Source organism: Bos grunniens, chromosome 12 (genome assembly GCF_055505025.1).
Source record: "Bos grunniens cultivar Pamir isolate PY7600 chromosome 12, Bosgru_T2T1.0, whole genome shotgun sequence".
Classification (NCBI taxonomy): Eukaryota; Metazoa; Chordata; class Mammalia; order Artiodactyla; family Bovidae; genus Bos; species Bos grunniens.
The window spans coordinates 81315674-81459852 of record NC_141176.1 but is presented as its reverse complement, the minus strand read 5'-3'; the positions used below and the strand labels follow the sequence as shown (position 1 = coordinate 81459852).

Below are 144179 nucleotides of genomic sequence, written 5' to 3'. Positions count from 1 at the left end.
ACTTTATCATCACTAGATGCTGTCCCTTCTTAAGGGAGGGACCAGAGAGTATTTGTTGATTTGTTTGTTCATTTATTCATTCACTCATTTGTTTGATGGTTTGTTATGAAAACTTCAGGCACAAACAAAAGTAGAAAGGATAATATAATGAACTTGCAAAGACCGACTTCAACACTGACCAACTCTTGGCCAATCTTGTTTCATCTATAATCTTATACAGCCACCTCTCCAAATACACACAATCTGGTATTATTTTATACACACACACACACACACACACACACACACACACATATATATTTAATGTCTATTTATTTGGCTATCCCGGGTCTTGGTTGTGGCATGCAGGATCTGTGGGATCTAGCTCCCCGACCAGGGATCAAACCCGGGGCTCCCTGCATTGAAAGCTTGCAGTCTTAGCACCGGACCACCAAGGAAGTCCCCCAGGCACTTTTTTTTTTAACTTCTTTTCGGTCACATTTTTCTCACTAACATTTTATGATAGAGCTCTGTATTTTATTTATTTGCACATGCGTGCTCAGTCGCTGCAGTCCATGGGGTCGCTAGGAGTCAGACACGACTGAGCAACTTCACTTTTTTCACTTTTCACTTTCATGCATTGGAGAAGGAAATGGCAACCCACTCCAGTGTTCTTGCCTGGAGAATCCAGGGACAGGGGAGCCTGGTGGGCTGCCGTCTCTGGGGTCCCACAGAGTTAGACACGACTGAAGCAACTTAGCAGCAGCAGCAGCAGCAGCAGCAGCAGCAGCTCAGTCGTATCCGCCTCTTTGCAAATTTTCCAGGCAAGAATACTGGAGTGGATTAGCATTTCCTTCTCCAGGGTATCTTTCCGACTCAGGGATTGAACCCACGTCAATGGCATTTCCTGCCCTGGCAGGTGGATTCTTTACCACTGGTGCCACCATTTATTTTTATTAAATATTTATTTTCATTAATTTGGCTGCAACAGGTCTCAGGTGTGGCATGCAGGGTCTTCACTGCAGCCTGCGGGACCCTTAGTTGTGGCGAGCAAACTCTTAGAGCATGTTGGATCCATTTCCCTGACCAGGAGTTGAACCCAGGCCCCCTGCATTGGGATTGTAGAGTGCTAGCCCCTGGACTACCAAGGAAGTCCCAAGCTTTTTATTTTAAAGGAGTGGATACATTCAACAGCATTTTTATGGTTTATAAAAATTTTTATGGTTTAATTTTATAGCTAAAGAAATTAAAAGTTTAACTTCCATGTACCTTTAAAGTGCTATTCACCTACCAGTAAATTCTCTGCCTTTAAGTGAAACTAATGAGAAATGTATATAAAATTGGCATTATTTTGAAGTGACTTCTAGATATCATACAATTTCATCTGTAAATATTTTGGTGTAGGATGTATGAGGGTGTGTGGGTGTATGATTATTTTTACACATAGTCACAATATCATTATTTTCACTAAAACTATTCATACTCAGATTTCTTCAGTTGCCTCGTCAGTGTTTGTACACCTGACCTGTTGGAGGCAGGGCCCAAACAATCTGCCCAGTGCATTTCATCAATATGTCTCTTTTTGTAAAAAGTATTTTCTTGGCCACACCACACGGCCTGTGGGATCTTAGTTCCCCAAATTAGGATCAAACCGGCGCCTCTTGCCTTGGAAGTACCCCTTCTACTTGGCGACCAAGGAAGTCCCTTGTCAATATGTCAAGTATTTTAATGCACAGGTTCTTTTTCTTGTTTTCTTTTTTCTTGTAATTTTTTGCTGTTGGAAACAATCAGGTCATCTGCCTTGTGTACTGTAGTTTCCCACATTCTGGGTTTTGTGACGACATCCTCCTGGTATAATATTCACATGCTCCTCTGACCCCAGTACTTCCCGTGGTTTGTAGTCAGATTTAAAGACTTGATCCAGTTCAGTTCAGTGAGCGGGAGAGGGGCAGAATACTTTATAAGTGGAAATTGTAAGCTTCCAACAAGAGGCAGCTTACATCTGGTTGTCTCTTTTTATGCATTGTAACCATGGACGATCCTTGTCTAAACTCTATTTCATTCGCAAACACTTGGACACCAACTGGATATTTTTAGATGTGGTAGTGAAATCATGGCCATGTGTCGAAAAAAAAACAAACAAACAGTTTTATCTTTTAGAGATGTATACTGAAATATTTACAGATTTTTCTATCATGTAATCTTGTATCTTCATTTACAGAAGCTGAAAGGCTTCTGGAAAGAGAAATATCTAGCAGAAATAGTTCATATTGGAAGAGCAGATCAAAAGACTCATTCTTTCCCCCTTATTGATCAATTTTCAAAATAATACATTGATTCTATAGGACTCCTAGGATGGTGAGTTGGTTTTTCAAGCAATTGCAATGTGGACTCATGGATTTTAATATCATTAATATGTGACATGGTCTCTTTTATCCAAAAATGTTCGGGCACTGCACCTAGACCTACATAACTGTAAAAGCAACTTTCTTATGATAATTATTTTTCAAAAAAAACAACAGTAAAAAATAACGAGGTGACAGGAGAGGGAACAAGAAGCGTTTTAAAATGTGGCCTAAGGAACAAACGCATTAGGGACATTAAGCAAGGAAGTTCCACACAAGGAAACCTACTGCTCAATTCCCCAAGGATGCTGAATAGTGGGGCTGAAGTCTGACCAGAAGGAGAAAATGTGAACTTTGACCTTGGCTAATCCGAGCTCCCACTGTTTGGGGCCATAGTGAGTCTTCTGATATGAATAGCCATTCTTTTTTCCTCTTTATACAAGGGGTTATGTGGGATAAGAGAACTAATCCCGCAGCCCCTGCAGTTCTCTATGAAAGCCAGGTAGGAAATGAGCTGTGTCCTCAGCCTAACCCCACGTCTAATAACCAGGAATGATAAGACGACGGTCAGTGTTCTTTGTTAATTCTTCCATCACCTGGTGACTAGGCTGATAGAGCTCATCAGAAGGAATTCATTAGCATCCTCCAATTAGCTGGGTAGCAGACACGCTCAGCTCCGCCCACCCAGACAACAGTGGGAGGGGAGACTGACTCCAGGATGGAAATGACTGCTGATGCCACCATGCGGCAGCTCTCAAAACCCAGGGATTCTGAGACCTTAAGAAACCACCCGCAAGGGTGCTGCAGAAAGATGAGCAGACCCTTATTAAAGGGATAATTAGTTACCCTTGAAACTGCGGCAAATGGAATGCATTAATAATTCATAGGCAGCCATGCCTCCCCTCCCCTTCCTGGAAGACAGGCTTCCTGTGTCTTTAAGTTCTTAGGGGAGCCCAACCGAGCTGTTATTAGTTATTAGGGAGATGAGGGCAGCACCCTTAGCTGACGTGGGAAAGCTGCAGAAATCCTACGTGGCCCATTGGGACTGGCTGTTTGATCCCAAGAGGAATTGGTGGCAAAGAGAGAAGTATATGGAAATCAGGCAAGAAATTAAAGAGATACAAAATACCAAAGTGAATAAAATCTGAGAGATAAAGGAACTGTGGATGTTTCCGGGGTGTTAGTGCCTTCCCTAAAGTAGGTAGGGACAGTAGAAGCAGATGAACTGAAGGAAATAAGGGCCAGAAAAAGCCATACCATTAAATAATAGCAGTATCAATGTTTTTATATAGACCTTCATTGTTTTCAAAGGGCATTATCTCAATTGAGCCTAAAAGCATATTCTTAGGGTAGGTGTGATGTAGTCTTTTCTATAGCTATATTTGTTCACGAAAATATTTGTCATACAGAGGGGCCAGGTTTCAGATGACTCAGTTATCAGATGGCCATGCCCCAGGGTTTGTACACTCCCTTCTAGTTCCTGGTCATCCAGATCTGAGCTGGGCAAATAATTCAATAATGGTAGCTGAGGTTATTGCTAATTATGAAATAGATGGATTTAAAATAATGTGCACACACCCACGTTCATAATAGCATTATTCACAATAGCAAACAGTGGGAACAACCCAAGTGTCCATTGACAGAGGAATGGATGAACAAAACGAAGCATGTAGCCACAGTGGAGTATGACTCCACCTTGAAAAGGAAGCTCATTCTGACACAGGCTACAACATGGGTGAGCCAGAAGACAATATGCTCAGTGAAATAAGACAGCCACAAAAGGACAGACCCTGTATGATTCCACTTATGTGAGATATCCAAAGCACAGTCGATGGTCGAAAGGATGGCTGAGTCATTCAACACGCATTCACACTTGAAAAATTAGTTGGGTTGAATTCATGGGTGTCCCCATGAAAAGATGTGTTCAAGTACTAATTTCAGATATCTGTGAATGTGACCTCATTTGGAAATAGCATCTTACAGATATCATCAAGGTAAGATGAGGTGATGTTGGAATAGTCTGGGCCCTAATTCAACATGACTAGTGTTCTTATAAAAAGAGGCGAGCAGCATAAAATTGTTATGGCTGAACTGTGTCCCACCACGAATTCATATGTTGAAAGTCCTAACCACCAAAGTGATTGCTTATAGAGATAGGGTCCTATAGGAGGCAATACAGTTAAATGGGAGCTTACCAGGAGGCTGAGTGGTAAAGAAGCCACCTGCCAATGCAGGAGATGCCAGAGACATGGGTTTGATCCCTTGGATCAGGAAGATCCCCTGGAGGAGGAAATGGCAACCCTCTCCAGTATTCTTGCCAGGAAAATTCCATGGACAGAGGAGCCTTGTGGGCTATAGTCCATGGGGTTGCAAAGAGTCAGATATGACTAAGTGACTGAGCACAAGGTTAAATGAGGTCATAAGGGTGGGGCCCTCATCCAATAAGGCTGGTGTCCTTAGAAGAAAAGAGAGAAACACCAGAGAGTTCCCTTTCTCTCCAGATGCCTACAGAGAAAAGGCTAAGGGAGGACAGAGAAAGAGGCTGGCCACCTATCAGCCAGCAAGAGAGAACTCAGACGAAACCAACCTCGATGGCACCTAGATCTTGGACTTCCAGCTTCCAGGACTGTGAGAAAAAATTGCTAGGGACTTTCCTGGTGGTCAAGTGGTTAGGACTGTGAGCTTCTACTGCAGAGGGCACAGGTTCAATCCCTGGTCAGGGAACTAAGATCCCACATGCACATGGTACAGCAAAAAATAAATTTCTGTTGGGTAAGTCACCCAATTTGTGGTATTTTGTTATGCCATCCTAGCAGGCTAATAAACACAGACACACAGAGAAAGCCACCCAAAGATGAGAAGGGGATGGGGTGATGCATTTGCAGGTCAAGGGACACCAAAGATTGCCAGCTAAGCCGCAGAAGCCAGGGGAGGAGCCTGGGACAAAATCCCCTTAGACCTCCAGAGGGAGTTCACCCTGGCAACACCTAGATTTTGGACTTCTGGCCTCCAGAACGATGAGGAAAGCTTTCTATTGTTTTAAGCCATCCGATTTGTGGTACTTTGCTATGGCAGCGTCAGGAAACGAATACAGTCTAGACCTTGTTTCCGAAGAGAAACAGCTCAGAAAGAAGGCAGACTTATGAGCAAAAGAGACCTGGGGACAAATCTAGCTCTGGCACTCACCGAGGCTAGTGCCTGTGGCAAAGACTAGCCCTTCTCATTTGTGGGGGGCAGGGCCAGAGGGCAAAGGGAGGTCCACAGTCCATGGGAGTCACCATAGTCCACCAGAGTCACAGCCAAGCTAACAAAGTGCCAAAGTCAACATGTTCTACTGCTTACCTTGCAAACATTCCTTCGTAAACCTCTGAAGGCCAGATTCTAATCCAGAATCTTAGGCTTTCCAGAATATTCTGGCAGCTTGGAGAAATTACCCCTCTCACTGACAATATCTCAGCTTGTTAAGAGTTAATTACAGGACTTCCCTGGTGGACCAGTGGTAAAGAATCCACCCGCTAGTGCAGGGGACATGGGTTCAGTCCCTGATCCAGGAAAATCCCACTTGCCACGGAGCAGCTAAGCCCTTGAGCCACAACTGCCGAAGCCCGCACGCTGCATCAAGAGAAGCCATCACAATGAGAAGTCTGCACAGCGCAACTAGAGAGTAGCCCCTGCTGTCTGCAACTAGAGAAAGCCTGTAATGCAGCAATAAAGACCCAGCGTAGCCAAAATACCAATCAATTAAAAAAAAAAAAGACTCCACCCTTCCAGGGCATGGATTAGATCCCTGGTGGGGAAATTTCTGCATGCTGTGGGGTGTGGCCAAGAAGAAATTAATAAATTTTTTAAAAGATTAATGTTTTTTAAAAAAGAGTTAATTACAGCTGACTCCTGAACATCTGGGGGTTTAGGGAACTGATCTGTATGCAGTTGAAAATCTGCGGATCATTTAAAGTCAGTCCTCTGTATCCATGATTCTACATTTGTGCTTTCAACCTATTTCGGATCACATAGTAATATTTATTATTGGGGGAAAAAATCCATGTATAAGTGGATTTGTGCAGTTCAAACCTGTGTTGCTCAAGGGTCAAGAGTACTTCTCGCTGAAGAACCTGAACATGACCTTGGGTAACAGGCAGCAATATGACCCACGGAGTCCAGACGAGGTCTACTGTGCTCCTATCCCCTCCATACAAATAACCCTGCACAATTTTGCCTGAAGTGAGGCACAGAAAAAGAAAATCTCTTTCATTTTCAATTAACAAGGGATATGAAACCCTTTTTAATGGTTTAACTAGACCTCTGGGTCAGATTCTCTCTTTCAAAATAATTAGACTACGGTGATACACTGAAACTAGCTTTCTTCAATAACATTTTCGTTTTGTAACAGTTTTAACAGAATTCAAATATTCATTACCACCGATTTCTATAACCTGAGCTCATTTACCCAATTTAAATGGAAATCTAAGTAGGTTAGTCAGGAGTTAGGGGACCTTTTTGAGGCATCTGGTGTTTGGAGAAGAAGCTAGAAAATATTCATATTAGAATCATTTTTCTGTTCAGCCTGGTATATATAAGTAAGTAGAGGAGGGCAGGGAAGCCAGCCCGAATTTCCTTTACCTTGAATGAACACGAGGGCGTCCCCAACCTCTGGGCTGCAGACAGATACCTCCTGTCAGATCAGTGGTGGCATTAGATTAGAAATAAAGTGCATGGGGCAGAGGAGATGGGGCTTCCCTGGTGGTCCAGTGGTGATGAATCTACCTGCCAACGCAGGCGACACGGGTTCGACCCTGGTCTGGGAACTAAGATCCTACATGCTGCAGGGCAACGAAGCCCATGTGCCACACCTACTGAAGCCTGCACACCTGGAGTCCGTGCTCCACAAAAAGAGAAGGCACTGCAAGGGGAAGCCTGCACACCACAGCCAGAGAGGAGGCCCCACGCTATGCAACTAGAGAGAAAACCTGCGTGCAGCAACAAAGACCCAGCACAGCCAAAAATTATGTAATTAAAAAAAAGAAAGTGCACGATAAATGTAATATTCTTGAAACCATCCCCCACCCCAGTTGGTGAAAAAATTGTCTTCCACGAAATGGGTCCCTGGTGCCAAAAAGGCTGGAGACCCCTGCTCTAGAACAAGGATCTCCATGGACTGGTACCCATCTGGGGCCTGTTAGGAACCGGGCTTCACAGCAGGGGGTGAGAGGCAGGTGAGTGAGTGAAGCTTCATCTGTATTTACAGCTGCTCCCCATTGCTTGCATCTCTCTGGTCCATGGAAAAACCATCTTCCACAAAACCACTCCCTGGAGCCAGAAAGGTTGGGGACCACTACTGTAGATACTGCATAAAATCTGAGAGTGAAAGTGAAGTCGCTCAGTCAGGTCCAACTTTTTGCGACCCCATGGACTGTACCTGCCAGGCTCCTGCATCCATGGGATTTTCCAGGCAAGATTACTGGAGTGAGTTGCCATTTCCTTCTTCAGAGGATCTTCCCAACCCAGGGATCGAATCCTATATAAAATCTAATGATTTTGAAATACAAATAATGACAGAAAAAACTCCCCAAAGGAAAAATATTAGAAATGTGAAGATGTCACAGATGCTTAATATTACTTTTAGTATGATACGCTTGATAATTATTATGACCATTACCTAAATGAACTTAACATTTAGCTTGTAGGTTTGCATGAGTCATGTCCTAACCTGATGCTGCCATTGCTTCAGTTCTATCCATGAAACTTCATAGTAACTTCATGGTGCACAGCTGTCCTTTTCCAAAGAAAGTAACGTCATTCGGAGTGGATAACTTAGTTAGCACTGCACAACTTTTCCTTCTGTTTTGCCTTTCAGAATGTATCCTGGAAAGTGATAGCTTTATATACTAGAAAGAAGAAAGAGAAGTACAATCCAATGATTATCAACTACTCATATTTTTAGAAAAGACGTAACTTACAGGAACACTTATGATGTTACAATTCTGAAGGATGAAAGAGAATCTAAGTGACTGTTTTCCAATGCATTGTGGTGGTGTTGTTGTAATTTACAGAAACAGTCCTTTTGTGAGACAACATCAGAATGTTTCTAAAGGACAGACAAGGAGACATAATTGCTGTTTTGGAAAATAAGCTCAGTGAGAGACGGGGAGCCATCTGGGAGGAACCTGACGGTACATTGCACAGCATCTCAGTAATTTATCAGAATCCAGAATCTCAAACCTGATGCTCCATCTTATATATTTTAAAGCACAATGTCGTTGTGCGCTAACCAAATTCAGAAGAGACCAGAATGTCAATTCACTAATTTCTGATGATACACGGACTGGTTTATTTGCATTGTTTTGCTCATGCCTCTGGGAAGGCATAGTGGTCCAACCTGCATCCTTATTCTCAGGCTTCATGGATCTTGTGAAGCTACATGACTAACCAGGAGGTTGCTTGGGAAACACAGAGTCAGAGCAAAGAACAGCAGATATTTTTGAGGGCAACTCTATTTGGAGAAGGCAACGGCACCCCACTCCAGTACTCTTGCCTGGAAAATCCCATGGGCGGAGAAGCCTGGTAGGTCCATGGGGTCTCGAAGAGTTGGATATGACTGAGCGACTTCACTTTCCCTTTTCACTTTCCTACATTGGAGAAGGCAATGGCAACCCACTCCAGTGTTCTTGCCTGGAGAATCCCAGGGACAGGGGAGCCTGGTGGGCTGCCATCTACTGGGTTACACAAAGTTGGACACAACTGATGTGACTTAGCAGCAGCAGCAGCAGCAGCTATTTACATTATGGTGACTCAGAGCAGATGTCTCCTGACCGGATTGCCACTGTTCTCCAGAGTAAATATTTTATAGTTTGAAATTCCTTTTCATCTTGTATTATGTGTGTGCGTTAGTTGCTTAGTCATGTCCAACTCTTTGTGACCCCATGAACTGTAGCCCACCAGGCTCCTCTGTCTGTGGAATTCTCCAGACAAGAATATTGGAGTGGGTTGCCATTCCCTTCTCCAAAGGATCTTCCTGACCCAGGAATTGAACCTGGGTCTCCTGCATTGCAGGCTGATTCTTTACCATCTGAGCCACCAGGGAAGTCCTCTTGTATTATGACCCACCACCATGATCTGAATGGATTCATGTTTATTCAGGATCCCATGTACTTATGTGAAGTCAAGGCTTTAGAGCTGTATTACATCAAACAATACCATAGATATATATAAAGATACAGGTACATTGTTGGTTATATTTGACTCTTTTGAATTCATCCTGGGTGACTACAGACAGTAAACAAACACAGCCCTGAAATGCTGCAGACCCAGAACTTTTTACTGGCGGACAGTAATTGATCAGTTTATCCCAGAAGTGTAAAGATGTTTTCTGATTGACCAATTAAAAGTTTAAAGGCCAGCCCTTTTGCAAAAAGATGAAAATTGTTGGGGCAGAGGAAGGAATCAGAATTCTGAGACGATCAAAGAAAAGTTTAGAGAAGAGCAGAGCAGACACCCATACTGGAAGCTTCAGTGGTGGGCACAAAAGCAATGATAACTGGAATATGTCACAGATAGGAGAGAACTTCAACAGAGTGACTAAGAGAAGAGCCTTGATGTCTGGGGATGAGGGACTCACCATATACCTCTCAAACCTTAAATCACATGCACTTCTAGGACACATCACAGAAGGAAATGCATGTTGTTTTACTCTTCTTCCCTTTAGACGCTGTTTTTCTTTTTGTGTTTAAGTATACTTTGTTGTTGTTCAGTTACTCAGTTTCGTCTGACTCTTTGCGACCCCATGGACTGCAGCACGCCAGGCTTCTCTATCCTTCACCATCTCCCAGAGCTTGCTCAAACTCATGTCCATTGAGTTGGTGATGCCATCCAACCATCTCATCCTCTGTCGTCCCCTTCTCTTCCTGCCTTCAATCTTCCCCAGCATCAGGGTCTTTTCTAATGAGTCAACTCTTTGCATCAGATGGCCAAAGTATTGGAGCTTCAGCTTCAACATCAGTCCTTCCAATGAATATTCAGAACTGATTTCCTTTAGGATTGACTGGTTTGATTGCCCTGTAGTCCAAGGAACTCTCAAGAGTCTTCTCCAACACCACAGTTCAAAAGCATCAATTCTTTGGTGCTCAGCCTTCTTTGTGGTCCAACTTTGACATCCATGCATGACTACTTACTGGAGAAAACCATAGCTTTGACTAGATGGACCTTTGTTGGCAAAGTAATGTCTCTGCTTTTTAATATGCTGTCTAGGTTGGTCATAGCTTTTCTTCCAAGGAGCAAGCATCTTTTAATTTCATGGTTGCAGTCACCATCTGCAGTGATTTTGGAGGCCCCCAAAATAAAGTCTGTCACTGTTTCCATTGTTTCCCCATCTATTTGCCATGAGCTCATGGGACTGGATGCCATGATCTTAGTTTTCTTAATGTTGAGTTTTAAGCCAGATTTTCCACTCTCCTCTTTCACCTTAATCAAGAGGCTCTTTAGTTCTTCTTTGCTTTAGTAACTTTGAATAGTCTTTAAAAATGGGTTCCACATACAGTAACTTACATACTTCAAAAAGGTATTAGAATTTCGCTGGCAGTCCAGTGGTTAAGACTCTTAGTTACCAATGCAGGGGGTGTGGGTTCAATTCCTGGTTGGGGAACTGAGATCCCATATGCTATGGGGTATGGCAAAAAAAAGGCATGGAGTAATGAAAAATTGTGGCAGTTCCGGAAATGTTAAATGTAGATTTACCATATAATTAAATTACCATATAATCCATCCACTTCTGAGGATATACCCAAAGACCTGAAACCAGGGTCATGAACGGATATTCATACACCCATGTTCGCAGCCTGATTAATTATAATAGTCAAAATTGGGAAGCAACCCATGTTCACTGATGAGTAAATGGATAAACAAAAATTAATATATACATAATGATGGAATATTTTTAACCTTAAAAAGGAAAGAAATCTTGACACATGCTTCAACATGGATAAACCTTGTGGATATTATGCTCAGTGAAGTAAACCAGGCACAAAAAGACTATATGATTCTACCCATCTGAGGCACCTAGAGTAGTCCAATTCATAGACAGAAAGAATGGAGGCTGCCAGGAGCTGGGGGAGGAAGCACTGGGAGTGAGTGTTCAGTGTGCAGGAAGTTACAGTTTGGAAAGATGAACAAAGCTCTGGAGATAGGTACTGATGACATTTTCATGAAGATACGAATACACTTAATGCCACTGAACTGTGCACTGAAGATTAGTTAAAATGGTAAATTCTGTTATGTATATTTTACCACAATAAAAAAGGATGCTTATTGCTTTTGAACTGTGATGTTGGAGAAGACTCTTGAAAGTCCCTTGGACTGCAAGGAGATCGAACCAGTCCATCCTAAGGGAGATCAGTCCTGAATATTCATTGGAAGGACTGATGTTGAAGCTGAAACTCCAATACTTTGGCCACCTGATGCGAAGAGCTGACTCATTTGAAAAGACCCTGATGCTGGGAAAGATTGAAGGCGGGAGGAGAAGGGGATGACAGAGGATGAGATGGTTGGATGGCATCACTGACTCAATGGACCTAAGTTTGAGTAAACCCCAGGAGCTGGTGATGGACAGGGAGGTCTGGCGTGCTGCAGTCCATGGGGTTGCAAAGAGTTGGACACAACTGAGCAACTGAACTGAACTGAACTGATTGCTTATTTTTAAAAAAGCGATGGAGTGAAAAAAAATTTTCCTCCTATTTCATTTTCACCCAGTTCCAAAGTTGCAGTTGTTGGGTCAGCTAAAAAGTTAGTTTGGATTTTTCTGCAAGATGTTATGGGAAAACATTTACAATAGCCAAGACATGGAAGCAACTTAAATATCTACTGAAGATGCATGGATAAAGAAGATATGGTCCATATACGCAATGGAATATTATCTGGCCATAAAAAAGAATGAAATAATGCCATTTGCAGCAACATGGATGGAGCTGGAGACTATTATACTAAGTGAAGTAAGTCACAGAAAGACAAACATCATATGACACCACTTATATGCGGAATCCAAAAAGAAATAACACAAATGAACTTATTTACAAAACAGAAACAGACTCACAGACATAGAAAATAAATCCATGGTTAGCAAAGGAGAAAGGGCAGTGGAAGGGATACATGAGGAGCTTGGGGTTAACACAGACACACTGCAATGTAGAAAACAGATAACCAATAAGGACCTACTGTAAGTACAGGGAATGCTACTCAATGTTCTGTAATAATCTAAATGGGAAAAGAATTTGAAAAAGAATATACACACACAACACACACACACATATATATATAAATCAATCACTTTACTGTACACCAGAAATTACAACACTGTAAATCAACTATGTGCGTGCCAAGTCGCTTCAGTTGTATCCAACTCTTTGCAACCCCATGGACTGTAGCCCATCAGGCTCCTCTGTCCATGGGATTCTCCAGGCAAGAAAATTGGAGTGGGTTGCCATGCCCTCCTCCAGGGAAATCAACTATACTCCAATACAAAATAAAAATTTTTTTTAATTAAATACTTAAAAAAGAAAGAAAATAGAAAACAGAATTTCTATTTTTTGAGCCAAGCAAACTAATACAGGAGCCTACAACTTCTAGGGGCAATCCCTTCCATTCTGACTCCTCTGGTGGTGAAAAAGTTCTTTTCTATGTGGAGTGAAATTCTCTTCTCCATAACTACTTTTATTTCTGCTTTTTAGAACAGCCCAGAAGAAATCGGCTTTCACTTTTATGTGACAACACTCAATTATTCCCAGAACCAAAGAACTTTAAATCTACAAAGTATCTGAAGAGATCACATTGGGAGCCTCTCCAGAGACATACAGCCCATTGCTGGTACACAAAGGTGGTCGGGTGACACCCCAGGTTTTTATATCAACTGTCAAAGTGCAAAAAGGAGGCTGCCAACAGTGAAATGGCCTTCTTGGAAAAAGATAGAATTTTAGTTTCTGCCCTGCTGTAACCTGGTTCTTTTGATAGCATGATTAGAGAGATAGAGTATTAAGAACATAGTCCTTCGTTTTAGCTTTTTCAGGAAGCAGAAGCTGAGATGGAGTTAAGAGTGTCAGCAATTTCTTGGAGAAAGGGGTGGGAGGAAAGCCTGGAGGAGATAAAGAGGGGAAAATGAGAACTAGACAGGGAAAGCTTTCAGAGTAGGATGCTAGCCTGACCCTTGGGGAAGGAGAGGGGGAAGCAAGTGGGACTGAGTGGAGAGAGCCCGGACTGCGTGGTAGGCCTCAGAGTCTTTTTTCCTTTTTTTTTTTTAATATTGATTTTTAATAGACTGATGATTGTTTTACAATATTGGTTTGATTTCTGTCATACATCAAGGTGAATTAACCATAGGTGTACAGATGTCCCCCCTCTAGATTCTCCTTCCACCTCCTGTCCATTCTCACCCCTCTAGGTTATTACAGAGGGTTGTTAACTCAAACTCAGAGCCCCCGTTTGAGTTCCCTGAGTCATACAGCAAATTCCCAGTGGCTAACTATTTACATATGTTAGTGTATATGCATCCATGCTACTGTCAGAGTCTTGCTTGACCCAGCTAAGAGCTCCACGATTTCTCAGGAGAGGCATCCTGCAGTGGGCAGAAACGGCCAGGCCCTCATACTATCTGGGAGCCCAGGCATGGCAGAGGGCTGCCTGGACACAGTGTGTGTGTGTGTGTGTGTGTGTGAGTTGCTCAATCATGTCCGACTCTTTGCGACTCCATGGAACGTAGCCTGCCAGGCTCCTCTGTCCGTGGGATTCTCCAGGCAAGAATACTGGAGTGGGTTGCCATTCCCTTCTCCAGGGGATCTTCCTGACCCAGGGGTTGAACCTGGGTCTCTTGCATTGCAGGCAGATTCTTTACCATCTGAGCCACCAGGGAAGACCCAGGGCACAGTGTGGCTTCATCCAAAGGCTGAGTAGAGCCTAAAGGTGATGCGAAAGAAGGCTCCCAGTTACCTGCACTCCCTGAGGCTGAAGGGCAAGTTCTTCTTGCAGGGCAATCCCAACTCTAAAACCCCACACCTGCCACTTCCATCTACACACTCTGACTCTCCAGGCTCCTCTAAGACTATGGCTCTTGGGTCTTAACACAGGACTGGCTGTGATGAAAGGACAGCAAATCGTTATCTCCTTCATCTGTCTCCGCCCACTAGTGAGCTGGCTGGAGGCTGCACTGGGTTTTCCAGCAGCCTCATCAGCCTGTTGGTTTGTAATTAGCTCATAATCAGCCCTGTTCTACCGATCCAAGTTTCCCTCCTCCCTTTCCGGGTTGTTGATTTCAGTACCCAGACATAGGCATTTCATATTTTGACCAAGACCTCCAAGTTATCTATGAACAGCCACTGATGCACATGTCAAGATTTTTACTCTTTATATTTTATATTTATATATTATAGAGACCCTTTATATTTTATTTGTAAAGAAAAAAAAAAGAATTTTACAAGTACGGAGTAGATTCTTTAGCTTTGTTCGTAAACCTAGGAGAGTTTACACAAAAAAGTGAAAGAACGAGATTAGCCAGGACTTAGTAAATGACTGGGCTTCCCAGGTGGCGCTAGTGCTAAACAACCCACCTGCCAACATGGGTAGATACAAGATATGCAGGTTTGATCAAACCACAGTCTTGAGAATCAGAAGATTGGTTGGTCACATTCTGAGTTTTCTACCGGGTCAATCCTAAAGGAAATCAGTCCTGAATATTCATTGGAAGGACTGATACTGAAGCTGAAACTCCAATATATTGGCCACCTGATGCAAAGAACTGACTCCTTAGAAAAGACCCTGATGCTGGGAAAGATTGAAGGCAGGAGAAGGGGATGACAGAGGATGAGATGGTTGGATGGCATCACCGACTCGGTGCGCATGAGTTTGAGCAAGCTCTGGGAGATGGTGAAAGATAGAGAAGCCTGGCGCACTGCAGTCCATGGGGTTGCAAAGAGTCGGAATGACTGAGCGACTGAACTGAACTGAACCAGGTCCCACTGTAGACAGAAAAGCAACTTGCGCACTTACTATGTGTGATGCTTCTTGTGGTAAGCCACATACAAATAAATATTAAAAATCTTTCTTTCCAGTGATAAACTGGGTTTAATAACTGGTTTATAGAACCAAGTGCAATTTCTGGTAGAGGTGGATTATTTTATCTACTATCCAAATGTTAACAAAAGCTATTCCAATGCTACAGTTTCAAAAAGTTGCCATGAAATGCAGCTAATATGAAAAGGCTTTTCACAAGGATTTAAGGTCAATGGAAGGCTGACTAGGAAGTTGAGGTAAAGAGTGAGGACAAAAGAAATATTCCCCACAGTATAGTTATAGTTCCCCACAGATGTGATATCTTAATCATCCTGTTTTGTCATTCTTCAAACCCATATGACTTGTCAAAATGGACTAATATTTTGTCATTTGAAAAAAAGAATATATGCTAACACAAAAGGTGCTTTGTAATAAATATTTTGCTGTCACTAAGACACCTACCCCTTACAATCTTCCCTCCCCAGAGGCAGCTACTGATACTTCTCTCATTCCAGAAGTGTTCTCTGTGTGTGTGTGTGTGTGTGTGTGTGTACACACACCCCTCCACGGTAAAGTGCAGGACTCTGGCACCAGGCTGCCTGGGTTTGGACCTTGGCTCAACTAGGAACAGTGAACCACTGACCAAGTTAAGGTTTCTCACTTGTAAAAAGGGGATAATAACAGAATCTCCTTGTAAGGCTTTTGGCGGATTAAATGCATTAATGCATATAAGTGCTTGGAATTGAGCCTGAACTATTTCAAGATCTTGTAAATGCTAGATATTTTTACCATTATGTACGAGTCCCTGTGCCTACATAAATAGGAGTACACGTCAACTCACCTAATGTATCAGCGCTAAGGGAATCAGCCCCTCTTCACAGCAGCGATGGCCGCGGCATGGTGGGCCCCATGCTATTTACCATCCCCACCAGGACAGACATCTGTTCCATAACCAAGATTTTGCATTTATAGACAACCTTGCACCAAGAATTCCTGCATGTGGGTCCCTCGTGCCACGTGCCAGTGGATCTAGAGGGTAAGTTCTCCAAGAAGAATTACTAGTATGGCGTGGTGGTTATGGTTTAGTCACTAAGCTGTGTTTGACTCTTTGAACCCTGCCGGGAGCCGGCATATTGCATACTGAGTGCATGTTGCATATTGAGTGCAGCACTTTCCACAGCATCATCTTTCAGGATCTGGAATAGCTCAACTGGAATTCTGTCACTGCCGGGAGCCAGCGTGAGGAACTCCGCCCATGACAAAGGTCATGAGGAAGGAGGCTCGGCATACGCAAAGGCGGGATCGAGCCTCAGGAGTCCCCCTGGAAATTCTCGAGCATCTACCTCCAAAACCAGAGTCTGCCTACTTTCTGCTTTGTGCCTTCACCTACACCTCTGACTTTACGGGGGGCTGTCCCCCACTACCTCTCTCTGAAAAAAGAGTTAGCTTACAGCTCCAGTTAATAATTCCTGGGTGTGACAGTGTTTCAACCTACAAACTCCTTTGGAAATCCTCTAGCCTGCCTGAATAGGTTCTTTTCCGGCCACATGTGATTGTTCAGAGCCTCCCAACTGTGAGAGGCGGGAGATGTTCTAAACTGTCTAAACACAGATTCCTTTGAGTAGTTAAAAGATTGATTAGAAATTGTATTGATGAAGGGTTTTTCACTTATTGGGCCAATGTTTGCTGCTAAGTCTCCATACTCCTTACCTACAGTGTCCTTGGCAGTGTATTGATTGATATAATGGGTGTATAGAAATGTAAGGAGTAGCCTCAATGTTTGTAACCTTGGACCCTTGAGTTAATTCTTTTTTTGATTGAGCCCACCTCACCTTTGCCCTATAGGAATGCAGCTTTGTCCAATACTTTTTTGGAGGCTGGTGCCTGACTTTGGAATAATCACCTTTAGAGAAAGATAAGTTTCTTAAAATGTTAACAGGCCTCCTGGCCAGAAGATGATGTAATTCACCTGAACTTTTGCATATGATAAGTTTGAAAGCCTGGCTTCCATTAGGACCAGGAACTGCTGTCCTTGCATGACTCCACCCCTTCCCCCATTATCCTCTATGCACAATTTAAGGTATAAAAACTACTTTGGAAAATAAAGTGCGGGCCTTGTTCACCAAAACCTGGTCTCCCCATGTCGCTCTCTCTCCCAAATTCTGGCTGAGTCTCCATCTGGAGCGCAGAACCCGCCATGCTTGCTAATTATGCCTGGGCTTCTAAGATCCGACCAGGGAGGCCTCAGTGTCTCCTCTCCTTCGGGAGAACGGAAGGACGCCTGCAGCCTACATAAGTGGTGCAAACTTCTTGAAGTTTTATTGGTCTCCCGTGTAAACCAAGCTACTCAGCCTCTTTTCTCCACTCAATTTTCCTACTGAGCTATCCTCATCCTATTACTCTTTATATCTTTGATAAAATATTTAAGTAAATAGGTCGCCTATGCCGTCTCTCCTTCGAATACCCTGGATCAGCCGGGGCTGGACCCCAGCAAAACCCCGTGGACAGAGGAGCCTGGTGGGCTCCAGTTCCCAGGCAAGAATGCTGATGTGGGTTGTGATTTCCTCCTCTAGGGGACCTTCCCCACCCAGGGATCGAACCTGTAGCTCCTGAATTTCCTGCATTGCAGGTGGATTCTATACCGCCCAGCCACTGGAGAAGCCCCACTAGGTATGGCACGAGGCATTAGGCTTTAACACCCGTAGAAAAAACCCACAATGAATGATGTTTGTTTCTGCTTATACTGGACGTTTGTTGCTATGCTTAGGCACCCTCAATCCCAAAGAAAGGCAATGCCAAAGAATGCACAAACTACCGCACAATTGCACTCATCTCACATGCTAGTAAAGTAATGCTCAAAATTCTCCAAGCCAGGCTTCAGCAATATGTGAACCGTAAACTTCCTGATGTTCAAGCTGGTTTTAGAAAAGGCAGAGGAACCAGAGATCAAATTGCCAACATCCGCTGGATCATGGAAAAAGCAAGAGAGTTCCAGAAAAACATCTATTTCTGCTTTATTGACTATGCCAAAGCCTTTGACTGTGTGGATCACAATAAACTGGAAAATTCTGAAAGGGATGGGAATACCAGACCACCTGATCTGCCTCTTGAGAAATTTGTATGCAGGTCAGGAAGCAACAGTTAGAACTGGACATGGAACAACAGACTGGTTCCAAAGAGGAAAAGGAGTTCATCAAGGCTGTATATTGTCACCCTGCTTATTTAACTTATATGCAGAGTACATCATGAGAAATGCTGGACTGGAAGAAACACAAGCTGGAATCAAGATTGCCAGGAGAAATATCAATAACCTCAGCTATGCAGATGACACCACCCTTATGGCAGAAAGTGAAGAGGAACCCAAAAGCCTCTTGATGAAAGTGAAAGTGGAGAGTGACAAAGTTGGCTTAAAGCTCAACATTCAGAAAACGAAGATCATGGCATCTGGTCCTATCACTTCATGGGAAATAGATGGGGAAACAGTGGAAACAGTGTCAGACTTTATTTTTGGGGGCTCCAAAATCACTGCAGATGGTGATTGCAGCCATGAAATTAAAAGACGCTTACTCCTTGGAAGGAAAGTTATGACCAACGTAGATAGCATATTGAAAAGCAGAAACATTACTTTGCCAACAAAGGTCCGTCTAGTCAAGGCTATGGTTTTTCCTGTGGTCATGTATGGATGTGAGAGTTGGACTGTGAAGAAGGCTGAGCCCCAAAGAATTGATGCTTTTGAACTGTGGTGTTGAAGAAGACTCTTGAGAGTCCCTTGGACTGCAAGGAGATCCAACCAGTCCATTCTGAAGGAGATCAGCCCTGGGATTTCTTTGGAAGGAATGATGCTAAAGCTGAAACTCCAGTACTTTGGCCACCTGATGCAAAGAGTTGACTCATTGGAAAAGACTCTGATGCTGGGAGGGATTGGGGGCAGGAGGAGAAGGGGACGACAGAGGATGAGATGGCTGGATGGCATCACTGACTCGATGGCTGTGAGTCTGAGTGAACTCCGGGAGTTGGTGATGGACAGGGAGGCCTGGTGTGCTGCGATTCATGGGGTCACAAAGAGTCAGACACGACTGAGCGACTGATCTGATCTGATGAATGATACCATCCCTGACAGCTTGGCGTCCCCAAGCAGTGCATGGGTGCACACTGCTCTTGCCTGGGGACAGTGCAGTATTCCTAGATTATTTGTCTCCAGGGTGAAACATCTTTGCTCCCAACTTCAATACAACAAGAGCAAAATATGAGGTGAAGGAAGGATGGAAGAACGGGGAAGCCTTGTTAAACGGTTGTGTTTTTTTAATTGTTTTTATTTCACTGCTGCTGCTGCTGCTAAGTCGCTTCAGTCGTGTCCGACTCTGTGCGACCCCATAGACCGCAGCCCACCAGGCTTCCCGTCCCTGGGATTCTCCAGGCAAGAACACTGGAGTGGGGTGCCATTTCTTTCTCCAATGCATGAAAGTGAAAAGTGAAAGGGAAGTCGCTCAGTCGTGTCTGACTCTAGCCACCCCTGGACTGCAGCCCACCAGGCTCCTCCGTCCATGGGATATTCTAGGCAAAAGTACTGGAGTGGGGTGCCATTGCCTTCTCCTTTTATTTCACAGTTCTGGGCAAAGAATGGAATGATTTCCAACTTCCAAACAAGATGGCAGGTTGAATGTGCTCATTAATCTCCCCAACTTCCTAAATCCTCAGTAAAGGAATCTGTTTTTTAACCAAGGAGTAAAACGATCAGGACAAAGAGAATGAAAAAGGAAACACCAAGGCACACAATTTTGGAGGCTGGGAAGGACACATAAAACAAACGGATTTGCTGGAACCAAGAATTCTGTCTCGTGAGCCAGCAGTGGAGAAAGCTGCGAAACAATCCAAAACCTCCAGAAGTTCCTCTACCAAGCTGTCATTTTCATCTCTAGGAGGTAAATGAGGGGCTAAATGAAGGATGACTGGAGATTGCTCAAGAATCAGTAAAGTCCCCAGTTCCATTCCCCTTTGCCTCTGGGTTGTGAATTACCAGGCAGAGGTGAGGGCAGGGTTACCAGATAACCAACGGAGGGATGAAGCGGAAGGTCACACGCAGAATACTGTCACTTAGCCACTTTCTCAGAGCCCTGAATCTGGCTCCCCAACCCTGGCAGGAATCATTCTATCCTCCAATCTCGAGATTATAAAGTCCTCAGAGGAATCTGATTTGATGAAAAGAGAAGCTCACATACAGACCTGATGCGAACCAAGCCCCACTCCCTACCTACCCTGATGCCAACTGTAGACAAGCCTAGCCATGTACACAGAGCATTCAGTGAGTCCTATGGGGCCCCTGCAACCAGAGAGCCAACTCCCCAGCTATTGGAGGAACGCCCCCATCACCGAAGAGAGTGGCCAGGAAATAAACAAACAGACAGCAAAGCATCCTGGGGAAAACAGACACTGTGGAGAGATTGAGAGAAAGACATTTTAATTATAATACCTAGAAATTTATAAGAAGATACTGAATCATCAGTCGACAAAGATAGGATGCTATTCTGTAAATTACAGAACACAAAAGAGGTCTTGAAAATTAAAAGTGGAAAACCACAAACAAAAGACCTAAAAGAAAATTTGAGAGATAATTTTGAAGGAATTTTGATAGATAAATTTCTGGGAGCAGAAAGCAAAGAAAAAAGAAAAATTTAGAAAGTAAAGATAAGAAAATAAAGGCCCAGTTCAAGATTCTCAGCAGCCAGGTTATGGAAATTCTAGAAAGAGAAAACGGGGGGGAAAAAAAATAGAGATGAGAAAAGTCACTGGAAAAATAAAACAAGAAAATTTCCCAGAACTGAAGAATCTAAGTCTTCAGATTGACATTTAAGGGTTATCAGTCCTTTATGCAAAGTCCCATTTAATCATACTGCCTTTCTAATCCCTAAACATGAGCAACTGAACAGAGGAACAGAAGCTTTGAATTGTAGGGGGAGAATGTAGCTTTAGAAAATAGAACACTTCGGAAGTTCTGTAGCTTCATCAGGGGTTTAATTCTTTTAAAATTTTATTCATTTATTTTGGCCACACTATCCAGCACGTGGGATCTTAGTTTCCCCAACCAGGAATTGAACCTGTGTCCCCTGCATTGTAAGCAGGGAGTCTTAGCCACTGGACCTCCAGAAAGTCCCCGTCAGGGTTTCAAGTAAGGTTAGTATGAAGGCTGTCAGCACATGGGCATCTATGGAGATGGGGGAGTAAGGAGAGGTACATTAAGGGGGCTTTGTCAAAAACTGTTGAACTGGGCAAAGTGTTTCTAGTTTTGCCAACAGAAAAACGGGGAGGAAATTCTTCTCAACAGCTCTGTTTATACCACAGGCCTTTTATTTATTTTTTTAACCAGCCCAATGGTGATAGTATTGGGCACAGAGGACATCGAAAAGATACTTGTGGGTCAGCTCTTAAACTTTACCATTAATCACAGCAAAAAAAAATGGTACTGTCATGTTGGAAAACCAGTTAGAGTTTCTCAAGATAATTAAAACATGTCCACAGAAAGACTTGTGGGTCAGTGTTCATAGCAGCATCATTCATAATAGCCCCAAACTGGAGATAACCCAGTATCATCCCCCAGTGAAACAAACTGTGATATATCCATACAACAGAATCCTGCTTAGCAGAAAAAAGGCCTGAATTACAGGTACCCATTCACAACATGTCTGAGTCTCAGAAACGGCGTGCTCAGTCAAAGCGGTGGGACACAGAGGAATACATACTACGTGAATCCCTTAGTACAAAGTTATGGAACGGGCAAAACCAGTCTGTATTTATAGAAAGCAGACCAGTGGTTGTCTGGCGCTTAACATGGAGGGATTAACAAAGGAATTTTTTTTCAGTGGGGGGAATGTGTAATGCATCTTGATGCAAAATGATTACATGGTGTGTGTAATTGTCAAAACACATGTACGCATGCATTCTAAATGAGTGTATTTTGAGTAAAGTATACCTCAGGATAAAAAAAAAGTCTTCAAATTGAAAAGTAGCCCCCCCGCCCCCTCCGCCGCCAGTACCCAGGACCTGCACCAAAACACATTATTCTGAAATTTCAGAATGCTGGGGACAAGGAGAAGATCCTAAGAGCTTCCTGGAGGGAGAGTAAGTTTACATACAAAGGACCAAGGATCACAAAAGCAGACATTTCAGTAGTAGCCACATTGGAAGTTTGAGATCATGAAGACATGCCATCAAAATTCTAGGAAAAGAAGATATCTAACTTTGAACCTGGTACCAGTGCAACTACCCATCAAGAAGGAGAACAGAATCAAGACATTTTTAGGTCTCAAAAGAATTTACCTTCCAGGGAGCTAATGGATGATGCATTCTATAAAAACAATAGTTAACCAAAATGTAGTAAAACATGGGATTCCAACAAGAGAGAAAGATGAGGGCATTCTCAGCATGATGATCAAAAGAAATCTCAAGATGGCAACTTGCACAACTAGTTCAGAGATCAACCGGTCTCTTTGGGGGTATGTTAGATACTCTAGGTGAGATTTCTTTCAATAGGGAGGGAGGGAAGGAAGAAAGGGAGGCGGGAAAGAAAGAAGAAGGGAGAGAGGGAAAGCGAAAGAAAGAAACCTAACGCATATAAAAACAGTAAGAGGAGATTTATTACATAAATGGGAGAAAGTTTGGGGATAAGAATATAGAAAACTTGGATCATATGAAGTGTCTTTTCCAACCACAATGGTTAATTATGTGGAAATTAAACACCTCGTTCCTGGAAACCAGTGGGTCAAAGATGAAATCAAGGGAAAATTCAAAATTATCTTGAAACAAGTGATACATGAAAACATAACATATAAAAACTTATGAGGTGGGCTTCCCTGGGGCCTCAGTAGTAAAGAATAGATGTGCCAATACAGGAGATGCGGGTTCAATCCTCGATCTGGGAAGATCCCACTTCCCAGATTTAGCTGCAGAGCAACTAAAGCCCCTGCAGCACAACTACTGAGGCCACCGAAGCCCCCGGCCCAGACCCCGCGCTCCTGACAGGAGAAGCCGGCGCAGTCAGAGCCAGCGCTGTGACAAGACAGTGCCCCTACTCGCTCGCGCAGCAACAAAGACCCCAACACAGCCAAAAGTAATAAATAAACGAATAAAATTATGTATTAAAAAACTTACGAAATACAGCAAAAGCAATGGTAAGAGGGAGGTTTATAGTGATAAATGCCTATATTAAGAAAAAATGATCTCACTTATGTGGACTCTAACAAACTCATAGATACAGAGAACAAACTGGTGGTTGCCAGATGCAAGGGATGGATGCAATGGGTGACGGTGGTCAAAAAGGACAAGCTGACAGTTATAACGTAAGTCCTAGTGGCACCCCACTCCAGTGCTCTTGCCTGGAGAATCCCATGGACGGAGGAGCCTGGTGGACTGCAGTCCATGGGGTCTCGAAGAGTCGGACACGACTGAGCGACTTCACTTTCACTCTTCACTTTCATGCATTGGAGAAGGAAATGGCAACCCACTCCAGTGTTCTTGCCTGGAGAATCCCAGGGACGGGGGAGCCTGGTGGGCTGCCGTCTATGGGGTCGCGCAGAGTCGGGCATGACTGAAGCAACTTAGGAGCAGCAGCAGTGATATAATGCAGAGAAGGCAATGGCAACCCACTCCATTCTTGCCTGGAAAATCCCATGGACGGAGGAGCTTGGAAGGCTGCAGTCCATGGGGTCCCTAGAAGTCAGACACGACTGAGCGACTTCCCTTTCACTTTTCACTTTCATGCATTGGAGAAGGGAATAGCAACCTACTCCAGTGTTCGTGCCTGGAGAATCCCAGGGACGGGGAAGCCTGGTGGGCTGCCGTCTATGGAGTCAAACAGAGTTGGACATGACTGAAGCGACTTAGCAGCAGCAGCAGCAGCAGTGATATGATGCATAGTATGCTGATTATAGTTAATAACACTATATTATATACTTGAAAGATGCTAAAGAAAAGATCTTAAAAGTTCTCATTGAAGTAAAAAATTTTGTAACTATGCATAGCGATGAATGTTAACTAGATTTATGGTGGTGATCATTTCACAATATATACAAATATTGGATCATTACATTGTACACCTGAAATTAATACAGTATTATATATCAATTATACTTCAATTTTTAAATTAAATTAAATTGAAATGTTTTTAAATGAAAAAAAAGAATATAGAAAACTTGGGATATTAAAAAACTATCATTATTTCCTCCAGTTAGAAAAAATTGCATAGAAAAGGAAAATAACCAGAATTTATTGCATAACAGTTGTATCAATTGCATTTATATGGTCCTAAGAATGTGACACTGAAAATTATTCTAAGCAAAATTATACTCTTGTTCTATTAGGAGGATAAGAAGGTAAAAGAGGTGTAAGAAAGAGGTAAATCCTTATATTCCATCGCAGGAAGTCAAATCGTTAGTCGCTCAGTTGTGTCCAACTCTTTGTCACCCCATGGACTGTAGCCCGCCAGGCTCCTCTGTGCATGGAATTTTCCAGGCAAGAATACTGGAGTGGGTTGCCATTTCCTCTTCCAGGGGATCTTCCCAACTCAAGGATCAAACCTGGGTTTTCTGCATTGCAGGCAGATTCTTTACCAGAGAGAAGTAAGTCAACAGGTACTGCTTAAGGTTGAAGAAGAAATATAAAAATAAGCGTATTGTGTAAAGAGATGAAGAAAAATAAAAGAATCAGTTAAAGAACTAAAACAGTGACCCCTGGAGAGTGAGAAGTTGAGATGATGAGGTAGTGGGGAGACTAATGTCAACAGTTTTACCCATCAGCACTAAATAAAAATAAAACTGGAAAAAAAAACCAAAACAGAAAACTTTAGAGAGTTCATGAATAGACCAGCAGAATGCACATATCACTTTCACATTTCAGGTTTTCTTTCCCACAGGTTACTTGGACTTCAGTTTGGAAACACTTTTCTTAGTGGTATTTACACACCTGTCGGTCAACAAAGTGCAGTGGGCTCTTGCTGTGAGTCACACGTTGTGAGTTACAACATGCCAATAACATCGGGAAGGGTTTCAGAGGGTACTGTACCCGAGATCCTCAAGCAGGGTGATAAGCAGGCGGGAGGTGACGTTTCTATAACATTACTAAATGGCAGTAGTCAGAAAATATCTAAGATGGAGAAACACTGATCAAGTTTTTCAAAAGCATTAACGTTAGCCTAGGTGAAAGAAGGCAGTCTCAAAAACTTATATACTGTATAAGTTCATTTATGTGACATTCTGGAAAAAGCAAACTCCAGGAAGAGAGAACAGATCTGTGGTTGCTAGGAACCGGGGATGGAGGAGGTGTTGAAAATGAAGCACTGGGGGATTTGGGGGATGGTGGTAGTTCCAGAACCACATATACTGAGTTCACCAAAAAGTTCGCTCTTTCTCTTGAACTTATTTACAGAACAGAAATAGAGTCACAGACAGAAAACAAACTTATGATTACCGAAGGGAAGGGATAAATTGGGAGGCTGGGACTGACATAAAACAGATAACTAACAAGGACACACTGTGCAGCACAGGGAACCATACTCAGTACTTTGTAACCGCCGATAAGGGAAAAGAATCCGAAAAAGAACAGATGTGCGCATATAAATCAGTCACTGTGCTGTCCACCTGGAACTGACACAATGTTGTAAACCAACTATGCTTCAGTAAAATTTAATAATTTAAAAAGAGAATAAAAAACTAAAAGAAAAAGCTCTAAGACCGATGCATGGTAAAAAAAAAAAAAATGTATCTAGGAGAAATATGGTACCTGAAATTGTACACACAGTGCAAATGGAAAACCACAATTTGTATAATTTGCAGCATTATGTGAAATTTGAGTCTGGCACCTTAGACAACCTGGCCATCCTGACAGCCTGTGTGAAATTTGTAAGAATAAATTACAGTTGATCCTTGAATACGAGGGCTTTGAACTGCCTAGGTCCATTTATACACGACATTTTTTAGTGGTAAATATTATATACTACACTATCCATGGAGGTTTGGATCTGCACATGCAGAACCTGGAATGCAGAAGACTGTCTATAATTCATCCACAGAGTTTGAATGTGCAGAGGGTCAGAGGGTGGACACGTCTAACCCCTGTTCAAGGGTCAGCTGTATTTTGGAAGACATCAATTATGATAATTAATCATTTATAATATTAAACATTTAGTGAAAATATTATTTGATTATGAAAAACAGAATAGGAAATTTAAGGACATATTAAGTTTTCTGTGTGAGAATAAACTCAGGCCTTACATCAGCTAGAATATTATGCTTTTTTTTTATACTGCTAAAAAATCACGGAGAAACATAATTCTTTTTAAACCAAAAATATCAAAGCAGTATAAGTTGTTTGAAGATGAATCATACTTATTAACATTACCTGCACTTGCCCTTATACAATTTTTCTGTATTTATATACCAAGATCTTCCAAATCTTTGCATTTTCTTGCAAAGTTGTGGGGTTTTTTAGTATATTATTTTTTAGCTTGAAAACAACTTGTATTTTTCTTGCTTTTTAACCTTATAATTTAACATGTAAAGGCAATACTTTAGTTTATGGAGATTAACATATGCTTGTATAAATCAACACAACATAACCCAAGAATACTTAGAGAAAAAATAAATTTTAACTCCACATGCTTACAAAGGCTAGTCCTTTGAAAAAGCTCAAATACTTGATATACTGCAACCCAGAGAATTTTTTAAATTGAGTTTATCCATCTCCACAAATCAATCGGAATGGGAGCCCTTTTAATTTAAGAGACTTTAAAGTCTAATTTATTAACCTCCTCCAGAGCTAGCCAAAGATAACAAAAATCGATTTGTTCAGAAATCTCCCCAAAACCCTGCAATGGAAAAATCGCCTTAGGCAAGATAAGGTAACTCTAGACTTGTGCAGCTGATTCCTGTTGTACTTGTATGGAAATAATGTTAGTCAAATCAAGGCCTCAAATTTATTATTTATTTCAACGCTGCTATTAAAACACTTTAGAACAAGGGAGTAAAGACTTCTGAATACCCAAACTTCCGAAAAAGCAATGAGAACACCAGCAAAAAGGGTCAAAACAAAATTTTTCAGAACTCCGAAAATTAACCAAAGGCTTGCAACAATCCAAAAAGTGCTTCTTCAAGAAAACAGGCTGAATCTTGGTAAGAACCATGATCTTGGTACCATTTTAATTTGCCTTACTCTGCACCCTCTCTCAAGCTCTGCAGTAGTCTTGGAACCCAACAGTCTTAGAACCACAGTTGGAAAAGCAGTCCATCAGTCCGTGGAGGAAGAAGAACTGCTCTGGAGCTCCCCCAAAGCCACATTCCCAGAGAACCCTCACTGTGTGACCTGTCGCCCCGCTCAATGGCCACGGACATAGTAGAACCAGACTAGGCCAGAAAGTAGAAGCAGTGGGCAAGATGTAGAGCTTAGGACTTCCCCTGGTGGCACAGTAGATAAGAATCCACCTCTCATTGCAGGGGACACAGGTTCAATCCCTAGTCTGGGAAGATCCCACATGCCTTAGAGCAACAAGCCCACACGCCACAGCTACTATGCCCATGCTCTAGAGCCCACATGCTGCAACTATGGAGGCCTGTGCGCCCTAGAGTCAATGCTCTGCAACAAGAGAAGCCACTGCAATGAGAAGCCCAAACATTGCAACAAAGAGTGGTCCTCCTGCAACTAGAGAAAGCTGGCGCAAAGCAACGAAGACCCAGCACAGCCAAAAATGAATAAATCACATTAACAACAACAACAACAAATACAGAACTTAACTGGCTCAGAATGACATGTACCAGAAGGACCGAAAGAAAGCAAGCCAGCACTCCAGGGTTCCCGCTGAGGTGTACATGCAAAGTGCATGCTTCTCCAGGCTCCCATGAACACACAAACAGAAAGATCTCAGCGGACCCTCCAGGAAGAATTGTCAAAGGGCAATTCAGAGAAATGAGTTTAGTTAAAAGGCCAGCTGAAACTGAATTTATACACAAGGAAGATTAATTGTCTATAAATCAAATGTCACTGAGCAAAGTCAGGGCAAGGTTTATAAAGTAAAAATCACAGACCATCTGTGGATCAGAGATTGCCCTTAATTTTTTGGTCTTTGTGGAAGCTGATGAGCTAAAAACTGCCAAGGAAGACAGTCTGCCCTGGGGCAGAGGGACATACTTAAAGGGAAGGCGATTTTAGTAATTTATGGGCTTACCAAGACAGCTTGTGATTTCCGCTGTGGAATGAATGTATGATGGAGACTAGTTACCGGTACACTGGCACCTACACCTTAGTTGGGTCAGATGGCATTGTTTCCTTAATGGTCCTTGATCGTGGCATGACGTTAAGAGCAGACACTTGGAGTCCGTTCCATCAGGCCTGTCGTTCTTACCCATGCAGTACTGACATGAACTTCCTCATCTGAAAATGCAGATAATGTCATTTACATTGCAGCACTGTTTGTATGATTAAGGCAAATAATGTTGGTTTGTTTTTTTTATATGCTTAACAGTATCTCCTGTGTAAGAAACACTCAACAAATGGTAGCCTTTATTATAAATTATGGGAATAACTCACTGTGTCAGTCAGGGTCCAATTGGGAGAAACCACACAGTAATCCAAACAGGGAGAGTTTAATATAAAGAACTGTTAACTAATTACCTGAAAAGAAGGCGTAGGGAGCAGCCACTACCTCCAGGCCGAGGCAGAGCATCTAAAAAAGGAAGAAACCTGAAAGAAGGACTCGTCCCCAGCCCAGGCGGGGATACAGACCTTGTTGAAGGGGGTATGGCCGCGCCTATTGGGTGATGGGGAGGTTTGCTAAGGTTCCACACTGGTAGAACTCAGTGAGTATCAGCCAACTGGGATGCAGGGCGAAAAAGCTCTCAGACAGATGCTACATTGTGGAAATCACTGGGAATCCGCCCTTGAGGTGGTGATGCTGGCTTGTTATGCTGGTCTACAACCATGAGGACAAGTGAAAAAGAAGCTTTTCCTATGGGGCCATCTTGGTATTTCCTTTAACCACTAAGCTTGTACTGTGCTGTGCCAAGTCGCTTCAGTTGTGTCCGACTCTGTGCGACCCTGTGGACCGTAGCCCACCAGGCTCCTCTGTCCACGGGATTCTCCAGGGAAGAATACTGGAGTGGGTTGCCATGCCTCCTCCAGGGGATCTTCCTGATCCAAGGATCGAACCCACTTCTCTTAAGTCTCCTGCATTGGCAGGAAGCTTGGACTACTTTAATAAAGATAGAAAGGGAACATAACAAGAGCTGTAATTCTCACGTTCCCATCCCAGCTTCCCCATGCAGTAGCTGTGTGACTTTGGGCAACTGTTTTAACTTCCTGGGGTTTCAAATTTCACCTTAAAAAAAGGGGTAGTAATAATAACTGCCTTTTAATCTAAAAAAAAATACAACAAACGAGTGAATATAACAAAAAAAGAAGCAGACTCACAGATAGAACAAATTAGTAATTACCAGTGGGACGGGTGAGGGGGTAATGTAGGGGCGAGGAGCTGGGAGGCACAAACTATTAGACAGGCTACAGGGATGTGTTGTACAGGGAAGAGAGCCGATATTTTGTGATAACTATAAATGGTTGCTGCTGCTGCTGCTAAGTCACTTCAGTCGTGTCCGACTCTGTGCTCCCCCATCCCTGGGATTCTCCAGGCAAGAACACTGGAGTGGGTTGCCATTTCCTTCTCCAATAACTATAAATGGTAAGTAACCTTTAAAAATCTAATTTTACTTTAAAAATCACCATTACATATACTTTAAATACCTTATAACTTTGTTTGTCAATTAAACCTCAATGAAGCTGAAAAAAAATTTTTTTAATTAGCTAGAAACAAAATGACCTCCCTTTTTGTGAGGATTTAATATGTTAATACTTATACAGTGCTCAGAAAAGTATAGGCAATGAGTTAGCACTTAGTCTACTGGCCATTATAAAGTAGGTTCTGTTATTATCATAATCCTATTGCTAGAGTAAATATAAATTATTAAATAAATGTATTAGCAAGTTAGTGTGTTTTTCCTTCCAAATAATTTCTTAATCTAACTAAAATAGCACAGTGCTCATGGTGCTTTGCGGAAGGCAATGGCACCCCACTCCAGTACTCTTGCCTGGAAAATCCCATGGACGGAGGAGCCTGGTAGGCTGCAGTCCATGGGGTCGCTAAGAGTCGAACACAACTGAGCGACTTCACTTTCACTTTTCACTTTCATGCATCGGAGAAGGAAATGGCAACCCACTCCAGTGTTCTTGCCTGGAGAATCCTAGGGACGGGAGAGCCTGGTGGGCTGTTACCTCTGGGGTCGCACAGAGTCAGACACGACTGAAGCGACTTAGCAGCATGGTGCTTTGTAACAGTGCATCTTGAGATATATTTTTAGATCCTAAAATGTTCCTATATTTTACAACTCCAAATGCCAAGAAATAGATCTCAGAGTATTAATCTGATGACCACAGAAATGGGTGTTCCATAACAAATACCTAAAACACTGGCCAGATCTTCAGTAATAAAACTTATGAGTAAGTGTATTTTAGCAACTGTATTTTTTGCAATAATTTATTGCTAATAAAAACCAAAACCAAAATCACTGCAGATTGTGACTGCAGCCATGAAATTAAAAGATGCTTGCTCCTTGGAAGGAAAGTTATGACCAACCTAAGCAGCATATTAAAAAGCAGAGACATTACTTTACCAACAAACATCCATCTAGTCAAAGCTATAGTTTTTCCAGTAGTCGTGTATGGATGTGAGAGTTGGACTATAAAGAAAGCTGAGCACTGAAGAATTGATGCTTTTGAACTGTGGTGTTGGAGAAGACTCTTGAGAGTCCCTTGGACTGCAAAGAGATCCAACCAGTCCACCCTAAAGGAGATCAGTCCTGGGTGTTCATTGGAAGGACTGATGTTGAAGCTGAAACTCCAATATTTTGGCCACCTGATGTGAAGAGCTGACTTATTTGAAAAGACGCTGATGCTGGGAAAGATTGAGGGCAGGAGAAGGGGACGACAGAGGATGAGGTGGTTGGATGGCATCACCAACTCTATGGACATGAGTATGAGCAAGCTCCAGGAGTTGGTGATGGACAGGGAGGCCTGGCATGCTGCAGTCCACAGGGTCGCAAAGAGTCAGACATGACTGAGCGACTGAACTGAACTGAACAAAAACCAATGTTCGCAAAGAAAATCCATAAACCTCCAGACTTTAGCTATTGTTAAAGGTTCCTTTGGCTTTCTTTGGAATATACTCGCTTCCTTCAGAAAATAAAAAAAATAGGTTTCTTTTTTTACAGGCACAATATCTCCTAGCCTCTTAAAAACTGTTTTCTGTCTTACAGAGAACATGCCAGAACAGTAGCCATCTGCTGTCAAGGCTTCAGTACCTCTCTCTGTGGCCCATCCTCTCCTTTCCACACTCTTTGGTGGATGTCCATAGGAGCCCGACTCTGGGGCTCAAAACATAGCCAGTTCTCACTCAAGGAGCTGAGGACCCCTCCCTGGAAGCCACAGGGAACTAGGGACCACGTCAGGGGAGATTTTAATTTGTGTCTGTCTCTTGCTGCTGTCTTTTCTCTCTTCTCTTTTCTCAGGAAGCAAGAACCTGCCTTTCAGGGCTTTGGGGGTTCATTAGTGGTTTAGGGGATGCTGAGCCAAAAGCAGAAATACCAGGCACCCAGTGGACAATCCCCACTGCTGTGTTTGGCTGTGAAAGCCCTAGGCTTTGAGAAGCTGGAATGAGAGGTTTAGGGAGAGGAAGAAGGGAGGGAGAGGTACTCTGAGGCTCCCCTGAACTGGCCAGGGTGGCGGTCTGGGGATTTCTGCATTTAGCAGACATGGCAGCTCCCAGGGGGTGGGAGTGGAATTCGAATACGGAGAACGGGGTTCAGGCTGCACCCCACATGGGAGCAGCAGCAAGGATCTGTGTGGGTGGCACTGGTGGCAGGGGCATGGGCTGTGGAAGGGCTACCAGCCTGAGTGCCCACTCACCTCAGAGGACCCGAGTGCAGCTCCCTCGTCCTGTAGGTCCTCCAGGCACTCGGGTCTGACCCCTGGCCGAGCTGTTTCCATCCTCCGAGGCAGGACTGCTGTGATTTGTTAACTCCTGGCAGCTGTACTTAACATGGCACTTTAAAAAAATGCCAGAAAACCAAAGAGATTAGCTGGTAAGAGACAAAGATAGAGTGGCTGAGCCACACACAGATTTAATAAATGGGTAATTTAAGCCTATAAACACAGCTAATCCCATGCATTTATATTACAACAAGGGTTGTCTAATTTGACTGCCAATTCCCTCCTCCTGTGGAATTAATAGCTTTCTAAAACTTTAATTTTTTTTTTTTTTTTGGTTTTTTAACTTTTAAAGTTGATCCAATCGTTTGTTACTTTGGTTAACCTTTTGAGGAAATGATCATTGGTTTAAGTTCTCTTCTTTTTTCTTTTTTAAAGTTTCTAGTTTTTTCAGTTCCATTGAGCAATGGTTAATTACCTTCTTTTCTAAATCCCTTATGAGATCTATTTTCTATCTTTTTGCCTTCTTATTGATGTATTTAGAGAAATGTACTTTCTTCTAAATAACATTTTGCACTCATGGGTTTTGGTGGACGGACTCCAGTGCTCTCCTGGGGAGTTTTTAAATGCTGCAGGGTATTCGTGAAGGCTGTTCTGGTTACTGGGTAACTTAGGCAAAGGGAGAAAGTACTAGAAGGATCCTGGGACCGCCCTGAATAGTAAAGAGCTCAACAGCCAGCTCTCAAATGCAAGTGCCTGGGAGCCCTGGCTGGGGCTGCCTCTAGGGCACCCCCTTGTGGGCTTAGCTGGGAAATAAAGTCAAGACTCCAGAGAGCTCAGGGTCAGTTTTAAACAGCTGGAAGAGCAAGTCTGATGGGCTCAGCTTGGGTCAGGTGTCTGCTTCTGGGTCCAGTGGGAGGAACATCACAGACAGGTCCCCTGACATGTGCGGTCACAGAATAAAGAACTGTTGTGAACTGAGTGGCTACCTCTGTGTATACAGTGGAGTCACTGTCATGTCCTAGTAAGGCCTTTGGCCAGTTCTCTGCTTCAGTTGCTCCACTTGTAAAATGAGGATAATAATGAAATCCACTTCGTAAGATTTCATTTAATGAAAATTAAATCAGTTAATATTTGTAAACATGCACAGAGAGAACAATGCCTGTCACATAACAGACACCATGCAAGTGTTTGCTATTATATTTCTAATTTAATCAATATCTGTGCTGTCTGCACATTCTTTATTTACTTGAAACTTCACCATCTATGATTATCTGGAGTGTGAGAGAAACTCATACACATTTTGAAAAGGTCGATTCTCCAATTCATCTAATTGTCTAAAACTCTGTTAACTCTACCTTATTAGTGATGCTGTTGTGCTCTGAATCTTTAGAACCATTCTTTCCTGTATGTGATCTGCCATATTCTGAAGCGAAGTTCTAAGGAATCCTAATAGATTTTCACTGACTGCTTCTTGGATCACTGTCACCTTTTCATTCGTACATTCTTCAGTCAGGAAGTCCATGGTACTTAACGAATCTGCTGTGTTTTCATTACTGTGCCTTTCATCATTCTGACATGCCAACGTGGCTACTGCCTCTCGCTTTTGCTTAAGTCTGTGTTGTCAGAGCTCATTTTTTAAACTCCTGCCTTTCTTACATTGGCACAGGCATTTCTTTTAGTTGGCTTTTTTTTTTTTTTTAATGGGTCTTTGGACATAATCCCAAATCCATCAAATCCTTGGTGTTTAAATTCACTCGGTGACTCTTTCTTTTTAGAGGAATTGGTCCCTATTATAACTGTCACGTGTGTGTTTATCTTCGTTGCTGCTGCTGCTGCTAAGTCGCTTCAGTCGTGTCCGACTCTGTGCGACCCCATAGACGGCAGCCCACCAGGCTTCCCAGTCCCTGGGATTCTCCAGGCAAGAAGATGGTCTTTTCCACAACCGGATGTCAGCTGACCCCTGGTCCACTTCACCCTTGTTGCTGGCTCTGCGTTTGGCCGTGCACTGCCTGCCTAGATGCAGAACCCAGGTATATCTTAGACACACGCCCTGCCCAACCCCACGCCCACCAACCCACGCACACTTAAGTGCGCACATGCGCACAGGCGCCACGCCCCCTCCCCCGCCGACCAAGACCATGAGCCTGCTGATTGGGGAGGACTCGGGGACGGACCACGTGACCTTCCCCCCAGCACGCTCTCCCACCGTCTTCGAAGCCTCTGTCCCGCTGTTTCTTCCTTGGTGCTTCTGGTCTCACGTCCTACCTAGAGCACTTAACAAAGCATTTCTCCCAAAGTCCTTCTTTGAGTCTGTTCTTCTTAGTCTCATCATATTTGTGTTATTAAGTGTCAGGTATCATAAAATAGGTATTTCCTCATTTCTTCCGTGTGAGATCAAGATGAAGTTATCTAATCGACCTCGCAGTGGAAATTCTTCCTCCTCGAAGTGTGGCCGGTGGTACAGGAACTTGCGCATCACCTAGGAACCTGTGGGAATCTCGGGGTCCCATCCCAGACTTAGAGAAGCAGACTCTGCATCCGAACAAGCTTCTCATACACATAAAAGGTCAAGAAATTCCGGTCTGATGAACTTTTCAATGCTTCCAATTTTAATACATTAATAATTTAATACATTTACATCATAAGTAAATAGAACTTACCACCTTCTTTACGCCCTAAAAGCCCAGCCATCCAAGTCAGAAGCCTTGGGGACAACCTACCTGCCCCCAACTTCAAGTCCAGTCGATGACCTGCTGATTCTCTTTCCTTAATGTAACTCATAGCCGTCTCATTTTCTCTCTTCTAGTCCCACTGCTTCCAGGTCCTCAGAGTTTTCTTTCTGGATTCTACCTCATCTTTCTACTTGCCCTCCTAGCCTATAGTTCTGTTCCTCTCAGTGAAGCCAGAGGCATTTTCCAAAACTGTGTATCTGATCCTATCACTCCTGGCCTTAAGATCCTCCAACATTCCCCACTGCCTTCAGAATTAGGTCCAAACTCTTCACGTGGAATACAAGAACCTTCTTATCCACACGTTGCCCACCTGTCCAGGTACATTCTTCTTTGCTCTAAGCTGCAGCCACAGCTGCTTCACGTTCTATGTCCCTGAATGGTTCTATGTCCCTGAATATGGCTTTTCTTCCCTCTGCCTGGAATTTCCCTCTTTACCTGAATAACTCCTCTCTACTTTAGAAATTTGGAAGTAGGCCTTCCCTCTGCTGAGGAGCGTTTTGTTTCTTAGTCTGGGGCAGGTGCCCGTTGCTTGTCTCCTTGTGTAGCTTGAAGAGCACCCCACGGCACATGGTACAACCTTGTTTGCTTGTCCATCTGCCTTTGTAAGCCCGTGGGCAATTTGAGGGCTGGGACCACGCTTCCCTCAAGGGAAGACCAGTCATTCTTTACAGAGTGGTCACACTGGCTGGCACCTTCCTGGGACGAAGAACGCTGTGTGCAACCTGCTCTGCTGGGTGTGCTCGGTAAACGTAAGGAGAGGGATCGAGCCTCTCCCTTGACTATAGATAACAAATGAAAAGAGCTTCAGCTGTTGGCAAGCTGAGTGAAGACAATCAGAGATTATTTCTTGATTCTTAACAGCTGTGTCAGAGAAGGACCTGGCAACCCACTCCAGTGCTCTTGTCTGGAGAATTCTGTGGACAGAGGAGTCTGGTGGGCTACCGTCCATGGGGTCGTACAGAGTCGGACACGACTGAAGCAGCTTAGCATGCATGCATGCATTGGAGAAGGAACTGGCAACCCACTCCAGTGTTCTTGCCTGGAGAATTCCGTGGACAGAGGAGCCTGGTGGGGCTGCCGTCTATGGGGTCACACAGAGTCGGACACAACTGAAGTGACTTAGCAGCAGCAGCAACAGCTGTGTGATGAACCTTTGAAACTAACAACTCATTATTAAACTGGAGGAAGCGGAGGAAGACGACTCCGTTTCAAGGCAGAAAATCAATATAAGCTTGTTTTCTTTGTTTCAAAAGCTTGTTTTGGTCAGTAAGGATCCCTGGAAAGAGAATCTTCCTCAAAAGCTGCTTGTCTGGACATCTGCTGTCTCCGTGGCTTGGGGACAGCCGGAAAGAGGCCTTGGTCATGGGTTCAGTCGCTATGTGGACCCTTAACATTGCTCCTGACACAGTTACTAATACAAACTGTACTTTGGTTTCAGCCCTCCTAAAAATGCATGTCACTGATTCTGAGTGGGTCTGAGTGAGATGGCGTGGGTACATCCATCAGCACGATTGGGAAACCAATTTAAAAGCGCATGGTTCAATAATCTTGGGTTTTCTATGCTTTCTTCGCAGATGGAGGAGAGAATTAGAGGACTTTTAAGGAACCAAGGTGGGAGAATTAAATAAGGACATGCAGTGCGTATTGAGCTTCCCTGGTGGCTCAGAGGGTAAATCATCTGTTTACAATTCGGGAGACCTGGGTTTGATCCCTGGGTCAGGAAGATCCCCTGGAGAAGGAAATGGCAACCCACCCAGTACTCTTGCCTGGAAAATCCCATGAACTGAGACGCCTGGTAGGCTACAATCCATGGGGTGGCAAAGAGTCGGACACGACTGAGCGACTTCACTTTACTGCATATTGTAGTTTAAACAGGAGTCTTTCAGTTTTTGTTTGTCCTTTCAGGAGGACAATAAGTAGCCATGTTAAAAAAAAAAAATGTTAGAGGTATACCTACCAGTAGCTGGGGCTTCCCTGGTGTCTCAGCTAGTAAAGAATCTGCCTGCAATGCGGGAGACCTGGGTTTGATCCCTGGATTGGGAAGTTGAGCATGGCAACCCACTCCAGTATATGCCTGGAGAATCTCCAAGAACATAGGAACCTGGTGAACTATAGTCCATGGGGTCAGAAAGAGTCAGACACAACTGAAGCAACTTAGGGGGACACATGCACGCACGTGTTGAAACTATTCATCAATTTGGGGAAAAATGGACATCTTTACAATATTGAGTCTTCCAACCAAGAGTACAATATATATCTACATTTATCCAGGTCTTCTTTGGATTATTTAATCAACATGTGATTTTGAGCATACAGATCCTGCCCTGTTTTGTGCTACAAAAGACCCTGAAAAGATAAGCTGCCAAATGGGAAAAAATATTAGCAAATTGCATATCTGACAAAGACCTTGTATCTGTAATGTACAATGAATTCTCAGAACTTGACAGTAAAAAACAAAACAAAAAAACACAGACTAGCAATCTAATTGTGAAATGGGCAAAAAATACGAATAAATATTTCATCAAACAGGAATTAGGGATGGCAACTGAGCCCATGGAAAGATGTTTATCATCATTAACCACATCATATTTTAATATTGACAAACTTTGATTATACACAAAAATTAATATACTGAGTGTTCGTGTTGCCTATTTAGTGTGAGAGATACACTAATGATAAAAGGAAAGTTATGACCAACCTAGAAAGCATATTCAAAAGCAGAGACATTACTTTGCCAACAAACGTCCGTCTGGTCAAGGCTATGGTTTTTCCAGTGGTCATGTATGGATGTGAGAGTTGGACTGTGAAGAAAGCTGAGCACCAAAGAATTGATGCTTTTGAACTGTGGTGTTGGAGAAGAAGAACTGTGGTGTTGAGAGTCCCTTGGACTGCAAGGAGATCCAACCAGTCCATCCTAAAGGAGATCAGTCCTGGGTGTTCTTTGGAAGGAATGATGCTAAAGCTGAAACTCCAGTACTTTGGCCACCTGATGTGAAGAGTTGACTCATTGGAAAAGACTCTGATGCTGGGAGGGATTGGGGGCAGGAGGAGAAGGGGACGACAGAGGATGAGATGGCTGGATGGCATCACTGACTCGATGGACGTGAGTCTGAGTGCACTCTGGGAGTTGGTGATGGACAGGGAAGCCTGGCGTGTACCATTCATGAGGTCGCAAAGAGTCGGACACGACTGAGCGACTGAACTGAACTGAACTGAACTGAATGATAAAAGAAATACTTAAGAAATTCAGTACTGTCAAAATTATGTGTTTTTATCATATACAAAGGCTACTGTTTTCTCCATAGGCATATGCCAAATGTATAACAATGTAAAAAGTATTCACCATATTGTATACATATTCCTTTTCAGAAATATGTTAAGAACACAGAGCTAGCTTCACCTGTATTTTAGGGTAATAGATGTTATTTTTCATATTTTAAAATATTTATCCTCAATGAGTCCCTTCTGTTGTGTTATTCATTTGATCATAAAATTCTTGTGGTTTCTTCAAATTCTTCTAGCTCGCTTGCTTCACCATATTGTATGAGGCTCTAATTCTGAAGGGAATGCCTAGAAGCTGGGTTCTAAATATTGTTGTAAAAAACAATCCTAGATATCAAATAGCAATGAATTCTCCACCATATATTTATTGAAGATCAAATAACTGGTTGGCATTTATCGGGCACTGAAAGTACAGAAAGTTTTAAGTCCTCCACCGTGGAAAATTTTCCAAATAACTCAAGACTTAAGCCTTACCAAGTTGTTAATTGAATTATTTGTCTCAACAACGAAGGAGGGTCAGAAACGATAATAGAAACACACTAGTAATTAAGCCAGGAGAGAATCTTTCCACTTGAGAATCATTTGCTATCTTTTCTGCCCCAAGGGCTCTAATTCACGATAATCTGCATTTCTTGCCCATTTATGCTTTGAAAACTGACCGCAGAAGGATAAAAATGTAACCCTGGCCTGTGACAGGAGATGGCAGCCACATTATCCACCTGACTGAAGAGAAGGCCTCAGTGTCTCTAATATAAGTGATATATTCTTCAGAATCAGCTTCCAGACAGGCCAGCATTTTTTTCCTCCAAAAGGATGAAACACAGAAAGTCATTGTTCGCTAACTCTTTAAAGCAGTGACGCTCCTCTGCTGCCCCCTCAAGGTTCTCACATTTTTTTCTCCAGGGAGACAAATCTTAAATAACCCCCAATCCTGTCCCAAATAGAATATAAAAACCATACATACGTTGCTCACCGTGCAAACTATTGACAGCATCAATTATTTAAAAACAGTCATCTTGGGGCTTCCCTCAAGGGTGAAGAGTCCGCCTGCCAGCGCAAGGGACGTGGGTTCGATCCCTGGTCCGGGAAAATCCCACACGCCTCGGAGCAGCTAAGCCCGTGCTCCACAACTACTGAACCTGAGCTCTAGAGCCCACGAGTCACAACTCCTGAAGCCCACACGCCTAGAGGACGTGCTCCATGCCGAGAGAAGCCCCTGCAATGAGAAGCCCCCACGCTGCAGCTACAGAAAAGCCCGCACCGCAACGAAGACCCAGCACAGCCAAAAACAAAGATGAACAGACAAACAAAAACCAGTAATCTTGTCTTCCAGACATTTATTTCACGGGCTGACTGTTTACTTTCCATTGAGTAAAATTCAAGGATGATGTGTCTTTCAAATGTATTTTGTGTGCATTTTAAGGTAAAAGAGAAAAGAAAAAAGAACCCAAAGAGTTTCTTTTTGGGGGTGTCAAACCGTGCAGTTTGCAACATCATAGTTCCCCAACCGGGGTCTGAATCTACACCCTCTGCAGTGAAAACACAGAGTCTTAACCACTGGACCACCAAGGAGTACCCAGCAAAACCTTTTTTTCAAATGTTTTTAGACTCTAAGATATCCACAGGGACGTCCCTGGAGGCTCAGTGGTAAAGAATCTGCCGGCCGGTGCAGTACACACGGGCTCGATCCTGGTCCTGGAGGATCCCCCACGGCTTTAAGCCCATGTGCCCTGCTCGCTGAAACTAGAGAAAAGCTTGCCCCAGCAGTGAAGATCCAGCACACCCAAAAGATAAATAAATAAACAAATACAATTTAAAAGATACCCACAGTATACATTTGTCAGAATAAATTCAATTTTGATTATTTTACTGTCCATCATCAACCTATCAACTCAATTTTTGCTCAGCCATAAAAGAATTTACTAGACATCGTGAAAGGTCAAATTTCGAAAAGGTGTTTTAAGTTATTTGTAAACTGCTGTGAACAGGTCCCCTTCAGGTTCCACAGGCATAATGTGTCTGTGGGAGGGATGGGGGCACCCAGCCTTCACCAGAACATCTGCACGCCTGACCTCACTGAGTTCTCAGAGATCCAGCAGAGCAGGTAGTTCCCTGTTTCACAATGAGCAAATTGAGGTAGAGAGGTTATGATGCCAAGTGCATTTTCCAAACCACACAACTAATAAAGAGGATACCTGAGATTCAAATGGGGCTTCCCTAATAGGTCAGTTGGTAAAGAATCGGCCTGCAAGGCAGGAGACCCTGGTTCGATTCCTGGGTCGGGAAAATCTACTGGAGAAGGGATAGGCTATCCACTCCAGTATTCTTGGGCTTCCCTTGTGGCTCAGCTGGTAAAGAATCCGCCTGCAACGAGGGAGACCTGTGTTTGATACCTGGGTTGGGAAGATCCCTTGGAGAAGGGAAAGGCTACCCACTCCAGCATTCTGGCCCGGAGAATTCCATGGACTGTATAGTCCATGGGGTTGCAAAGAGTGAGACATGACTGGACTTTCAAATCCAGCCTGGTCTGACTGTGAAGTCCATGCTTAAATGTTGGAGAAAAGGAAACCCTCGCACGGTGTTGGTGGGGATGTCAATCAGTGCAGCCACTGTGCAGAACAGTATGGAGGGTCTTCAGTACATTAAAAACAATTACCATATGATCCAGCAATCCCACTCCTGGATTTACATCCAACGAAAATGAAACCACTAATTTGAAAAGATAGGTGTACCCAGTGTTCACAGTAGCACTATTTACAATCGACAAGATATGGAAGCAACCCAAGTGTGCATCAACAGATGAATGAATAAAGATGTGGCACATATAGAAACTGAAATATTGCACAGCTGTAAGAAAAAGAGAATGAAATCCTGCCATGTGCAGCAATGTGGATGGAGCTAGAGAGTATTATGCTTAGTGAACTAAGTCAGACAGAGAAAGGCAAATACTGTATGTGGCTGTTTAGAGGGTGGCTGAGCAACTTCCCTTTCACTTTTCACTTCCATGCATTGGAGAAGGAAATGGCAAGCCACTCCAGTGTTCTTGCCTGGAGAATCCCAGGGATGGGGGAGCCTGGTGGGCTGCTGTCTGTGGTTAGCAGCTAGCAAACAGACTTGGGAGGATTCTTGCTAAGACTGGATGATGCAGAGACAAACATGGCAGTCTGAAAAGTCAAGCCCTAGGTGAAGGAACCACCTTACCTGCTTCCTGAGAAATCTGTATGCAGGTCAAGAAGCAACAGGTAGAACTGGACATCGAACAATAGACTGGTTCCAAATTGGGAAATGAGTACATCAAAGCTGTATATTGTCACCCTGCTTATTTAACTTCTATGCAGAGTACATCATGAGAAATGTGGCGCTGGATGAAGCACAAGCTGGAAATCAAGATTTTCGGGAGAAATTATCAATAACCTCAGATATGCATCCTTACGGCACAGACACCATCCTTACGGCAGAAAGTAAAGAGGAACTAAGCCTCTTAATGAAAGTGAAAGAGGAGAGTGAAAAAGTTAGCTTAAAACTCAACATTCAAAAAACTAAGATCATGGCATCTGGTCCCATCATTTCATGGCAAATACATGGGGAAACAATGGAAAAAGTGAGAGACTTTATTTTCTTGGGCTCCAAAATCACTGCAGATGGTGACTGCAGCCATGAAGTTAAAAGATGCTTGCTCCTTGGAAGAAAAGCTATAACCAACCTAGACAGCATATTAAAAAGCAGAGACATTACTTTGCCGACAAAGGTCTTTGTAGTCAAAACTATGGTTTTTCCAGTAGTCATGTATGGATGTGAGAGTTGGACCATAAAGAAAGCTGAGCATCAAAGAATTGATGCTTTTGAACTGTGGTGTTGGAAAAGACTCTTGAGAGTCCCTTGGACTGCAAGGACATCCAACCAGTCCATCCTAAAGGAAATCAGTCCTGAATATTCATTGGAAGGACTGATGCTGAAGCTGAAGCTGAAGCTCGAATACTTTGGCCACCTGATGTGAAGGACTGACTCATTAGAAAAGACCCTGATGCTGGGAAAGATTGAAGGCGGGAGGAGAAAGGGACAACAGAGGATGAGATGGTTGGATAGCATCACCGACTCAACGGACAAGAGTTTGAGCAAGCTCCAGGAGATGGTGAAGGATAGGGAAGCCTGGTGTGCTGAAGTCCATGGGGTCACCAAGAGGCAGACATGACTGAGCAACTGAACAACAGCAAGATGAGGGAAACAGCTGAGAGGAGTCTGATTAGAACTTGGGTCAAGGAGAGTCTGTCACTCTCAGGGGAGTCAGAGAGAAAATGTCACAGTATTTTAAAATATGGATAAAAGATACCTGGGAGTTTTTGTCTTTTTTTTGTTTTTTACACTTTCTCATAAACTGAAAATTATTTCAAAATGAAAAGTAACCTGCCCCGCCCCACCCCCCAACAAACCTATGGAGGTCTCCTGTTTTCCTCTGATTCAAACCTCCAAGTGTCTCACTGGCTAAGCCATATTCTTCTTGCTGGCTTTTGTTCATCTAATGTGACAGAATAATTACCACACTGTATTTCTTCTAATCAAGTAGAACAAAACTTCTTGGACCTATACAATTGTGTTGCAAACCTCATCCAAGAAAAAGTGTTTCCTGAACTTCACTCATGAATACTGTCCATGTACTTGCCATACCTCAAAACAACTGTGCCTCTGTTTACAGTATAATTTAAAAAGTCCACTCAGTGCCTTTTTAAAGGAAAATTTTAAATTACTACTACAAATGAAACACAGACTGATATCATTTGCTATGAAAATAGCATGCAACCACAAAATACACACATTAAAAACAGAACAGTGTTATTAAATTTAAAAAAGATGAAATGAAATAAATGAGACAATTAATTTAGGAAAATGCATTCTTGAAAATATGCTCCCTAAAGAGAGTGGAACTTTTTATGCTGATTTAGTATAAAAGGATTTTGGCCAGATGTCACTTAAGTTTAAGATGAAATGAGGTTCTAAATCAATATAATGAGCTAGTTTTAAAATTTTGATGGTAACCAGCACCGCACATACTACTTTATATATCCTCATTTATTGGAAAGGACAAGAGACATTTAACCACCATCTTTAACAAAGTTCAATATTGAGAATTAATTCCTAACCAAAAGGACGGTACTTTTATTCCAAAAACGCATTTGAATGTTTATGGCCCTGGAAGGATACATTAAAATAGACAATCTTTCCTTCTGAGAATGTTTTAAAAAATAATTTTCGGATAATTTAGTTATGTGGGAACTTTATTATACACTTATTGCAAGGGCACAGACCTTGAGTTGGCCAATTTAAAAAATTTCTTTCATAGCAGAGGTATTTAGAGGCCAAAAGAAAAAAATAGGGTAGATAATCACTGTTGACTTAATGGGGGGTAGGGTGGGAAGAACATAACCAAAATGTTTTAAACAACTCAGGCTAGGTTACCTAGAAGGGTAGACAGTTTCTCAGATTAATTCTTAACCTGAGACTCATATCCACAGAAAGACACGTCTGCATTTTCATCAGGGATGCTAATTTCCTTCCAGAAGGTGGTTATGAATTGCATCAAGCAAAAATGTTCTGGAGGGATCAAGTTCTCCTTGTGAGTAGAGCTAGGTGTAGGTGGCTGAGGAGAAAGTGTGGGAAGAGACTTTACCGAATAATGTTTTATAAACCTTAAATTTTGAACCAGGTTCAAGTGGCCCTTTTTGTAAAATTTAAGTGATTAAAAAAGGAAATTAAGACTCTCGAGAATTTGGGCCCCTTTCTCAAAATACCCACATATTTTTGTAACATATGAGAACTAAAGGGAGAGAGCATCCCTCACTTATACACTCGCTCCTACCACCTGAATTGAGAAAATATGTCAGTGCTTTTTTCCATATTTCCAGCAAAGTGTTGGAAAGCAGGAACAGGAACCTCAGATTGCTAATAGATTCTCCACTTCTGTTGGTATCTGGAATGTCTGCCGGACTGGGAACTGGCCCCCAGGCCTGGATGCAGCTCTCAAGTAACAGCCGCTACTAGAGTTCCCCAAGCATGCTGCACTGTGGTTACACTGTTCCATCCAATCCTCACCACCACCTTCCACCACACACCAATCAGAGGAAGCCTTTGGAGCACCCAGAACAAACTATTTGGAAATAATGTAATTCATGGGCTTCCCTGGTGGCTCAGAGGTAAAGAATATGCCTGCCAAGCAGCAGACGAAGATTTGATCCCTGGGTTGGGAAGATCCTCTGGAGGAGGGCATGGCCACCCACTCCGGTATTCTTGCCTGGGAAATCCCATGGAGAGGAGCCTGGCAGGCTACAGTCCATGGGGTTGCCAGAGGTGGACAAGACTTGCGACTAAACAACATCCAGATAGCTCAAAAGTCAAGATGGGATGTTTGCAATGAACTGTCCAGGTAAGAAGCAAATGCTTTCCATATGAAAATGTTACTGGGCGCTTTCACTTTCATGGGGAGAGCATTTGCTTCTTACCTCGAGCTGGTTCATTGCAAACATCCCAGCTTGACCTTTGAGCTATCTGGATGCAAATTCTCTCTGTATACTGTGTAATGAAGCAGGAGCAGGCAGAGGGAAAGACCTTACCTTCAGGTGGAAACAGTGGTTTTTAGGCAGGAAGCCTGTGGGTCTAGGGCTCCCTTATCAGGTGGTAAGAGAGTTGGGACTGAAAGGGATGGTGACTAGTCAGATGTGGGGATGGGCTCTGGCCTGGCTGGCCGACCCATTTTGCAGGCCTTCAGGAGTGACTTCCAGGAACTGGCTGCTGTGTTGGAGGTGGGCAGGCTGTGTGGGTAAAGCAAGTTGCATAAAGCAAGTTGCCAAAGGGTGAATGGCAGGTCTGAGGGCCAGGGAGGTGCCCCTCACTCTGCTTCTGCTGACAGGGCCCTTGAGGTTTCTAACTTTGGAAGAAGCAATCCCTTTTGTGACACTAAAAGTGAGTTGGTGTCCTCAAGCACAACTTCCATTCTGCTTACGCACCTTCACTAACTGTTCTTTTAAGACATGATTATTTCAATGCATTATAATCTCTCCAAATTGGTGATGCTATTTGTATCTTTACTTTCGTCTTGAGACAGCAGCCGTAAGAAGAGCTTATCTGGGCTTATTAATCATTCATAGTAGTGGTAACCATTCCCCCTAAGACCCAGTTCACAAACATGACATTGATGGGCTGTATTTTTCCCAAAGTAGAACTCTCTTTTCTGGCCTTTTAATAAATTTAAATGTGTGTTTTTTAGTAAAAAGACGCGACAGGGTTGTAACCCTATACACATTCTTTCACTATTTCCTGATCAAAGGGGATCTACTTCATTTCAATGGCTGTTTAAAATTTCCCTCCAAGGGGAGAGCTAAGTGCAAGTAGTGCAAGTGCTAGTTGCTCAGTTCTGTCGGACTGTCTGCCAGCCCATGGGCTCTAGCCCGCCAGGCTCCTCTGTCCACGGAATTCTCCAGGCAAGAATCCTGGAATGGGTTTGCCATTTCCTTCTCCAGGGGATCTTCCCAAACCAGGGACTGAACCTGGGCCTCCCACATTGCGGGCAGATTCTTTACTGTCCGAGCCACCGGGAAGCCCCCAAGGGGAGAGGGGTTAGAGAAAATCCAGGAGTGTGTGAAACAGAGTGGAAAGCAGCAGCCACTGACAGCTAGGCCAGAAACAAACAAGCCTGGATGCCCCACTAAGAGGTAAAGTAAGAGGGTAAATGCAGCCGACTCATTGGAAAAGACCCAGATGCTGGGAAAGATCGCAGGAGGGAGAAGGGGACAACAGGGGACGAGATGGTTGGATGGCATCACTGACTCGATGGACATGAGTTTGCGTAAACTCCGGGAGTTGGTGCAGGGAGGCCTGGCGTGCTGCAGTCCATGGGGTCACAAAGACCCCACTCCAAAGTCAGACACGACTGAACTGAACTGAACTGTCAACCCAACAATGACTTAGCAGCAATACAGTCCCTAGCAGGAACCAGAGGTGGGTGTGAGGAGAGGGCTTAGAGAGGCTCAGCCTTCTTTTTGCTGCTGGTTCTTTCACCCTCCAAGACAGCACATGCTACACGTTGGTTGCAAATGCTCCCACGTGGGCCATGTGTGACACAGCCTGTGGCAGTAGCAGGCCTGGAGAGACTGCTTCCGCTCAGAGAAGGCTTTCCAGTGACCAGGAGAGGCCAGACTTTCAGTGTCTGGTGCAGTTTGCTGGAATGCCCAGATGGACAGCTTCCAAGTGAGCACTGAGGCACAGAAAGGCCGAAAAGCTTCCCGAGGGTCCAGACTGGTGACAGTGGGGTCAGGCTGCCCACCTCTGGATGGCCACCACGGATACCTCCTCCTGCGGGGGTGGGGGGGGGCAGTCACCGAAAGGGCAAGAGTCCCTGGTCTGGTGGACAGAACCACCCAAGGCTTGAAGTGTGTTCCGTAATCAAGGACAAACTCTTTGTTTTGAGGTCGTGGTGCAGACGAGGTAATGGGTGGCTTTAGGGGCTGTGCCACAGCATACGTCTCCAAACACCAGCCACTTGGTGCTGAGCAAGTAAAATCCCATTTCCCTCGGCCAGATACACTCCTGGTACCACTCCGCTGACTCTGCAGAGATGATCCTTTTCACAACTTCCTCTCAATGCTGAGGCTTTTCAAGGAATTTGCAAAAAAGATACTTGATTTTGAAAAAATGAAAACTTAAATGATGATAACTAATACCAAGCCTGACTTCTAAACTCACTTCAATTCCCTATAAGGTGGGTACTATTTTATTCCCATTTTAAAGAGAAGGCAACTAACATACTGAAGTTATTAGCCTGTCTGGAGTCTCAGCACATGTACCGTGTACGCTGAGATTCTGGAACCCAAACAAAGCTTTTAATCAGCTGTCAGGCATGATGGCCCATCTTGTTTCTGTAGTCTATTGGCACACCTGTGAAGTATTGTCTGAACATTTCAAAACAATATTCTGCTACTCTAACTGGAATTTTTTTTTTAAACAATTTTTGTGGTGTTTTACACAAAAACTAAGATTACACTGCTTTGGGATTTCTTAGAAATTGAGTAACTGAGCTACAGTTTATCTTCAAAGAATTTGTATTCATCCACTCAAACATACACAGAAAAAACATGACCAAATATTGTCCAGCAACCGACTATTAAGATTACAGATTGTGTGAGGAAAAAACAGGGGAGGCGGGTGGAGTCAGTCAGTCCAGGATAGTTCTAACACCCTACCTGGTCAGAAGTTCAACTGTTGGAAGTAAAAATCCAACCCCACCCCTTGCAGGTAATTCACTTCCTTCTAAAGCTTCATACCTTCAGGGCTGAGGAAATGAAAGAAGATTTTGGCTATGACTCCTTTGAGGCAGGGAGTTAGGAGGAACAAAGTGATTTCTACAGAACAAGCCAAGAGCCAGATGGTTTGATGCAATACTTGTAGGCAGAATGAAGCTGCACTAATTACTAAGTGAACCGTTCAGCTTAGCTCTTTAGCCCTCCAAATAGGCCGTCATTGAACATGAGATCACGAGGATACAACGCGTAAGGCACTGCAAGTATGCACTGCCCTGTATTTATCAGGAGACCAGGTGCATCATGGATGTTTATTTGCTTATGTATTTACTGATGGTTTTGTTAGTCAAACGACAACTACAGAGTTACAATAAAGTTGACTCTCATTATGGAAATATCATATGAGCTTTAAGACAATTTTTTCTTCAGATTTACAGCATTAAGAAAAATATTCCAAATGAGTTATGCTAAAAATTTCTGACACTTGTGCACGTAGCTTAACCCTCTGTGTTACAAAAGACCCAGAAAATGTAAGGGCCACACACATTTTTTTCCTCTAGAAATAGCTCGGATTCGTAAATATATCATTATTGGCTGTCATGCAAGGCCACTAAACTTGGTACAAAAGAAAAACCACATGAATTTTCATCTTGTAGAGGTGTTAAAAAGGTTTCCCCAGGTAATTTAAAAGAATTGTGTGTCACAATTAGTTACAAGCCCTGGATTTCAGGATCATGTCACATTGTCTTTAAAACCAAACTTCTCTGATTTGGTTCAACTCCAATTATTTATTCTATTTCTATGCAGAAGGATGCAGTCAACCTGCAATTGATTGATCTGTACCCACCTACTTCTTTCAGGGACCTTAGACCCCTGTGACGGGGGTATGTCTTCTGACTTTTTCCAAAAACATTTAAGTAAGTGCTCAGTACAGCCCTCCATAAACAGCAGACTCTCCAAAAAAAAGTACCCATCTTCTGACCATATACCATCTCAAATTAGGTGAGCACACACATTTTTAACGTTTTTAGTAATAAGTTAGAAAAAAAAAAAGGCAAATCTAACTTGCTCCAGTTGATTGCCATCACTACTCGAATGAGCTTTCCAAACAGCATTCTGTTTAAGAAAGGACTGACGGGTTGTCCTACCACATTTTACTCCAACAGGAAGACAGGCTATTAGGGAGCTTCAAATATCCCCTCCCATCATATTAAGAGAGTCAAACAGGTACCACTGAAAGCAATGATCTTCTTGAGAAGTCATTCAACATGGTATGTGCCCTGCCAGATACCAAAGCTTCTGGGCTAGAAACAAAATACAAGTGAAGGGTATTTGCTCCCAACCAAACCATCTTTATATAATTTATTCTACTTTCTACTTCATTTCAGATTTACTTTTAATAAAGTAATGCAAATCATTTAAAGAAAAAAACCTTTAATTTTAAATTCTGATCTAAGCATAAAATTCATTTTTGTGTCACGGTTAAATTCAGTACAAACTATAAAATTGTTAACACTTGAGTTTCAACAGAAATCTAGTAAGACCTCTTAGAAAAATTCCTTAAAGAAACAACAGCAAGTCATTTACTGCTATGAGGTTAATACATAAAGAAAAAAACATTCACACATTTTACTGAATTTATCAGTGAATACTTTTAGCCATAATACTTATCATAAAATTAAAAGTTTAAAAGTTGTGTGTGGCTCCATAGCAATTACAATTTGCAATAAAAATACTAAGCCAAATTCTTTTTTTCTAACAAGAACAATGCTAGCTTTAAAACGACTGAAGTTTGCACATCAATTGTGAATGGCGTAGGTGTATCATAACCTAGCTTAAATTAAAGTGGAAGATGGTAAAAACTAGATGCTTTTAACTTTGAATTGCACGAAGAAAATATCAGGGGGAAACAAAACTCAGAGCCATTGTTAGCCGTTTAAAAAATATTACTCTTATATTAAAAACATTAAATGAATCAAAGCCAGACAGTACTAAATTTTTACACAAACTTCTTTTGTATTTCAACGTTGTTTATTGAGGAGTGAATGAGACTACTGCCAGACATGCCAACGACACTTCACATTCAAGGGCTGGAAGCCAAAAAGCTTTCCAAACTGAGTCACTGCATAAGCCTTTTAGGGAAAAGGATCGAGAGTGACGTAAAATAACATTTTCATGCTTGTTGTTTTTGTCTTCAGCTTTTCTTCAATGTTTGGATCTATGAGCTTGCTGGGTTGAAGGCTTCTTTCTACCCCACAAAAAGGCTCACACTCCAATTAAGAGAATGAACACTAGGTGTACAGCAACTTGTTTTAACACACATCTATGCTGAGGAACGGATCTTAATTAAAGCTGTTTTGTCTTAAGTTTCCTTGTATCTAGTGAGGAAAATTAATTTTATTTCCCTTTCGCCTTCACATGGGTGGGTCACACCAATAGAAAAATACTCTTCAGTGTTACTGCAGGGCTCACGGGACTTCCTCAGTAGTCGGGTGGGGGGAAATCCACTTACACACCATCCTGAAGCCCAGGGCTTCTCGTTCTGCTGTTGTGGCTTTGCAGAAGAATGGCCTACACACAACTCTACCGTTCTCTTTTGCTCAAAAACAAAACAAAGAAACCTAAACAAAAGGGTAAACGTTTATTTGGAGTTAGTTATCTGGTGGTGGTAGTAAGGCCCTTCAGGCAGAGTTCAGGAGCTCCTGTATGGCTGCCTGCTGCTCGGGACTGAGCTGCGCTATGCATTCAGTCCACAGTCCTCCAGAAGTCTAGGAAAGAACAACGTCACATGTTTAGATTTGGCAAAACGGTTACTGGGCAGTACCCTCATAACCATCATTAGGCAGACTGTAACGGCAAAGTACTCTTTCCAGTAGATTAGCTTGATGAACACCACTGTACAAGCAAGACATCTTTTCATTTCTATGAAGTATGTTTCACTCACAGTAAGCTTTCTCATTTGTACATTGATAAAGCTACACCACTTTTGATGACCTGTTCAAGTTATCTACACACATCCACTTAGGGAGGAAAACTTGATTATAAAACATTGGTAGTTGACAGTTACTACGATTAACGTCTCGCCTTTCTGTTTTCACATATATACAGAAAAATAACATAACGAGAATGCTAATCTCAGATTTAAGACAAAGGTTTCAGTTTTAATAGATAATGAGAATATACGGATAGATTATATTAAGTATAATCTATTTGAGGCTTGATGACAAGATAATATAAAAGTGAAATTTCCTTAGCTTGTTGAATTTCTACTCTCTTCCTCTAATAGAAAAAATACAGAAAAACAAAACTAAACAAAAAACCCCCAAACCATTTTAGTTCTTCTTTCCCAATTTAACTAAATCAGCTTACCTGTACTTGGCGAACTACATTGGCCAGACGTTTGGCACAAGGATCATCATGTTTAATTGCCTCATGCATTTCTCCTTCTGCGATTATACTGAATATTTTGGGCAGATTGGTATTGTTTGGGCCAAGGACAATTGGGTGATTACTGAAATAAGAGAAGAAAACCATTATAAATGAAAATTGTAATAGAAAATCACTCAAGCACTCATATATTTTCCCATACCCTTCCCCCAATACCAAATTCTGTTATTAGGTCCTTCCTTATACAATGATCATGCACTAAAATCAACTGCCTTTTAAATCCAGTAGGAGGAAACCTGATTAGCTTTGCAGTTTCTTCCCATGTAAACCATACATATAAGAACAGTTCCTTAACATAAATTTTATTTAGATACTACAGAATGGTTTCTAAAATAAATTTGAAGTTCAAAAAGACTTACAGGCATTTCAAAAGTAAACTGGGAAATGAGTTCCAGTCAAGTTTAACGGAAAGAACCCTAACAGTGAATCTGACTAGTTTCATCTTTTTCATCAGGAAAATTTCAGAGCAGTTATTTCCAAGGGAGAAGATTAAATAGCATGATGGAGAACAGGTCACTTCAGAGGCAAGAACAGGTTAACGCATCTCCACGATGGCTCTGAAGTATTCCTTAATGATGTCCTCAGTGAAAAGACTTCTAGTATTTTTATGACCAGTGAGAACTTAGGCGTGAAGGAATACACACATTGGCCCATTTCTACAAACTCCATGAGACGAGTGGTTGTAGCCCCTGATTTATTTATGAACTAAAAGCAGTAGTTATTAGTGACAGAGCCCAGACCACCAATGGACACAACTTTGATGTGATAGCTTTTGTAACCTCCTGGTTGTTCTAATTCTTAGCAATACTCACAGACACAAAATAACACTAATAACGCCAAAGGTCAAGGGCCAGACCATGAGTGCCCATCTGGTATATTTCCCTTAGACCACTGATTTTTTAATTCAAAGAAAAACACTAGTATTTCAGAGGGTCAAATAACAGTACGAACCCATGTTCTTTCGTCTCATTCTATTAATAAATGATATGCCAATGATGCCTCAGTAAAGCTAATGACTGAATGGATAAAAGAATGAATGAATGGGGTGGAAGACAGAACAGAATCTTCTTTGAATATCTTATTCTATAATGACTCATCTGTTGAACTGAATCGCACATAACTCAAAATTAGATGTGATTATAAGGCACTCCTAACTGTGACAAGGCTTCTTAACCTGATTTATAAACATAGCATTATTAGGACCTGAACGCCTGAGAGGCACGCACAGGAAGCACCAAGCTGCGTGAAGGGAAAGGAAGTAAGGCTGCCCTGTCCCGCTGCCCACCTCTCAATGAGGTCGCAAAGATAATTGAAAGTCTGAACAGCTTCTTCTTTATCCTCATGCAGTGGAAGCCAAGAAAGCCAGTGTGGGAGGACTTCTTCAACGTTCACACAGTCAGGCTTGAACTTCATCATTTTCCCCACCGCTGAGATGCAGTTCTCAGTAGCATTGATGTTTTCTTTGGTCTTAGCATCAGCAGACTGAATAACTCTTACCAGCAGTGGAAGTGCTTCTAAAATAAGCATTTGGAAAGAAGTCAGTCCAAGGCTCATTTACATGCAAATGATCAAAAATATGTCTTATTTTTTGGTCCAGCTACAAATCACAGTGAGAAAATGTTCAAGTGTAAGGAGCACTTTGTTTTCACGACTTCAGAACCATGACAGGGGAGAGGGAGGTTGCCTGGTGTGCTCAGGACCAGCCTCACTACATTAATTTATAGGCCCCCCAAGAGGTCAGCAGTCTCCAGACTTGCACTCCTGATCACCTCAGTGTACTACAGCTTTTAAAAGCCTCCAAGCTCTAGTCCTATGCCGAACTCACAGGGACCCAGACGTGCCTTAAAAGCACGTCCTCCAAGCCCCAGATGAACTGCACCCTGGGACCGGGGCGAGGAGGCGCTGGTCCCACTCAGACTTCATTCCCATCTCTATGCAAATGAGGATGGTAAATGTCTAAGTGCTGTAATAAGGTGTGTGCAAAAGGAAAAGAGAAGGAAGCAGTGTATACTGTTTTCAGGGTCGGGGCAGAAAGCAAGGTAGGGCTAACAGGGATGTCTGGGGCGAAATGCGCGTAACCAGACAAACAGAAGTACCTGTGCAGAAAGGACGGTAGTTATCGCCACCATACTGTGCCATGACTCCCAGGCCATATGCAGCTGCTTGCCTGACTTCCGGGCTGCTGTCACATACGTATTGGAGCATTGGCCTTAAGAAATATTCTGCATATTTAAATGAGGCTGGACTACAGTGTTCTATGACATCATCAAAGATGCAGAGTCCCCACTGTCTGTCTGGCCACGGTCTATGTGGACACTACAAAAGAGACATTCTTTTAAGCTTTGGATACTGGAGTGAAGACTATAAAAGAAACAAACATTCACTATTGGCTGTCATCTCACAGGGATATTCCTGATACAGGTAATGAAAAATAAACATTGCAACAATCAGTTCTTATGAATAACAACCCTCAAACTACAGATTTTCCACCATCTGAAATTACCAAGTATGAGGAAGAATGACAGCAGCATCTACGTACATACATTTACTTTACAAAAAAGACAACGGCAATGCTATATTTAAAAAACACAGCAACAGCAAAAGCTGCAAAACTTTATAGTACTGATTCAACAGGATGTCACATGCCTACATCACTTTTAGAAACATACTGTGCTACAAAGTATCACAAAACACATAATTAAAAGCCAAAAAGGGGTAAATATCCAATGACTGCTTTTAATTTATAATACATGTAAAAAAACTGAATATGTAATGCTATCATCCAGAACCTATGATTGTTGGTGGTACATAATAAAGATCAAAACTGAATTTTCTAGGGTCTACTTTAAAACAAAAACCTGTAACCATTTTGTTTCCACTTATTAATTTAGCAGGGTATAGATAATCTGAAATAATAAAAAGTCAGTTGTATATTTTTAGACTGCATTATAAATTAATTGGACTACAGAAAACCTAATTAGTAAACTTCCAAGCATACACTGAGAAAGTATCCAAGGCAATGCAATAAACTCAGTAAATTAAAGAGGTACGGTGAAAACTATGATTTCTAGGATCCATTTTAACCTGAAAGTGTTAAATTTTAAAATGCTGTAATAGATTTTCAGGTCAACTGTCTAAAATAATTGTCAAAAAGAGGTAATACTCACAATTAGGTTGACAATTAACGGAAGCAGCTGTTCAAACCACGGTAACACTTTTTCCTTGTAGCTACTGAATATTGAATGTAAAATGTCTGACACTTTGGTCAGAATATAAACATCATTATCATCCTAAAAAAAACCAAGTGGGCATACTATGTGTTAAAAAAAGTATGTATGTATTTAAAAAGTGTCCTATTCTTAACATTTATTATAAAAAAAATCTAAGAAACATAGAAAATTAAGTTTCTTGTCACTTTCTTAAGAGCACAGCAAGAGTCCAGAGACTGAGGTTACTCCAGTGATATCTTGTCTGGCAATAAAAAGACAGAAGGAGTATTCAAGTACTGCACTTACTGCAAATACTTTCCTTGGAATGTATTTAAAATAGATGGTTGAAAGACTATCCCAAATTTCAAAGTTTTGAAATGAGTGATTTTACTTTACTATCTTTTGTTTTCTAGGATTTCTCTAGTTTTGGAGTGGGATGGTGGGGAGATGTGGGGTCAGTTATTTACAACACCTCATCCCCGGGAACCATATGCGTGTCAGGGTGAGCACCTGCCGAGGACAGGGATGAGTCCCACGAGCCAGCACGGGTCCATCAGATGGCCACATGCCACGCACGGCAGACCCTACATACAGAGCTGACCTGTGTTGATGGCATCAAGTGGTCTGATGGTAGGAGTTCTGAGTAACAACGTAAAGAATTATGTCAACCACATGCCTATTGTTTATAGGGATAGGGAAATTTGCACAATTCTGTGGTCCAGGGGAAAGAGAGCTGGTATTACAGAAAGACCTGGCCTTAAGCACGAGAGTGTCAACAGTGTGGCTCTAGGCAATCACTTAACATCTGAGTTTGAGTTCACTCATCTTCAAAATGGGGAAAGCACCAGCAGGCACAGATGAGCATTGTGAGAGTGTAGAAGATACGAGGGAACTCCAAAGGTTTGTATGCAAGGTCACTGCGACAAAGCGCACACACAGCACCAGAACACAAACCAGCTAGCCTCAAACCTCTTACTCTCTAAATGAATAAATGAAACACACATCAGATTCTTCTGCTGAAAATTACTAAGAAGTACCTTTTAGGAGAAGTCAGATGAATCAGAAGCTTAAGCATTAATGCAAATGGTCACATAAGTTAAGTTCTAAATGGGGTAACTTACCTCATCTTGTAGTGATTCTTCCACCTGCTCATCATAGTCTTCATCTTGTCTTTTAACTAAAACACACCCAAATAAATGTCTTCTTAAATGGTCGCCAAAAATGGTCAAGAATTACATCCAGAAATAAAAGTGTGGAAAACTTACCTTGCCGCAATTCTTGGTTTTTAAAATGTTCTTCAAGTTTAGCTTTCAGTATACCACCCAATTCTTCAAAGTGTTCATTATTAAGGCATCCATCTCCCATGACTTCAATGCACTAAACATGAGTTTGAGGAAAGAAAGCAACTCTTAAGATTTAAGTGTTTTGGAGTCAAAAGTTAAACTCCATTAAGAATCAGATGGAGGCATTGAGAAAAATGAACATAACTCCTACCCTGAGATTAAACACTAGATACACTTGGATTATATTTGCTACCACACCAGTACTTAAAAAAAAATAATTAAAAAAATATTTTCCCTTTAAACATGTCCTGAGTACGTCTTAAGTGCCAGGAATTATGCTGGGTGTTGCAAATTCAAAGATGGAAAAGACCAACCAGTTTTTAAGAAGCTGTTATCACATGCATACTCTGTATAGAGATGGTGCTGGAGAAAGGCTAAGCTTGTGCCACAAATGGAGGGAATGAGATAAGCAAAGGCATGGAAGCATGCATTCTTTGAAAAGTAACAGAAAATCTGAACTTGAGGAGTGCAAATGGGGCAAAGAATTTTTAAACCCAGTTATGGAGCAAGCTATGGAGTTGTAAGCCTTGGAAAATGGGGGGAGTGACTCAAAAGCAAATTAATGCTTGAGGAAAGGTGACTGAACTGTGAGGGAAAGAAGGAATGGCTTCTGGAGCAGATTAAGTGAGGCACAAGCAAAAAGAAAAAATACAGCAAAAAACAGAGGAATTTAGGAGAGAGAGAAGAGGACAGAGACCAGACTTGACTTGGATGACACCGAAGTGTCATCTGGTGGTTGGATTACTGGGTAAATGACGATGGAAACTAATCAAGACCAGAATACAAAAGCAGCTACTCTTAAAAAGTAAGGAAAAGAGTGATAACACCAAATTAAATATTTTTGGTTGCAAATTATGTTACAGCATAAAAAAAAAAAAACCCCATTTATTTAGTAAGACAAATATATGAACACACAAACTGTTTACACTAATTTTGAAGAGAAAAATATTTACCTTTGCAAAAGAATGCATTATTTCTGAGAGGACATCTGAATCTGGTTCTGTGCCAATGGCCTTGATTAGCGCATCACACATAAAATGCCACATCTGTGTGAGGTACTCAGGACCACGAACCCTCGCACACTCCAGGAGAAGAGGCATGGATTCTGCTGCTGCCACTCGAACGCGTTTTATTGTTAAGGAAAACGTACTCACTCAAACGAACCTTAGACAACATTTAGCGTGATTACTATCCTCAAGATTGTTCTATTGTTTTGCTCAGTTACATACTGAAGTGCTCAGTCAGTTATTAACAGGAGTGCTAGGCAACTTCTGTTTATCTAAGAGTGCTCTCCAAGAGCTTGCGTTCAATATAACCTGTGTATAAAAACTCAAGTCTCCCCGCCCCAAGACATACTTCCTGTCTTTCCAATCACCTACAATATAACAGGAATAAAGGTTCAAATATAACCCCTCAACACAAAAATAACGGAGGAAAGAGCCAGGACTCTCACAGTGTCTCAGGATATACCTATCCCCAAACTTCAGGTAGTACATTTCTTACAAAGGCACCTGAAGTAACGACTTTACTAAGAAAACTACCAATGATCTCTTCCTGAATCAGTCTCTGCAGAGTTGCCTCCCCCATCTAATATCATGTCTAAAATAAATGTCTTGAGAATTCCTCTTAGAAATGATTCTGCCCTGTCCTCAGGCATTACGGGACATCTGCTGGGGAAAAGCCCCCTTCTGTGAAGGACACCACCGTCGGGTACTGCGCAAGGAACCGCAACCAAGGGGCTCTGGGGCCGCAGATCTGCGTGTGTGGCTCTCAATCCACTGTGCTGTCATTTTTTAACCCATCTTAAAATGTGTGTGTGTGCAAAAAAGTGTAAAAATATACCTATACTTATTACAACTACCATTATACTGAAGAGGACAATTGTTACATGAAGATTTATTAAGAGACATTTCTCCCCAGAGGTATTATCCACATTTGAAATGAGCTAGAAAGTTAAGCTGGTCTCTAACCTATTAAAAAGAATCTTACTTTCTTAACATCACCAAAAGACATTTGGGGAAAGTGGCAATACACAATTATAGATATTTGCTAATAAAATCCCAGTCCTTAAAACTCTTCAGTGCTTCACAGAGAACTGGCAAACTAGTGGATAGCTGACATTCTCCTTTTCAGGTTTTTGGCACAAGTGAAACAAAGGCACAAGCAAAGAACCTGAAACCATCATCAGTGCAAACAGAATACTGGTGATGTCCACTTACTTCAGCTAGCACAGAGTCTAGTACTTCTACAACTGAAGTCTATCTAGAAATCTTTTCTGTTCAAAAATTACAGGATATCATCGTGGAAATAAAATTTCAGTAGAGGTACCATGAGTTTGACAACCTGTTCAGTATACTCCACAAAGCCTTCTTTTAACTCCTTAGCATAACAAACCTGAAATGAAAGTATTGGAAGAGAAATCAAGATCCATGTCATGCATTTGTTTTTTATTACAAACTGCAAAACTTAAGGACCACAGAATGCTCTACCCTAACTAGAGTTAACTACTTTTAAAGCTGTATGCAGGACAGGAAATTAGTCAAACTCATGGGAACTGTAAAATGGGAAAGGGCCACGAAACAACTGTAAAATATATTGTCATTTAAAAGGTGGAATGCTTCATATTCTTATTTAGTGTGGGGAAGAATTTAGCAAAAGCTTTCGTACTCTGAAAATACTTCAAACAAAAGATACCACTTAATTAAGGCAATATAAAAAGTTATTTTAAAAACCATGAAAATGTAATCATGGCACATCTCTTCTGTAAATCTGCAGCTATGAGTTTCTGTTTTGAATTTAAAAAAAAATCATTACAACAATCAAATGAAAAAAAAAAACATCGTAATTCTTTTCTCTTTTACCACATTAAAAGATTTGATAATTGTGTTTATGTAACTGTAAAAGATGTTACATTTATATTTTTTCTCAAGTTGATACTATAAAGATTCCAAACTATTTATAAATTATAGGCAAATATGATGGCTCAGTGGTAAACAATACGCCTGCATACAGGAGATGCACAAGATGCAGTTCAGTCTCCGGGTCAGGAAGATCCCCTGGAGGAGCTAATGGCTATCCACTCCAGTATTCTTGCCTGGAGAATTCCACAGACAGAGGAGCCTGGTGAGCTACAGTCCATGTGGCCACAGAGTCTAACACAATAGAGTAAATAAGCACACAGGCGCTGATAAGAGTAAGTTCAAGAGATATGCTTAAATGAATTAGAAAACAATGCCTTGTTAATAGAAAAATAAAATTGAAGTCATTAGTTTTTATTTAGGCTTACTTAACTGCTAGATTTATAATATATCATAAAATGGTTTTTCCAGTGGTCATGTATGGATGTGAGAGTTGGACTGTGAAGAAAGCTGAGCGCTGAAGAATTGATGCTTTTGAACTGTGGTGTTGGAGAAGACTCTTGAGAGTCCCTTGGGCTGCAAGGAGGTCCAACCAGTCCATTCTGAAGGAGATCAGCCCTGGGATTTCTTTGGACAGAATGATGCTAAAGCTGAAACTCCAGTACTTTGGCCACCTTATGTGAAGAGTTGACTCATTGGAAAAGACTCTGATGCTGGGAGGGATTGGGGGAAGGAGGAAAATGGGACAACAGAGGATGAGATGCCTGGATGTCATCACTGACTCGATGGACGTGAGTCTGAGTGAACTCCGGGAGTTGGTGATGGACAGGGAGGCCTGGCGTGCTGCGATTCATGGGGTCGCAAAGAGTCGGACACGACTGAGCGACTGAACTGAACGGAACTAAACTGAATCTCTTAAAAATTTTTTTACTCAAGTTTAGTTGACTCACAAAGCTGTGTTCCCATAGTCTCTTAACCAGTTAATAACAAAACTTACCCCTCCCTGTCTACAACACATACTCATACAGGTTAAGATAATCACTGTAAATATCCTGGTTCTCCTACCATGTCTTTTTTCATACAATGAAATCATACCAATTTTATTTTTAATACTATGAGCACATTTTTTGTTCATTCAAAAACATTCCTTAGCCCCTGTCATACACTAAGCACAAACTGGGCAAAAACCCTTCCCTCAGTTAGCTCTGTAACAGTTTTGTAATACTCCAAGGCACAGTGCTTCCTGATCATCATCTAACAACAGGTATTTGGGCTATTCACTGTATTGGGGCTATTCACTTTGTTCTTGTTATTAAAAATAGCACTGGTAAAGAAAGGTTTCATCCACATGATTTCTTTAGGATTGAAATCTGTAAGTAGAAATGTTGAGTCTAAAGGTTTCTATATCTTATTTCTTAAAGAATACATTCCTGGCTCTTCAAACTAACTTCTTCAATAACTATAAAAAGCACTCCTATGAAATATATTTACACACACACATGTATTCATGAGAAGTTGTAAAATAAAGTTTAGTAAACATAATTACCAGCATCTGACAAGCAGTTGACTTTTCTTCCAGTCCTGCAGTTTTAATACCAAAACTTTGCTGATCTCCAAGGTTCACAAATTCCCAACCATCATCATCACTCATGTTCTCCATGTCTTGAGCTATTAACAAAGAATCAAAGCAAATTCATTTTAACTTTGTTAAAAATGATAACAAGGAGAACTCCTACAAGTGCCACTTCCTCATGAAGACACCTACTATCTAGAAGGGCTACTTCAGGCTTAATTGAAGCTGTCTTCATTAAAGGCCCCATCACCACCGGTAGGTACTGCTGAAATTCTTTCCCAAGGATTTTGCACATCCTGGCCCATGCGGAGATCATGTAAGAGATCTGGGGGGGGGGGGGGGGGAACAATTAAAAATTAAATTTAAATTGATGTTTCAAAAATGTGTAAAGCCCCTTTCCCCTTCTCATAGAAATGATGTTTTATTTTGGCCCTTCAAGCAACAAGTGCGCTAAAGACCACATACTTATAATGTTCGGAAACAATAAAGTCACTGAGAACTTACTTCTTCATGAGGATACAGACAACAGGTGAGGCAAGAGACAGACCAGTGCTATGTCTTATGTTTTCCTGTTTTCAAGAAGCAGTACATAACAGCACATGAATCATGTAACAAAAATCCACTTAGACTTATCAACCCCTGGCCGCTAATTTTCCCCAAGGCAGGACTTTACCTGACTTTGCCTACAGCCTAACACTCCACTCAGTCAATATTAATCACCCCTTTCTCCTCTTTGTTTAAGTTTTCTGTGTAGGGGGTTGTCCACATTTAAGATACCTCTTCTACTACTCAATTTAGGAAGACTTTAATTACTACAAAGTACCCTAGAGAATCTGGTTCTATTTCATCTCTATTGCCCACAAAGGGATTTTTACCCTCTGGTATCTATTTATATACTTGTTTACCTCATGTGGCTGCATGTGCAAACACACTCCCCTACTCCTAATTTCAAAAACAAAACCAAAAAAAGTTTGAAAAACAAAACAAAACAAAACATTTTAAGTATGGAAAACAATTACAGCATGGCTGTGCAAAGTTAAAATTTAATCCAACAATTATTTATTGAATGCTCATTGTGCAGCAGGCACTGGGAGTATCACCAAGAATAGGATAGACATTTGTGACATTATTACAACCGGGTCCTAAGCACCCACCACTGAGACTTGTACTGGCCAGGAAATCTGGGCAGGAGTTAGAAAGGCTGAGTGGGAACGGCTCTTTCTAAGCTACAGGATGTTTGTTCCTGGGCAGAGAAAAGAGCACAACACATTCTAAAATTGTTGGTTGCGACATTTCTTCTGCTTTAGAAAGGGGAAGGAAGTCACGTGGCACTGAACGGGCCAGGAGAGATCCAAACGGACATGTCTTGGAAGTGGATGGATAAATAAACCCTGTGTTCAGTGACTGAAGTCACAACCCTATGGAGGAAAACCAAAGCCACGACTGTGGATGACACTGCTCAAGGGAAGCGAGGAGATCCGAGCACCTAGGATAATGGAGATCAGCAGCACCAAAAACCTTCAGTCATAAGAGCAGCAGCCTGAAAATCGACTGAGGAAAAACACGGTGTGCAAAAGTAAACACGTGTATGCACACACGGTGTGGAAAGCCAGTGAAGAATGCCCCTGAAACCAGGGGTTGTATTACCTCAAGAAACCTATTGCTCAATTTTTCTTCTCAGTATTTAGCCCTGCGCTATCAACCAGGATGGAGGGGACCATGCGCGCTGCTTTACCTGAGGGTCGTCATCTTCCATGTCACTGAAGTCTGTTTGCGTCTTCAGCAACAGCTGCATCACGTCAGAGGCATCCTGCATGAACTGGAGTAAAGTTTGGGGAAGACACATGTTACTCACGTATATCTCATCACAGAGATACCACTGCCACCTAATTTTGTTTCTCACATAATAAATCTCTCTCCCCAAATCTATTAACATTTCCCGCGTGAGTTTTAACCCCTCAGATAAAAGTACTATATAGAGAAGTTGTCACATATACTTCAACAGATTTAGTGCTCTAGAATTTCTAGAAAAATGTTTTTCAGTTAAAGTCAAAATGAATTACAGTATAAAGATAGTTCTCGTGTCATCCAGTTTTGGTCCATGGCTTATGCATTTCCAGCAGTAAAAAGATAACTCAAATTCAGAAAAGCAATTCTGGATTGCTCTCTAGCTTCCCTGGTGGCTCAGTGGTAAAGAATCCACCTGCAATGCAGGAGACCCTGGTTCAATCCCTGAGTCGGGAAGATCCCCTGGAAGAGGAAATGGCAACCCACTCCAGTATCCTTTCTGTGAAAATCCTACTAGGGACAGAGGAGCCTGGTGGGCTATGGTCCGTGGGACTGCAAACTTGGACACGACTGAGTGACTGAGCTGCAAAAGCTGTATGATTTTCACTTCTCTGTTTAGTTTTGGCTATCTCCACTGTATAAACAGGCAGTGCTGCACAAAGATAGTTTGAAAGCCAAAATACAGAGTATGGAACATAAAAATGTTTTACTGACTAGGTTCTCAGTGTCTCCCAGAAAACTATTTGTAAGATAAAAGTGCTAGTTGTGGAGGAGACCAGAGAGAAAGGTTTTATGTTGAAAGCTCTGAGAATCAGAATGGGAGGGGCTGATAACAGAAACTTTTTTGGGGTTAGCTTTGACAGCTGAGATGCTGGCTAGGATGAAAAACACATGGGCCAATGGTCCTTTTTAATTATTTTCTGAAGATCTAAATGCATATTTCTCTTGGGACACTCAAAGCTTTGGGGATTAACAGGATTGCAACTGGAATGTTCCCAAGCACTTTTTTAGTTTTTAAAAAAAATTTTTTCAGTCACACCCTGAGGCATGTGGGTCTTAGTTTCCTGACCAGGGATGGAACCTGTGCCCCCTGCACTGGAAGACAGAGTCTCAATCACTGGACTTGGGTCCCCCGAGCATATGTTTAAACATGGGTAAAACTGAACATATGGGTCTGGAATTCCGCAAGCCTCCAGAGATAAGACTGCACATGTAAGGGAAGGTTTCAAAAGCATGACTGAGTTAAGAAGAAACCTTATTAGCAATGAAAAAATGAAGCTGATAATTTATATATAAAATTAAAGTAATACAAGAATAAGATGATGGAAAACAACTAAATCTTTAGAAAACCTCTTATCAGAAAGAAAAAAATCCTCTGGTACCCTTGATGCCCCCAAAGCCAGATGACACACAACAAACCCAACACATTGTTGACAAGTCACTTACCTTTTCCTTCCCAACAGCCAGACCAATGAGGCTGATGCACTCAATAGTTTTTCCTCTGAGAAGTCTGAGTTCCTTTTGAACCGCATTCTCGACAATGTGCTTCAGTGACGGCATGAATAAGTCATAGTAGGGGACAAATTTTTCTTCTGCAGTATCTGCAACTGATGCAATAGACGTCACAACTTGTTCCAAAACTAACTTGGTGCCTTTCTGGATCAACTGGAAGGAAGACAACAGAACATCAGCCCCACAGAGGAGAAGATGGGGCAAGCACTCCCGGCCAGTTCCCGAGGGCTGCACTGAGACTGCACGCTGAGCCCACCCTACAGCAGCCAGAGTGGAGACTAGGTCTCAGCGCAAACTGAAGAGCCCCCGCTGAACTATCTGTGAGGTGTTCTCTCCTGTCAGCACAGCGCTCCTCACTTGTGTCCACTTTATCTCAAAGCACGGCTAATTCTCCAGCATAAATGTGAACTCCCTTAAATTTTTGTATCCAGCAAGCTTAATTTTACTCATTGTTCTTCATTTATTTCCACTACTTAATTTTATATATTGTGCTGTCCGATTAGGTCGTGGAGAAAGTTCCCTTTATGGCCCATTCCTTTATTTTCTATTTCTCTCCAGAAAAATACCACTGAGGACACCCCTGAGAGGTGCCCTCTTTCTCCACCCTGGTGCAACAGGTGAGATCAGCCTTCCCCCTGCACCAACAATCCAGTGTTCTCTGACCTGCCGAGGAAAATTCTTCCTGGGTACTTGCGGTCAGGCCATGTCAGCACCTGGCAATGTTATTCTGTAATTCCTTGTGGGTTCATAGAAATAATTGAGCCGGCAACTGCTCCGGACCCTCCACCCCCTCATCAACCACAGCCACTCTCGGCAGAGCTCTTTCTACTTGTACCTCGAGTCCCCACACTGCTCTGCAAGGTGAGCTCACTCCTTCCTTTGGCATCTCCCATCTGCTCTGTGGTTAACGTCATGACCAGCCTGTGATCCCACAGGAACGTCTTTCTTCCTTGGCTACCCTGCCTCCGCACAGCTCTTCTCACACACACGACCCTCTTCCCCTATCCCATCTCAGCAGCCCCTTCCTTCAGTCTGCACCTCACACACGGGTCCCCAGCGGGGAGCTGGGTTATATAGAGCCATCCTTCAGCCAAATCTACTCGAATGTCCTATCTGACCCATCTATTTCTGATTTAACTAACTAACCTAACTGACCTGCCCTCAACTCGACTACCTCCCTGTCTTCACGTACTACACTCACCTTCCTGTATCATGCTCTTAGCTTGCTATCGTAGTTCACTGAGTGCCCATCCTCTGCTTCAGACCCCTTCTCTGCCTTCTGGGACCTTGTAATTTCCCGTCTTCCTCTCTGCTCTCCTTTAGACCAGGGCTAGGTGAAGTGCGGTTTACCAACTGTTACCAGTTCATCATGAGCCAAAGTACAGACGCTGAGTGTTTAGAAAAATTTTTATAGCAATCTGACAGTAACTTTATGTTTGCTGAATATTCGAATTAAAAGGCTTTTATTTTGTGCGTCCTTTTTATTTTATAGCAGAAATTTCATTTCATTCTACTTGATAACAAACCAGGTTTCTGTTTTTGCCTGTCTTACCTGCATCCTGTCTTTTTCTGCTGCTGCACTGATTATTATTCACTTGTTTTTAGGTTGCCTCTTTCTTAAGCTGTAAACTATAAACCATCTTCTATTTGGATGGCCAGGCCTTATTTTAAGAATTCAACATGTTTAATAATACAAAAAGGATATTCTTTTTTCACGTCTTCTCTATGTCTGTCATTCTGGTTAAGAGAGTGGTCAGCACTTTTTGCTTCCTTCTCTTTCACCTTTTTAAAATCAAAGTGGCAGAAACTGCTAACGTTTCCTGAGAAGTCTCTTTCAGAATCACCATTCCCTCCGATTTCCACTATACCAGCCAAACAGACAGCTTAAAAGACAGTGAAACTTACCTCTTGAAGTTTAAGGACCATGATGGAATGCAGATGCTTCACCAAGCTGTCTAAGTATGGAATAAGCAGTGACTTGGGACAGTCCTCTGTGAAGTTGATGAGAGCAGCGGCAGCGTGGGCCTGGACACGCTGATTGCCCTGGTCTTCCATGGTCTGCAGCAGTGCTGCAATCACCTGTGAGACGAAATCACACAGGCTTTTCAATCACCACCCCTCTTCCTGGAGTTTTTCAGTGTCTGCAGACTCAGTACTTACCTTCTCATGGAACTTCTTCTGGAAACCAGGTGCAAAGTCAGTAGCCATCTGTCCCACAGCATTACAGGCCGCATACCTCACCCTAGGATGCTGGAAGAGGAGCTCGTGTGTTAGTAAAGGGAACAGGGTCCCCTGCGAAACCCTGGCAATATATTAAGGAATCAAATGTTTACTGGTACTTACAGGATCCTGAAGAAAAAGCAGAACAAAATTTACTATCTCGTTGAGAATCCCCTCCATCTGCTGGTGGCATCCTTCCCCAATGGCGGACAAGGCCATGAGCCCCGCGTGCCGGTACTTCCAGTCAGCTGTGGAACAGTTACATGGCGGGGAAGAGCAATTAGACACCACTGATGGGGCCTTCCAGTCGTCAGGAGTATGAGAGTAACAAAGTATAGTTATACATGGCTATTAGGTAGGCAAACAGAAAAAGTCTGTTTCTGGATTACTTTACTGTCACAGTGGTTACGTCACACAAGCATTTCACTCCCAAAGTTGAAAAGACAGCGTGGCAGCAAAGGGCTTGTCAGTATTTATACCAACCGCCTAAAATAGGACACGTCCCCACAGACTGACTATGGGCAGTGAAGATACGGATCTTCTGTGTCACATACTGCTGTTCACTGAACAGAGACTTAATGGTCTCCACAGTCATATTTCTCTAAAAAGAAAAAACGCCAAGGAGAAAAGATGCTGTTTTCGAAAAATTTTTATTTAATAATACGGTAAATAAGCATGGAACCTTATCTGTATTCTAACATTAATAATGGCTATCTGCTTTTTCGTTAAGGGAATATTAACTAAACCAATGTTTATTTTACTGGACTTCATATCCTATTCTATATAATTTCCCTGACTCTCATTTCTAAATATTTGTTTTTACTATATTATCATTCACTTTAAGGTTGCTTTAAATTCCTTGTGGAACAAAAGAAGATACACCTAAATATAAAAACCTGAACAATGGTTCTCAAAGTGGGGTTCAAGAACCCTGCGATTTCCTAAGACTCATTCATGGGGTTCACAAGGTCAAAATCATTCTCCTAATAACATTATTCTTTCACTTTCATTTTGAGAGTACAGAGTATTCTCAGGATTACAGCATATGTGGAATATCAAGAAAATCAACCCAGAAGCACACATAAGAATTCAGTTTTACCTAAGATATTTACAAAAATGCCCAAAATAAAAAAAAGACATTCTATTTTCCTGTTTGTCTTGGAAAAGAGAGTCGTTTTTCATGAAATATGTCATTTCTGTTAACATGTAACAGGTTTAACAAACACACTCTGGGTCATGGTTGTAGAAAACAAACCAATGGTTACCAGGGGGAGGGGGAAGGATAAACTGGGAGATGGGGGATATACACACTACTATACATAAAATAGTTGTAAGGATCTACTCTATAGCACAGGGAACTTACTCTACTCTACTCTACTCTATAATGACCTATATAGGAAAAGAATCTTAAAGTGGAGATACATATATATATATATATATATATATATATAGACAAATAGGTATGTATAACTGATTCATTTTGCTGTACACTTGGAACTAACACAACATTGTAAATTAACTATATTCAATGAAAAAAAAAAAAAAGCTCTCATCATATTATAAAGGGAAGCAAATGTTCATATAAAAAACCCAAAAATCAACAGCACTCTGAGATCCTCACTGTAAAGGGGTCCTGAGATTATAGTTTGAGAACTGCTGGTGTAAGAGCTAACTAAGTTATAAAAGAAAATCCTAAATGAGAGATCAGACTTAATTCTTTCCTTTGGGGAGCCCAAAACTCATGTAAAGATGTATGTTGTAACTAACTTTACTGAAAAAACTGCTAAATTATTTGCTAAACATTAAAACTTTATTATTTATGATAACATTATTATCAGTTCAGTTTAGTCACTCAGTCGTGCCCAACTCTTTGCGACCTCTTGAACCGCAGCACTCCAGGCCTCCCTGTCCATCAGCAACTCCTGCAGTCCACCCAAACCCATGTCCATGGGTGATGCCATCCAACCAGTTCATCCTCTGTCGTCCCCTTCTCCTGCCCTCAATCTTTCCCAGCATTAGGGTCTTTTCAAATGAGTCAGCCCTTCGCATCAGGTGGCCAAAGTACTGGAGTTTCAGCTTTAACATCAGTCCCTCCAATGAACACCCAGGACTGATCTCTTTTAAGATGGACTGGTTGGATCTCCTTGCTGTCCAAGGGACTCTCAAGAGTCTTCTCCAACACCATAGTTCAAAAGCATCAATTCTTTGGTGCTCAGCCTTCTTTATAGTCCAACTCTCACATTCATACACGACCACTGGAAAAGCCATAACCTTGACTAAACGGACCTTTGTTGACAAAGTAATGTCTCTGCTTTTTAATATGCTATCTAGGTTGGTCATAACTTTCCTTCCAAGGAGCAAGTATCTTTTAATTTCATGGCTGCAATCACCATCTGCAGTGATTTTGGAGCCAAAAAAATAAAGTCAGCCACTGTGTCCACTATTTCCCCATCTGTTTCCCATGAAGTGATGGGACCAGATGCCATGATCTTGGTTTTCTGAATGTTGGGCTTTAAGCCAACTTTTTCACTCTCATCAAGAGGCTCTTTAGTTCTTCGTCACTTTCTGCCATAAGGGTGGTGTCATCTGCATATCTGAGATTATTGATATTTCTCCTGGCAATCTTGATTCCAGTTTGTGCTTCTTCCAGCCCAGCATTTCTCATGATGTACTCTGCATGTAAGTTAAATAAGCAGGGTGACAATATACAGCCTTGACGTACTCCTTTTCCTATTTGGAACCAGTCTGTTGTTCCATGTCCAGTTCTAACTGTTGCTTCCTGACCTGCATACAGGTTTCTCAAGAGGCAAGTTAGGTGGTCTGGTATTCCCAACTCTTTCAGAATTTTCCAGTTTATTGTGATCCACACAGTCAAAGGCTTTGGCATAGTCAATAAAGCAGAAATAGAGACACACTTTAAATGTATTTCAGTTATCATTATACTATTAAGCCAGAATTTCTCAACTGAGGAATAAGAATCTTAAGAAACCAATATCGGATACAGATTAATCTAGACTTTTACTGTGGTGGTCATTTTGCAATGTATACAAATACTGAATCATTATGCTATACATCTGAAACCGATATATTGTTATGACAATAACTCAAACAAAACTAAATAGTAAAGAAAAATACTTTAATGCAACCAATATTGAAATAGATAAATGTCTGTATTTGGTTTGGACATTTAAAAGTTATGTCTCATATATTCTCAATGGGCAGAGTTCCTGGAAGTATATTCAGCAAATGTGATGGGATAGTACTGGGATGTGAAAATGGTCTTCCTGCTTTGAATTTTAAGATTAAAAAAAAATTGCTGTTTATCAATGCTAGAAAAAATACAAGGGCTTCCCTGGTGGCTCAGTGGCTCCGTCTGCCAAGGGGGAGACATGGGTTCGATCCCTGATCCGGGAAGATACCACACGTTGCAAAGCAACTAAGCCTGTGCCACAACTATTTAGCTTGTGCCCTGGAGCCTGGGAGCCACAACTATTGAGCCCAAGCATCCTAGAGTCCGTGCTCCACAACTAGAGAGCAGACCCGCTCTCTGAAAGCAGACAAAGGCCCACACGGCAGTGAAGACCCAGCACAGCCAAAAAGAAAATAAACCAAAAAAAATAAAATAAAATAAATTACAGTGGGGTAGATGTTAAGTTGATGCTTTTGAACTGTGGTGTTGGAGAAGACTCTTGAGAGTCCCTTGGACTGCAAGGAGATCCAACCAGTCCATCCTAAAGGAACTCAGTCCTGGGTGTTCATTGGAAGGACTGATGTTGAAGCTGAAACTCCAATACTTTGGCCACCTGATGCGAAGAGCTGACTCATTGGAGAAGACCCTGATGTTGGGAAAGATGGAGGGCTGGAGGAGAAGGGGACAACAGAGGATGAGATGGTTGGATGGCATTACCAACTCAATGGACATGACTTTGGGTGAATTCCCGGAGTTGGTGATGGACAGGGAGGCCTGGCATGCTGCAGTTCATGGGGTTGCAAAGAGCTGGAAACAACTGAGACACTGAACTGAACTGACTGAGATGTTAAGTTACTAGAGAAAAAGTATTGTTTGTCATTTTTAACACTCTTTTCACGTGCAGTGAAGTGTTAGTTGCTCAGTCATGCCCGACTCTTGGTGACCCCATGGACTGCAGCCTACCAGTCTCCTCTGTCCATGGGATTTTCCAGGCAAGAATACTGGAGTGGGTTGCCATTTCCTTCTCACATGTAGTATTAACACTAAATACACTTTTGGACCCTAATTCCACGGGAAGAGCCTATTTTTTTCCACGAACAAGGAAATCAAAGGTCCAGACTTGCTCCAAGCCACACATTTAACAACAGCAAATCCGTACCCAAAGTTCACTGCCTTACTGTGAACACATGCGAGTTCACTGTAATACATGCAAAGCCTTCTGCAGCCAGCTAATATTGTAGCAGAAACTTACAATCAAATTCTTTAACTGCAAATGAGCAGGTCCACAATATATTTGAAGACTGGCACTAAGCAGTGTGAAACACTGACAACTGGGTGACGTTGTGCAAACTTTCACATCTCTGGCCTTTACGTTCTTCATCTTAAAAATGGAAAAGCTATACTCTCTCTACTAGCTCTTATAGGTTGACCAGCCTGTGATGCTGTCTCTGTTTGGGGAAAAATCCTTCAAAATTTAGGGGTAATAAAAGGGGAACCTATTGTCCAAGACCCAGATGTAAAATCACCATCATCCTAAAGAAACAATGGTTTTGGACAATGCCCTTTTAGAATACATAAGAGCTTTATAGCATAAGGAGGACCTACATAATAAAAAACATAAGGGCTGGTATGAAGCTGTTATTAAGACCCAGAATCAAAGGCTGGACCCTCAAGTCCGTCTCCTGCAATGTACGCTACAAACATACACGCTAATACAGGTAAGCCAGGACTTCTGTAAGAATGTATGCAGTGGCATTATTTATTACGAACAAAACTGTTCGGTTTAATGGGGAACTGTGCAGCGCTGTGTCGCTGTTTAGCGAATGGGAGGTTATCATGAGGTGACAGGATGCGCTGTGGGGCAGAAGCTCCCAGAAGCATGGGGTCTGGGTGCTTTACTCACGTTAAACACAGCTGCCTTTGTGCGTAATGAGGACAGAGACTCAAGTCTCAGAGAACCGTTAACAGTGAACACCTCTGAATCTCAGTTAAGGGCCTTTCAGTTTATACAATTCAGATTTGAACTTTTTAAAATATGTCAAGCACAATCACTTTGTAATATAAAACACAAAAATGACAATTTTTCTTATTGAAAAAAATTACATGGTTCAAGGCTAGTGACCAAGTATTTGTTAAATTATAAAAACAAATACTGACATGGCTTCCCCTCTGATTTGTACAAGGCATTTTATTTTTTTTAAATAAGATATCAGATGAAGGAAAATTAAACCAAATACACTAATATTTCATAAACACTGCAAATACTGGTACGTTAAATTTGAACTTAGGTATTTCTGACTAGGGAGTAAAACAATTTTTCCTAGAATTAAAAACTTTTTCCTATATACTGAAGCTAATAATTCTGAGGAGGGAGAATAGAGCAATAGCTGCAGTATCGAGGAAAAAACATTCTTTACCGTTAAGACTGAGTGCTTCTAAAGATGACTAAGTAGTATTTTATCAATATGAGAAGTAGGTTAAACAGAAAATATAAAAAGGCAAAGACTGACTTTCAGACACAGTCTAAGCCAAGCTCCACTATTCCAGCATTTCAAAGAGGTAATAGCTTACGGTTCTGAAGCATCTGCATAATGTGTTCTTTGATCATTGGCAGGACGAGCTTTCCACCGAGTCCACAAGCCATTCGGTCTAGAGCACTCTCACCAGCAACCGCATTGCTACACAGAGAACAATATAATTGACATACAGAAACACGTAAAAACAGGACACTGCACGGACGTGTTTTTAAACCGACACTGAAGAAGAATAGCTCGAGTAGTATTTTCTAATATATGTACTGAAGTTTTGGGTTAAAACCCCTAGAATTTAAAAAGTGGTGGGGGGGGGGGTGGATAAAATTTTTATCATGCCTCATCAATAGTTTAAAAGTCTTATGTCTGAATCTGATCTTTCACGACTTCCCTCTGTCCCCACTCACTGGTTAAAACTTAGCTTCTGACACTCTGAAGACTCAGAGGGATCAGCAGTGTTTAGGAGAGCCTCTGAATCACATTTCCTGGAAATATAGTCTTCAAACTTATCAGAACACAGAAAACAGAAAAGGGTGCTGAGCCTGTATGTGATTTTCTCTAAACTGGGAGCTTATTCATCTTTTAAAGGGGTGCAATCTGCCCTATAAAATATTATGTGTAAGTGAAACTCAATTACAGTTTTTTCACTGAAAATCGAAGGAATTTGGGCATTAATGCCTTTGCACATTTATTGTTTTAGAACCTCAAGATTAGCAGTTGCCATGTACATGACCTCTAACTGCTCTGTGAAGGTAAGACCAGAAAGACAACACCATGACCTTGAAAACAGGCTCTTAAGACTTAGCCTGACCTTGAAAATGTATTTATGTCCTGCTTACTCAGAGATAAAATCTTATTTATCTAGTTCAGAAAAAAATAGCTTCTTAACATCACATACACCTTAGTGCCTTTTACAGGGCAAATTAAAAGCCAGGAAGCAACACATCACAGTAACTGAACCAGGACAAGGAAACTCGATCAGAGCCCCGTCTCCTCTTCAGCCCTATTTAGGTGTTTCCAGTCAAGGATTATTTTCATATACTTCTATAGGGTATTCAGGCCAAAAGTCAGTTATTTTTAATGACAGGATCAAGCTTCAAAAATACACCATATATTTTCGAAGTCGAACGTCTTTAATTATATCTGTAAAAGTAGCTTACACTGACTACCAATCTTTCAGGGAAATAGTTTCAGTTCTTTTTAAGAAAAGGAGGTTAGGCAGTCTGATGTCCTGGGAAGAGTAAGAGAACTGGTTTTAAGTCCAGTCTACTAACTGGCCATAAACCCTGGACAAGTCACTCAATCTTTCCTCTCCATTTCTGCACTTAAAATAGGACACTAAACCCTCAGGCCCACTGAAAAGTCAATTAAAACGGTAGCTCTGAGGCGCTATGTTTCATACATGTTTAAGGGGCCATTTTCACTATTTCACAGTGAATATACATTTTGGGGACTTCTCCATAGGAATCTGTATTCATGGGTGCCTACTAAGTCAAAACAAGTGAAATAGTAAGTTCAGTGTTACTGTCATCCAGTGTATAAATCTCACCATCATTGCCCCTTTTCTATTCTACATTTAACTTGCATTATGAGGAAAACACAAGGAATCTGCTGAAACAACTATTATAACTTAAGGTCTACACATACACAAAGGTATTTACCACAATAGAGCTCCTTCATATGTATTTTTGAAAGTACTCTTAAAAAATTCTTGACATGACGAACAGTTTAGAGTAAGACAGGGTAGAAAAGATAGCTACCTTCACTAGAAATAAATATCTACAAAATTTGATATAGGAAAACACACAATGGAGAAAGCCAAAATGTCCCACGTTTCAAATTTAAAAGCTTAACCTCAGGTTTGTAGACCACCACGTGGGGCAGAGACAGACCCTGTAACCCTAAGCTCTCACCGCCAGCTGGCCTCGCTCTGTCCCACCAGGGAAGCTCCGTACAGTGTTCGGGGTATGTGATTACCTATCAAAGTCATCATCTTCCAGTTCATCTGCATTTGCCCAGTCCTCATCCTCTTCAAGGTCAACCATCATGGCTAACATCTGCGGAACTAAAGAAAAGAACTACTTCATACCCAAAGACCATGACGCTATGATTTTGTCAATGTCACCCACAAGAATTGTAAGAGGTAAAACACAAAGGACATACTAAAACAAAAAACTTATTTGCCTGTGCTCCCCACATGTGGCTTGTTCTCTTTTCACCTTTCTCATCTCCCTGGCTTTATGTTTTGTTCTTTTTTAAGAAGTAAACATTAAGGCGAAAAATCAAAATTTCCAAGTCCTGTTACGTTTTCTTCCTCCCTCATCAGAAGTAAGACCATAATAAAATCAGTGTTTCTCATTATCAAACTTTTTTTCTTTTTTACACTTGAACTACAGTTTTCTCTGTGTATAACATATAGCAGTATTCAAAGGTTTTATTTTCTATATAATAAATGGTACATATACCCTTCGGCAACTTGCTTTTTTCTCAAGACACATGGATTTCACTTGAATTACTTCACAGCATTCCATTACATAAACACATCAACCTTTCGGTGGACATGGCAAAATGTGCTTTGATGAGATACACCTATCTCCTTGACAAGAGCACGTTCAGGGCATTGGGAAAAGGAAGAGAACATATATTAAACCCGGTCTGTACAACCAGGCTATACAACCCTGGACAAATCAATCTTTCCTCTGTTTCTGTGCTTGAAACTGTTACAAGTATCTTTATTACTAGAACCCACTCAAATGCTCTCCATAGTGGCACCATAAACTTAATTCCTATGGGAAGCTCAAAAGGAGGCCGATCTTATGTCACAGGTGTGACGTCTCCTGTGAGTCCTCTCTGCCCCACACCCTTCATCAACCACCACCTGACAATGTCAAACTCTGACAACTGGTGTTCCACAATTACACTCGTGTTTATTGAGACTGAGCAGTGTTCAACAGCTATAACTTTTGTGAATTTCCTGTTTCCAACCACTGTTTTCCGCACAGCAAAACTCTGTTGATGTGTGCACTCAACTACTTTCTTCCAGTCTGGCTTATCTTTTGATCTCATTTATGGTGTATTTGGTTGGTCAAACAACTGTTTTAGTACAAATTTAGCAATGTTTTGCACTTATGATTTTGACTCTGTCTTTAAAAAAAATATCACTTTCTACTTTAAGCTTTATATGTAAAATGTATCTGTATTATTTCATGTCTAATCAACTGAAAATTGAGGTTCGAATATGTTTTTCCCATAGAAACAACCAGTCGTGCAAACTATCTTTGATGAATTATCAAAGTTCAATTTGTTTCCACGTGAGCAGATCTGCTGCTGGGCCACCTTGTCCCATCTGATTCATCTGTCTATAGCTGCACCATCAACAAACTAAATCTTCACAGCTGATAGGCAAGACCTGCACTTCAGTCATCAAAATTGTCTTGGCTACTCCAGGCCCTACATTAGACTCTATCTTATCATGACCAATTCTATTATAATTTTGGGCTGAAATTATACTGAATTTCTAGGTTAATTTAAAGGGTATTGACATTGGGTTCTCTTATTAGTCTTTCAATGTGTTACCCAATTTTCCCCAGAGGTCTTACACATCTTTTGGTTTACTTCCAAGTATGACAAACCACGCTTGCTACGCTGAGGTTTCAGGGTGCTGGAGCATAGCCATCATGTCGGGCCTATGCAGTTAAGAATGTATTGGTGCATTTTCACAGATTCACCTGAGTTTGAAAGGACGTTCAGTCTTCCAATAAATCTGTGGCCTTGCACAACTCTCAGCAAACCTATCCGACAATTTTTCCACCTTAAAACAAACTATTAAGACTTTTGACTTACTTGTCTGTGCAACAATATTGGTATGTTTTCTTAACATAGCAGCTGCAGTCTCAGAGAGGGTCACAATTACTTCCAGGGCAAGCTGGCGCTGCATGTTATTGAGGCCAGTGTCTCCACACAACTACAAAGAAGATATATTTGTACACATTTAGTTGATTCATTGAAAACAAGAAACAGAACATTCACTGCACTATTTAATTTACCTTTAGACTCAGCTGTAAAGTGGCTTCCAAATGAGGACGTAAATACTTTGGAACCGTGTCTGCAATTTCAACAAGGGATTTTAGGACTGAATCATCATTCTGGTAGCAGGAGTCGTTTACAGCCTAGAAAAGATGAAATAGATTTAAAAAAAAAAAAAAAGTCTGTGTTCAACAGTCACTTTATGATGCCTCATTAGCCAGAGTATCAAGAGGAAAGGACAACAGAGAAACGCTCGTGTGCTATTTTTCACTAAATAACTTTGCAATCAACCTTATGCAGATGTTCTACCTACAACTACGTACATATTTTACTCTAGTCTAATGTTAACTACAAACGTATAATATAAAGGTTTAAACCTAAGTCAAAATTAAAACCAGTCAATCTCCAATAACCACAACGACAAAACTTAAGACCGGCAAGGAAGTGTTTTCACAACCAGAAGGAATCTCCTTTTCTCTGTCCTTCCAAAATTCATACAGATAGTAAATACTAGATCCCATGATATATTTAAAGTGTCCAATTATACTGTATTTCTCTTTAATGACAAGTTCAGTCACTGTGGAATTTTAATGTAGCATTCTGTATCTACCTTTGCTTATATCACAGCCATAACTCCTAGAAGTTCTGGCTAACATTTTAACTTACTCTAAATTGAGACAAGAAAAATACAAAATTAAATAGTAAGTCAAGATGTGTCAGTAATATAAAACATTCGTTTCATCAGCTAATGTTTTGTCATTGACTAAATTATCTTTTCAGCTTAGTATCATGGGAAAAAAGTTTCTAAGTCCTGGCAGCAATTCCATCACATATGAACTTTTTAGTTTCAGATTCCCTGCTGCTGCTGCTAAGTCACTTCAGTCGTGTCCGACTCTGTGTGACCCCATAGACGGCAGCCCACCAGGCTCCGCTGTCCCTGGGATTCTCCAGGCAAGAACACTGGAGTGGGTTGCCATTTCCTTCTCCAATGCATGAAAGTGAAGAGTGAAAGTGAAGTCACTCAGTCGTGTCTGACTCTTAGTGACCCCATGGACTGCAGCCTACCAGGCTCCGCCATCCCTGGGATTCTCCAGGCAAGAATACTGGAGTGGGTTGCCATTTCAGTTTCCCTAAACCCCCTCTAATCTGGCCCTCAATAGGGCACTATCTCTCTCAGGGGTGTTTCTTTGTCTGTCACAAGATTGAGGACATGGAAAGGCTGGGGTACTAGATGTCCCACACCCGTGACACTAACGCTTATGAGGAATTCATTTGACCGTATTATGCATCTTTACATGATTATGTCAAACATATATATAAAAAAACTCATTTATAATGGTCTCAACCTAGACCCTAACTCACAAATTCTTTTTTGCCTGTTTTAATGTACTATGATATATTTCTCCCCTAAAATGCAGATACTGTACAAATAAAGAAGGAACCCGTATTTTGTTTCATCTGGAACCGTACCTTTTCTGGAAATCACCAGTTCAAAACACCAAGAGTAACACAAATCATGGTGTTCAAATTGCCAATAATATCTATCAGTCCACATTTTTAGCTATTGCATTCGTATAGACCGTGTAGAAATCACCTAGTCTCCTATGTCTGTGTTGGGTCAGGCCCTAGCATTTATATGTGGAAAAGCATATCATTTTACTAGACATTACTTTCTCTTTTTCCTTTGTATCCACTTACAACCATACATTGATATTTTAAAAACTTATATGCGTACATAAGCTGTATGCACACAAATTCATTTCATTTTAAGAGAGAATATGGAAAATTATAAAATACTTGTTATAAAAGGAGGTTTGAAGTCTGACAAGGTTGAGACCAATTACTCTAACTTCCCCAAGTTCATTTTACTTTCTCATTGGGGCAGATGTCCTTAAAATAATAATTTATCCTTGGCTTCCAGTAATGTTTAACTGTAAAATTACTTTGTGATATAAACTGTCACAAGCCCTGTATTTAACAGTAAAGACTATGGTCCAATCTGGGTTTCCTCAACACTGTGACCTTGGGCAAGTTTCTTATCCCCTCCTTAGCTTTTCCTTCTGTAAAATGAGCATTTCATAGGTTATTTGGTTGTTCTAATAGAAATAACCTACTGTGATTATATACTCAATAATCAGCATATGTTGCTTATTATCATTTGCCTTAAAGAAAAAATTTGAAACGAAGAGACCCAAGGTATATCAAAGGCAAAAAATATTAAGAAACGTGCATGTTTTGTTCACTGCTGTATCCTTAGTTGGCACACAGCAGGCAATAAATATTTAATGAATAAATGAATGCAATACAGAACTCTGTTGAGAATTTAAGCAACAGAAAACTAGTTAAGGATATAATTATCACCTATTTTCTTACCTGTAAGAAACCAGGTAACAAGTCTGCAAAATGCTTGAACAGAGCAACATTATGCTCGTTGGCAAGTATAAACGCAGCGGTAGCTCTAGCAGATAATGTTCGGATCTGAAATGAAGACAGGACAAATGCCAAACATGAGACATTTTTGAAAGACGTGCAAATTCAAGTTTCCTTCCACAAGATGAAATTGTCTTTATCAGTAACACTAGTATTTATATTTTCAAGTATAAGAGCCAAGACAATCTCCAAACACACAGATTCTTTCACAAGTTAGATGCTGTATTAAATTATGTGTTAATATTAATGGAATGGAAATTACTCACCGATGGATGTTCCTGATCTTGCATGCACTGAACTAACATCCGTTTGATGACGTCTAAATAGTGTTGCTGCTGATTCCCAAAAATTCCTGGGAAGTTCCTGAAAATACGATAGAAAACATCCTCTGAAAACTATGTTATATCTTAGTAAGTTGTCAGCTAGAACATCCAATTCTATGTTTATTTACATGACTCAATAGTTTACATTAATCCCTAAGGCTGAACATCACCTACCCGATCTCCAAGCAATTCTACTCTGGGCTTGGGTGAACAGAAACAATGCAGCAGAGGAGATCAGAGTGGGAGAAGAGGGGAGTCAGGAGCACACCTGCCCAGGTCTCTGCTTTACCCTTACTGCCCTGTCTCAGCAGGAAGCTGATCCGGAGTGCAGGACGGGACAAGAGCAAGCACTGGGGTTCAGGGGTAACTATACTAACCATGCTCACAAGCTGCTTCCAGCCCTGGTATCCAGGCAGTCCACATTCTGCTCTATTTTAAATCTGGTAAATAATTACACTGAATACCTTTACTTAATTCTCCAGTTTGGACCTTTGATAGAAACAAGATACATTTGACAACGAAAGTAGAAAATGGTGTCATATCTACCCTTCTTTAGAGGTTCAAGGTAGATCTCATTAAAAAAAAAAAAAGAGAGATCTTGCTAAGTTACAAATTCAATTATATATTATTATTTTAAATGCAGAACTGTACACTAGGCCACACTTTTTAAATGCAGACAATCATTTAATTCTAAACTTAGATCATTTGCTTATAAATGAGATAATTAAAATACATTTTTATAAAGCTTGGTCACAGACCAAGACAGTGGGGGTTCACAATTTTCTTTCTTTTCTTTCAGATGCTAATATTAGAATGGCTTTCTAAAAGTTACAGTTGGTACTGTTAATCTCTTGAAGAACAAACTGTCCCAGAAATTTTTTCAGAATCATAAAGGACAAAGGAAAGGAATAAAAACTGCAGAGACTCCTCATATAACAAAAAGATTAATAATAATATCAAATGAAAAGCTTTGTTCTTTCCAATTTTGCTTCCAACAAAAGTACAAAGGTTATCTAGAGGCATTCTTTAAGGCTAAAACGTTAAACTAGAGTAAAACAATCAATTAAAATGCACTTCGGGCACTTATAACATTAAATTTTCCAAGCTTATCAGCCCAATGTATATACCAGAAAATATGAAGGGCAGCTTCCCGCAGTCCCATGTTTTGAGAGCTGACGGAGTCAAAAAGGAACTTCAAACCTTCAGGCCACTGGTTGTTGCCATCCTCATCTAAAAGTAAAGAAATCCAGGCATAAGGTGTGTAAATTAAACTTCAAAATATTGACGGTGAATTCATTTCAGAAGCCTCATTCAAAATATGTGGCTATAGAAAGTGTCACTTGCTCTGTTTTTACAAAAATTTTAATGAAACCAAGTCCTTCAATCATAAAATGGCATTATAATCTAGTAAAAAACAATTGTGTAAATCTGGGTTACAGAAGCACAGGTATTAGTGGTGGTTATTTCTCAGGAGGGGGATTTGGAGAAAAGAAAGCACACTTTGACTATGTGACTAGTTGAATCCTTCACACATATTATTGCTATTAAAGAGGCTAAAAAGTAGGCAAAGTAAGTATCTGATAACAAGTCTTGAAACCAAAATACTTATTGCTTACAAACTGCAGAATGGGAATCCCAGAGCACTGTTCACGCTTTGCAGTTTTAAGTGCTACAGGATGTTATCAATGTGTTGACATTTTAAACAGATTTCAAAACACAGATTTTTGTGATACCTTGCGATAAAAATGAACCACAAAAATCTACTGAACCAGTTAAGACTTGTTGGTTTTACTGTCACAAAGAACTTAGGAGTTACAGAGAATATAGACATGTTATGCATTTTTTCTTTTTTAAAAATCGCCCCCATATGCTGAACTTCTCTGAAAGGAGAAGTGGGATAACAGAAAAATTTATGGAGAGAGCACTTTTTCCATTATTAAGTGATTTTGAGTTAGGAGTGATGTAACCTATAAAAATTTCATCTGCAAGAAATTTGAAAATAGAACTTCCCAAGTTACTTAAAAATTCAAGTTTCTGTGGGTTTAGAACTTACTTAAAAACTTAACACATTTCCTATTAATTTTCAAGAACTGGCTGTATCAGTAAGTTGAACATACGCATTACTAGTGGCGGCGGTTTAGCTGCTTAGGCGTCTGACTCCTTTGTGACCCTATGTACTGCAGCCCGCCAGGCTGCTATGCCCACGGAATTTCCCAAGTAAGAATACTGGACTGGGTTACCATTTCCTTCTCTAGGGGATCTTTCTGATCTGACCCAGGGATCAAATCTGCATCTCCTGCATTGCAGGCGGATTCTTTACCACTGAGCCGCCAGGAAAGGAGATTTAAAAAGTCATGTCATAATTCACTAAGCACAACTAAAAATATTTTCCAAGTTAGCCTTATCTTAGTGAATTATTCTTTTCAACCTTTAAAAAATACCACCTAAGTGAACAGAGTTTATGATGATTCTGTCAAAAAAAAAAAAAGTAACAGCATATCCAATTATACTACTACTGTTTTAAGTGTGACCAAAAAAAGATCTGGCTGCTGATAAAATGCATTTTCAAATGTTTTAACTTAATTTCTAAAAATATTTTGTGGTACTGAATAACAAACTATAGTAGTATAGTAAGCACACGTGCTTAATTTATAAACACAAATATAACAGCACAAAATCTCCTGGAGTCCATGATTTCTACTTCTATTGCCAGGTTTGTAAGTTAGACTATACTTTCAAAACTACAGATTATGGGGAAGATAAAACTGACAATTGTAAAGTAAACTAGAAAATTATTTCTCTACAGAGAAATGGTTTTGAAGATTAAGAGGTAAGAATTATATCTGCATTTCACAACATCTGTAATGTTTGGTTTTAAACGCAAAATCCACAATCACTTTCATTTTGAACAGAATAAATGATACTCAAGTACTTGTGATTCGTCCTCTAAGATTCCACTGAAACAAAAAAAGAAATATGTACTCACTTTCTTCCGTAACATAATGATAACTGTATTTGCATACACACCTATTAAATTCCTGGCCAGTTCAGCAGCAATATCACAAATTTTTTTCCTCATGCTAGACTGTGTTTCCATTTGAATAATCATCAGTAGCTCACTCTTGATGGCAGTCTGAACATCAGTGGGAAGAGTTGGATAGACTTCATCAAATGCAGAGGACAAAAGACGTCTTAGGAGAACGGCAGCCATTTGTCTAGCCTATAAATAGATAACATTGTTAATGACCTGGTGTCTTACTGGAGAAAAAATTTCCAACAAACTACATTCACTCTGCCATTGATATATTTCACTATTCTATTTTTACAGTTCATTTCAAAAGCATTTTGTTTAAAAAAAGGTAAAATACATAAAAAATATAAAAATCTTTCTAATCACATTAGTCTTTTGTACAGAAAATGCCATACAAAGGCTATTTGTTTATAGCTGAGGAAAAGCCCTGAGCGTATTACACCTTGAATCCTGGTAATGATGAACCTGTCTTTAATTTGTATTTTTAATATTCTCTTTGGAGAAAAGCAAATCTTATGTAAGTCAAAAACCCTGTAATAAGTCTTTTCTTATGTCTCTATCTGGCTCTCATTCCAGTATATAAAGTACCTTTCCTATTTAATCTTATGCTCCCAGCCTGGCCTATCTTACTATATTATTACCCTTTCATTAGCCTCTTACATAAAATGCTATCAAATCCATTTGTCTTTATATTTCATTCATGCAAATATTACAAGTTCCGCACACCTAAAAAGTACTAACTAATCTCAGCAAGTGTATTACTAACCCATTTTTGTATCTGTAAAATGTATTTAAATTCGGCATTTCCTACATAATAGTCCTTCAGATTATTAAAAGAAAGCTGAAACAAATGCCATTTTAAAATTTTATCAAAAGTCAATAAACCACTGAAAATATTAAACTGAATTTTTCATGTTCTTTTTTTCTGGACTGCAAGTACTCATGGATCACTGTAACTATTTTGATACTGTGACAACAAAAAGCCATAAAAATAAAAATTTCCACTTTTTCCATTATCTGAATCTTACTTGGAATCATTTCTGGCAGAGAGAAAAATTTAATTTATGCTCTACAAAGGATTCAGAGAGGTTGCTACGCAGTGCTTAGTTGCTAAGTCATGTCCAACTCTTTGCAACCCCATGGACTGTAGCCCCCCAGGCTTCTCTGTCCATGGGGATTGTCCAGGCAAGAATACTGGAGTGGGTAGCCATTCCCTTCGCCAGGGGATCTTCCCAACCCAGGGATTGAACCCGCATCTCCTGCACTGCAGGCAGATTCTTTACCATCCGAGCTACCAGGGAAGCCCCTCAAGACAGGTTAAACAATGGTTAAAATTAGTGCAATTCTTCTCACACATACACTGACTTATGGAGGTTCTGAGGCTAGTTCATAAATCAAAGTAAGATCTAAAGAGGGTTCAAAATAGGTTTTTAAAGATAAAATTCAATAATTTTCACATTATTCTTGGCTTGAAAACGTTTCATAGCTAACCTGCATCGATCTTCAAGAATTAAAACAGCCAACTATTTTAGGGATTTAAGTTACTTCTATGTTTGTTCCTCACATTTGACATTTCCTCACATTTGACATTTTAAATTAAAGAAAAATAGTATGTTACAAAGGTGAAGAAGTGTCTTTTATCACCTGTTTTAAAAAACTGAGGCACATTTATAGTGTTTCCTAAGTGGTACTGGAAAGCACTAAATTGCCAGCTTAAACTGACCTACTAGAAGGCAGGTGTAACACTATAAGAAGATGAGTGTGACTTCATTTCCATCATGTGTTAATAGAAGCATTTTACATCTAATGTGACTGCTAGCAATAAAGTATCACTTTACAAAATTCTAATGCAATGTTTTTTACTTGGAGTAAGTTTTCTAGACTTGGGTATTTTGATGCCTTTTCCATGAGGGAGGCTATTCAATGAACATTCATTATACACAAGGATATTACTTTTGAGAAGACAAAGTTGGCTGTTAAACGAATAGAAGAGCAGTAACAAACTATACATTTGAATTTAGTACAGAAGCTAGGTAATTTGCTAAAAATCATGATTTTTAAAGGATTCTAACAAAGTGTGTCCTTGTTCTTACGCATCTGTAGCACAAATTCTTCACCATCCAGAGATAGCTTAAGCATAAAGTATTTTTTCATTTGGCAACACATTAGAACACTGAACTCAATTTCCTCCTTTAGAATGAACTGTTCCTAGGAAGAAAAATTTTTATAACTATTAAAAAAATCACTTAAATTTAATAATTTGTATGTAATTATTTAAGAACCATTAATTCGAAAACATTCGAGATACACCATCTTACATGGAAAAAAAGAAATTCTCACTCTTAAAACAGAGTATTTTAAAAAATTATCATTCCAAGTAGCTTTTCACAACGAATTAAGTTCAGAGTTCTGGTAACGTCTACACAGTAAACAACAGTTCGCATTACTCACTCTGACCACCATCTGATACCCAACTTGTTTGTAAAAAAAAAAGGCACATTTCTCAGGTATTAAAGAAGTACCTCCTCAGCAGCTGCTGTATTTCTGATGGCTTGTAAAAGGAATGTGATCTTCGACTGGCCTGGGATATTCTCATAGGTTTCCTACATGAAAAACATTAAAGATTAGAATATCATGTTAGAAAACTTCACAAGTATACCAGTGACAGGAAATGACAAGAAGAGCAGGGAAGATTCATGCATGATGAGTCCAACAATCTAGGTCTGGTGGAAGTTTTCTCCTGTGACAGAACATACTTTGGACAGGCCAGGAAAGGGAAAATATCAAATAAGTGACTTAATTAAGATCCTTTCCACCCTTCTTAAATAGATTTTTCTGATGTACAGGATCTTAGGGCTCCTCTGATTAATAAAACTCAAGGCCTGGGAGGGGGGTTCAGATAGGGGACACATGTACAGCCATGGCTGATTCATGTCAATGTATGGCAAAAACCACTACAATACTGTAAAGTAACTAGCCTCCAATTAAAATAAATAAATTAATTAAAAGGAAAAAACAAAACAAAAACTCAAGGCCTAAGAGAACCAAAACCTTGATCAATGTGACTTGGGCTATCATGCTGCCAGTTAAGTGCTCACTCAATATCCTTCTCCATCATGGAAAACTGCTTATTTTGTCAACATTGTTTTGATTAGATGATGTAGAACTGGTTCAAATTACCACTTATAACCACCAGAGAAACAACCTCAGATGAAGCAAGTCAGAGAAAGGGCAAGTATTCAAATTCTCTATGCTACATTTTCTTTCAAGCAAGGATTATACTGAAATCATTTTATATACATAAATAAAAGGTCAGGAGAAAGTTGGCCAGAAAACTTAGTATCATTTCTTTGATATCACTTTAATAGATCTAGAAATCTAGGTTTTGTAACTCAGGACACTTCTTCCCTTTTCAATTAATCACATAAATAATGAGAGCGAACTGTTAAAACAGTTAAAAAAACAAAACAAAACCTGACACCAATTAAAAGGCAGATTGTTAAGAGTGGATCAAAATATAAGACCTAAGTATATGATGCCTACGAAAGTAAACTGAAGAGAGGTATAGATTCACATGGACCTCCCAGGTGGCTCAGTGGTGAAGAATCCACCTGCTAACGTGGGAGATGTGGGTTCAATCCCTGGGTTGGAAAGATCCCCTAGAGAAGGAAATGGCAACCCACTCCAGTATTCTTGCCTGGGAAATCCCCATGGACAGAGAAGCCTGGCGGGCTGCAATTCACGGGGCTGCATAGCGTTGGACATGACTTAGAGACTGAACAACAAATAGATTCATGTGCATGCAAATAATGTGGGAAAGAAATCATTCTTTTAAGTACACTTGGAATTGTTTTCCCCAAGAAGTCTCTTAGTAAACATTCTATTCTCATCTATCCACTTTAAGGGTATAACATGTAGATAACACATTAATATCTCAGCAGGCTAAATTCAAAGAGCTGGCCTGCACTTTAACAGCTACTGTGCCCTATAATTTACCTATTTTCTTTCTAGTCAGAAGTGATGAAGACAGGGAAAGGAAAACTGGACTTCTTTGAATCCACATCTCCCATTTGTCTAGTGCTCTGTGGTACCCTGGGATATTGACAGATAAGGAAATAAAGGCTCAGAAGTTAAACAACTGGCTCAATATCACAGCCAATAAATAGTGCAAAGAACTCTGGTCTTCCGAGGCTAACCATACCCCGAACCTCCCCAACACTGAATGCTCTCTCTGGGTTTCACCTCTGGAGCCCGACTGTCCTAAACAACCAGTGCTATTTAGTTTTCAAACTTCTTAATATCTGAATTTGGGGAAGAACACATTTTTGAGGAAAAGACAATACAAAATCTTCTGATGACCTCAAGTTCCTCTCTAGTACATAAACGTATAGGAACATAACACTGCTGAAAACTGTGACCAAAAGCATTCACAGCTGAGGAGAGAAGAGGGTCTGAATTTATCCAGAAATGAGGTAATTCATGTAAAGGTATTTTCATTTAAACAAACTCTCTAACAGTACAATAAAAATGTCTTTTTGTTCCTTGTACTAGCTTAGCCCCTGTTGCCCTGTAGATGCTATAAACATTTAAGTTTTCAGTGGTCCAAATCAAGTTCTGGGGAAAAAATATTCTTCACTAAGATACCACGCTCAGAAAACTTATTAAACTCTATTCCAAACAAATTAAAAGTCAACTAGATGAGAGTTTAGTGTGACCCCTGACTCCTGCAAGAGGGGTCTCCCCATTTGATATGTTTCAGTGTGGCAATCCAGATCTAGTATTATTACATTTATACCACAACATTGTCAGGATAGTTTGGCAGCCAAGAACACAGCCCTCAAGTCAAAAGAATAACTTATTCTTAGCCTAAGTAGACGGAGTTCCACAAAGACAGAAACGGTATCACTTTTTGGTTGTATTCTCAGCACCGAGCAGGTTAGAGAACAGCAAATACAATTTTTCTAAGAATATTCCTAGCACTAGTCCAGGCAGGTTCAATGAAATGTGAGCAGTGTCACTGTAATCATAGTGCAATTCCATTTGATACCATCAAAAACAATCACACAATGTAAAGCAGACCTCATCTAACCCTCCCAAAGGAGAAATGCTAATATGCACTCATCTTACTCATTCCATACATATTTATGGCAAGCCTACATTGTATATGGGCTTCCCTGGTGGACTCAGATGGTAAAGAATCTACCTACAATGTGGGAGACCTGGGTTCAATACCTGGGTCAGGAAGATCCCCTGGAGAAGGAAATGGCAACCCACTCCAGTATTCTTGCCTGGGAAATCCCATGAACAGATGAGACTGGTGGGCTACAGTCCATGGGGTCCTAAAGAGTCAGACACAACTGAGCAACTAACACTTTCACTTACTTTGTATGTGGAAATGTAAAGAGAGGACAAACAACTTTTATCTAACGAACACTCTGGTTCAGGTAAAATTTTTAAAACGTTGCCCTCCTTCAAATCTCATCAATCAAGTGTCGTACTAGAATCAATGAAGAATATAAGTCATTGGAAACAACTGAGAATATAAAATCCATGCATATATGATTAGTGAAATACTCAAGCTTATGTCATAGAAGAATGTCCACTCATGAATGCCATGGACATTCAACTTATTCTGTTAATTACTGAATTTTGGGACTTAGAGGCATTTAAATCATTTCTTCAAATACCAGAAACATTTTTTTGTAAAGCTAAAGAGAAAAATCCTTTAAGATTTAATAGAAATAAAGCCTACCAAATGCTTTGTACAATGTAAAAAGCTTTATCTTTTTAAAAGTTCTGAAACCATTCAATGATTTCAACAATATATAACAATAAGTTTTTAAATGTACTTGACTTCATATCTGGAGTCAAAACAAGTCACCTTAGTCAACAGTTTGGTATTTATGTGTCAACTAAGTATTTTTACTTTGACTGAGTAAATTACACAAATACTTACTGAGCCCTTGCCAATTCTTTAGTTAAGAAAAAATTCTGTTATTTGTTGTGGTGTGTGTGTGCGCTCAGTCGCTTCGCTCTTTGCGACCCCATGGATTATAGCTTGCCAGGCTCCTCTGTCCATGGAATTTTTCAGGCTACAATACTGGAGTGGGTTGCCATTTCTTAATCCAGGGGATCTTCCCCACCCAGGGATCAAACTGGTGTCTCCCGTGTCTCCTGCACTGCAGGTGGATTCTCTACCTGCTGAACCACCAGGGAAGCCCAATGGCTTCCAGGTTACAACAAACTGTAATATTCAATTTTATTTAGTTTGATTAGTTATAAAAGGTTCACTTTGTAAGGCAAAAAAGAGAAGAAGGTGGTATTAAGGTATCATTTCATGCAGCCATTTCTGTTTCAAATATTTTGCTTTCCTAAGGAGCTCTATCTACAGACGAGTTTAGTGCTATATTATATGGTGCCAGGGAGCTTCCTCTCAAACATTTACCTTTTCTGTCAAATTAAGAAAATTGTGTATTATAGTACTTACTTTACATGTTAACATAGTCCCAGCATAGACAATGAAAGGAAAAATATAGTATCTGAATGTTTTCACTAAGAATAAAGAGACTCAGAGCGTAAAAGTACTTATTTTCAATTGTTCTTGATGAGAAAATGTGCTGAATGCTGCTAACTATCCCCAAAGTGATGGGAGAGATAAAAGATTTACAACAGGCACCAATTGGAATTCAAGCTGAACCAGACATTGGTATTTAGTTCAATAGAAGAGAGATTCCCCACTAGGCTTGACAATAGAGACTTAAGCAACTGGAGGGAAGAGGGAGAATTAAACTAGCTTACTAATTACAATGCTGTTCTGCTTTGCAACACATGGAAATTTCTATTATGGGTTGGGATTAAGAACTTATTTTGGTGAAAAATTACCTCTAGAGTTAGCAGACAGCATTAAAACGTTTTTACAGGCTCATCACATCCCACTGGTATCAGTGCAAAGTGATGCAACCAACAAATGCATATCTCTTCTAAGGAAAAGACAACTTTTAAGTATTATACAAACAAACCTGGCAAAAGTCTGAAAATACAGTATACACGTACTCCTATGTACAGCACTGTTTTTACCAGCAGGACACTAGAAACTTCAACGTTCATTCATAGGAGGCTGGTTGAGTAAAGGCATCCATAGCTGCTTTAAAAAGCAAAACAAAACCCTCTAATAGGGCAATGTGAAATACACTGAATAAAAAATTCCAAGTTGGGCAACAGGATGCATATTATAAACCCATTCGTGTAAAAATAAATGTATATATATATATATATACATGTAATATTTTGCAAGGAAGATGCATAACCACTTAAAAGTGGTTACTTTTGGGGAATGGGATAAAAAACTATTTGCAATTTGAATTTTTTACCCTGAGTATGTATTACGTGTATAATAAATGAATCGACAGTCACTAGGACAAAGTTAATCACAGTTTAAAATGCTTTTCACACAGCACTGAACTTTCAAAGTATTGACCTCACAGATCATAAAACCACTAAGTGTAACCAGCAGATCCTCTATTTAAAGTAGGAATGATGCTGTGATTTTAAAAACAACTATAAAATCTCGTGAGTCCTGAAAAGGATTTCATTAGCTATGTAAAAATAAATGTTTGCTCTGTAAGAATATCTGGCTGAACATCCCTCATTGAATCTTTTTCTTTTCCTTCACTGAATCTTATAAAAATCTTCAATCACGTGGTGACGAAAAATTCCATATGTAATCAAGTCTGAGGATAGGATCTGATAATGCACTAAACAGAAACTGGAAAGTTTCTGCCCTTCCCTTGACGTGTCTCAAATCGCATCTCAACACACTCGAACAACAGTCTTCTACAGAACCAAGTGTGCCTTACCGCTACCTGATAAATGAACTTGCAGATACATTTCAAATACTGTCTCTTGAAACTTTATCCACAGCTCCACATTTTGGCGGTCAGGAGCCAATAAGGTGGTTAAAAAAAAGAGAAATTCAGGTTAGATTGGGTGAAATTTAAAAAAGCCTTAAACATGTGGCACTAGCCCAGATAGACAACGGAAGTCCAAGGGTATCCCATTAGTCTCTAGAGACCAAAGAAAATTTATCTGAAGGATGAGCAAAGTAAGGTGCAAGCTGCTTGGAAAGAAATCCTAAAGGCAACTTCGCAAAAACTTGTGTGTGGGGGCGGGGGGGGTGGGGAGGCGGGAGAGGAATGGAAATCCGGCTTCTGATATTAGAGACTAGACTGAGAAAGAGGACGAGATGGAAATAGGTGGAAAGAAGACGAGGCACACTATTCAGTAGGAGGGGTCGGGGAAGGGAGGGACGGACGGTGGTGTTAAGAGTTGAGGGGCAGGAGAAGAAAAGCAGGGGTGATGGTTCAGGGAGCAGCCAGGGTTTTGGGGGGGACCAAAGGGCTTGGGCAGGGTGGAGACCACAGCTGGAAGGGCGAGGGAGGCTCCCAGCCGGAGAAAAGCGGGAAAGGGGCGAGGGGAGCCGAGGGGCCCGCCCCACACCCCACATCCCTCCCAGCCGCCCGGCTTCCCCATCTGGGCGGGGGCAGCGTGTCAGCAGCGGCCGCACGTGTGTGCGAGCGGCGGCGGGGAGGTAACTGGCGCCGGGCGCCGCGGCTGCAAGGGCCGGAAGGGCCCGGGGACACCGCAGGGAGCCGCGGGCCGCCTCACACGTGGGCTGCGCGGCCGCCGCCCGCCCGGCCCGGCCCGGCCCGGCCTGGCCTGCGCCGCCGCGGCTGACCGACCGAGGCCCGGGCGGGCGGCGTCGGGGGGCAGGGTCGGCGCGCCGACCCGGGGCGCCGAGAGTCGGGGGGCGGCGCGCTTGGTTACCTCTGCCTGTTTCCGGACCACATTGTCGGGGCTGAGCAGGTTTCCCAGGAGCAGGTAGAACTGTTGCTGCTCCGCCGCGGCCGCCGCCATTGCGCTAGGCGTGAGAGAGAGAGAGAAGGAGGGAGGGGAGACAGGAGCCGTGAGGCGCGCTGGCGGGCCGGCGGGAGGGGCGGGGGCGGGCCCAGCACGGGGACCGGCACCAGCCTCGGCGCGGGACTGAGGAGGGGGGCGGGGGGGCGGAGCGGGCCAGAAAGGGCGGGGCAAAGGGGAAAGGGGAGGACGGGGCGGGGCCTCGTGACCCCTCACCCCCGCCGCGGCCGCCGGCGCCAGCGCCCCATTGGCCCTGGACGCCGGTGGAGGGGCGGAGCCGAGGCCGCCTCCTCGGGGGCCGTGCCGATTGGCCACGCACCCTGCAGCGCCGTCACTGGCAGCGCGGCCGGCCGCCTGGCTGGGCGCGGGGCGGGGCGGGGGCGGGGCCTTGCGGCCCAGCTGTGGTCGCGGCTGTGTCGCGGGGAAAACGGGAGGAGCCGGTGGGCCAGCCTGCCGGGCTGCGAGGGGGCGTGAGACCGGGCTGGGGAGGAGGGGCCAACTCCAGAGCGCGGGAGATTTCGGCGCCGCAGGCGGGCGGGTCTCCTCCCCTCGTTGTCCGCCAGCCCCTCCCTGCTACCCCAGCAGCGCCCCCAGCCCCTGGGACCCTAGGTTAGATCCCCCTCACTCCCTCCGCCGCCCCTGCCCCAGAGGGAGGGAGTGGGTTTCAAAATCCACCTCCTACTTCCATTCTACCCCCAGCTCCACAGATCCCTCCGTCAGTCAGACCTGATCTTCCCCGGGGCTGTGACTCAGGCCACCCCTTCCTCCCGCCAGGCTCACCGGTGACTCACGCCCTGGGCTTGCCCGGAAGAGGGGTTACTCAGCCCCGGGCCCTGCCGCCAGGCCTACCCTCCTCTCCTAGCCCGTTGTCGTCCTGAGATAGCCACGTAGCACACTTTCCTCCCCCTCTTCTTACCCCAGGATCCTAGACTATTCCTTTGATTTCCTTGTTTGGGGGTCACATTTCTTTCAATCAGTTCAGTTCAGTCGCTCAGTCGTGTCTGACTCTCTGCGACCCCAAGGACTGCAGCACGCCAGGCTTCCCCTGTCCACCAACTCCCGGAGTTTACTCAAACTCTTGTCCATTGAATCCGTGATGCCATTCTTTCAATGGCTGGGGTAAATTAAGACCCCCATTCCCTTTCCTAAAGAAAGACTGGCTTGTAGTGATCTTTCAATAAGTGTTTGGTTCACACCAGTCCTTAGGAGCTCAGAGACCTGGTTTCAGTTTGAAGTTCACTAATCCATAGATCCTGGGCTTCCTGGTGACTCAGACTGTGGAGAATCTGCCTGCGATGCAGGAGGTGCAGGTTCTATTCCTGGGTCAGGAAGATCCCCTGGAGAAGGGAATGGCTACCCTGTCTCCAGTATTCTTGCATGGAGAATTCCACGGACAGGCCGCAAAGAGTGGGACAGGACTGAGCAAATAACCCTTTCGCTTCACTCAATGCATGGATAATACCCCCAATCTGCCTTCATTGGAGGTGCCAAAGGCTGAGGGAGTAGGAATGTTCCAATCAAAGGGCACTTCTGATGAGTTCCTACTGTGTCCAATGCATTGGGCTAAAGGTGACAATGAAGAAAATAACAATTCATTTCTGTCTCAAGAAAACACATTTGTAGAGAGAAGGTTCCACATCGAGTACATAGAGATGACTACATTTCTCGCTGCTCATAGTATTTATTTAGGGGATTTAATTTCCCATTGACTATTCTGTTGAGGTTCTAGTCTTTGAAAGTCTTGCAACATTTGCTTTTGAGTGAATGATAAACCTCGGCTGTACATTTAGAGTCTAGACCACTGTGTCCAGAATCTGTGGGCCAAGGCTTGGGTGCTGTGCTTAGGTGTGCTCAGTTGTGCCTGACTCTGTGACCTCATGGACTGTAGCCCGCCAGACAAGAATACTGGAGGGGTTGCCATGCCCTCTTCCAGGGGATCTTCCCAAGCCAGGTGTCCCACTTTGCAGTCGGATTCTTTTATCAACTGAGCTGCCAGGGATCCACATGAAACTATGATTGCTGGCCAAAATATTTTTAAAGAATTCTGACTGATTCATGGAGAAAACTCCCTTAGAGAGTTTTATCTCTGACTGTGATGGTGTTGTCCATAAGAAGATTGCCAACCTAGCTTTGTAGAATTGATGTTTCTTAGGTGTGACAATTTGTCATTCTTACAACACGTTATTTCTTCAAAGACAAACCATTGTGTACATTAATTTGGGGTAGGTTTTGATTTTTGTTTTTTGCAGTGGACATGTCTGGATTCTGAGGAGGCTTAATAACCTCACCCAAGGTTTATTAGGATTTGGGGAATTACATACTACAACAATTACCTTTAATGACTAGCTTACCTATGAAGTAAGTGAATTGCCTACAGGCTTGCTCAGAGTATGGCCTGATCTAACACCTGCTGTAGTATGTGTGTTTATAGGCAATGACTCTGTAGATTACATATATTTATCTCAAATATCTCAAATAATAGAAAATCCAACCTAAGCCTAGAGCTCCCTTAGTGGCTCAGTGATAAAGAATCCACCTACCCGTGCAGGAGATGCAGGAGATTCGGGTTTGATCCCTGGGTCAGGAAGATCCCCTGGAGAAGGAAGTGGCAACCCACTCCAGTATTCTTGCCTAGAGAATCCCATGGATAGAGGAGCCTGGTGGGCTACAGTCCATGGGGTTGCAAAGAGTTGGACATGACTGAGCAACTAAACCACAACCTAAGTCTACAGATTTGTCAAAATAGGAAGCTTGATGAGGCAAAAAAGCATAAAATTATTTCAGGCTAGAAACAACACAAGTTAGTATTAGTGGTGACATCAACTGCTAGAATATGGACGGACAGCCCATCTTTCTTTTAATATTGTAAGTATCTAATCAAAAGAGAAGGAGGAGATTTTTAAGGGTAATGAATAAGGAGATTCCCAAATGGGAGCAATGCCTATAACCTTGGAGTAGGTAACAGAACAGTTGAGACCAGTTTTGGCGTCCAGAACACCTACTAGGTGGATAGATTGCAAGACCTACTGTCCTCTTAGCAGCAGGACTGCCTGTCACCTTAGAAGAGTTTGTAATGCTCGGCTTTCTAGGAATTTACTGCACTGGAAACCAGTTTCCCATGGAGATAATGCAGTTTGTTTTTTGCGTATTATCTCCCCATAAGAAAATAGCTCAGATATTGTATAAAGGCAGTCCACAAGAATAGAGATTTATTTCCCAAGGAGATTAGATGGTTTAAGGTAAAGAACCTTGAACTTGAGTTGAACCGGTTTGAGTCTTTAGTCTCTTATTAGTCATGTGAAGTTCAGTGAGCACTTAGTCTTTAAAGCTCAATGTCTCATCTATAAAAAGAAATAATAATGGTTGATAAGGTATGATATTACTAATCACAAAAGTTTTAACATTAAAGTATAATTGGGAATGAAATGGAGGAGCAGAAAACTTTTTGAGTCTTACTCCCAATGGGTTGGCATTGCTTTGGGCTAGTTAACTGGGAAAACGGCCAGCTCTTGATGCCTTTGTCTTAGCTTATTGAAAGTGAAAGTGAAAGTCGCTCAGTTGTATCTGACTCTGCAACCCCATGGACTGTACAGTCTGGAATTCTCCAGACCCCTATTAAATTCTGGAGGCATAGTTGCTTAGGGCATTTACAACTCCCTGTAAAAGACAGTGAGGTAGGAAAAATGGAAAGCTGCAAGTTTCTGTCACCTGTGACCTGACGTCTAGGTAGTTTAGGATATTTGAAGTTTGTGAGAAGGCACCGTGCTGACTGGCCATCAGTCTTGTTTATAAATCTACAGGAGGCAAAAGAGAGCCTCAGAATCCTCTCTGGTTGCTGCTCTTCGTTTCCTGGGCTCCCACATGGATGGGCCTGTCCTAAAAATGGGAGGAGACTGGGGAAATGAAGCTTATGAAACTTCTGTGGAAGCTCCTGTCAGCTGTGGTAGAATTTGGTCTTGTCTGTCATTTCTGGTTCATTAGGTGCTGAATGCAAATAAAATAAGATTCTCCCAAATGAACAATTTGTAATTGTTTAAAAGTTGCTGCAGGACTCCAAAAGAACCTTAATTACCTATCCTGGTAGTTGTAAGCATATGGGCTTTCTGTATCACGACTTATTATGAGAGTCAGTTTGGATGATGTAAATGGAAGTATTATCATCTGTAACTGTACACAGGTTTAAGGTGATGATATTATTTACAGATGTTTGTATTTTATTAATAGCTGCTGCTGCTGCTAAGTCACTTCAGTTGTGTCCGACTCTGTGTGACCGCATAGATGGCAGCCCACCAGGCTCCCCCGTCCCTGGGATTCTCCAGGCAAGAACACTGGAATGGGTTGCCATTTCTTCTCCAATACATGAAAGTGAAAAGGGAAAGTGAAGTCACTCAGTCGTGTCCGACTCATAGCGACCCCGTGGACTGCAGCCTACCAGGCTCCTTTGTCCATGGGATTTTTCCAGGCAAGAGTACTGGAGTGGGTTGCCATTACCTTCTCCCCAGTAACATAACATACTGAAAAAAAAGTTGGCTATATTTCCTCATCTGTAAAATAGGGAATAATACTTCTTCATAGGAGTGTTGTAAAAGCTAGGATAACATTTGTAAATGTACACAGTATGGCATCTGCATCGTATTTACTTGGCAGTTGCAACTATTATTAGTTAGATGGATTTGGGTATTAAATAATAAACAGGCCTTAAACAATTACTTTTAAAGCTACATAGATATAAATGTGTAATCACATTTCTGTGTGTATAAAATATATCTGTATAGTTTCTATTAATCTTTCAATTATACAAATTAAAATAGTACGTGGATGAATTTAAAGAATAGTTAGTAGACACTTGGCTGATAAAGAAGATTTCTAACTCTTTCCATTAGTGATGTTATCAATTGCCTAGATGAGAGCAAGCAGAAAAAGTTGAGAGCTGTTGAAGAGCTATTTACTCAAAATAAAAAATGCTGAATAGTTCACATTTCTTCTGCCGCTTTTTATCAAAATGTTCGAGCCCCTCTCTGAAGCAGTCAGTTTCAGTCAGAGCATGCCAGCCAGGGGTGAGTGAAACCTGATTCCCAAGGGCACTGAACACAATAGGCCCTCAGCAAATTGCTGAATTGAACACACGCAGGGGAAATTTGGACTCTCTCTCATAGCTTTATATATGAAATTCACTATATGTCTGCAGGTGGTTGATTCATTTTAGGGAGGCAGTAGAATTTGGAGGCTAGGCTTACAGGCTCCAGAGCCAACCAGAAAGAGACTTCACAACTTACATGCTGCTTGATCTTGCCCAAGTTAATTAACTTTTCTTAGCCCCAGTTTCCTCTTCCATGAAATGGAGATAACAGAAGTAACTTTCACCATGTTTTAAAATACTTGTCATAGTGCCTGGCACAGAGCAAATGCTTAATAAATGTTACAAATCATTACCAATGCAGATTCAGTCAGTTCAGTCGCTCAGTCATATCCAACTCTTTGTGACCCCATGGACTGCAGCACTCCAGGCTTCCCTGTTCATCACCAACTCCCGGAGTTTACTCAAACTGATGTCCATCGAGTCGGTGATGCCATCCAACCATCTCATCCTCTGTCGTCCCCTTCTCCTCCCACCTTCATTGTTTCCCAGCATCAGGGTCTTTTCTAGTGAGTCAGTTCTTCTCATCAGGTGGCCCAAGTATTGGAGTTTCAGCTTCAGCATCAGTCCTTCCAGTGAATATTCAGGACTGATTTCCTTTAGCTAGACTGGTTTGATCTCCTTGCTGTCCAAGGGACTCTCAAGAGTCTACTCCAACACCACAGTTTAAAGTATCAGTTCTTCAGTACTCAGCTTTCTTTATAGTCCAACTCTCACATCCATACGTGACTACTGAAAAAACCATACCTTTGACTAGACAGACCTTTGTTGGCAAAGTAATGTCTCTGCTTTTTAATATGCTGTCTACGTTGGTCATAGCTTTTCTTCTACAGAGCAAGTATCTTTTAATTTCATGGCTACAGTCACCATCTGCAGTGATTTTGAAGCCCCCCAAAATAAAGTCTGTCACTGTTTCCATTGTTTCCCCATCTATTTGCCATGAAGTGATTCGACTGGATGCCATGATCTTACTTTTCTGAATGTTGAGTTTTAAGCCAACTTTTTCACTCTCCTCTTTCACGTTCATCAAGAAACTCTTTAGTCTTTGCTTTCTGCCATAAGGGTGGTGTCATCTGCGTATCTGAGGTTATTGATATTCCTCCTGGCAATCTTGATTCCATCTTGTTCTTCATCCAGCCTGACATTTCACATGATATACTCTGCGTATAAGTTAAATAAGCAGGGTGACAATATGCAGCCTTGACGTACTCCTTTCCTGATTTGGAACCAGTCTGTTCCATGCAGTCTGTTGAACCAATGCAGATTGGAACTTCCACATTTTGTAAATTTAATTCTGATTGTACCACCTGTTAGGTTATTACATTTTTATGCTCCTATTATATAAGCAATGGACAATAGTTGTGGTTAAGAAAAAAATTTTAGGTTTGATTTGGTCATCATAGAGGATTTCAAGGCTAATTCTCAGCTTTAAATACTACTGTTGCGCTGTCCAGTGTGGTAGCCATTAGTGACTATGGCTGTTAATCATCTGAAAAGTGGCTGGCTTTCATTAAATTGTGCTTTAAGTGTAAATTTCAGAGACTCGATAGGAAATTAAGAATAACATGAATTTGAGAAAACTCTGGGAGATAGTGAAGGACAGGGAAGCCAGGTGTGCTGCAGTCCACGGGGTTGCAAAGAGTTGAACATGACTTAGTACTGAACAACAGCAAAGAATAATAATATTGTATTAGTCATGTGTAGAAATGATATTATACTGGGTTAAATAAAATATATTTATTAATAAACTATAATTATTAGCTAAATAATAAATAAATTTGGCTTTTTTTTTCTTTTTAATAATATGTGGCTACTAGAAACTTTAAAATTTACATATGTGATTTGCATTTGTTCATGTTATATTTTTATTGGACAGTGCTTTCCCAGAGAATAAAATAATAAAACTAACTCAGGTGTCCTGAGTACTTTGTTCACTTAGATTTAGGAACTCAAGTGAAAATCAGTTACCTTATAGTGCTCTCCGTTGCTTCCAGTTTTCCAGAATTGATTCTCAGGGATTTGGAGACATGGTACAGTACTTTCTGAGCAGTGTTCCTTGCTTAGGAATTTCCTTTCCCTGCTGGTTTGACAATAAATGGATTGGTGAACCTTTAGAAGGTAAGTAAGACTCCAGATTTAATCCTGTGGAATAAACCGTTATGGGTTAAATCAAGGACTGGTTAAGAGATGGGGGGGGGGTGGAAGACTATCTTTTATTATTTAGATATTTTCATTTAAATGTGGTAAATGGATTTTAAAGCCATCATTTGCTGCATTTTAATACCTGAGACAAAAATATACTTAGCACAACAGTTTAGTTTTTAAGTTTAATGTTGTTCCTTAGAACACAAATAGGTTAAAAGTAAAAGAATAGAAAAAGATATACATGCAAACAGTATCCAAAAAAGGGTTGAAATGGCTATATTAATGTTAGATAAAATACATTTTAAAATGAAATTGTTATCAGAGACAAAGGAGGACATTTTATTGTGATAAAAGTGTCAATCAGTCTGGAAGACTTAACAATTATAAACATATGTACCTACCCACAGAGCCCCAAAATACATGAAGTAAAGCTTTAATAAGCTGGAGGGAAATTCAATAAAATAGTTGGAGACTTCAATTTTTACTTTGAATAATGAGTAGGACCACTAGGCAGAAAAGCAACAACAAATAGAAGACCTAACAGACGTCTCTCTGTAGCACTCCAGCCAGTGACAGCAGAATGCACATTCTTCTCAAGTGCATGGGGAACATTCTCCAGGATCGGTCATATGTTAGACCATAAAACAAGCTTCGGTGAGCTTAAAAGGATTGGAGTCATGTGAAGTATGTTCTCCATCCACAGTAAAATGATATTAGAGGTCAAGAACAAAGGAAATTCACAAATAAGTAGAAATTAATCATCCCACTCCTAAATAAAAAGTGGCTTGAAGACGAGGTCACAAGAGAAATTAGAAAGTGCTGAGATGGAGGAAAATGAAAACATAAGATACCAAAACTTAGGGGATACAGTGAAAACAATTCTCATAGGAAGATTCAGAGTTGTAAGGATCTTTATTAATAAGGAAGAGAGATCTCAAATCAATAATCTAATTTCTTTGAAACTAGGAAAAGGGCAAACTAAACCCAGAGTAAGAAGAAGAAATAAAAAGAAAGGAAATAAAGGAAATAGAGAATAGAAAAACAATATAGAAAAAAAATTTTATTCTTTGAAAAGTCAAAAAATTGATAAATTTTGGGCTTGGTTGATCAAGAAAAGAAGATTCAAATTACTAAAATTAGAAATAAAAAAGGAGGGAATTCCCTTGTGGTACAGTGGTTAGGCGGAGAAGGCAATGGCACCCCACTCCAGTACTCTTGCCTGGAAAATCCCATGGATGGAGGAGCCTGGTGGTCTGCAGTCCATGGGATCGCTAAGAGTTGGACACAACTGAGCGACTTCACTTTCACTTTTCACTTTCATGCATTGGAGAAGGAAATGGCAACCCACTCCAGCGTTCTTGCCTGGAGAATCCCAGGGACGGGGAAGCCTGGTGGGCTGCCATCTATGGGGTCACACAGAGTCGGACACGACTGAAGTGACTTAGCAGCAGCAGCAGCAGCAGCACAGTGGTTAGGACTTGGTGCTTTCACTGCAGTGGCCCAGATTCAGCCCCTGGTCAGGGAACTAAGATCCCCCAACCCTCGAGGCACAGCTCCCCAAAATAAAATAAGACAAGAGGGGATCACTATTAAACTTTCAGAAATAAAAAGAATTATTAGGGGATACTGTGAGGAATCATATGCTAACAAATTAAATAACCTAAATAAAATGGGGAAATTCTTAGAAAATCTCATCTCAACTTTGAAAGTAAATTCAAGAAGAAATAGAAAATTGGAATAGAAAAGAGATCGAATTAATAATTAAAAAAAAACTTTTCACAATTCCAGGACTCACTGTAAATTCTACCAAACATTCAAAGAAGAGTTAGCTCCAATCCTTCTTAAACTCAAAAAACAGGAGTGTAGTGAACACTTACTTATTCTATGAGGCTAATGTTAACCCGATACCAAAACTAAAGACAGCTCAGAAGAGCCACTTACCAATATAAATATTGATGCGAAAGTTCTCAACAAAATCCTAGGAAAGTGAATCCAGCAACATATAATAGAATTATATAGTATTACCAAGTGAGTTAATCCCAGGAATGCCAGGTTGGTATAACATAAGGAAATCAATCAATGTAATATATCATAGTAAAAGAATAAAGTACAAAGATCACAATGTTCTCTCAATGATGCAGAAAAAGCCTTTGACAGAATCCCACACCCTTTCATAACAAAAAACACTCAACAAACTAGGAAAAGAAAGAAACATCATTAAACTGATAATAGCCATTGATGAAAAACCCACAGCTAATATCATGCTTCCTGGGTGGAAAAATCAATGCTTTCTCCCTGACATCAAGAATAAGATAAGAATGTCCATTCTCATCATTTCTATTTTACATTGTACTGGAGATTCATAAATGACATGATCTTGTATGGAAAAAAACCCAGATGAATCCACAAAAATGCTATTAGAACTCAGCGAGGTTGCAGGACACAAGCTCAATATACAAAGATCAATTATGTTGCTATAAACTAGCAATGATCAATCAAAACAATGAAATTAAGGAAATCCCATTTATAACAGCATCAAAAATAATATGCTCAGGAACAAATTTAATAAGAGTAAGACTCGTACACTAAAAATTATAAAACATAGTTAAAAGAAATTTATAAAGAGCTAAATAAATGGAAAGACATTCTATGTACATGAATTGAAGACAATATTAAGATGGCAGTATTCCTCAAATTATCAGTCATGTCCGACTCTTAGCAACCCCATGGACTGTAGCCTACCAGGCTCCTCAGTCTATGGAATTTTCCAGGCAAGAGTACTGGAGTGGGTTGCCATTTCCTTCTCCAGGGGATCTTCCCAACCCAGGGATTGAACCCAGGTCTCCTGCACTGCAGACAGACACTTTACAGTCCGAGCCACCAGGGAAGCCCAGATTCAAGGGAGTAACTATTAAAATTTCAACTTCTTTTTTTTTTTTTTTCCAGAAATGGACAAGCTGGTCCTAAAATTCGTATGAGTTGCAAGAGACTACAAAATAGCTAAAACATCTTGAACAAAACAAAAGTTGGAGGACTCACACCTTGATTGTAAAGCTTACCATAAAGCTTCAATAATCAAAACAGCAGTACTGGCATAAGGATGGGCATATATAGATCAATGAAATTGAGTGGAGAATCTAGAAATAAGTGATACATTTGTGGTCAGGTGATTTTTGGCAAGGGTGCTGTAATGGTTAATCTTATATTTCATCTTGACTAGGCTGTGAAGCCTGGTTGTTTGGTCAAACCCTGGTCTAGATGTTGCTGGGAAGGTATTGTGGATGTCAGTAACATTTACAATAGTTGATCTAAGTAAAGCAGATTACCCTCAGTAGGTGAGTGGGTCTCATTCAACCAGTGGAAGGCCTTGACAGCAAAGACAGGTTTACAGAAGAAGAAGCAATTCTGCTTCAAGACGGCAACATAAGAAAGCTTGCTACTTGCTCTGCAAAGTTCAGGCTCTAGATTACAAAATCAACTTTTATCTGAATTTCCACTTGTTGGCCTGCCCTACAATTTCAGACATGCCAGGCCTGACGATTATGGTAGCTAATTCCTTAAGATAAATCTCTCTATAATGTATGCTAATGGTTCTCTGGAGAATGCTGATATATACAGGTACCAAGACCATTCAATGTGAAAGAACACTCTTTTTTTAACAAAGATTGCTGGTACGACTTGATATTATCTTTTGCATGATATCCACGTGGAAAAGAATGAAATGGACTGCTAGCTTGCACAGTGTGTGGACCTCAAAATGAAGCATGGATCTAAATGTGGGAGCTAAAACTATCACATTCTTGGAAGAAAACATGAGATCAAATTTTCATGGCCTTGAATTAAGCATTGGTTTCTTAGATGTGACACCAAAATCACAAAAAGACAAAGGAAAAAAAAAAACAGATACAACTTTTGTGCTTGCAAGGAAACCATCAAGCAAATTAAAAGACAATCCATAGAATGGGAGAAATATTTGCAAATCATATAGCTGTTAAGAGACTTATATCAGAATGTATAAAGAACTATACAACTCTATAGCCAAAAAACCCCCCAAAACTAATAAATGAGCAGAATATTTGAATAGACACTCCGCCAAAGAAGATATATGGATACCGATAGCTTTAAGTACATTAAAAGATGATCAACATCCTTAATTATTAGGGAAATGTATAATGAGGTACCATTTCATACCCACAAGGATGACTATAATAAAAAGGACAATAGCAAGTTCTGGTGGAAAGATTGGTGTAGAAATTGGAACCCTCATACACTGCTGATGGGAATGTAAAATGGAGCAGTCAATTTGGAAAACAGTTTGACAGTTCTTTAGAAGTTAAACAGAACTACTATATGACTCAGCAATTCTACTGAAGTATATCCTTGAGAGAAATGGAAATGTATATCTACACAAAACTTGTACATAAATGGTCATAGCAACATTATGCATAATAGCCAAAAAGAATTAACAATCCAAATGTCCATCAACCGAGGAATAGATAAAATGTTGCTTGTCTACACAATGAGGTATTATTTGGCAATAAAAGAAAATGAAATACTGACACAGTGTATAACATGGATGAACCTTTAAAACATTATCAGTGAAAGAAACGTAATGTTAAAAATCACATATTTTTTGGTTACACGGTTATGAAATTTCCAGAATCAGCAAATTCAGAGAGACTGAACATGGACTAGTGGTTGCCGGGAGCCGGGAGGTGAGGGCGCTGAGTAAGAGAGGAGGGGAGGGACTGTGGAGTGACTGGTAATAGGTCTGGAGTTTCTTGGGGAGTGAAATGTTCTGGAATGTGATTGTGGTGATGGATGTGAAACTCTTGTAAATATACTAAACACTCAACTGTACACTTTGAAAGAGTGAACTTTATGGTATATGAATTATATCTCTGATAAAATGGATATTTTAAAAAATGCCTTTCCTTAGATGAAGGAAATTGATGCAGATTTCAAATACTGATTTTTTTTCCTATTTTTTTCACAATATATGTAGTTCTGTTCAGAATATATGGATGGCATTCATAACTCTCAAACCTGAGCACTCCTGAACCAATGTCTGGGGGCAAGAGGAATGGGGAGATTCAGATGAGATTTAGTCTGTATATTTTCCTCTCCATTTACTTGCTACTTATGACAAATACCGTACAGTTTGGACACAATGCCATATACATTTTAGCTCACATATTATGATTCTGTACAGAGTGGAATATTAATTGTGACATCAATTCACATCTCAAATTTGCATCCACTGGAAAGATAAAGTTTTAACAGTCTACAGTTAGTAAGGAAGAAGTGAAAAAAAACTTCATAAAAAGTTCGTATTCCTCAATCCTACTGACACTATGTGTAGTACCTCTTCTTTATTTAACACACATTTCACTTGTGCATTTATTTAGCAAATACTTTATGGGAACCTTCTCTGCAGTAGATACTGCTAGGCTGTGGGGATTCAGTGGTGAGCAAGTGAACCTTCAGGGAGTACATAATCTTTTGAAAGAAGTCAGACAATAAAGAAAACTGAGTAGATAGTTTCTTATTGTGACAAGTGAAAAGAAGGGGATAATGGGATCAAGAATGACTGGGGTGGAGCTGAATCTCCACCCAAAGGACACAGTCTTCTGAGGGGAGGTGACGTTTGAGCTGAGACTTGATGAAAAGTGAAAGCGAAGTTGCTCAGTCGTGTCCGACTCTTTGCGACCCCACGGACTGTAGCCTAGAAGGCTCTGAGGAGCCTCTCAGTCCATGGAATTTTCCAGGCAAGAGTACTGGAGTGGGTTGCCATTTCCTTCTCCAGGGGATCTTCCCAACCCAGGGATCGAACCCTGGTCTCCCGCACTGCAGGCAGGCACTTTACCGTCTGAGCCACCAGGGAGACTGGAATGATGAGGTGACAAGTGAAGAAATGGGGAAAATTCCCTTCAGCCAGGGAAAGGACTAGTACAAAAGCCTTGAGGCAAAAAAGACTGCAGTATATCCCAGCAAGGAAAGAAGGGTACAGCCAGAGGGGAGTCAGCTGTGCAGAGAAAGGACTGGGAGCTAAGCAAGGACCAGATGACCACAGGCATTGTGATGGTTCCATGGTACGACTTATTTTAAGTGGAACGGGAAGCCAGTGGGTTAAGTAAGGGGTACGACTAGAAAACAGTTTCAAAAGATCATTCTGGCTGCTATATAGAGGGAAGTGAGGAAGCTGGGGAACATCAGGAGGTCATTGTTGTACTCGAGGTCAGAGAAGGTGGTGGCTTGAAATACTTTTCTTACAAAATAGGGCAGGAGGTAGGGTGCAGAGGCAGATCCAAGTTTAATGGGACCTGAAATATACACAAGTTGAGGGCCCTCTGTAAGAAAAATGAAAACCCGAACACAAAATGGGGTGCCTTGCAAGGGTCCTGTGCGTGTGGAAGGCATGGCAGATGAAACTTCACAAGCGTTATGGTGGATCCTTCTCTGATGAAGATGAGATGGACGAATCAAGCATACCTAGGTTTGGGCTCTGAGAACGGGTGATGGAATTTAGATGAAGATCTTTTAAGGGTAAGGTCTGGAGAGAAGAAAATAAGAGTTGGGTTTTGTTCATGGTGAATTCGAGATGCCACTAGGCACCTGGGTGACAATGTCCAGCAAGTAGTTGGACAGAGAGGCCAGGCGATCAAGGAGGAGGGCAGAGCTGGAAATGCCAACTTCAGCCATCACATTCATGGCATTTAAAGCTGTGGAAGTGGGTGATGTTGCCTGGGGAAGAGAGAAGGGGGCCAAGGACTCAGCCTTGAGACATCCTAACACTAGAGGTCAGGCAGGAGGTTTCTAATTCGTACATAACACACATATCATCATAAGAGGGAACTGGCACAGTGAACCTATCCCCTTATATTCTAATTTCCTTTGATCTGTTTGCAAGGGCTGTTTTAACATCTAGGAGTCCACTAAGGGCGAAAGTAAAGGTAGTCAAAGGAACAAGTAGGTACAAATGTTAAATGTCAATTGCACAGCATTTTATTTGAGGGGATTTTTAAAAAAGATTTTGTTTGATGTGGACCATTTTTAGAGTCTTTACTGCTTTTGTTGCAATATTGTTACTGTTTTCTGTTTGGGTTTTTTGGCCCATGAGGCATGTGAGATCTAGTTCCCTGACCAGGGATTGAACTGGTGCACCTGCAGCATAGGAAGGTGAAGTCTTAACCACTGAACCATGAGGGAAGTCTCCCTATTTTTATTTTTCATGTTTCAGGAGATGTAGTAGTGGTGGTGGTGCTGAGGAAATACTATTTTCTCTAAATCTTAACTATCAGCCTTCTTACAATCTCATCTACTTCTCAAACTCACTTAGAAACCATGTTTTAACAATATGGAATTAAAATGATCATTTAAAGAAATTAGATCACAAGATCAAATCAAAACTAAGATGTCAAATGCTATTCTTTTCCCATCTCAATCTAAGCTGTTATCTAAATTTTGTTTACACTTAAGTTTTTGCTTGATCATCAGAGATAATAGTCCAGGCCCTTTTAAAGAACATAGAAAGTAAATGGGAAGATTCAGGAAGGTGTTCTAATTTTTATATGCCATGTCCAGTAACAGTGACATTGAAACTGTCTTATAAGAATGCTTGTGTTAGATGTAAAGAACAGACTTTTGGACTCTGTGGGAGAAGGCAAGGGTGGGATGATTTGAGAGAATAGCATTGAAACATGTATATTACCATATGTGAAATAGATCGCCAGTCCAGGTTCGATGCATGAGACAGGGAGCTCAGGGCCGGTGCACTGGGATGACCCTGAGGGATGGGATGGGGAGTGAGGTGGGGGGGGTTCAGGATGGGGGACACATGTACACCCATGGCTGATTCATGTCAATGTATGGCAAAAACCACTACAGTATTGTAAAGTAATTAGCCTCCAATTAAAATAAATTAAAAAAAAAAGAATTCTTGTGTTACATGAATTCACCTCTACCACAGCCCAAATATTTCCTCTTAAAACCTAACTACAGATAGAAAATCTTGATAGAACTCAGTTTAAGGTGGGAATATTGGTACTTATATATAAACACCATCATTATAAAGGGATTTCGTTATATGTTACAATTTAGGCTTGTTATAATAAGTTACATTTGTGTGTGTGTGTGTGTGTGTGTGTGTGTATAATTTATTGTTCAGTTCAGTGGCTCAGTCGTGTGTCTCTTTGTGGCCCCGTGGACTATAGCCTATCAGTCTCCTCTGTCCATGGGATTTCCCAAGCAAGAATACTGGAGTGGTTTGTCATTTCCTTCTCCAGGGGATCTTCCCAACCCAGGAACTGAATCTCTGTCTCCTGCATTGGCAGGCAGATTCTTTACCACTGAGCCACCAGGAAAGCCTTTATATATATGTGTGTTTGTATATATATATATATGTATATATTTGTGTACACACACACACACACACACACACACACATATATATATATATATATGAATTGGGAAAGAAGTACATCAAGGCTGTATATTGTCACTTTGCTAATTTAACTTATATGCAGAGTACACCATGTGAAATGCCAGGCTGGATGAAGTACAAGCTGGAATCAAGATTGCCAGGAGAAATATCAATAACCTCAGATATGCAGATGATACCACCCTTATGGCAGAAAGTGAAAAAGAAGTAAAGAGCCTCTTGATGAAAGTGAAAGAGGAGAATGAAAAAGCTGGCTTTAAACTCAATATTCAAGAAACGAAGATCATGGCATCTGGTCCCATCACTTCATGGCAAATAGATGGGGAAACAATGGAAACAGTGACAGACTTTATTTTCTTGGGCTCCCAAAATCACTGCAGATGCTAACTGCAGCCATGAAATTAAAAGATGCTTGCTCTTTGGAAGAAAACCTATGACCAACCTAGACAGCATATTAAAAAGCAGAGACATCACTTTGCCAACAAAGGTCCATCTAGTCAAAGTTATGGAAAAAAGCTGAGCACCAAAGAATTGATGCTTTTGAACTGAGGTGTTGGAGAAGACTCTTGAGAGTTCCTTGGACTGCAAGGAGATCCAACCAATCTTAAAGGAGATCAGTCCTGAATATTCATTAGAAGGACTGATGCTGAAGCTCCAATACTTTGGCTGCCTGATGCAAAGAACTGACTCATTGGAAAAGACCCTGAAGCTGGAAACCACTGATGGCAGGAGGAGAAGGGGATGACAGAGGATGAGATGGTTGGATGGCATCACCGACTTAATGGACATGAGTTTGAGCAAGCTCCGGAAGTTGGTTAAGCCAACTCTAGGGAAGCCTGGAGTGCTGCAGTCCATGGGGTTGCAAAGAGTCGGACATGACTGTACAACTGAACTGAACTGATATATAACTTCTTATGGTGGTAGGTTATAAGACATATTAAACCAAGGTAAAGAGATAGAAAGTAAAAGAAAGAGGCACTGTTTTTTTAACAGGGTGATCAAGGGAGAACCTTTCTGAAGAGGTGACATTTTAGCACCCAAGAATGGGTTGCTTCATGGAAATTAATTTTCAGAAGAAGAAACAATATTTAAAAGATTCATATTAAAAATGCTCAACCATTGTTTCAGTTCAGTTCAGTCGCTCAGTCGTGTCTGACTCTTTGCGACCCCATGAATTGCAGCATGCCAGGCCTCCCTGTCCATCACCAACTCCCGGAGTTCACCCAAACTCTTGTCCATCGAGTTGGTGATGCCATCCAGCCATCTCATCCTCTGTTGTCCCCTTCTCCTCCTGCCCCCAATCCCTCCCAGCATCAGAGTCTTTTAGATCAGATTTAAAAATTCATAATAATAGCTAACAAGATTTCAATTTCTTTCTGTTTTTGTGTGAACTTTCTATACTTTATCTCAGTCAATCCTCATCTTTAACCAATGAGGCTTCAACCATTTTGTCAAGAAAAAAGTGTATTGGGGTCAGAATAAAACTGGTTCCAACTACAGCTCCAATACTAACCAGCTACAATGCTGACCTGGGCCCCTGGAGCTTCCCTAGGCCTCCACGTCTTCATCTGTGAATTGGGAGAGTTGGGCCGAGTCCCAAGAAATCTTTCCAGCACCAAGCTTTGAGGATAATTAAGTCAATTATCTCTCTGTTGTTGAAACAGATGACTACAGAGGGCACTTAGAGGTGCTTGTCCTGAAACAAAGTTTCTGCACCTCTGGGATTTGAGGTCTTACATCTGCCTGGCTTTTAGAAGTTTTCTCTTTTTCATTTTTCCTGTCAGTTCAGCTGCCACTTCTTATGAGTGAGTGTGTGAGTAATAGTCGCTCGGTCATGTCCGACTCTTTGCGACCCCACGGACTTTAGCCTGCCAGGCTCCTCTGTCCCTGGGATTCTCCGGGCTAGAGTCCTGGAGTGGGTTGCCATTTCCTTCTTCAGAGGATCTTCCCGACCCAGGGATCGAACACAGGTCTCCTGCCACTTTTCATAGCTGCCGACATAAAATGACAGCCGTCTCTCCTTGTCAGCTGCTCTCATCATTTGGTTTGCTGTGGACTCTGGAGACCAAATAACCGAGTATATTAAATGGTATATGAAATAGGGAAAACCGAGTATATTTTCTGTAGAGTCCCGTGCATGAACTTTACTACTATTTGGCTTCTCAGATATTTTTCACTGAGGGCTTCCTAATTGCGTTCCAAACGTTTAAGCAGGTGCAGACACAATGCTCCAGCATAGAGCTGCCTCTCACTGCTAGTTTACGGAGGTTCCAACATATATATGTTTAAACACATATAAAAACGTGGAGCAAAAGTGTTTAGGGAGGCCTAAATTAGAACTTTAAATAATAAGAGAATTGCCATTGACAAGTCGCCTGTATCTAATAATTTTCTTTGTAATTTTGGCTTTTTTTATACCTTGCTGGGCTTCCCTGGTGGCTCAGATGGTAAAGCATCTGCCTGCAATGTGGGAGACCTGGGTTTGATCCCTGGGTTGGGAAGATCCCCTGGAGAAGAAAATGGCAACCCACTCTAGTACTCTTGCCTGAAAAATTCCATGGATGGAGGAGCCTGGTAGGCTATAGTCCATGGGATAGCAAAGAGTCAGACATGACTCAGCAACTTCATATACCTTGTTAGGGGATTAAGTTCTCAGAGAAACAGTTAAGTAAGGTAGTCCATTAAGTAAGTAGTCTTTTGACTACTAAGTGATTTACTTTTCCCGCAGTGAAAATGAATTATGTTATCCCTCCTTTACTAGCCTATAGTCCCTGAAAATGAAAATAACGTGTCCTTAGCCTCTGAGAGGAAGCAGCCAGAATGTATAGAGGCCTAGGATGGAAATTCTAAAGATTTTAAACAGAGCTTTTCTTGAGATGCTTGAGAAATGAAAGACGCTAAGAGTCAAACTGCTTTTAAGTGCTTATTTTCCTGTGGGAAAGTCAGGTGGAAAATCCTGGTGACTTGGATTGCAATCTATCAGTGATTGGAAGGTGAAATGATCAAGAAATGAATATCGTCACTGTAGAAGAAAAGAGTAGATACTTTTTGTTATAAAGGAAACAAAGAATGCAGTTAGCAGTGGCCAGAGATAGAACAAAATATATCTGATAATTTTAGTCTTACTTGGGTGCTGCAAGGATACTGATCAGGGGAAACAGCCGTACCCATACGTAGGTCCTGGAAAAGTTTCTTCCCGGAACCACCTAAATGAAACAAAAACGCATTTCCAACTCTTTCAGGATGGCCACCCAGATCACTCGGGCAATGGTCTACATTCTTTTGGGCAACTCTAACCAAATGATGCTTCCTTAAATACACAAAGGCGGTCAACAGCTAATTTAAGACACAGTTTCAAGGAATAACTTGCGGTCACAGAATTCACATTCTTTCTTTCTTGGTTTCTGTCTAATCCATTCTCAGAATCACTTTTTCTGGCCTTTCCTCCCTTGTTGGTACCACTGTGGGGACCGAAAATGGGGAGACAGTGAAAAGACCCTGCAGGATCTCACACGAAAGACTTGCCCTCCAGAATCTCCTGAATTTGTCCTCAGTATGAATTGAGTTCTTCCAGTTTTTCATTTATATCTCAGGTCCAGGGATGACTTACCGTAGTCAAAGCTGTTCTCAGCACTATGGTTGCTCCAGTCGTGGGATGTCATTAATCCCACAGTTCCGACCTCATGGCTCAGAGACGTTACCATGGAGACCGCTGACTACCATTGTGACCCGCTGCAGGTCAGCAGTGCCACGCTGCTGGCCCCCTTCAACTTGCCCACCATACAGGCTTCCCAGGCAGTTCAGCTGTTCAGTTGTTATTAGCTGACCCAACTGTTCCCAAAGCCACGAAAGGGACAACTCATGCGGTTGGGGGTTACTCAGACTCCAAATATACCAACAACTTCAGCTTTGAAACTACTTAGCTGCTTGACCTAGGATTTCACTTCTACTCTACTACTCAGTACTGAAGACAGAAACTGATTTCTCAAGTAGATAGAGACAAATTTATATAGAAGCAGAAGGCAGTGCCCTGTTAAATAAGCATATGGCATTTTGGTCTGTAGTTTTAAGTTCTTATATGATATATTAATCAAATTTGGCCTAGATTATCCTTGATGACCTAGTTTCACTGTGTTTAGTATTTCTTCTGTTTCTTAATTTTCATCAGTAATGACTGAAAATCAACATTTTCAGCTTATAAAATTTTTTCATAAAACACATGCACACCCCTTTGTAAAGGTCACTTTTTTTTTCCCCTTGGTAAAATGTTCGGTCTCAGCACTTTCAAGGTCTCCCTGCCAATCCTGAAAGTTTTTTGGTGCCAATTTCCCACTTCTTTGTCCTCAGTTCCATCACGTGTTATTTGTTCTAATGTTTTGGCTCCTGAGCAGGGCTCATGTCTGTGAGGTGTCCTCATGGCATTTTGCTTGAGGATCCTACCAAGAGTCCAAAATCAGAAGTTATACAGATTAAGAATCAATGCTTGATTACAAGGTGATCGTAAGACGTATGACGAACATATTAAAGGAGTGAATCTCAGCCATTCCTCCAGCCCCTGGGAAAGTGACCAGTTGCTGGCTGACCTTGGCTGCCCTGGCTGACCTTTGGGCATTTCAAACCAATACCAAAGACTGTAATCTGGGAACTGTCTATTGATTTCTTCATCAGTAGGTGCAACTGATGGAAAAATAGTTGAGTAGGGAGCATCATAGAGGTAAGGGTAGGCTAGAAAATCAGGTATAGAGGGCTTGGGGTGGATGCTTTGCATTATGGCTTTATTTGCCTTCTAGTCCATGTTAGTGGAGAAGGCAATGGCAAGCCACTCCAGTGCTCTTGCCTAGAAAATCCCATGGACCGAGACTGGTAGGCTGCAATCCATGGGGTCGCTAAGAGTCGGACACGGCTGAGCGACTTCACTTTCACTTTTCACTTTCCTGCATTGGAGAAGGAAATGGCAACCCACTCCAGTGTTCTTGCCTGGAGAATCCCAGGGATGGGGAAGCCTGGTGGGCTGCCGTCTATGGGGTCGCACAGAGTCGGACACGACTGAAGCGAATTAGCAGCAGCAGCAGCAGTCCATGTTAGGCAAGGGCTTCCCGGGTGGCTCAGTGGTAAAGATTCTGCCTGCAATGCAGGAGATGTGGGTTCGATCTCTGGGTCATGAAGATCGTCTGGAGGAGGGCATGGAAACCCGCTCCAGTATTCTTGCCTGAAAAATTCCACGGGCAGGGGAGCCTGGCAGGCTACAGTCCATAGGGTGGCAAAGAGTCAATATGACTGAAGTGCCTGAACATGCATGCATCATGTTTAGACACAAAATGAGCCATAAGAATTTTGGATAATCAGAAAACACCACGATCCCTTCTTCTTTTTAAAATGTAAACCTTCTAATGATTACTTAGATACGGTGTCCTTTTTCACTCAACAATAGGTTTGAATCCTTTAAGCTGTTCATGTAGCCTTCACCATTTAAATTCTATTTGAGATGGTGACAGACATATTAGTGATGGATAATGTAAATATCTTCTGTTCTCGAAAAAATAAAAATTCCTGTCACTCATTCTTAAATATTCAGTGAGCTCATACTGTGTTTAAATGATCAACTGTGGTGCCTTCATGGCCCCAGGTCACATCTTTTTACCCTAAATTCTCAAACCTCAAACTACTACATCTACGCACTCACAACCTGGTACATAGGAATGCAGAGCCTGCAGACTTAAAAAAAATAATTAAAACAAATTTAAATGTTCATCTTTATTAAAAAAATTAAAAAAAATTTTTTTTGACCACACCGTGTGGCTGCAGGATCCTAGTTCTGCAACCCAGGATTGAACCTGTGCCCCCTGCAGTGGCAGTATGGAGTCCTAACTATTGGACTCCAGGGAAGGGCCTAAATGTTCATCTTTAAATTAAGTGACATAAGAACTCAGAGGAAGGGAAAGGACTGGAAGCAAAGTGCTGGCTTTCCCTGCCAAGACTGCACCTTTCATGAGCATGTCTATAATGAGACCCTGTTGAATTGCTTTTCTTGGGGTGTATATTTTCATGCTACATCATACATTTGGTGGAACAATGTAGCTACCCTCTTAGCTGGTTGAAGATGGATCACCCCATAATGTAATTCAGACAAAAACTGGGTTTATTTTTTTCAAAGGCCATGGGAAGTTAAGCACATCTGCCCACTGGCTCCTTTCTGGGCCAGGTTTTGCACCGATATGGAAAACCTGTTTTGCAGGACACAAACTGAGGAGTTTCCTGAAAGGTGTCTCCACAGCTCTTCTAACTCGAAAGTTCATCTCTGTAGGAAGTGGGGACCTTTTGCAACATTTTATTCCTCATCTTTCCTTCTATAAAATTCAAACTTAAAATACAGAAATTCTTCCAAATTGTAGATTCATGGAACCAGAATTGGAACAATTCAAATTCATGCAACTAGGACTTTTATATAATAGAGGATCTGATCTGAAGCAACCCAGAGACTAAGAATCTAATCTGCACTTAACCTGTCAATTTTTTTTTTCATGAGCAAAGGATCTGAATAGAACTTTCTCCAAAGATGACACACAAATTACCAATAAACACATGAAAAGATGCTCCATATCATTAACCATTAGAGAAATAAGAATCAAAACCACAATGAGATATCACTTCACACCCACTAAAATGGCCAGCATCAAAAAGTCATGATAACAATGTTGGTGAGAATGCAGAGAAATTGAAACCCTCTTACACGACTGGTGAGAGTGAAAACAGGGCAGCCACTTTGTAAAACCATCTTGCAGTTCCTTAAAAAGTTAAATGTATTTGTTATCATTTGACCCAGCAGTTCCACAATCTTGGTACATACCCAAGAGAAATAACAACAGCTGTCCTCACAAGAACTGGCAGATGGATGTTTTCAGCAGCATTATTCACAAAGGCCAGAGTTGGAAACAACTCAAATACCTGTCAACCAATGAGCAGATAAGCAAAATGTGGTATATCCATGCAATAGAGTATTATTTTGGCAATGAAAAGGAATGAAGAGGGCGTCCCTGGTGGTCCAGTGGTTGAGAAACCACCTTGCAATGCTGGTTCGATTTCTGGTCTGGGTAGATCCCACATGTCACAGGGCTACTAAGCCCGTGAGCCACACTAACCACGCCTGCACTCTGCAGCCCGGGAGCCACAACTACTGAGCCGAAGTGCCTAGAGCCGCGCTCTGCAACAAGAGAAGCCACCACAGTAAGAAATCTGCATGCCGCAGCTAGAGAGTAGCCCCTGCTTGACACAACTAGAGAAAGCCCATGTGCAGCAACTAAGACCCAGCACAGCCAAAACTAAATAAAGAATAAATACTTAAAAAAGGAATGAAGAACTGATACATGCTACAACATTGAACTTTGAAAACTTGATGCTAAGGAAAGAAGATAGTCACAAAAGATCACGTATTATAAGATTCTGCTTACATGAAATGTTTAGAATAGATCAATCTGTAAAGACAAAGTAGATTAGGGGTTGCCTATGGCTAGGAGATGGCACCCCACTCCAGTACTCTTGCCTGGAAAATCCCATGGACGGAGGAGCCTGGTAGGCTGCAGTCCATGGGGTTGCTACGAGTCGGACACGACTGAGCGACTTCACTTTCACTTTTCACTTTCATGCATTGGAGAAGGAAATGGCAACCCACTCCAGTGTTCTTGCCTGGAAACTCCCATGGATGGAGGAGCCTGGTAGGCTGCAGTCCATGGGGTCACTGAGAGTCAGACACGACTGAGTGGCTTTACTTTCACTTTTCACTTTCATGCATTGGAGAAGGAAATGGCAACCCACTCCAGTGTTCTTGCCTGGATAATCCCAGGGATGGGGGAGCCTGGTGGGCTGCCGTCTATGGGGTCGCACAGAGTCGGACACGACTGAAGCAACTTAGCAGCAGCAGCAGCATAGCTAGGAGAAAGGAGGGGACGGTGATCGAAAACTAAAGGGTATGGGTTTTTCCTGAGTTGATGACAGTGTTCTAATACGGATTATGTTTACCATTGCACAACAGTGACTATATTATGCTAAAAACCATTGACTTTGACACCTTCTATAGGGGAATCGTGCAGTAGGTGAACTGTATTTCTAGGTTTCGTATCTCAGCTTTATTAATCATTCTGGCTGCCAGAAAATGCTTTTTTATATTTATTCTCATTCTTTTTTTTTGCTCACTCTAAGCAAAACTTATTCCCTTTTGTGTTTGGTAGAGACAGAGAGAGGGAAACAACTTCCTTATTAAACTTCCTGAATCATGACACTTCTAATACTCAGAGGTCATATTTGACTAGCTGTTTGGAGGAAGCAATGTTGGCGCCTTTCACCTTTTTTCATAGGATCCATTTCTACACCATTGTTTACCTTGGAGCATCTGCTCTCCTGGAGCTTCTGAACCACTCTGGGCCTCAGATTCCCAATCTATAAAATGAGAGTATTGGACTAGATCTCAGGGACTCACTGCAGCTCTGAAGTCCTGTGAAGATGTCAGTGTCCTGTGAGAAAACTAGACACATAAAATATGGATATTTTCCTGAGCCACTGTAGGCATAACTATAACCAGCTCTGCAAAGAACCTAAAAACGGATTGAAGTAGCTGCGTTTTAAAATCAGTGAACACAGTATGAAGTGGACGCAGCGGAAGACCAAGTCAGGAAACTTGATTTCTGCTTTTATGACTCATGGTGAGAGTTTGGAGAAGTCACACGACCCCCTCGTGCACATTTCCTTTTAAGTCAAATGGGCTTCATGTAACCTACATACCTCTCTCTAAGCAATGTTCCCATTGATGAGTACATGAGCAAATATTGTAATGCAAAGATTTTAACAGTCGTTTGTATATTTATAAATTGAAACAAAAATGCTGTCATTGAAAGAATTCTTTCCTTGGAGAATATTTATGGCGCCTAATTTTTAGGGTGGCCCATTTTACTTCGATCTCATCATCTCCTCTTAAAACAAATAAAGGGACTTCCCTGGTGGTCCAGTGGCTAAGACTCTGAACTCCCAACGCAGGGCACCTGGGTTCCATCCCTGGTTTGAGAACAAGATCCATATGTTATAACTGAGACCTGGCACAGCCAAATAAATTTTTTTTTAAAATAGTGAATATGGCATAGTAAAAAAATAAAATACGCATGAAAATAAAAGCATAATGAAATCATGATAAATGTGAACAAAGCTAAGAAGAACATAAAAAAGTCAACAAAATATTTTCCTTGCAAATTTGGCCTTGTAAAAAATCGACGTTAATTATAAAAAATGGTTAAACATATTTCTAGTTGACCCTTCCTCCCCCACTTCTCTATTGATTTCACTGTTGTCTTATCTTTCTGGTCAGATCTCAGAAACCAGAGGTCAAGCGATCATGTCTAATTTCTCCTTTGTAACATCTCACTGCCTATAAAAATGCAGTTACCTGGTATTTACTCAGGAAATACTGATGTCATTTGTTGCCTTGTGATGGAAGCGGTGATTAAATAAAAATGTAAAAATAAACATTTTACAGTCCAGGTAGACTTTTTTGTGGGTCTAATGATTTCTGAGAAACATAAACTTCATTTAAAGCACCTTAAACAATCACAAATGTTTCGTAATACTCAGGAGGTCAATTACATCATAAAGAGACTTAGAAAACCGAACAACAGTCACTAGAGTTCACACACCTAAGTAAGGGCTCATCTTCAAAGTAGGGAGTCTGCGTGTTTTTCCCAGTGACGGCAGTGCTCAAAATTGCATGGATCCTCCTCTGTGGGGAATTTTGTTCAGAGTCAGATGGCCATCTTTCAGGAGAACCAACCTCATTACTTACAGTCACACAATGAGGTGACTGGTGTTTCTTTTCCGTCTCTTTCACGCTACTTATCAGCAAATAGAACACTTTGTACAGATGGCGATAGCACTCCCCCAATTCCTGTGTAATCGGAGTTAGAGATGGGCCTGCCTAAGAAAACAAACCTCCATACACCTGAGGTTGACTCTGTTATGGATACTTCCAGGTTGGTTATTGCACCCTTAAAGCAAACCTTGAAGACAGCTGGTATTTTGCTCAAGAATCGGGATACACTTAGGGACACAAAGGGGCTTCCCAGGTAGCTCAGTGGTAAAGAATACACCTGCCAATGCAGGAGATGCAAGAGGCTCCAGTTTGATCCCTGAGTCTGGAAGATCCCCTGGAGAGGGAAATGGCAACCCCTTCCCGTACCCTTGCCCGGAGAATCCCATGGACAGAGGAGCCTGGTGGGCTGCAGTCCATATAGTCACATAGAGTCAGACACAGACCTGTGTCCTGGGCCCTGAGTGATTCTGGATGGGCTGTACAAAGTCTGAAGCTGCTCACAGGAGTCCCTCCTGCTGAGGGTCACCTGACACATCACTGGCTGCTGCTGGGAGGCCCTCTAGGGATACAACAAAACCACTGCAGCTTCTTAGCACTGCAATAGAAAGCGCTCCCAAATGGCAGTGGTGGTTGCTAACTTTGACCGAGCTCCCAGCCTAACTTCCGGGAACCAAGACCAAAGATGCTCACCTGGAGGGGCCAGGCTATCCTGAGGAGACTCTGCTCCTTGAGGAAAGGAACCCCCAGGAATGGGGGACCTACCTCTTCACTACCCCCCAGAGTTCTCATCCTCAGCCAGAAAAACCTAACTTCCTCCCAGGTCTTGTTTAAAGATAAACTTTACCAGTGGTATCTTCAGAGCTTTGCTTTTTGACTCTTTCCAAAAAAAGAAGAAAAAAAGAAAAAAAAAAATGAAGGAAGAAAGAAAGGACAGAAGGAGGAAAAAAATGTTTTGGCTTTTAAAATAACTGTTCCATGTTTGCAAAAATTTGTAGACAGGTAGAGATCGTGTCCTCATGAAAAGAGATTATAAAACAATTGTGTGGTATAAGAAAAAAGATGAAAGGAAGAGCACTGAGCTTAGTATGTTGAGCTATTACTCCCCTATTCATGCTTAGTCACTTAGTTGTATCCGATTCTCCACGACCCCGTGGACTGTAGTCAACCAGGCTTCTCTGTCCATGGGATTTCCCGGGCAAGAATACTGGAGTGGGTTGCCATTTCCTACTCCAAGGCATCTTCCCAACCCAGGGATTGAATTCATGTCTCCTGCATTGGCAGGCGGATTCTTTACCACTGAGTCACCTGGGAACCTTGTTGGTCACCCATTTAAAATATAGCAGTGTATACATGTCGATCCCAAACTCCCTAACTGTCCCTTCCCCCTGTCCTTCCCCCAACAACCATAAATTCCGTCTCTGACTGTGAGTCTCTTTCTGTTTTTACAAGCTCATTTATATAATTTCTTTTTAGACTCCATACATAAACGATGTCATACGATATTTCTACTTCTCTGTTCGACTTAAAAGGGTCGTTTAAAAGAATTGCCCTGAGAGAGGGGAAGGATGGGGCAGGAAGTTGTTACTTGTTATAATGCCTTTCAGTGCTATGTCTTACTTTGATTAGAAAAGAAAATACATGGGGAATAATACTCAATATCTTGCAATAACCTATAATGGAAAAAGAATCTGAAAAAGAATATATGTATGTATAATCGAATCACTCTCCTGTACACTTGAAACTAATAACGTTGTAAATTAATTATATCTCAATTAAAAAAAAAGACAATGACAGAATTGCCGTAGTATTTGGTATTTGTTTTCTAGAGCTTCCACTATGAGGTACTACAAACTGAGAGGCTTAAACAACAGAAATGTAATGTCTCACAGTTATGGAGACTAGAACCCAAGATCAAAGAAATTAGATTCCTAGATTATAGAAAGATGCTTCCAGAGTCCATTTATCATTATCCAGAAATTCAGGCATTAAAGATGTCTCAGTCTTCTGGATTTTCAGGGTGTCCTGCAAATTGTCATTCTTGATCCTGCATGTTGGAGCAATTTCCTCTCTCATCCTCTTCACTTACTCGTCTTTGCCCTGAGAAAAGCACTTTACATGTCTCACTCTTTTAATTCAACACAATGCCCCAGTGAATTCACAGCCAGTATTTCCCCCATTTTACAGATGAAGCAACAAAGCCTAGAGAAGCTAAATAACACACCTGTCCTTTCAGAGCTAATTACCAGCCAGCTACGCTGTGAACCCAGGGGTCTGGTTCCAGAGCCTGTGATCTCAGGCACTAAGCTATGCTATTTCTTAGAAGATTAAAACAACAACAGGCATAATAAAGTTTCACATCAGTGTCAGTAAAAGAACTTTTTACAGTTTCTTGGCGTATGGTAAGTGATCCATGAATTTCCCCACAACTTTATTGAGATATAATTGACATATAATGGAGAAGGCGATGGCACCCCACTCCAGTACTCTTGCCTGGAAAATCCCATGGACGGAGGGGCCTGGTAGGCTGCAGTCCATGGGGTCGCTAGGAGTCGGACACAACTGAGGGACTTCACTTCCACTTTTCACTTTCCTGCATTGGAGAAGGAAATGGCAACCCACTCCAGTGTTCTTGCCTGGAGAATCCCAGGGACGGGGGAGCCTGGTGGGCTGCCGTCTATGGGGTCGCACAGAGTCGGAAACGACTGAAGCGACTTAGCAGCAGCAGCAGCAAGTTTTAAGATGTGTGATGCAGTGACTTGATATACATATTTCTAGTGAAATGATTGCCTCAATAGTATTAGTTACCACGTCTAACACCTCACATAGTTTTTTTTAAGTCTTTTTTTCTCTTGTGGTGAGAACACTTACTCTTTTAGCAAACTTTCAAGTATACAATACACTTTTTAAAACTTTTTATTTTGTACTGGGATATCGCCGATTAACAAACAATGTTGTGATAGTTTCAAGTGAACAGCAAAGGGATTCAGCCCTACATATACATGTAGTCATTCTCCCCCAAACTCCCCTCCCATCCAGGCTGCCACATAACATTGAGCAGAGTTCCCTGTGCTGTACAGTAGGTCCTTGTTGGTGATCCATTTCAAATATAGCAGTGTGTACACGCCCATCCCAAACTCTCTAACTATCCCCTCCCTGCTATCCTTCCCCCTGGCAACCATAAGCTTGTTCTCAAAGTCTGTGAGTCTGTTTCTGCTTTGTAAGTAAGTTCATTCAAGTATGCAATACACTTTGGTTAACTATAGTCACCAGGTTGCACATTATATCCTCAAATCTAATTCTTAAGATCTATTCATCTTACAACTGGAGTTTTGTACCATTTGACCAGCATCTCCCCATTTCTCCCAACCCCCCAACCCCTGGTACCACCAATCTACTGTTTCTATGAATTTGAATTTTCAAAATTTCACATCTGAGTGATGCCATGCAGTATTTGTCTTTCTTGTATGAATGATATTGATCTTTTTTCCCCACTTCTGATACCCCTGTTCTTCCTTTGACTTACTGCTTTACAAGACAGACATATTTGGGGATCACAGAGTTAAAGACTTACGTGGGACTTCCCTGGTGTTTCAGCGGTTAAAACTTCACACTCCAAACCCAATGAAGGGCACGTGGATTTGATCACTGATTGGGGAACTAAGATCCCACATGCCGCATGGTGTGGCCAAGAAATTGTTTTCAAAAAAGTACTTAAAAGATGACTATGTTTGTTTAGAAATTATGTAAATCATTGAAGCTGGCCAGTTGTTGGAATTTTTCTGTTGCTGGATTGATAAATGGCCTAAAAGAGAACATTTTCTTGAAGAGAATACACAATTTTCAACAATGCTGTAATATTGTCTTTTGATCTGAGGCCAGGCCAGCTCTGAAGACACAAAGTAACATGGGTACAGAGATGTCAACAGGATTTGCTTTCAGTTCTGAATTGTGATATAGTTCTTAACTTTGAAAAAAAAATTCTTTTCACTCCCCCTTTTATCTTTGGAAAATGAGACTTCTTTTCAGGTCATGGCCAGCCTTTGGTAGTGTTAACTTAAGTTTTATTGAAAATTAAACTGAGAATGCCTCCTGGAGATGGAGACTATTAGATCTGAGATTTGGTTTTTCCTACTTACAAGCGAATTATCGAGCCTGTGACTGTTTCCTGAGTGCTGGCAGTAGACAAAGATTCCCGGGGCTGAGATGTGGGACTTTATTATTCATGGAAGAGCAAGCAGCATGCACATCAGCATATTTGCTTCAGTTCTCGTTGCCCTTGGGTCCTGTGTGGGTGATGCGATACAGCCCAGATGAGCGCTCTCTACACAGTGGGTTTGGAATGCAGCTGAGAAACACTGAGCTTGGGGAATCCACTGCTTTTAGAGCAAGCAGTAAGCAAGCCTGCTCCTTATCCCTGGGGAGATACTAATCCATCACTCAAGGTTACCACCTGAATAAACTATCCTGCCCTGGAAAAAGAGGAGACAGTGATGAGAAAACTTTCAGTAGAAGCTGGATTAGTGGCAAACCAACTGTTAGTGGGGCTTAGAAAAGCAGTGAGAAAACTTCATCAGCGATGTGGGTAATGGCATGTGGCATTACGCAGTGCCCCAACAGTGTACACAACTGTTGTCTCTAATAACCTGGAAGATAGGAAATGCTACTAGTAAACTTTTGGATTTGCCTAAAGAAACCCCCAGGCAGAATGATGTGAGTGTCAGTTTGTTGGTCCTGGATACATACGATAAGATACCAGGAGGAGATGGACGAGGTCAAAATGCAACTGCTTAATGTGCAAGCACAGTTTTGAGAAAAACATAATGTATCCAAGATGTGCTCAGCTGTAAAATAAAATTGTTTATTATGCCCAGTGTCCATAGCAAATGAGATTCTCAAAATAAAATGAGGCCTGGGGCCAAGGTCCAATTCCAGCATACAGCTGTAATGTCACACTTAAGATCATTGGACAATTTGAGGCAGTGTCAGCTAGACTCTCTCAGGAGACAAAAGAGCATTGTCCGACTGCTGCCTGATTTATGACCCAACATAGAAAGAGACCGGCCTCAAAAATAACTGTAAATGTGACTTTTGCCCCACTGAGTAGACCTGTATCAGAGTCAGAGGAAATCCACAAAATTTTAAAGAGAGTGTTGCTGGTAAAATCATTGCCAGCTGAGACTAAAAGGAAGCGAGACAGTTCATAATGAATAAACAAACTCTGGGCTGTCAACATAGGTAGCAGGCAGACTGAGAAACCTACTCAGCTGCAAAATGGGCCATTTCTGATAGGAGCTGAGTCAAGAGGCTTCCAGAAAAATGGATTGGATGGTTCAATACCCAGGGAGCTGTGATGGACCCTGATCAAGAAACTTTTCTTGGACTTCCCTGGTGGTCCAGTGGTTAAGGATCTGCTTCACAATGCAGGGGATTCGGGTTCGGTCCTTTGTTGGGGAGTTAAGATCCCACAAGCCAGGGAGCAATTAAGCCTTCGAGCAGTAACTACTGAGCACATGGGCCAAAACTAGGGAGTCTGTGAGCCATAACAGAAGATCCCACACGCTGCAGCTAAGACCTGACACAGCCAAATAAATAAATAAAAATAAATATTTTTTAAAAAGAAGAAAAAACAGACCCTTCCTATTTCTGGTTCAAGGGGACCTAGTAACCATGTACCCTGCTATATTTCAGAGTTTCCATGGAACAGTGACTATTATGTGCCTCCCAACCTCCCCCTCCCTTGAATGGGAGCGTCTACTGTGGTTACCCTGCCTTCCTAATATATTTTGGGTGTGTGGGGAGTGGGAAACTTGCCTTTTTGTGGGGGCAGGTGTCCTTCCTGACAGGAGCTGCACCCGAGGATAGCACTCATTTGGACCAAATGGGCTTCCCTGGCAGCTCAGATGGTAAAGAATCTGCCTGCCACAGGAGAGCCAGGTTCAATCCTTGGGTTGCAAAGATCCCCTGGAGAAGGGCATGGCAACCCACTCCAGTATCCTTGCCCGGAGAATTCCACAGACAGAGGAGCCTGGCAGGCCACAGTCCATAGGGTCACAGAGAGTTGGACATGACTGAGCAACTAATACTTTCACAGGTGGTAAGATCTTAGACTTTGAACCTGATGCCATATTGGATGAGACACTTGGGGTTCCTGGGGTGGAAGTGAGCATATTTTGCCTGTGAGAGGAAAATAAGTAATTGTGGTCAGGTTGAAGATCATGGGAACTTGAAAAAAAAAGTGGGCACAATATTTTACTGGCTCTCTTATCAAAAAGAGCTGTTTATTGTTCTTGAATGGGGCTTGCCTGCTTTGACCGATGGGATGCAGCAGAAGTGATGCTGTACAGCCTCCTAGCCTAGGACTCAGGAAGTACTACAGCGTCAGCTCTCGTCCTTTGTAATTCTGCTTCCTGTGAAAAGCACAGGTTGTCCTGCTGGAGACATAGAGCTCAGCCAAGACATAAATAAGGATGTTTTATCCCACTGAACTTCCTTGAGCTATCAGATAGCTGCAGCCACAGGAGTGACCCCAGCAGAAAAGGTTATTGGTTTAGCCAACCAAATTGCTGATCTACAGAATCATGAATCACAACAGCAAAATAGATTCTGGATTCTGGTCTTGTTTATTATGGCCCACATAGTAACTGATGGGGCTTCCCTGGTGGCTCAGTGGTAAAGAATCTGCCTGCAGTGCAGAAGACCTGGGTTCAATCCCTGGGTCAGGAAGATCCCCTGGAGGACGCCATGGCAATCCACTCTGATATTCTTGCCTAGAGAATCCCATGGACAGAGGAGCCTGGCAGGCTACTGTCCTTGGGGTCACAAAGTCAGACATGACTGACGTGCTTAAGCAGCAGCAGCAGCAGTAACTGATATATCTTTTTTTTTCTGTTTGTTTCTATTTTTGTTATTTTTAGCACCCTGTGGATTGTAATTATCTTTAAAAAATTTTTTTGTTATTGAAGTACAGGCAATTTTAGGGGGGCTTGTCTGGTAGCTCAGTGGTAAAGACTGCTTTCAATGCAGGAGACCCGGGTTCGATCCCTGGGTTGGGAAGATCCTCTGGAGAAGGGAATGGCAACCCACTCCAATACTCTTGTCTGAGAATCCCATGGACAGAGAAGCCTGTTGGGTTACAATCCATGAGGTCGAAAAAGAGTTGCACATGACTGAGCGACTAACACACATATCAGTGATTTATAATTTGTGTTAATGTTTGCTGTACAGCAAAGTGATTCAGTTATATATATATATTCACTTATATATCCATATTCTTTTCCATTATGGTTTATTTCAGAATATTGAATAGTTCTTTGCTATATAAGTTCTTTTTTAAAAATTAATTTTTAAAAGTGGAGGATAATTGCTTTACAATGTCATGTTGGTTTCTGCCATACAACAACATGAATCAGTCATAAATACATATATCCTTTCCATCGTGAGCCTCCCTCCCATCCCCCCATCTCACCCCTCTAGATCATCACAGAGCACCGGACTGCGCTCCCTGTGCCACACAGCAGCTTCCCACTGGTATCTGTTTTACACACGGGAGTGTGTATGTGCCAACGCTACTTTCTCCATTCATCCTACCCTCTCCTTTCCCGCTGTGTCCACAAATCCACGCTCTACATCGGCAATACGTACGTTCTTAATGCAAACTGGCCACAAACATAAAATCCTTTCAGAAGAGTCTCCCAGTCCAACTATTTATTAAAAGCTAGGCATCTAGACTATATTTTTCTGTAGCTCGGCTTCCAGGTATACACAGTAGAAAGGTCTCCATATAAATCCCTAAAAGATGTAAAATTATGCATGGAGCAGCATATCTGTGATAATCATTAACTGATAACATCCATATTTCCATCAATGGTAGAATGGATAAAATGTGATATATTCATACAATAGAATGCTATGCAGAAAGAAAAAAAAAACTACTTCTATAAACAACTACATAGATAAATCTCATAAATGTAGTGTTGAGTAAAAACTCCAACACACAAAAAAGTATGCTGTGTGATTAGCAGTTAGAATACTGGAGGTTTCTGCAGTGAAAGAGAGTAAAGATTTGGAAGTGGCCCATGGAGGGTTTCTCAGGGGCTGGTCGTGCTCTGTTTCTTGATCTGGGTGGAGATTACAAATGTTGGCTCCTTTTGTGAAAATTCATTGAGCTACAAACTTGAGATTTAGGGACTTAACCATATGTATGATGTAACTCCAGGAAAACATTTCCCTTTTAAAATAGAGGATCTCAGATTAAACTAGGAATTTGTGAGAGGGAAAAATCAATTTTTTTCCTGCAAAATCTAGAACTTTCCAGTTTACACATCCCAGTGTCTTCAGGGGACAACTTGGTTTTACCTTGTCAACTATTCTCTCTGTGACAGCTCTGATCAACCTGCAAAAATGTCTTTTCTCTCTTATATCTAAATCCTGTTTTTAATCTTGACTAAATACTGATCAAGTATGACAGCATCCTTTAATACTTTGTACACATTGATGTACAGGGACTTCCCTGGGGGCTCAGATGGTAAAGTGTCTGTGCGCAATCACAATGCGGGAGACCCAGATTTGATCCATGGGCGAGGAAGAGCCCCTGGAGAAGGAAATGGCAACCCACTCCAGTACTCTTGTCTGGAAAATCCCATGGACAGAGGAGCCTGGTAGGCTACAGTCCCTGGGGTTGCAAGAGTCAGACAGGACTGAGAGACTTCACTTTCACATGTTGATGTTACTGGACAGTGAAAAGTCAGGAGTCCTTAGGATGGACAGCAAGTGAAAGTTCTTGACTTTGCCCAGGGAAGAATTCAAGACCCAGCCAAAGTAAAGGGAAAGCAGGTTATTGGGACAGATACACATTCTATAGACAGATCTCGACCATCTCAGAACGTGTGAGCAGCCCCAGGGCATGGGGTTGAGGATTTTTATGGACTGAGTTACTTCATAAGCCAACAAGTGGGAGGAACAGTCTTGCTATTTGGGGGAAGGGTGAGGATTTCCCAGGAACTGGGCCACTGCCCACTTTTTGGCAGTCAGCAAGCAGCAGAAACAGATTTAGAACCTGCAAATTCAAATCCAATACCCTTCTCTCAATCCTACAACTATCATGTGCATTAGGTTGCTTTCTTGCACCTTATTATGTTAAATCCAAATTCCTTGGTCTGTTATTAAAGCATCTCCATAATCTGGGTTAACCCTTACCGTCCAGCCTCGGTCTCCTAAAGCTCCTTTAGTGGATATTATGGCTGGCGCTCCCAAGTTTATTCCTCCCCATTGAGCAGCAGCGTGCATTCTGGGAGACTGTTCTTCCTCCAGGGCATGCTTGACTGTTCTAAGAATAACTGAATCCTCTGACTAGTGAATTAGTTCATAAACATGTGAGCCATCCAATGCTGGCCAAAGAGATGCAGGGTGTTGCTAGAGACTTCTAGGTAAGTTCTCTACTCCCTTTAAAAAAAAATTATTTATTTATTTTTGGCTGTGCTGAGTCTTCAGTGCTGGGCTTGGGCTACTCTCCAGTTGACGTGCATGGGCTTCTCAGTGTGGTGGCTTGTCTTGTGGAGCACAGGCTCTGTGCACGGGCTTCAGTAGTTGTGGCATGTGCTCAGTAGTTGCAGCTCCCAGGCTCTAGAGCACACACATAATAGTTGCGGTGCACGGGCTTATTTGCTCTGCAGCATGTGGGATCCTCCCAGACCAGGGATCGAACCCATGTCTCTTGCATTGGCAGCAGGATTCTTTACCACTGAACCAGCAGGGAAACCCTTCTCTCTGTTATTAAGAGAGTAACAGGAAGTCCTTCTTTCACTCTCTCTTGTTGGATGGGAATAAGGAGGTGCATGGCTCCCACACTGTCTGAGCCACTGGGGAAGCCCTGCATGGCTATACTAAAATTCATTCTTCCATTTTACACTGATGGACATTTGGGTAGTTTCTGGGCTTCCCTCATAGCTCAGTTTGTAAAGAATCCACCTGTAATGCAGGAGACCCTGGTTTGATTCCTGCGTCAGGAAGATCCGCTGGAGAAGGGATAGGCTACCCACTCGAGTATTCTTGGACTTCCCTTGTGGCTCAGCTGGTGAAGAATCTGCCTGCAATGCAGAAGACCTGGGTTCGATCCCTGGGTTGGGAAGATTCCCTGGAGAAGGGAAAGGCTCCCCACTCCAGTATTGTGGCCTGGAGAATTCCATGGACTATATAGTCCATGGGGTCTCAAAGAATTGGACACAACTGAGAGACTTTCACCTGTCACTATCTTTTGGGTAGTTTCTAGTTTTAGATGCTTAAGAATAAAACTCCTGGGCTTCCTTGGTGGTCCAGTAGTTAATAATCCATCTGCCAACACAGGGACACGGGTTCAATTCCTGGTGTAGAAAGACTCCCACCTGCCTCAGAGCAACTAAGCCTGTGAGCCACAACTACTGAGCCTGTGCTTTAGAATCCTCAAGCCACAGCTACTAAAGCCTACACACCTAGAGCCCATGCTCTGCAACAAGAGAAGCCAACAAAAGAAGCCCCTGCGATGAGAAGGCCATGCACCACAGGGACGAGTAGCCCCCACCTGCTGCAGCTAGAGAAAGCCAGGTGCACAGCAAAGAGTGTGCAGAAAAGAAGAAGTAGCCAAAAAATAAATAAAAATAAAAAAGAATACAACTCTGTACTGGGAAAATTTGTAGGAGTAAAAATACTGGACATTATACCCCATTTTCAATTTCCAGACAGAAAAACTTTGAAAGCTAGACTATTGAGGTAGGAAACAAATGATACAATTACTCAGCTTGGGAACTTCATGACATTATCCTGAACTCATCTTGGTTTTGTTTTTTTTTTGGAAGGAAAATTAATCATTATCAAAATATCAGAGAATATCATTAATATGTACCTAATTTGCACTCTAGTCACCTTACATCACACATTACTGCCTAATGCTGTTATTTACTAGCTATTTGATCTCAAACAAATTCCTTAACCTCCCAGATCCTCAGCTTCCTTATATGTAAAATAAGGACAACAAACAGCACTTACTTCACAGGTTTTCACGAGAATTAAGTGAGCTAAGGCATATAAAGTACATATCACATCGCCTGACACACAATGGTGCTCAGCAATAATAACTATTATCATTATTATGATATATCATCTTACAACAACCCAGTAAGATAAGAATTCATACCCCATTTTCAGAGGCAATATGCAAAAATGTATAGTTATAGAACAAGGATCGGTATTCAAATTTGTATCTACATGAGTACCAGAGCCCAAGCTTCTCCCACTGCACTATTACCACAAGGTATGTATTCTCATGGTGTATCTTATTTAATCTTCACAGTGATCCTGTTAGATGATTTATGCCAATGTGAAGAGAACAAGAAGGGAACAATATAATGAATTAGGGGGAAAAAAGTCTGAAACAAGTCTCAGAGAAACATGAGATAAAATTCAGTTTGCTGTGTTATTTCTTCCCCCAAATAGTGAACCATAGTTACCCAGAGTACTTTTGAAGCATTCTAGAGCTCCCTGGTAGCTCAGCTGGTAAAGAATCTGGTTGCAATGCAGGAGATCTCAGTTGGATTTCTGGGTCAGCAAGAGCCCCTAGAGAAGGGATAGGCTACCCACTCCAGTATTAGAGGGCTTCCTTGGTGGCTGAGAATCCGCCTGCAATGCGGGAGACCTGGGTTTGATCCCTGGGTTGGGAAGATGCCCTGGAGTAGGGCATGGATATCCACTCCAGGATTCTCACCTGGAGAATTACATGGACAGAGGGGCCTGGCGAGCAACAGTCTATGGGGTCACCGAGTCAGACACAACTGAGCGACTAAGCACAGACAGCATAGCACAGGGCTCCATGGGAGAATTTTGCAAGTAAAGACAGGATTTAGAGGGTGTTGTGTGTTTACACTTTTATAAATATTTAACCATATGTTCCACTTTTTCTCTAATTTCTTCTCTTTATTGTCATTGTTCCCTGCCCCGATGCAATCTTGGCAGGATTAAGAATGGCACATTCGAATGGGCTTATGGGAAATTTTAACGTATCTGTATCTGTAAATATGTGGGCGGTTAAGGAGAAGCAACAAGGCGCACCGAACATTTTTGAGGACAGAGAGAACAGCAGCCATCATGGCGCCTGCACTGGAAAAGCGAGGGAATGCTACGGTTACTACAATAGGGAGACGGTTACTCTGCCTGTAGGAAAACACTGCCCAGTGGCAGTTGTGGCCGTTGGGGGCTGGACTCAAGACATTTGAGATGACCTGGGAGGGTGGAAGGCCGAGAAATAAATGCCCTGACCTCGCTGGGTCTATCCCTGATGTGTGTGTGTGGGAGATGGAGGTGGAGGGCGAACATGGCGGCTGTGTCTCTCCGGGTATTTGTGAAGGAGGTGAGGGCGGTAGCGACACGTTCTGCACGCGACTTTTGCAGTTAGACATTTTTTTCCCACGCCTAGACTTGGGCATTTTAGTAACTTGCCCAAGGTCCTTGAGCTAGTGAGTGAGGAAGAGTTGAAGTTGAAGCCTGCGTGTATGTTGTGCAATAGTTCTTACTCCTAGCTGAATGTTAGCTAACACCTGAAAGAAAAAGTGAAGTCGCTCAGTTGTGTCTGACTCTTGGCGACCCCGTGGACTGTAGCCTACCAGGCTCCTTGATCCATGGGATTTTGCAGGCAAGAGTACTAGAGTGGGTTGCCATTTCTTTTCCTTCTTCAAGGGATCTTCCCCACCTAGGGATCGAACCCACGTCTCCCACATTGCAGGCACACACTTAACCGTCTGAGCCACCAGGGAAGCTTAGTATCACTTAGGGAAGGGCTTATAAAGTACTGACGTCAGGAAACCATCCTTTGAGATCTCAATATAATTCAAATGGCGGGGGGGGGGTGGGGTGGGGGGTGGGGGCGGGGGGGTGGGGTGGGGGGTGGGGGCGGGGGGGGTGGGGTGGGGGGTGGGGGCGGGGGGGGTGGGGTGGGGGGTGGGGGCGGGGGGGGTGGGGTGGGGGGTGGGGGCGGGGGGGTGGGGGCGGGGTGGGGGGTGGGGGTGGGGGGGGCCCAGGGAGCGTATTAAAACCTCGGGGTGGGGGGTGGGGGCGGGGTGGGGGGTGGGGGTGGGGGGGGCCCAGGGAGCGTATTAAAACCTCCCACAGGTGATTCTAACGTGCAGCTAGGGTTGGAAAACTGTGGTCTGGCTGAACGCCAGTATCTGTGCTGTTTTCACTGTAATGTGATCTGCTCTGGGCACAGAGGTAGTGACAAAGACATCACTGACCTGAAGAACCCTCTATCTAACGCTGAGAAACCATCACAACACAGACAGGAGAAGCTAGAGGCAGTTCGGAGGAGTGAGGGGAGACTCCTCAGAGATCAAGCTGGAGCAGAGCTGGTGGTATGGTTTTCCCACCTGCTGGTCTTTGCTCCAAGCACTAAATAGTATTTCATTTCAGTTCAGTCCTTCAGTCTTGTCTGATTCTTTGCGACCCCCATGGACTGCAGCAGGCCAGGCTTCCCTTGTCCATCACCAACTCCTGGAGCTTGCTAGTAGCTAATTTAATTCTTATCACCACCCTGCCAATAGGTGCTGTTATTAATATTATTTTAATCAACAATCATTATTTGTTAAATTAACATCTCAGTATATCCATTTTTTTCTGGAGGAGGGCATGGCAGCCCACTCTAGTATTCTGCCTGGAGAATCCCATGGACGGAGGAGTCTGGCGGGCTACAGTCCATGGGGTCGCAAAGAGTTGGACACGAGTGAAGCGACTTAGCACATATATCCATTTTACACTTATGGATGCTAAAACACAGAGAAATTAAGGGTCTTGTTTGTGGTCACACAGAGGTATAAGTGGGCTTGAATCCAAGTAGTTTGGTCTGAGATCCCACCTGCATTAAAAGTATGTGAGTTAGCAAAGGTGATGTTGAATGGGAGGGGTGGTCAGGGAGAGAAGGTTGAGGAAGTGGTATTCCTGGCAGAGTCTTTGCTGATTGGAGCCTGTTGGGGGATTTGGGGTGGGTGGGGGGGTGGTTTGGGGGGAGGGAAGGAGAAGCAGGCACCCCACATCACATTTCCAGGGGTGAGGCTGTATTGTGGGTTTTATTCTCAAGGCAGTAAGCAGTCAGGAGAGAGTAACTTGGTCAGGTTGGCAGTTTTAAGCCAGAGAAAGGACAGGACTCTGGCCCAACAGGAAATGGAGGCGGGGACCCTGGGGAATGCGGAAGGAGAAACATGTTTGGGTTTGGCCTTAGAGAGTGGGAAAGGTTGAGATAATACAGAAGCAGAAATGCGGTAGAATGAGTTCTTGAGTGCATCTATCGGTCAGGCGTTCCACAGTTTATCTATGTTTATAATAAAGCACTGACGTTTGATAACGATTTCTTTAAGTTAGAATACAATCTAGCATCTTCCAGGATAGACTCATAACTGTCACCCTTCCTTTCCTGGGGGAGACCGATGTGAGATGACGGGCAAAACCCAGAGAGGAATTCATAACGTGTAAGAAGGCAAGGGGAGATATGAACACATTAAAATCTGCAAAATATATGTCATCCTTTTAATTAAAAAATTAGTAGTTAGGTCAAAAAATGAGATTTCTTTATGCATGTGTTTCAACATTTAAATCTGTTTAATTTCTCATGTTTGGTGTGGAAGTCTGGGAAAAAAATGTCAAGACATTTTAAAAACAGAGTTCATTTGGTGGGTATAATTTGATCAGTCACGTTTATTTTTCCTTAGTCTCAAAAGGTGTGAGAAATAAAAACTTTCTTCCTCCCCAGGAAAGGAATGGAGAAGTGGAAGATGATGAGGTGGGGGTTTAGTGGCAGCCCAGGGCCTTTAGAAACACATAGCAGGCTTCTTTGCTGGAGAAATGTACCCTTTGGTACTTTCTTTTAAACTGAAGTGTAGTTGATTTACAATGTTGTGTTAGTTTCAGGTATACAGCAATGTGGTTCAGTTTAATAGAATCTATCTATCTATCTATATATATATAGTTATATTTAATAGCTGTATCTATAGAGATATTAAACTGAATCTATATATAAAAGATATATAGATATAAAAGATACATATGGAAAATATATATATTCTTTCTCAGATTTTTTTCCATTATAGATTATTACAAGATATTAAATATAGTTCACTGTCCTATACAGGTCCTTGCCTGCTGGTACAGTTTATTTAATAAGTTGTTTTTTAATATAATTTTTAAAATGTGTTTTTCTATTGAAGTATTGTTGAGGTACAATGTTGTTTTAGTTTCAGGTATATAGCAAAAGTGACTCAGTTATATATACATGTATGTATTACATATATGTATCTATATATAATACATATAATCTATGTATCTATTCTTTTTCAGATTCTTTTCCTTGTAGTTTATTAAAAATACTGAGTGTATTTCCCTGTGCTATATAGTAAGTCCCTGTTGCTTATCTGTTTTATTGTATGTGTGTATGTGTGTGTGTGTGTCAGCTGTGTCTGACTCTTTGTGACCCCATGGACTGTAGCCTGCCAGGCTTCTCTATCCATGGAATTCTTCAGACAAGAATACAGGAGTGGGTAGCATCTCTCTCCTCCAGGGGATCTTCCCAACCCAGGGATAGAACCCAGGTCTCCCACATTGCAGGCGGATTCTTTACTGTCTGAGCTACAAGGGAAGATTTATATACAGTAGTCTGCATATGTTCATCCCAAAGTCCTCATTTATCTTCCACCCCCTGAAACATTGTACAGTGGGCATCTCTGTGGATGACCAAGGCTGGCAGCAGTGATGCATTCTAGGGAGGATTCTGTGCTCCACAGGTGATCAACAGAGGGACTCCTGCGTTTGTCTGACATGAGGGCTCACCCAGAGAGGACCTGGGCAACATCCCAGAGGGAGCCCCAGCAGTGAGGTGAAAGCCTTGGACCAGCCCTCCTGCTTTCTGGCACCAGGAGTCTCATAATTCCTTGAACTGTGGAGAGATCCTCTCTTGACCAGGATCACCACCAGTGGGAATCTACATGATTTACCTGGCTTAGCGAGAAGCACCTACTTTCTCATACTCAAGTATTGAGAAATAAACATATCACTTGCCACAAAGAGGGCTTCCTTGGTGGCTCAGTCGGTAAAGAATTTGCCTGCAATGCAGGAGATCGCCTGCAATGCAGGAGACCTGATTTTGATCCCTGGGTCGGGAAGATCTTCTGGAGAAGGAAATGGCAACCCACTCCAGTATTATTGCCTGGAGAATCCTGGACAGAGGAGGCTGGTGGGCGATGGTCCGTAGGGTCGCAAAGTCAGACATGATTTAGCAACTAAACCACCACCACTTGCCACAGAGAAGAGAAGGGAAATCGCTGTTTTTGTGTGTGCTGAGTCCGAAGGCTAGGGCTTAAGCATAGGAGTGATAGAGATCAATTTCCCCTTGAAGGTCAGTTTCAGAGGTTGAAATCTTAGCATAAAAAAATTTAAGATCTGGTAGAAATGTAAATGAAATAAGCTAAAGGAATATGAGATCAGATTTTTAACATCAATATCAATTGGAATTGGATACATGTTCAGAAGTCTCTACAAAAAAATGAATTCTAAGATTTGCAAAAAATGTGTATTAGGAGGAAGAAGTGGACCCACCCCATCTTCCCACCTGAATCACCACACACAATCTCTCCCTAGGCACCAGCAGGAAGTACCTGATTATTACCTTGTAGTTTAAATGTAACTCACTTTATTTCTTTCTAGTCATAACCAATGAGACTGGGGCCCATCCAGGCCCCCAGATGAATGAAATCAATGAAATCAATAAGCCTAAGTCAGTATTTTGCTTTAAACTTTCTTACCAGCCCACATGGTATCTCAGAGTTTGGACCTTATCCCAGGGATGGAGAGATTTTTTTTTTTTCTTTTAAATTAATTGATTGGATGTAGGTTGAAGGACTGTGTGAACAGACCTCTTTGTGTAAAACAACGAAAACAATATTGACCCTACCTCTTAGGTTGTTGAAGAGGATTAAAAGGAAGTGATTGCCAAGGCCCAAAGGCACAGAAGCCTCGTAAGAATTCTAAAAGGCCTCTTTTACCCACGAAAAGGCAGGAAAACATTTTAATCTTCTTCTTGAGTCCAAAACAGAGATCTGATTTTATCTCCTCAAGGCAAAAATAATCTCATATGGGCATAAATGTGCAAAATCACTTTCCTTTTCCTTCAACTAATTGCTGTAAAATAGATGAGCTATTTCTTACATGGATAGAAAGGTAGGAAGAATAAACAGAAAAGAATAGTGTAAAAAAACACTAGTTTCTAACCACCTGGGATCAACATGGAATATTTTTGTTATATTTATCATTTTATTTTTTAATTAAGTATTATAGATAAACATTTAAGTGACATTTGACTTCATATCCCACTATTATGAGTTTTGTAGGTATTTGCTCATTTCATCTTCTTTTCATGTATATATGGATCTACAGCCAGTATATAAAACTGTTTTGTGAGGTTATTGCTTTCAATTTATATCCATGATGTTATACAATATATTTGATCTACATCAAGATTTTTCCACTGAACTTTTTAAAAAACATATTAATATTCATACAGATGGATCTAGTACCTTTTATTTTTGCCACACCGCATGGCTGGTGGGATTTTAGTTTTCCCAGCCAGGGATCAAACCTAGGCCCTTGGCAGTAGTGATACAGGAGGAAGCAGGGCAGGGCACGGTCTTGGGAAGAATGACATGGCCTGAGGACACGACATAAACTGATTAAACCAAACAGGTCCAAGATAGCAGGTGAGTCAACTCCACTAGGTCTTGAACCTCAGTGTACAGTCTTTGGAACACACCAGCAAGCTAAACGACACACCCACAGGTGCCAAGACAGTTCGACAGCCAACTGTGAAGTTCAGAGAGTGGGCAGCAGCTCAACTCCTGGCCTGCTGTGCTGTGCTTATTTGCTAAGTCGTGTCCAACACTTTGTGACCCCGTGGACTGTAGCCCGCCAGGCTCCTCTGTCCATGGAATTCTCCAGGCAAGAATACTGGAGTGGATAGCCATTTCCTCCTCCAGGGGATCTTCCCAACCCAGGGATCAAACCTGGGTCTCCCACATTGCAGGTGGATTCTTTACAGTCTGAGCCACCAGGGAAGCCCAATTCCTGGCCTACCCCTTCTCCAAAATATCTGGAATACTCCTTCCACTCAGTCTATAAACACTGACAACCTCATACCTGCAGGAAACTCTCTCTTTCTGAGATGGCCCATACTCTGTGGAGCGTTTGTCTTTAAATAAATCTGTTTCTTACCTATTACTTTGTCGCTCACTGAATTCTTTCTTCAAAGAGACATAAAGAAACTGAGCTTCTTTAAATACTGTGATCAGATGTGATCTCAGTTGAGAGACTGTGCATTCAAGTCCCAGTCTGGGTTTTGGCTAGGTTCGAGTCTTGGCTGGTGGGTTCAAGCCCCACTCTGAGTTGCACAGTTTCACTACCATCAGAGTCCATTCCCGTCTCTCCAATTTCATGTCTAGTTGTGTTAGAGAAGGCAGACTAGACCTTGATAAAGTTATGACTGGTGAAGGCAGTTGCCACTCTTATTAACTAGGAAGGAGAATGCTTGGTGTTTTGTGGGTAGCAGAGAAATCTTGTTTTTGTCTCTACTTACACACAATTTACTTTCCTTACATGGACATGACTTAGTGACCAAACAAAAACACACAATTTAGATGTGAGCTTACTTTGTCTCACTACGTCACAGCACACCTTGACTGACGGTGGTCTCCCATGACATGGTTTATGTGCAACAGGAGAACACCATGATCTAGCTATGTCAGGCTAGTTCCCAGATGTACAGTGACACAGAAGTCCTCTGCTATGGGCTGCAAATTTCTTTGTTGATGTCCTAACCCCCAGTGTGACTGTATTTAAAGAAGGAATTAAGGTTAAATGAGGTCATAAGAGTAGGGCCCTGAGCTGATAAGATTAGTGCCCTTATAACAAGAGACACCAGAGAGCTTGCTCTCCCCCTCCTCATGCAGGTGCCAAGGAAAGGCCACATGAGCACATGATGGGAAGGAGTCCATCTATACACCAGGAAGAGAGCCTCACCAGGGACTGAATTGGGTAGCGCCTTGCTCTGGAACTTCCCAGCCATAGGAACTGTGAGAAAATACATTTCGGTTGTCCAAGTCCACCCCACCCCCGCCCAGTGGTGTTTCATTATGACAGTCTGAGTGGACTCATACCTCCATATTTCCCTGCTTCTGGTTTTTCTCCTACTGGTAACAATTTTAGGTGGATTAAACTGTTTCTTCTGGCATTTATCCTGTCCTACCTATTTGAATTCCATATGGCACTATCTTACGACTCATCAATTCTAGGCATTGTCTATTAATTTTGCATGATGGTAGATAAGTATTTAGCTTTGTTGTACTTCATTATCTCCCCTATCCTCCCACTGTAGTTATAATACAACTTTTGGTTCAATAAATATGTGGAATTTGGCTTCCCTGGTGGCTCAGACAGTAAAGAATCTACCTGCAATGTGGGAGACCCAAGTTCGATCCGTGGGCCAGGGAAGAGCCCCTGGAGAAGGGAATGGCAACCCACTCCAGTATTCTTGCCTGAAGAATTCAATGGACAGAGGAGCATGGAGGGCTACAGTCCATGGGGTCACAAAGAGTTGGATACAACTAAGCGACTAACACGTTCACTTTTTATTTCGTTAATTATTGGGAAAACTGTCAGGGTAACACAGCTTGCCATAGTAAGTACAAGTCTCCCCTACAGGGGCAAGTTTTCATGTGGAAAAGACTTGTATCTCTAAACAGGAGTAACAGAAAGAGTGAGTGATGGTAACTAAGTTAGTAATGTCATTAATTTTCCCAAAGATCCATCAGATAACATACTCCTGTACCCTAAGGAATGAAAAAAGGAAGAAAAAAGAGGCCAGAAAAATTCTGCCTGCATTTTTGCCTCCAGGTGAATGGAAAGGAGTTCCCTTCCTTTAAGGGAAATCTGAAGGGGGAGGAAATAAATGCTTCCTTTTCTACAACATCCTGCAGCAACGTTAGGGACTCAGAATTGCCAGGACCAGAGGCTCCCCTGCACGCTTAGGTCAACTCAGATATCCTGGGATGGTTGCATGTGACAAGTAGGTACCGAGGAATGAGCAGTTTAGGAAGTTCAAAGTGAAATGTGAGGCAGGTCAGATTCCACAGTCATTTGCCCTTTGAATTGGACGCCACCATTAATCTGCCATGTTCAGTGTCCTTCTAAACAATAGACTTGAAAAATGATGCACACACAGCCCTAAATTTGCTGAGCTATTCTCATCCCCAGCCGAACTCATTTCAGAGCATTCAGACTGTACCACGATTAGCTGCTGAACTATCCTAAAATAATATGAAGCCAGGCCAGTAATTATACACTGGAAGAAACTATGTATAGAAAGCTCATTAACTTGCGGGGTGGTACAGGTTTCTGAAGTGGGAGCCTTTCAAACAGGATGATCATGCTTCTGTTGGTACAGTTGAAAATCCAATTGCAAATCCTTGTGTATGTGTGCTCAGCCGTGTCCGACTCTTTGCGACCCCATGGACTGTAGCCGGTCAGGCTCCTCTGTCCATGAGATTTTCCAGGCAAGAATACTGGAGTGGGTAGCCATTTCCTGACCCACGGGATCTTCCTGACTCAGGGATTAAACCTGCATCTCTGGCGTCTCCTGCATTGGCAGGTGGATTCTTTACCACTGAGCCACTGAGCTAAATGTGATATACATATATATCACCTTAGCTAAATATATATATATAAATTTTACAAAAAGTAGTCATTCATGTTTATTGCAGAAAATACACAAATATAGATGAATTTAAAAAATAATCCAGAAACAGTATAATAGAGAAAATCATCTCAATCATTGTACTTTCTTTTACACATTTTTGTTTTGTATGTATATATTTAAACATATTTATTACCTATCTATAGTGTATGTATGCGTATTGGACATATACTTACATTTCTACATACACTTTATATCCATTTTCCTCACGTTTGGAGAGCCGAAAAGCCCTATGCTGCTGCTGCTGCTGCTAAGTCGCTTCAGTCGTGTCCGACTCTGTGCGACCCCATAGACGGCAGCCCACCAGGCTCCCCCGTCCCTGGGATTCTCCAGGCAAGAACACTGGAGTGGGTTGCCATTTCCTTCTCCAAAGCATTCATGCATGCTAAGTCGCCTCAGTTGTGTCCGACTCTGTGTGACCCTATGGACAGCAGCCCACGAGGCTCCTCCATCCACAGGATTCTCCAGGCAAGAATACTGGAGTGGGATGCCATTTCCTTCTCTAGAAAAGCCCTATAAGATACTTTAAATGAATGCCACCTTGGTAAAAATGTGGCAAGCCCTGTGTTTTGTACTTTACATATATTGCTTTGTATAGTTTTTGTATATGCAGTGAGGTAAATATTATTGTGCCCAGTCTACAGATGAGGATGCTAAGGATTAGAAAGATTAGTTTTGTTATCTGGTTATGTTTTCTGTGGAATTTATCAAGGTCAAACCAATAGTGTCTGACCTGGAATTTGAACTAAATGGGTTCTCAACCACTGGCGATAGTGCCTGGTGTTTGCCAGGAAGAGAAGCAGAGTCTGCAGGCTGGAGCTTGCAGGGTGTGTTTGTGGCTTCAGGTATGGGTTCAGTTTAGTTGCTCAGTCATGTCTGACTCTTTGTGACCCTGTGGAATGCAGCACGCCAGGCTTTCCTGTCCCCCACCAACTCCCAGAGTTTGCTCAAACTCATGTCCATCGCGTCGCTGATGCCATCCAACCATCTCATCCTCTGTCATTCCCCTTCTCTTCCTGCCTTCAATCTATCCCAGCATCATGGACTTTTTCAATAAATCAGTTCTTCGCATCAGGTGGCCAAAGTATTGGAGTTTCAGCTTCAGCATAAGTCCTTCCAATGAATACTCAGGACTGATATCCCTTAGGATGGACTGGTTGGATCTCCTTGCAGTCCAAGGGACTCTCAAGAGTCTTCTCCAACACCACAGTTCAAAAGCATCAATTCTTCAGCACTCAGCTTTCTTTATAGTCCAACTCTCACATCCATACATGACTACTGAAAAAACCATAGCTTTGTCTAGACGGACCTTTGTTGGCAAAGTAATGTCTCTGCGTTTTAGTTTGCTGTCTAAGTTGGTCAGAATGTGGTCCACTGGAGAAGGAATGGCAAAACACTTCAGTATTCTTGCCTTGAGAACCCCATGAACAGTATGAAAAGGCAAAATGATAGGATACTGAAAGAGGATGTCCCCATATCAGTAGGTGCCCAATATCCTACAGGAGATCAGTGGAGAAATAACTCCAGAAAGAATGAAGGGATGGAGCCAAAGCAAAAACAATACCCAGCTGTGGATATGACTGGTGATGGAAGCAAGGTCTGATGCTGTAAAGAGCAATATTGCATAGGAACCTGGAATGTTAGGTCCATGAATCAAGGCAAATTGGAAGTGGTCAAACAGGAGATGGCAAGAGTGAACATCGACATTCTAGGAATCAGCGAACTAAAATGGACTGGAATGGGTGAATTTAACTCAGATGACCATTATATCTACTACTGTGGGCAGGAATCCCTCAGAAGAAATGGAGTAGCCATCATGGTCAACAAAGAGTCTGAAATGCAGTACTTGGATGCAATCTCAAAAACAACAGAAGGATCTCTGTTTGTTTCCAAGGCAAACCATTCATTGTCACAGTAATCCAAGTATATGCCCCAACCAGTAATGCTGAAGAAGCTGAAGTTGAATGGTTCTATGAAGACCTACAAGACCTTTTCGAACTAACACCCAAAAAAGATGATCTTTTCATTATAGGGGACTGGAATGCAAAAGTAGGAAGTCAAGAAACACCTGGAGTAACAGGCAAATTTGGCCTTGGAATACAGAATGAAGCAGGGCAAAGACTAATAGAGTTTTGCCAAGAAAATGCACTGGTCATAGCAAACACCCTCTTCCAACAACACAAGATAAGACTCTACACATGGACATCACCAGATGGTCAACACTGAAATCAGATTGATTATATTCTTTGATTATAGCCAAAGATGGAGAAGCTCTATACAGTCAGCAAAAACAAGACCGGGAGCTGACTGCAGCTCAGACCATGAACTCCTTATTGCCAAATTCAGACTTAAATTGAAGAAAGTAGGGAAAACCATTAGACCATTCAGGTATGACCTAAATCAAATCCCTTATAAGTATACAGTGGAAGTGAGAAATAGTTTTAAGGGACTAGATGAACTATGATGAAGGCACTATAGAGTGCCTGATGAACTATGAATGGAACTATTGTACAGGAGACAGGGATCAAGACCATCCCCAAGAAAAAGGAATGCAAAAAAGCAAAATGGCTGTCTGAGGAGGCCTTACAAATAATTGTAAAAAGAACAGAAGTGAAAAGCAAAGGAGAAAAGGAAAGATATAAGCATCTGAATGCAGAGTTCCAAAGAATAGCAAGGAGAGATAAGAAAGCCTTCTTCAGCGATCAATGCAAAGAAATAGAGGAAAACAACAGAATGGGAAAGACTAGAGATCTCTTCAAGAAAATTAGAGATACCAAGGGAACATTTCATGCAAAGATGGGCTCGATAAAGGACAGAAATGGTACGGACCTCACAGAAGCAGAAGATATTAAGAAGAGGTGGCAAGAATACACAGAAGAACTGTACAAAAAAGATCTTCATGACCAAGATAATCACGATCGTGTGATCAGTCACCTAGAGCCAGACATCCTGGAATGTGAAGTCAAGTGGGCCTTAGAAAGCATCACTACGAACAAAGCTAGTGGAGGTGATGGAATTCCAGTTGAGCTATTTCAAATCCTGAAAGATGATGCTGTGAAAGTGCTGCACTCAATATGCCAGCAAATTTGGAAAACTCAGCAGTGACCACAGGACTGGAAAAGGTCAGTTTTCATTCCAATCCCAAAGAAAGGCAATGCCAAAGAATGCTCAAACTATCGCACAATTGCACTCATCTCACATGCTAGTAAAGTAATGCTCAAAATTCTCCAAGCCAGGCTTCAGCAGTACATGAACTGTGAACTTCCAGATGTTCAATCTGGTTTTAGAAAAGGCAGAGGAACCAGAGATCAAATTGCCAACATCTACTGGATCATGGAAAAAGGAAGAGAGTTCCAGAAAAACATCTATTTCTGCTTTATTGACTATGCCAAAGCTTTTGACTGTGTGGATCACCATAAACTGTGGAAAATTCTGAAAGAGATGGAAATACCAGACCACCTGACCTGCCTCTTGAGAAACCTATATGCAGGTCAGGAAGCAATAGTTAGAACGGACATGGAACAACAGACTGGTTCCAAAGAGGGAAAGGAGTATGTCAAGGTTGTATATTGTCACCCTGCTTATTTAACTTCTATGCAGAGTACATCATGAGAAACGCTGGGCTGGAAGAAGCACAAGCTGGAATCAAGATTGCCGGGAGAAATATCAATAACCTCAGATATGCAGATGACACCACCCTTATGACAGGAAGTGAAGAGGAACTAAAAAGCCTCTTGATGAAAGTGAAAGAGGAGAGTGAAAAAGTTGGCTTAAAGCTCAACATTCAGAAAACTAAAATCATGGCATCCGGTCCCATCACTTCATGGGAAATAGATGGGGAAACAGTGGAAACAGTGTCAGACTTTATTTTTTGGGCTCCAAAATCACTGCAGATGGTGATTGCAGCCATGAAATTAAAAGACACTTACTCCTTGGAAGAAAAGTTATGACCAACCTAGACAGCATATTGAAAAGCAGAGATATTACTTTGCTAACAAAGGTCCGTCTAGTCGAGGCTGTGGTTTTTCCAGTGGTCATGTATGGATGTGAGAGTTGGACTGTGAAGAAAGCTGAACACCGAAGAATTGATGCTTTTGAACTGTGGTGTTGGGGAAGACTCTTGAGAGTCCCTTGGACTGCAAGGAGATCCAATTCTAAAGGAGATCAGCCCTGGGATTTCTTTGGAAGGAATGATGCTAAAGCTGAAACTCCAGTACTTTGGCCACCTCATGCAAAGAGTTGACTTATTGGAAAAGACTGATGCTGGGAGGGATTGGGAGCAGGAGGAGAAGGGGACAACAGAGGATGAGATGGCTGGATGGCATCACTGACTCGATGGACGTGAGTTTGAGTGAACCCCCTGAGTTGGTGATGGACAGGGAGGCCTGTCGCGCTGCAATTCATGGGGTCTCAAAGAGTTGGATACAACTGAGCGAATGAACTGAACTGAACTGAAGTTGGTCATAGCTTTTCTTCCAAGGAGCAAGTGTCTTTTAATTCCATGGCTGCAGTCACCATCTGCAGTGATTTTGGAGCCCCCAAAAATAAAGTCTGTCAGTGTTTCTATTGTTTTCCCATCTATTTGCCATGAAGTGATGGGACCAGATGCCATGATTTTAGTTTTCTGAATGTTGAGTTTTAAGCCAACTTTTTCACTCTCCTCTTTCACTTTCATCAGGAGGCTCTTTAATTCTTCTTCACTTTCTGTCATAAGGATGAGGTCATCTGCATATCTGAGGTTATTGATATTTCTCCTGGCAATCTTGATTCCAGCTTGTGCTTCATCCAGCCCAGCATTTCTCATGATGTACTCTGCATATAAGCTAAATAAGCAGGGTGACAATATACAACCTTGAGGCACTCCTTTCCCAATTTCGAACCAGTCTGTTGTTCCATATCCTGTTCTAACTGTCGCTTCTTGACCTGCATACAGATTTCTCAGGAGGCAGGTCAGGTGTTCTGGTATTCCCAACTGTTTAAACTTTCCACAGTTTGTTGTGATCCACAGCGTGTATAGGTGGTGGGGCAGGGATGGGTGGGTGGTAAATAAAAGACCATATGGAAAGGCAGGAAGAAGATGAGCTGGGATACGTTGCCACAGGAGGTAGCCCAGAGGATGGCAGAATCAGGCCCGAAAGGCTCCTCCCAGAAGCCCATTCCCCAGCAGAAGCCAAGTCTCACAGGATCTCGCGGGTTTGTAAGAGGTTGGCAAGAGGTTCCTGAAAGGGGAAACACCTGGGTGCCTCACTCAGAATGGAGTTTGGTTCCCATCGTCTACCCGGCCAAAGCCGCTCCTGGGGCTGCCTCCCCTCTTGCCGTTCTTCGTGAGTCTGTCTGTGTGGCGGCCTGTTCGTCCCAGCTGCACCCTCAGCTCTTAAGGACCCAGCTCAGGCCTGTGGCTGTGCAGGGGCCGGAGCACCCGAGGCCCGAGTGGGAGAGGGAACTGCTCGTGCTTGTGCTGCAAGTGCATCAAGTTCTGAGAGGCCGAAGGGCCACGCCAGGAACCCAAGCTTCTGCTGTGGGCCACTGGGGCCCCATCTAACGTCTGCAAGGTGCAGGACTGCACCAGGTCCAGGTTCGAGCCCTGCCATCGCACCGAGCTTGTTTGTTTCTCTGCGCTGCGCCCGGAAGCAGTGAGGGGCCTAGGAGTCCTCCCCGGAGACCACGACTACCTGTTCCCAGAGACTTTCCCGGAAGAACAGCCTCAGGTAATTGCTCTCTCTTCCTTGAAATATTAATCTTACCGTCCCTATGGAAAACAGTATGGAGGTTTCTCCAGAAATTACAAATAGAATTGCCATGTGATCCAGCAATTCCACCTCTTGGTATTTACCCAAAGGAAATGGAAATAGGATATCAAGGAGATGTATGCAATCCCATGTGTATTGCAGTGTTTATTCATAGCAGTCAACAGAGGGGAAACAAGTGCCCATCAATGGATGAATAGAGAAGATAGGAGTGTATACATATAATGGAATATTATTCAGCCACAGTAAAAAAGTAACTTTTGCCATTTGCAACAGGATGGATGGACCTTTGGATCTGAAGCCCTTATGCTAAGCATCAAGATAAGACAAAGACAGATACTTATGATATCATTAATATGTGGGATCCAAAGAAACAAATTGGTGAAAAAGAAGAGTAAAAGCATGGCTACCAGACGCTGGTGGTGGGGGTAGGGAAATTGGGACTGCATTGTTTAAAGATATAAACTTGGAACTGGTAGATAAATCCTGAAGATCTAATGCACTGCATACTGATTAGAAAACAATACTGTATTATAAACTTCAAAGCTGCTAAGAGATTAGATTTTTTTTTAAGTTAAAAAAATTATTTATTTTTGGCTGCACTTGGTCTTCATTGCTGCTCATGGGCTTTTTCTAGTTATGACAAGCGGGGGCTTCTCTTTGTTGCGGTGCAAGGGCTTCTCCTGCTGCCAAGCACAGGCTCTGGGCACATGGTCTCTAGAGCACAAGCTCAGAAGTGGCGCTCGGGCTTAGTTGCTCAATGGCATGTAGAGTCTTCGCGGATCAGGGATTGAACCCATCTCCCCTGCACTGGCAGGTGGATTCTTTATCCACTGTGCCACTAGGGAAGTCCTGAGACTAGACCTGAATTGTTCCCACTATAAAAAAGAAATGATAATCATGTGAAGTGATAGAGGTGTTACTTAGCTAAATATTCATATTTAGCAACATCCTCCTGAAAAGCATCAGAGAGGTTGTCAGGATTTATGGGTCAAGCGATAAAAAGGGTCAGGTTGTTCCCAAGTTTACCTGTAGGTGACACTGTAAGAGTAGTCAAAGAAAGACCTACATTAACCTACCAGGCTTATTATAGTGATCACAGTCAACCATCAGGATGTTGTCATTGTCATCTTCATCACTGTGGTCATCTTTACAGCCATCATTAGGATTGTTCATTTAGGAACTCATTGCACGTGGCATAGACCTCTATTCCATATTCCACCATTCTGTAGTCACGGACCTCTGGTCCAAGGGAGGTTTATCTCGCACATGTATGCATTTAGCTCTGGGAGTCTCATCTCTGAACCTTGGCTCCGGTGAAATCTCTTGCCTGGGATGTCCCACCATGCCCCTCCCTGCATTTTTATGAGAAGGTGTTCATCATGAGTCATCACTGCTCCACTCTGGTTCCTGAGATCCAGCTCAGAGAGGGCTTCTGTCAACCGTACAACCTTCATCTAAGAAACTGTCCTGCTTCCCTATTTCTTATCCTAGTAAGGTCTTTGCATCTCCCTTCTAAAGTTGGAGTTCACTTCACACTGGTCAGAATGGCCATCATTAACAAATGCTGGAGAGAGTGTGGAGAAAAGGCAGCCCTCCTATATTATTGGTGGGAATGTAAATTGGTACAGCTAGTAGGGAAAACAGTATGGAGGCTTCTCAAAAAAACAGAGTTGCCATATGATCCAGCAATTCCACTTCTGTGTGTATACCCAGACAAAACTATAATTTGAAAAAAATACATGTACCCCTATGCTCATAGCATTGTTTACAATAGCCAAGACATGGAAACAACCTAAATATCTATGAACAGATGAATGGATAAAGAAGATGTTGTGGGTGGGTGTGGGTGTGTGTGTGTATGTGTGTATAAGATATCGTATAGCTACACACAATGGAGTATTACTCAGCCATCAAAAAGAATCAAATAATGCCATTTGCAAGATCATAGATGGACCTAGAGGTTATCACACTAAGCGGAGTAAGTCAGAAA

General features: G+C 41.8%; 1 protein-coding gene and 3 long non-coding RNA genes across 6 annotated transcripts; 2 read left to right on the top strand and 2 right to left on the bottom strand.

Moving 5' to 3' along the window:
• Window positions 1–23563: 23563 nt before the first annotated feature.
• On the bottom strand, window positions 23564–35951 carry LOC147361982 (uncharacterized). 3 transcript variants are annotated; one of them, XR_015138427.1, is made up of 5 exons: window positions 32842–34423; window positions 32343–32481; window positions 29004–29055; window positions 28558–28763; window positions 23564–24053 (listed from the first exon to the last, which is right to left on the bottom strand). It is a non-coding gene; the product is annotated as an uncharacterized LOC147361982 (long non-coding RNA). The 3 variants fall into 3 exon arrangements; XR_015138426.1 differs by lacking the exons at window positions 29004–29055; window positions 32842–34423 and adding an exon at window positions 35087–35951 and having other exon boundaries at window positions 23570–24053; XR_015138425.1 differs by lacking the exon at window positions 29004–29055 and having other exon boundaries at window positions 23571–24053.
• Window positions 35952–49679: 13728 nt separating this feature from the next.
• IPO5 (importin 5) lies at window positions 49680–90082 on the bottom strand. The gene is made up of 26 exons (XM_086330329.1): window positions 89972–90082; window positions 83671–83751; window positions 81145–81337; window positions 79245–79347; window positions 78061–78157; window positions 77738–77842; window positions 75385–75507; window positions 75182–75302; window positions 73316–73403; window positions 71379–71485; window positions 65741–65865; window positions 65558–65647; window positions 65303–65476; window positions 63332–63550; window positions 61833–61916; window positions 60290–60422; window positions 60071–60192; window positions 57964–58060; window positions 56620–56792; window positions 55589–55700; window positions 55445–55500; window positions 54282–54404; window positions 53211–53430; window positions 52400–52628; window positions 51037–51178; window positions 49680–50435 (listed from the first exon to the last, which is right to left on the bottom strand). The coding sequence occupies exons 1-26, from the start codon at window positions 90059–90061 to the stop codon at window positions 50349–50351; spliced, it is 3294 nt and encodes a 1097-aa protein (XP_086186455.1). The 5' UTR covers window positions 90062–90082; the 3' UTR covers window positions 49680–50348.
• Window positions 90083–97187: 7105 nt separating this feature from the next.
• Window positions 97188–101899, top strand: LOC147361980 (uncharacterized). The gene is made up of 2 exons (XR_015138423.1): window positions 97188–97316; window positions 100290–101899. It is a non-coding gene; the product is annotated as an uncharacterized LOC147361980 (long non-coding RNA).
• Window positions 101900–141153: 39254 nt separating this feature from the next.
• LOC147361979 (uncharacterized) lies at window positions 141154–142784 on the top strand. Its single transcript, XR_015138422.1, has 2 exons — window positions 141154–142147; window positions 142463–142784. It is a non-coding gene; the product is annotated as an uncharacterized LOC147361979 (long non-coding RNA).
• Window positions 142785–144179: the final 1395 nt, after the last annotated feature.

Excerpts from the sequence above, each read along its gene's own strand:
- IPO5 (XM_086330329.1), bottom strand. The coding sequence starts at position 90,061 with ATGGCGGCGGCCGCGGCGGAGCAGCAACAGTTCTACCTGCTCCTGGGA. Across the intron at positions 81,338-83,670 it reads ATACAGCAGCTGCTGAGGAG|GCTAGACAAATGGCTGCCGT; the intron begins GTACTTCTTTAA and ends ATCTATTTATAG. Across the intron at positions 75,303-75,384 it reads CTTTACAGCTGAGTCTAAAG|TTGTGTGGAGACACTGGCCT; the intron begins GTAAATTAAATA and ends TCTTCTTTGTAG.